The sequence below is a fragment of the Durio zibethinus genome, chromosome 21, assembly GCF_047325235.1.
Source record: "Durio zibethinus cultivar Kanyao isolate XHJ-2024 chromosome 21, ASM4732523v1, whole genome shotgun sequence".
Lineage (NCBI taxonomy): Eukaryota > Viridiplantae > Streptophyta > Magnoliopsida > Malvales > Malvaceae > Durio > Durio zibethinus.
In genome coordinates, this window is record NC_143182.1 from 3,290,048 (window position 1) to 3,428,130 (window position 138,083).

At 34.5% G+C, this 138,083-nt stretch overlaps 20 protein-coding genes, 1 long non-coding RNA gene, 1 other non-coding gene and 3 pseudogenes across 52 annotated transcripts in view; 10 read left to right on the forward strand and 15 right to left on the reverse strand.

Moving 5' to 3' along the window:
• Nucleotides 1-796: 796 nt before the first annotated feature.
• Nucleotides 797-2,102, reverse strand: LOC111304853 (uncharacterized). Its single transcript, XM_022901835.2, has 2 exons — nt 1,812-2,102; nt 797-1,658 (listed from the first exon to the last, which is right to left on the reverse strand). Exons 1-2 carry the CDS (start codon nt 1,942-1,944, stop codon nt 922-924), a joined length of 870 nt encoding a protein of 289 aa, XP_022757570.1. The 5' UTR covers nt 1,945-2,102; the 3' UTR covers nt 797-921.
• Nucleotides 2,103-6,721: 4,619 nt separating this feature from the next.
• On the reverse strand, nt 6,722-12,842 carry LOC111304854 (uncharacterized). Its single transcript, XM_022901836.2, has 9 exons — nt 12,595-12,842; nt 12,380-12,517; nt 10,713-11,978; nt 10,536-10,626; nt 10,221-10,378; nt 10,087-10,138; nt 9,312-9,391; nt 9,128-9,221; nt 6,722-8,479 (listed from the first exon to the last, which is right to left on the reverse strand). Exons 3-9 carry the CDS (start codon nt 11,892-11,894, stop codon nt 7,884-7,886), a joined length of 2,253 nt encoding a protein of 750 aa, XP_022757571.2. The 5' UTR covers nt 11,895-11,978; nt 12,380-12,517; nt 12,595-12,842; the 3' UTR covers nt 6,722-7,883.
• An 8,904-nt stretch (nt 12,843-21,746) lies between these two features.
• LOC111305974 (dof zinc finger protein DOF2.5-like) lies at nt 21,747-24,389 on the forward strand. Of its 4 annotated transcripts, none has more exons than XM_089750847.1 (2): nt 21,747-21,771; nt 23,447-24,389. In XM_089750847.1, the coding sequence occupies exon 2, from the start codon at nt 23,477-23,479 to the stop codon at nt 24,260-24,262; it is 786 nt and encodes a 261-aa protein (XP_089606973.1). In that variant the 5' UTR covers nt 21,747-21,771; nt 23,447-23,476; the 3' UTR covers nt 24,263-24,389. The 4 variants fall into 4 exon arrangements, with proteins under 4 accessions (XP_089606973.1, XP_089606971.1, XP_022759595.2 ...); XM_089750845.1 differs by lacking the exon at nt 21,747-21,771 and adding an exon at nt 22,692-22,828; XM_022903860.2 differs by lacking the exon at nt 21,747-21,771 and adding an exon at nt 22,788-22,946.
• A 2,837-nt stretch (nt 24,390-27,226) lies between these two features.
• LOC111304855 (uncharacterized) lies at nt 27,227-30,820 on the reverse strand. The gene is made up of 3 exons (XM_022901839.2): nt 30,316-30,820; nt 29,007-29,155; nt 27,227-27,599 (listed from the first exon to the last, which is right to left on the reverse strand). The coding sequence occupies exons 1-3, from the start codon at nt 30,499-30,501 to the stop codon at nt 27,461-27,463; spliced, it is 474 nt and encodes a 157-aa protein (XP_022757574.1). The 5' UTR covers nt 30,502-30,820; the 3' UTR covers nt 27,227-27,460.
• A 2,329-nt stretch (nt 30,821-33,149) lies between these two features.
• Nucleotides 33,150-35,395, forward strand: LOC111306385 (aluminum-activated malate transporter 10-like). The gene is made up of 6 exons (XM_022904271.2): nt 33,150-33,607; nt 33,714-33,854; nt 33,974-34,246; nt 34,364-34,470; nt 34,569-34,712; nt 34,815-35,395. The coding sequence occupies exons 1-6, from the start codon at nt 33,274-33,276 to the stop codon at nt 35,220-35,222; spliced, it is 1,407 nt and encodes a 468-aa protein (XP_022760006.2). The 5' UTR covers nt 33,150-33,273; the 3' UTR covers nt 35,223-35,395.
• On the reverse strand, nt 34,642-35,463 carry LOC149512773 (uncharacterized). The gene is made up of 2 exons (XR_016331132.1): nt 35,327-35,463; nt 34,642-35,178 (listed from the first exon to the last, which is right to left on the reverse strand). It is a non-coding gene; the product is annotated as an uncharacterized LOC149512773 (long non-coding RNA).
• A 928-nt stretch (nt 35,464-36,391) lies between these two features.
• Nucleotides 36,392-39,368, reverse strand: LOC111304859 (protein LEAD-SENSITIVE 1-like). Its single transcript, XM_022901841.2, has 2 exons — nt 38,847-39,368; nt 36,392-37,319 (listed from the first exon to the last, which is right to left on the reverse strand). The coding sequence occupies exons 1-2, from the start codon at nt 38,938-38,940 to the stop codon at nt 36,631-36,633; spliced, it is 783 nt and encodes a 260-aa protein (XP_022757576.1). The 5' UTR covers nt 38,941-39,368; the 3' UTR covers nt 36,392-36,630.
• Nucleotides 39,369-39,497: 129 nt separating this feature from the next.
• Nucleotides 39,498-44,109, reverse strand: LOC111304857 (bifunctional fucokinase/GDP-fucose pyrophosphorylase-like). The gene is made up of 6 exons (XM_022901840.2): nt 43,340-44,109; nt 42,703-43,067; nt 42,386-42,512; nt 41,258-42,271; nt 40,306-41,039; nt 39,498-40,149 (listed from the first exon to the last, which is right to left on the reverse strand). The coding sequence occupies exons 1-6, from the start codon at nt 43,902-43,904 to the stop codon at nt 39,760-39,762; spliced, it is 3,195 nt and encodes a 1,064-aa protein (XP_022757575.2). The 5' UTR covers nt 43,905-44,109; the 3' UTR covers nt 39,498-39,759.
• Nucleotides 44,110-44,142: 33 nt separating this feature from the next.
• TRNAV-AAC (transfer RNA valine (anticodon AAC)) lies at nt 44,143-44,216 on the reverse strand. Its single transcript has one exon. It is a non-coding gene; the product is annotated as a tRNA-Val (tRNA).
• A 1,623-nt stretch (nt 44,217-45,839) lies between these two features.
• Nucleotides 45,840-48,999, forward strand: LOC111304858 (putative serine/threonine-protein kinase WNK4; annotated as a pseudogene). Its single transcript, XR_016331623.1, has 6 exons — nt 45,840-46,541; nt 46,687-46,724; nt 46,809-47,036; nt 47,119-47,395; nt 47,506-47,908; nt 47,990-48,999. The product of XR_016331623.1 is annotated as a putative serine/threonine-protein kinase WNK4 (transcript).
• Nucleotides 49,000-49,553: 554 nt separating this feature from the next.
• On the reverse strand, nt 49,554-51,458 carry LOC111304862 (DNA-directed RNA polymerase III subunit RPC10-like). Its single transcript, XM_022901846.2, has 3 exons — nt 51,212-51,458; nt 51,030-51,123; nt 49,554-49,955 (listed from the first exon to the last, which is right to left on the reverse strand). The coding sequence occupies exons 1-3, from the start codon at nt 51,323-51,325 to the stop codon at nt 49,831-49,833; spliced, it is 333 nt and encodes a 110-aa protein (XP_022757581.1). The 5' UTR covers nt 51,326-51,458; the 3' UTR covers nt 49,554-49,830.
• A 657-nt stretch (nt 51,459-52,115) lies between these two features.
• Nucleotides 52,116-58,053, reverse strand: LOC111306386 (uncharacterized). 21 transcript variants are annotated; one of them, XR_016331632.1, is made up of 8 exons: nt 57,865-58,053; nt 57,632-57,778; nt 55,485-56,822; nt 54,771-54,909; nt 54,265-54,648; nt 53,955-54,174; nt 53,746-53,834; nt 52,116-52,393 (listed from the first exon to the last, which is right to left on the reverse strand). XR_016331632.1 is itself a non-coding variant. In XM_089750934.1 (5 exons), the coding sequence occupies exons 3-4, from the start codon at nt 55,763-55,765 to the stop codon at nt 54,795-54,797; spliced, it is 396 nt and encodes a 131-aa protein (XP_089607060.1). In that variant the 5' UTR covers nt 55,766-56,822; nt 57,632-57,778; nt 57,865-58,053; the 3' UTR covers nt 53,674-54,648; nt 54,771-54,794. The 21 variants fall into 21 exon arrangements, 4 of the variants coding, with proteins under 4 accessions (XP_089607060.1, XP_089607063.1, XP_089607064.1 ...); XR_016331633.1 differs by having other exon boundaries at nt 53,746-53,851; XR_016331634.1 differs by lacking the exon at nt 53,746-53,834.
• Nucleotides 54,201-54,698, forward strand: LOC111304860 (calcium-binding protein KIC-like). Its single transcript, XM_022901843.2, has one exon. The coding sequence runs from the start codon at nt 54,201-54,203 to the stop codon at nt 54,579-54,581; it is 381 nt and encodes a 126-aa protein (XP_022757578.1). The 3' UTR covers nt 54,582-54,698.
• A 3,724-nt stretch (nt 58,054-61,777) lies between the features above and the next one.
• Nucleotides 61,778-67,730, forward strand: LOC111304863 (calcium-transporting ATPase, endoplasmic reticulum-type-like). Of its 2 annotated transcripts, XM_089750570.1 has the most exons (9): nt 62,041-62,108; nt 62,232-62,373; nt 62,633-64,171; nt 64,260-64,381; nt 64,933-65,211; nt 65,308-65,691; nt 65,979-66,088; nt 66,165-66,393; nt 66,897-67,730. In XM_089750570.1, exons 3-9 carry the CDS (start codon nt 62,704-62,706, stop codon nt 67,455-67,457), a joined length of 3,153 nt encoding a protein of 1,050 aa, XP_089606696.1. In that variant the 5' UTR covers nt 62,041-62,108; nt 62,232-62,373; nt 62,633-62,703; the 3' UTR covers nt 67,458-67,730. The 2 variants fall into 2 exon arrangements, with proteins under 2 accessions (XP_022757582.1, XP_089606696.1); XM_022901847.2 differs by lacking the exon at nt 62,232-62,373 and having other exon boundaries at nt 61,778-62,108.
• A 74-nt stretch (nt 67,731-67,804) lies between these two features.
• Nucleotides 67,805-69,103, reverse strand: LOC111306387 (pentatricopeptide repeat-containing protein At5g08510 pseudogene; annotated as a pseudogene).
• A 218-nt stretch (nt 69,104-69,321) lies between these two features.
• On the reverse strand, nt 69,322-76,238 carry LOC111304864 (U-box domain-containing protein 24-like). Of its 3 annotated transcripts, none has more exons than XM_022901853.2 (5): nt 76,094-76,238; nt 73,871-75,188; nt 73,032-73,335; nt 71,915-72,402; nt 69,322-70,837 (listed from the first exon to the last, which is right to left on the reverse strand). In XM_022901853.2, the coding sequence occupies exons 2-5, from the start codon at nt 75,101-75,103 to the stop codon at nt 69,842-69,844; spliced, it is 3,021 nt and encodes a 1,006-aa protein (XP_022757588.1). In that variant the 5' UTR covers nt 75,104-75,188; nt 76,094-76,238; the 3' UTR covers nt 69,322-69,841. The 3 variants fall into 3 exon arrangements, with proteins under 3 accessions (XP_022757588.1, XP_022757587.1, XP_022757586.1); XM_022901852.2 differs by having other exon boundaries at nt 73,871-75,235; XM_022901851.2 differs by having other exon boundaries at nt 73,871-75,255.
• A 1,934-nt stretch (nt 76,239-78,172) lies between these two features.
• Nucleotides 78,173-80,741, reverse strand: LOC111304865 (Pentatricopeptide repeat (PPR-like) superfamily protein). Its single transcript, XM_022901854.2, has one exon. The coding sequence runs from the start codon at nt 80,617-80,619 to the stop codon at nt 79,000-79,002; it is 1,620 nt and encodes a 539-aa protein (XP_022757589.1). The 5' UTR covers nt 80,620-80,741; the 3' UTR covers nt 78,173-78,999.
• A 521-nt stretch (nt 80,742-81,262) lies between these two features.
• Nucleotides 81,263-82,219, reverse strand: LOC111305976 (ATP synthase delta chain, chloroplastic-like; annotated as a pseudogene).
• A 1,731-nt stretch (nt 82,220-83,950) lies between these two features.
• LOC111305977 (ras-related protein RABA3-like) lies at nt 83,951-87,354 on the forward strand. Of its 2 annotated transcripts, XM_022903862.2 has the most exons (3): nt 83,951-84,136; nt 84,315-84,649; nt 86,775-87,354. In XM_022903862.2, exons 2-3 carry the CDS (start codon nt 84,396-84,398, stop codon nt 87,229-87,231), a joined length of 711 nt encoding a protein of 236 aa, XP_022759597.2. In that variant the 5' UTR covers nt 83,951-84,136; nt 84,315-84,395; the 3' UTR covers nt 87,232-87,354. The 2 variants fall into 2 exon arrangements, with proteins under 2 accessions (XP_022759597.2, XP_089607003.1); XM_089750877.1 differs by lacking the exon at nt 83,951-84,136 and having other exon boundaries at nt 84,144-84,649.
• A 3,329-nt stretch (nt 87,355-90,683) lies between these two features.
• LOC111304866 (AAA-ATPase At2g46620-like) lies at nt 90,684-92,986 on the reverse strand. Its single transcript, XM_022901855.2, has one exon. It carries the CDS (start codon nt 92,381-92,383, stop codon nt 90,947-90,949), a length of 1,437 nt encoding a protein of 478 aa, XP_022757590.2. The 5' UTR covers nt 92,384-92,986; the 3' UTR covers nt 90,684-90,946.
• Nucleotides 92,987-99,544: 6,558 nt separating this feature from the next.
• LOC111305978 (uncharacterized) lies at nt 99,545-101,342 on the forward strand. Its single transcript, XM_022903863.2, has 4 exons — nt 99,545-99,815; nt 99,936-100,196; nt 100,661-100,820; nt 100,959-101,342. Exons 1-4 carry the CDS (start codon nt 99,612-99,614, stop codon nt 101,135-101,137), a joined length of 804 nt encoding a protein of 267 aa, XP_022759598.2. The 5' UTR covers nt 99,545-99,611; the 3' UTR covers nt 101,138-101,342.
• A 1,432-nt stretch (nt 101,343-102,774) lies between these two features.
• Nucleotides 102,775-104,924, forward strand: LOC111306388 (uncharacterized). Its single transcript, XM_022904273.2, has one exon. It carries the CDS (start codon nt 103,266-103,268, stop codon nt 104,634-104,636), a length of 1,371 nt encoding a protein of 456 aa, XP_022760008.2. The 5' UTR covers nt 102,775-103,265; the 3' UTR covers nt 104,637-104,924.
• An 8,393-nt stretch (nt 104,925-113,317) lies between these two features.
• Nucleotides 113,318-116,228, forward strand: LOC111305979 (NAD-dependent protein deacetylase HST1-like protein). Its single transcript, XM_022903865.2, has 5 exons — nt 113,318-113,414; nt 113,537-113,582; nt 113,890-114,569; nt 114,833-114,983; nt 116,151-116,228. Exons 1-5 carry the CDS (start codon nt 113,409-113,411, stop codon nt 116,165-116,167), a joined length of 900 nt encoding a protein of 299 aa, XP_022759600.1. The 5' UTR covers nt 113,318-113,408; the 3' UTR covers nt 116,168-116,228.
• An 11,699-nt stretch (nt 116,229-127,927) lies between these two features.
• Nucleotides 127,928-130,197, forward strand: LOC111305980 (cytochrome P450 78A9-like). The gene is made up of 2 exons (XM_022903867.2): nt 127,928-129,024; nt 129,233-130,197. Exons 1-2 carry the CDS (start codon nt 128,050-128,052, stop codon nt 129,863-129,865), a joined length of 1,608 nt encoding a protein of 535 aa, XP_022759602.2. The 5' UTR covers nt 127,928-128,049; the 3' UTR covers nt 129,866-130,197.
• A 6,759-nt stretch (nt 130,198-136,956) lies between these two features.
• The window catches only part of LOC111305981 (cytochrome b5-like), a 1,561-nt gene continuing 434 nt past the window's right edge, over nt 136,957-138,083 (reverse strand). For all 3 annotated transcript variants that reach the window (XM_022903868.2, XM_022903869.2, XM_022903870.2), the window contains exons 3-4: nt 137,471-137,537; nt 136,957-137,360 (exon numbers count right to left, since the gene is read on the reverse strand). In XM_022903868.2, coding sequence (XP_022759603.1) covers nt 137,098-137,360; nt 137,471-137,537 — 330 coding nt within the window. In that variant the 3' untranslated portion in view covers nt 136,957-137,097. The remainder of the gene's footprint in view (nt 137,361-137,470; nt 137,538-138,083) is intronic.

The window sequence follows — 138,083 nt, forward strand, 5'->3', positions numbered from 1 at the left end:
TTTGGAATTATAGAGTGATTGCTTTCACTATTAAAATTTCATCTTAAAGTTTTTTTTTTTTTGCAAAATTAAACTTTAACTTTGCGTGTTATCCACAAAGCAAAAGAGAAATATTATCCATTTTCCTTCTACTTGCAGAAAGTTAAAACTTTATTTTAGTACATAAAAACATTGTATGATAAAGAGCACCTGTGTAATAGGTGTCTCTTATTTTTCTACTAATAAGTTAATTTATTACGTTGATTTTTTTCTTTAAGAGGATGCCAAGTTTAAATCATTCTTTGCAACAAATGCATGTAGGGATATATGCAAGGATTGAAGGCAGAGAGATTTCATTAATAAACAAAGATAAATGACATCAACTAAACAATTCACTTCTATATAGAGTGCATCAGTAGTGTATCGTCCACATTACTTTTGACCAGTTGATCGGTTTTATTATTCCTTAATTTCCGGCCAATTCCCTAATTTATTGAGACTTGTAACCATTACGGACGACCAAGGCAGAGCCTCTCCAATCAATGAACTATAGAACCGGACACAGATTTTGGGAAGTGCCTTGACGATATTTGAATTCCAGTTTTAATAAGTTTAAACTTTGGCTTCGTCAGTTCATTTATTGCCATGCAAATTCTCTGTTCTGATTTAAAAATCTCTATATATTCATATACTTCTACCCCACATATATATTACAGATTAATATATATAGTTATTATATATATAAATACATGATATGTTCCCTTTTTAGTTTTTGCTTCTAAGTACTTATGTGGCTAGAAGGTAAGCACCTGAAAGCTAAGATTCAACTTCAACCAGCTTTATTGGGAGAAAATTAACCTCAAAACCATTTGACATGCACACACATATATAATTGATCGTAAGAACATATAATATGCCACTTTTGTTTTTCTTCTTTCTCTATCAGATCAGTAATGATTCAGCAAAAGAATCCAACTGCACTTGATCTTCGTTTGTCTTCAGAAGCTGCAGATACTCTTCGTAGAGCTTCTCTAGAGAATTATCATCATCTTCAGTTGCTGGTACATGAGATTGGCAATCGAAATCTGAGCGGTTAACAAAATCATGATCATCATTATAAGCCGCAAGAAAGCCAGTCCCGTTTTCATCATCGTTGATGTATTCTGACCAAGGGACTTGTACAACTTCTGTACCTAAGCCTCCCTCACCTCCTTGGCTAGAAGACACTGTGCTAAATGTATTAGTACATTGGTCAAAGCTGTCATTTCTTGGTAAAGAGAAAGAAGTTGTAACCCTAATTGGTTTTGGGAGATGGATTTTGGGCATTTCTGGCTCATGAACTACTTTTGCTTTGCTGATCTTGTTGTTCTGCTTCTTGTTAATGCTGTTTTTTCTCTTCTTCACTTGTTGAACTATTGGGTCTGATAGTTTCTTGTGGGTGTTAGGGTCAGTTCCTTCGCTTAGAAGTCTTTTGCTAAGATGGGTGTTCCAGTAATTTTTGATCTCGTTATCGGTTCGACCAGGAAGCCTTCCGGCAATGAGAGACCAGCGATTGCCGAGAAGGGAATGTAATCTGATGATAAGATCATCCTCATCCGGAGTTATATTCCCTCTCTTAATATCTGGTCTTAGATAGTTCATCCATCTCAGCCTGCAACTCTTTCCACACCTAAGTAGCCCTGCAAATCAAACAATTAAAAAAAAAAAAAAAAACACCTGACAATTGACAACCCCACCCCCCCTCCCCCGACAAAAAAGTTGGCAAGAAAAAGAAAATTCATTTTGTTCTTTTTTCAAAGGAAGTAGTGCCTAAAATGAGTAAATATAAATACCAGCTTTCTTAGGGAGAGATCTCCAGTGACCTTCTCCATGAGCTTGAATGTACTTGATAAGCAATGTGTCTTCTCTAGAAGTCCATGGACCTCTATGCAACCCAACTTTAGAACAACAAGGAGCCCTTCCCATCTCTATTTTTATTTCTTCTTTTGCTTTTACCTACTGATGATCAACCAACTCTCTCTCTCTCTCTCAACAATCAAACAAATGAAACAGAGAAAATACGAAAGGCAGAGAAAAAGGATCTCTGTAGTTAGAGAGAGACTGATAGATGCTCTAAGGAGCACGAGTCCCAAAGGCTTTGGCTTACGCCTTTTTAAACCGTTAAAACACTTGAATATTCATATGACTTAATAGTATTTTTTTAAAAAGAAAAATCAATAGTATAATTTGCATTTTTGGCTTTGGTTTGGCCGTTGGTTTGCTACCCTAACATTTATAAATTACGTGACCAAAATTAAATTTTGGATGAATTTTTCACACGTAACTCACCGACCCTTCTCCCCTATCCGCCCTTCTCACTTTTCAATCCTCAATTATGAATTCTCCTCATGCCCAGTTTTTTCCAAACAAGACTATCCCTCCCACTTGATCGCCATCGTCAAATGGCCGCTGATTAATTACAGCCGTCCATCACGTGGAAAGTTTAAGGTCAAAATCTTTCCTTTTCAATTTTCCTTTTTTTTTTAAAATATTATTTATTCCTTTTCTCAGTGTTATGACTAACACTAAGCTATAAAATAGAAACTAAACTTAAAACGTATATCTCTCCATCACCTTCTGATCAATAGAAACATATAATCAAGCTTAAGGTCTATAGTAATTTAATGAATGAAGTTCAACGATACTTATAATTTAAATTATTGCTTGTACTTCTTTCCTTTTTCTTTGTTTAATTTCCTTTTTCTTTGTTCAATTTTCTTTTGGTATACACTGTAGTAGCTACTTATCTCTTAGCTGTACCTTTTTCCTTCCTTTTTTATTTTTTTGCTTTTCTTCCATATATAAAATTCCGAAAACTTTGATTCATTATTGAAAAAAGAAAGTTTCCCCATCAAAACAAATAATTAGATCAATATTAATACCAGCTATGCACTTCAGTAGACCATTGGATAGGATACAGCTATCAATCAGAAACACATTGTTGAAATGGAAATCAATTAATGGAATTAGCCATTGAGGAAAATTTTGGGACCCTTTGTTAATTAAGGGTTTAAGCTTAGATTTAAGGAAGCTATTTTTAATTAATAAATCCACTCAATTTACTAAATATATATAGGATAGCCAGTGGTGCATTAACCCATTATTAACCATTGCAATTGAATGACCTTATGATCACTTATAGATATACGAGTCAACCATCATTGTCAAGCCTATTTTGGTTTCTTTTTTTGAAAAAAATATATAAATATCCTACCATAATTAATTTAATTATTTGAAATTATTAATTAAGAGGTAGGAAGGTGAGGAGGGTAAAGAATAGGGTGGGCAAAATCACCCGAACCCGTCGGGTTTCGACCCGATCCGACCCCTTAGGGTCGGTTTTTTTTTTTGAAAATCGGGTATCGGGTCGGGTCGGGTCGGGTAGAGTCAAAAAAATTTCGGGGTCGGGTTTTAAGCAAACCCGACCCTACCCGACCCGATATATATAAAAAATTTATTTTTTTAATTATTTTTTAAATTTTACATTTAATTATATATATTTTTATATATATTTAATTTTATATTTATATTTAAAATAATATTTTATTAATTTCGGGTCGGGTCGGGTCGGATTTGATTTTATACACTGTCGGGTCGGGTCGGGTTCGGGTATTAAAAATAAAAAAATTTTCGGGTCGGGTACGGGTACGGGTATTGTATATTTAAAATCGGGTCGGATTCGGGACGAGCAAAAACCCGCCCCGACCCGACCCGTTGCCATCTAAAGAATAAGGGATATTCACCATACTATGACCACAGACCAATTCACCCGGGAATAGTTGGCGTACTGGCGCTTTTTTTTTAATTTTATAATAGGAATTCAAATTTAAAATTTTTAATTTTAAAAATAATAGTTTCTGGACTGCTGTCAATGTATAAATAATAATATATAATTATATAGCATAAATTGATAAGACCTTTTTAATTTCAAATATCAAAACTTTATTAAAGTGAGGGATTAGTTATAAACCTTCAAAATCATGTTTTGTCTTTGACAAAAAAAAAAAAATCCATTGATGGGAATTTTTTTTTAAATATGCATGGGAATTAGGATGGAAGAATCACAATTCCCAACAATTCCCTATTGAGCAGACCTTGATTCCGTGACTTTGCCGCAGAGGTAACCGCAGAGTGCTGCAAACCACTAGATTAAAAAAAGGCACCAAGCCTATGCTTGTGCGGTGTTTTTTTTTTTTAATTGATGGCAGAAATGGTGTTACTATTTCGAGAAGTGAAATATCAATTATCTAAGAATAATTATCATTTTGATCACCTTGATAATTTAGATTATTTCCTTTCTTGACGAGGATTTTTTTCCAGATTTTAAACCTTTATCTTTAATAAATAAAATCTGCTTAAAGTCAGATTATTTATCACTAAATCAACACTTCCATATTCATGCATGTGGGGTTTTGCTGATTAGAAGTGGCTCCTTTTGCCTGGGTGACCACAGCAAAATCAAATTCTAGCACATTCCTGGTCGTCTTGAGATTGGGGTTTCCTTTTTTTTTTTTTAATTTTATCTGCATGTAAAAAATTGGGCATTAATGTCAACTGGTCCTTGTTTGTTGCAGTTGTAACTGCTAGTCAAGCAAACAAAGGGAGGCACACAAACCAATAACCAATGGCCAAAATGCTTGCTTGCTTCCCGTCGACCAAGTTTGTATATAATAATCGAAATTCACGTGATAGAGATCGATCTAAGATCGAATTTGTGAATACTTTGTGAAATTAAAGCAGAGAAAAATAAAATAAAAGTAGTAGGGTACATTATATCACTCACCCTGACCCTTGCAAAAAGGTTGATCACCACTGGCACTCATTTTATTCATTGTTGGAATTTGTTTTTCATCAAAGCTAGCAGGGAAACCATATTCCGAGTTACCGAACTTTTTTACTCCGAGTGAAGTGATTAACCAAAAAGGTATCAGAATTGAGTGAGTAGGCCAAAGCATTTCAGTCATTAATTATCAGGTACGTAGCCAATGTTTTTATATTTCGCCTGAAAAATATTATCTATGATTTTCAATCTTACTCTCAATTAGAGGTGTAAATGATATATTAGTACTTGCAAGTTACTTGGGTTCGATTCGAAAAAAACTCGAATTCGGTTCGATTATTGTCGAGTCGAGCTCGAACTCGAGTAGCTCGACTTATCGATCGAACCGAATTCGAGTGTTCTTATATCTGACTCAAGTAGCTCGCGAGCCTAATCGAGCTTTTATATTTAAATATATTTTTATTATTTTAATTAATAAAATATTTCGAGTCCGAGTTCGAATTCGAGTATGAATAATCGAACTTTTATCGAGTATACGAATCGAGCTTATTTTTACATATTAATCGAGCTTAATCGAGCGAGCTCGAATAACTCAAATTCGATCACAAATCGAACTCGAGCTTGAAAAATAAAACTTTATCGAACTCAAACTGAGTATCGAACCTCAAATTATGAGTCGAACTCGAACTTCTCACTATTCAACTCGATTCATTTACAGCCCTACTCCCAACTCCCCCATTATGGTAATCTACATTTAAATCACACACCTAAGCACTAAAGCTCCAACTTGCGGATCCAAGAAAAGACTAGGGGCTGGGCAGATGTGAAGTAGGAAGTTCCAAAAATCTTGGACACTGTAAAATTCTTCTGACCAACAAAAAGACAACAAGACATAAAAGTAAATAAAAACGCTCTAGACTTGATTATTATTGAATTATTATGTCTACGAAAAAAGATTCTTCCAATCAAAACTCACTTGTGTCCACATTCAAGAAGGGAAATAATAGATGAGTTATGATGTTTCCCGATTCTGCTTGTTTCCTTGATGACACATTAATTTCTATATATGAAAGGCAAAAGTTGAAAGAGTTTGTTTTGGCTTCATTTAAACGGTAATCATAGGTCTCTTTCTCGGCAAATGAAACAACGGTAGTGGCATTAGAAGTAGAGTAAACCCAGCCGAAGGCCATGGAATTAACGCCATTGTCCGCCCTGAAAATGCACCAGAAAAAAAAAAAAAGGTTGCTACTAGTTTCCTTCTGTTACCCGTTTTGCGGGTAAAAGAAACGGGTACTCCCACTTTTAATAATTTTACTTTCACTTCCAAGAAACACACCCAAGAAAAAAACAATGATTACCACTTGTCTGGCAAAAAAATGTATTTGGATTTTTGCATATTAAAGCATTTGTAAATAGTACTACTAAGTGGTACCATTTAATACATCTTCGTTTCCCTCCTTTTTCTTCGAACATTGACGGTATTATATTTGTTGTACATTTTAATGATTGAGATTTGTCATCCTTGTACAGAACCCACAACCGATTCTGATTTATGAGTAGTGGGGCACAACCCACCGCAGACTTTCGTTTAAGGCAGCAGCAGGACTACCTCCTAGCCCTCTTGCAGTTCAAGAAGATTGGTTCTTATATCCTAATCAATTCCTCTCCGACTCATATCATCAAGTAATGGGGCAATCATGCATAGATAAATCCAACTTTTTTCGAATGACAGCTGGTGCTCATGTCATCTATATAGCGCGTGTGTGTGTGTTTATAGGTATGCAAAATTAGTAGTTTTTTCAGTTAGGAAAACTCTGTCCAAAACAACCTCTAACAAAAACAAAAGGGGAAAATGTTGATACGGTTTTGGCCTTGCAAAATCTAAATCTTATTTTGTAGCAAAGGTTAAAGTGAAACCATTCATCAAAACTTCAAAAAGTACATTCGCCATTCAAATTTAATGCATTTACATATATGTACAAATTCTGGCAGCCGAGTAAAGTAACTCAACCTAAAACAGTGTAACTCTTTTTTTTCTTTTCACAAAAGTATATTACACTTGCAATGATACATTTTATCCTCCACCCCCCCCCCCCCCCCTCCCAAAAAAAAAAGACATCAAATCCTTTTTTGCAAATTTTTCTTTTCTATAATCAACCCTCGCAATTGGCTCCAAGGGTAATAAAAAATTAAATACAAAGCTTCTGAATTGATTAATTATGGCTGCTGAATACTTACCTGCATCACAAGGGGTTGAGGCTAACAAGCCAATGTTTTGCAGACCAAATACCTCTCCCTAGGCTGAAGACAGAAGACTTGGCTTGGCTTAGTGGCACTAGACCACAATCCAAGTGTAGCATATCACTCCAATGTGGAAATAGACGTACCAGTCATTTGACAATGACCCCATCCTATTAAGAGAATGCAAGCAGCCATCAGAATGGTCCAAAATCTGTTAATGCACCACAATGGCCAATTATTCAATCACCCAACAAATCATGAAAGGAAACAAGCCCCACTAATTTTTTCAGAAATAACTCCTGGCCACCAGCTATAATTCTCTTCCTTGTGTACTCTAAAACATGAGTCTTCCAAAAGACCCCACCAAAACATCTCCAGTTGTACAGCAATATACAAAACCTCATATGGGACTTCTTGGCATGAACCTGTAATTTGGGTTTTCACTTTAACAAATTAAAGAATAATATTGTTAAACTGGACATCTGATCCACTTAAATCCAACCCGCCATTTCTTCACATCCGGCTCAACAAAAGTACAAGAAAGAATATTGACTACAATTAAGATTTTATTCCATGGTAACAGACCCGAAAACCCTGGTTGGCCAGCAAAAAGAAAAGGATTGCATTGACGTCAGATCCAGTGCTCATGCAAATGCATGTCTGTTCAACACCACGTCCTGATATAGCTTTGGGTGTAGCTTAAGCCAAGTCATACACATATGGGAATCAACCTAGCGTCAATCATTTTAGCCCCAAATCTGGATGCCAAAAGCTTCAATGTGTGTAATGTAATTCTTGTTTTGCCAAAATCAAACAGCAAAATTTTGGAGTCATTTCAATAAAGCTAAAGGTTGATTGGTAATCCGTAATTTTGGAATGATCTGATCCGTCCATCCCAGCCGGCAGTTATAATAACGAGGCCCCATGCATGAGAAGATCCAAATGCACTATGAGAAGATGTCTTAAGCAACTTGTACTGAGACTTACACATTGCAGAAGATACAACCAAGGAGTTTGGAGGGGGGAGCTTTTCCTCTGGCCAGGTTGCAGTACCCTTGGGCAAAGATTCTGAGAAAAATTCATGGCCCAGCGAGAAACGTTCAGATGAGGAGAATGGCAATTGGTGTTGAGAGCTCTCACCTAACTCAGATTGCAATACCCCACACCTCCATGTGCTATAAGAAACTTTGGGTGATGATGAAGTTTCCGACATTTTTGAGAAAAGAGGGTTTCTAGAATTCATCCCACACCAAGATATAGCAACTGATGCGTTATTTGAGAAAAAACGTTCACAAGACCAATTGTTCTTTGCTTGGGGCACCGGCCCATCCTGCCTAACATAGTTCCACACATATACATTAGAATCCTCACTTGCTGATACAATCCGCATTCCATCTGAGGTGAATGATGCAGATATCTGGCTCCCTGCGTTCCGCAGGCCTGTAGATAGAGAAAGACAATGTAAGGGTAATAACAGAGTTACCTAGCAGAGAGATTAAAGCAAATAACAGGGTGTTGAGGCTTAAAGAGTAAGCTAAGTGAAGTTGGCTTCCACTCTACCCTGTTCATGAGGTTATTATGAAGAACAGAGTTTCAAAGTGAACCTAAACACCGAAATTTTACCTAACAAATTTCCTCAAATCTGGGAGACTTGAGACTAGAATATTCAAAATTTGTTATCTTTGATGATGTCCATTTTTGTTCTTCAAAATATAATTTAGAAATAGTTTTAAATCAGGATACAATGGTAATAAAAACTACAACCTTAGCTCCTCTCTTTTTTCCAAATAGAACCATTACTACTCTATCTCAATCCATTTACTCCAGTCTCCTTTCCCTTCAGATCCCCCCCACCCCTAAAAAAAAAGAAAAAAGAAACTCTTAAGATAATAAAAATATCAAGAAAAATTTCTTGGAAGAGATTATAAATTTTGCGCTTCAAACTTTGATCAACATTTGCCATATCTCCTTGTTGCATCACTTACTTTCCATCTCAACGCATCATTACCATGTATCCAATTAATTAAGAAGCTACCAAAGTGGCAGCTAACTTTGGATCTGATATAAATAAATCACGCAAACACCTACCTCGAAATTTGCATACCACGTCAACGCCATGTAGGATTCGAACTTGTGAATCAGCAGAAGTGACCATCAATTTATCTGGTTCCCCAGGTGAAAACTACAAGATAATCCCTCTATTAACTTTCAAATGCTTGAAAGCTTCCCTGAGGACATTGAAATTTGAAAAACAAATGGCAATGGTCAATACCTGGAATCCAGTTATCCTACAGCATGGTGATTTCTTCTTGCTCTGCAAACATATTTGGGCATTAAGTTGCAGATGGTTATCTGATTCATGTAAACAAACAGTTAGTTTTTTCCAAACAAGTTAACCTTCAAAGAGGCATCTATTATAGATTTACTAGAGAACATTTGGAGTTTGGACAATAATAATGTAAATGTAAATCACCTATCAACACTAATGGTGCCAATTATAAGTACAAAAAAATTCAGCTTCCATAAATTGGAAGCCACCAATATGAAACAACAAGGCCTCCTGAAAAGACAGAGAATGAATTTGAAAAGGGAAGTTCTCCAACATTCCCCTTCAAATTGCAAAAGTATATTCCAATTTATTAATTAACAAATTTTTTCTGCCACAATCTTAGAAGAGTGTTAATTCATCCATCAAAAATAAAACCAAGTTTAATTAGCAAACAGCAGACAATCTTTTCCTTTCCTCTTGACCATTGTGGGCCCTCTAAACTTGTAAGATTTCTAGATACAGATAGTTTTGTTTGACACAAAGAGATAGATAATCAAAGTTATTAACTTCTTACAGCCAAGCAATATTCTGATTGATATCCTCACAACATTCTATTTCAATGTATTGAAAATGGTCAAATTTAAGAAGAATATGACAATAGTCCAAGCAACTGCTAAACAAAGAGTAAGAGTTGCCATATCTTAGAATAGCATTACCTGAAATGCTGTTGAACAATAAACAAATTTTCATAAAAGGAACCAGGAAAATAAAGATATACCTGAAGCATCATAAAAGCGGCAACTGCCAGTCATTGACCCAATAATTGCACCCTGTAGAAAAAAAAGGTATTAATGAACTAAAAATCCTAAAACTCAATTGCCAAATAAAATGGTTAAGAAAAGCTCCTTGAACCTTTCCATCAGGACGATAACACACAGCTGTAACAATATCAGTCACGTCAGTCCAATCAACAACTTGACAATCATGAATTGTCCAGATGCGCACTTTCCCATCTATGGAACCACTTATGAAGTAATCATCATCCACAGGATTAAACTGAACACATGTTACTGTATCACAGAGCAATAAGAACATCGAACAATTATAATGGTACAAATCAAACTCCCCGAGGTGATTGCCCACCTTAGTTATTTTTATAATCAATAGTAATTTCTATAACCAATAATAAGATATAATAAAACTCAAGCCTGGATTGAACTATAGTACCATAATTATTGTGGGAAAAAACTTTTTGGCATTCATCATATCCAACTTGCCACAAGCGAACTGTCTTATCAACAGAAGATGATAGAATACGCTGCAATGCATAAATCTTAATTACAAACCCAAATAATTTCTAGCAAATCATAACAAGTTGTTTCAGAATTCAGAGCAATTACTAACCTTATTCTTTGACCATGAGAGGTCCAGGACCTCGCCACAATGCCCACGGAACTCATGGATAGGCTTATCCAAAATTCTAAAAACTTTCTGAGGGAAAATGACACAAGTCGAATCTGAACTCTTTTTCACACCATTCGATTTTCCTTTTTTATCTTTGTCTGCGTGAAGAGGAACTAATTCAGAAAAGTTGTTTACTGTGAAGTAGAAATATGAAGGATTGACATCATGAATGTCAGAATTCCCTGATCTTTCAGACTCCACAACTTGCCACACACGCACGATACCATCTTCACCTGCACTTGCAAGATATTGACCATCAGGGCTAAATTTCATTGTTAAGATTGACCCCTCATGGGCTTGGATGTCTTGTCCCATGTAAAGAGCTGAGAACTCCTTCAACCGCTTCTTGTAAGATCTAACGCGAACCATTTGAATCCTAGTCTCTGCATATGGATAACAATCATTGGATATCATATGAGTAGCATCAACCTGCCTATTAACAATGCAAGCAACAGCTCCTAATCGCCTAAGCCACCCTCTTTTTCCCCGCTTTCTTTCTGGCCCTAAACTGGAAACCTCTTTGACTTCCCGACACATTGCTTGTTGAACTAGAGGGTATAAGCCAAGCTTCCTTTCAAACTCATCAATGGTAAGCAAATGATTAGAACCTACTTCTCTCAGACTCCTGAACATGCCATCCTGACTAAGTTCATCCACAATGAACTCTGTCCCATCATCCAAATTTTTAATCCTACACACAAAATTATCATCCAATGCCCCATCTAACAACTCCCTGGCATCACTTGACCAACAAGACATGGAAGACTGACTTGATGAAAAACCATCATCAAAACTTGATGATCCTAAGACTGCTCCACTCTTCTCCATAATTCTATCAGTCTCCACTTCAATTTCATCACAACATATGTTAGAGGGACCTTCCCTGACAGTCTGATCTACACTTAAACCCATCCATTTAAGAAATTTATCCCGCCGTTCACGAATGCTACTGAGGTTTTTAATCCAAACTTCAAATCCAAAGTTAGCTGGCACTGAATTAATGGGCGGGGCATACTCAAAATCAGAATTCTCGGGGCAATCAGATCCTGAATCAGATACAGAGATGATATCTTCACGGGTGTCAAAAAATTGATCTTCCTCTTCACTTAAACTCCCCATCATTAACTCATCAGTTCAACCCATGAAAACTCACTCTCCCACCTAAATTGTCTTCTCACAAAAACCCTAGGCAATGTTCTAAATTCCCTACAAGGATAACAGAGGAAACAAAACATCAAAAACCCCCACAAAAAAAATATATATATATTCATTTCATTTTTAGAACTATAAAACTAATACCTAGAACCCCAGATCCCAATTAAAACCCACTAAAACTAATAAGATAATATAAAGAGGAACAGCTTTAAACCAAAACTCAAGTCTGAAAACAATTGTTAACAAACAGATCAGTGCAAAGTGAAATACAGCAATTGAGAGGAGACATTAGAATGATTGGAAAAAAAAAAGTAAATGATAAATAACTAACTACGAATGAATAGATAAATAAGATGGTTTTTTTTTTCTTTTATATAAAAAAAAAAAAGTAGAATAAAATAAAGAAAAGAGAATGAAACAAAAAAGTTATTTAGTGGGTAGGGTTTGGGCACCTGGGATTTTTGATGAAAAGTCCGTCAAGCCCAAGATAACGCTTATTCATATCTCATCATCACCTTGACACCCTCCACCATTTGGATTTCCGGTTCCTTCTCTCTCTTTTCTATGGAGAGAGCAAACGAAAGTGTCCTCTACAAAAATAAATGGAAAGTAGTCAAGTAAAAAAGGGGAGAAAGAAATAAAAAGAAAATCTGGAGAGGAGTGAAACCTGGTGGACCGTGGCCCGAGAAACGAGATTTGAAGAGGCGAGCAGTGTTGCCGTGCTGGGCTGCCCTGCTCTGCTCGTACTATTTCCACTGCTGACTGGCCTTTGCTTTTTTACTCTTTTAATTGCAATTAACCAATCAACTTTATCAGCCTTTGTTTTTGAGCTCTTCCCTTTTTTTTTTTTTCCCTTTTAAGTTGAATACGAAGAACATGCACGTGTGGCATTGCTGCAATAAATGGTTTTGCTTTTAAAGTAATGAACTGAACTAAAGTCATTAGGGATTTATTGGGGGAATATTAATTTAAGTTTGTTTCTTACTATTACTTAAATGGTTTTTTTCCTTTGGTTTTAATGTGAATTTAAGTTGTCTTTCATATTATCATATGTTTTGATTTGTTTTATTTTATATTTACCTGATTAATGATTTAAATTTCTTTTAAACTTTTTTTATTTGGAAGAAAATTTTAGTTAAATTTTGCACTATATGTCCCATCTTAAAATTAACTAAATTTTAATCAGATGAGTTTTTTTATAAAAAAATTATGATCTAAGGATAAAAAAATATTTTAAATATTAAAAATTAAAATCTAAATTTATTAAAAATATTACCTTAAAGGTAATTATATAAAATAATTGATTTTTTTTTTTTTTAGAATCAGAAGAAGTAGCAAAAATGGTTTTTTAGAGAATGTGGCGGGGCGGGGCGGGGCGGGGTAGGACAGATGGTAGGGCATTGATGTGGCAAGGCATGCAGTTTACAATTTGAAAGACGGAAGATTTGGAGGAGAGTGAAGAGTTGGTTCGATTCAATGTAAAAACAGCTGTGACAAAGGTCTAGGCTGGAAGTTTGGCCTCTGGATTTTCGACAGTGATGAGATCAGGCGGCTGTGTGTTTTGTCTGTTCTTGTTGGTACTTTCTTTGTACTTTATACACTATATCTCTATGGCCTTTGTGAATTTACCCAACCATGCAAATTTGTGCATTTATGGATTCAAATGAGAAATTACATTTAAGAACTTAATCAGTATGATTGTAATATAAACATACATTTCATTTAATTGTGAAAGGTTTTCAAAAAATTTGAATTTTCTTCTTTTCAAAGTATACCAATACCATTCCTGGCTGCAATTTGATGTAATATTAAATTTCTTGTTCCAAGAAAAGGGATGGCTTTGACAATTGGCATTCTCAAGTGAAGGAGCACACGGCTTTCAATTGTCAAAGCCTATTGATCAAGCACGTATTGCTATCATCGTTTGAAGGTATATGTTATATACCTTTCTAGCTTATATAGTACTCCAGCGTGCGTGGTTCCCCTAATTCGATCCAGATATTTGCTCTATAATTAATCCATTTTGCTAAAAATAAGGCAAAGTAATCTATGATTTTATTATTTTTTTTTTATGTCATCGGTATTTTTAATTTCAATGTTAAATCAAAATCGAATCTAAATCCAAAAATAAGCAATCCGGCTATTACCATATGACAAGCCTCTAACCTATACTCATAATTGATAATAAATATAGATTAATGCGAGCTTATCCAAACCAATTAAAGGAATAAAAGCACACCTTTTTGTCACAAATCAGTTATCAAATTTGATGTTGAGTTTGTCACCATCTAGATTCAGTTAATTAGTTAAAGAAACCCAAAAGCGAGATGCCTGGATGCCCAACAGATTAATTTTCTAATGTAGGAAATTAATTTCAGGCATGCATCTGTCTGCTGTTGAAGCAACAATTAACCCCAGTTTCAAGCCCTCACAAAAACTTTATAAAGTACCAGACTATAGACCAAGAAATTATTCTTGAACGAGCCTCATAATGTTGTGTCTTAATAAACAGACCACATTCTTTACTTTCCTTATAGTTTGCAAGTTTGCAAGTTTGCAAGCGGAGCTATGGGGGAAAGCAAACAGTAAAATATCTATGATCGATCAAATCTTAATGGTGGGTTTAAGAAAAAAAATTCAAGAGTGGGGACAATAATAATTATACGATCGCTGTTTGAGGGTTTGTTTTTCTTTCACAACATCTAGCCTCTAGGCATATATAGATGCCTACGCAATTAATTTAACTAGCTAGCTCAAATTAATGGTAGTAATTAAGAGAAAAAAGGCAGCAGAATGTTGCTTTTGGGTGCTACAGTGAATACAAGGACTTTGATGTGGCTCGATTTAACATGTAAATAGAGAAGAAAATGATGGAATAACGGCAAACAAGCCAGGCCAAGCTTTGCGCAATGAGCAGTTCTACTTCTTTAGTCATTACAACAGGGCAAGGCTTATTGGATTTTTTTGAAATTTTGATTGGAAGGTTGCTATGGCATTAGAAGATAAGTTTTATGAATAGATTCTGGACTCTGATCACGTTATTGTACATGATTATTTTCATTTTTATCTCTATAAAATGTCAATTAAGCTCAAACCCACACCTTTTTCCTTAAATGAGTTAATTGATTTCAAGCTTATTTATAAATTTAATTCAAAATATTGTTTATTCACCACAAATTATTGAAGATTTCAAAGTAAATTGAGGTCCAATGATCAAGACTATTTGCTAAATGGTACACTAGTTAAAAGAATAAATTATTTTAATTGTTGAAATTTGAGAAAGATTTTGACAATTAGTCATTTAAAAAGTAAACAATAAAATTTTCTCTAAAAAGAAAAGAAAAAATTATTCCTACTATAGGTAAAGAAAAACAAACATGATTTATTGCTTACCGGGACAATATCAACATCATTTTTATGATTAAAAAAAAATCCTTTAAGTCATAATGGTATGCACAATCCTTCAAGTCATTATTTTGAGTTCAAACTGACCTTCTTTTCCTACCTAAACAATTTGAATATTATTATAATTATAACTTGGTCATGTCCACATTTTATATACATTTTCAGCTTCTTGTTTCAAAAAAATAAAGTACTAATTTATGTATGTTTGCCATTTGACTTGACTCGCCCCTCCCACACTGTCACCTAATTATTTGATGATCCCTAATAAATTGGAATATAAATTATTTTCCATGCGGCCCATGCCAAACCCCACTTCGACACAATAATCTTCCTACTGCCCTCCTAATTTGAAAATGATTTTTTAAAATTGAACATACTTTATTTCCCATAATTCTGCTATAATATGTCAGTTCAGCATGTTCCTTTACACTCATTAAAAGACAACAAAAGCATCAAAGTGGCCAAAGATATTTGTTTACGCTTAAAACTATGCCCCAACACAAACTCTTTGAATTTGAAACTCGAGAATTCCAGATGCTTTGAGAAGAAGAAAAAGAAGAAGAGCGGAGTTGGTGTGACCCTTCATTATAGACGCATAGTTCTTTATGCGAATTGGGTGCCTTTAGATTTTCTTCTTAGCCATAAAATTATGCCGCCCAATTAAATTATCAGAGTTATCCAATCTTTGTGGCTGTGAGTTATGAATTACTAATTTAACTAATTCCCTTCCTCATTTTATTCTTTTTCCCTTCTCTTTTCATTTATACAGTGTCTCACGTCTAATCAACCCAAAGCATTCAACTGTTCGACCCCCTTTTTTCTCCATTAAATTAAGAAGAAAAAGTATGTATTATAGACTATTATTACCTGAGAACTGTTGCATTTGTAATGCGTGGAACTACGGACCACATATTAAAAGGTGATGTGGTCATGTGGAACCAAACATGGGAGAAACTTTTGCTTTTCTAGAATTATTTTAGCTTCCAACAAGTGGTTATACTACCCTACATATCCTTTTCGATGACGTATTATTGCGCAATTTTGGGTTGGGGAAGGGTCAAACTCATGTCATCCACTTAAATTGAAAAGCATGAATAATATCATGGTTAGTAGAAGTAGTTAGTACAAAAGATAATGATTTTTATTTTCTTTATTTGATGTGTTTGTACAAAGATAATGATTGTGTTTGAGGGTTGCAACATAGTGAACTGTAGTACTTTGATATTATCTCGAAATGATGTCAATGAAAGTCATGGAATCATCGCTAAGAATGCTCAGAAATTTGTAGTATCAGACACCATTTGGCAAAGCAATTCCGGACCATTTCTCCATGGGAAGATAATGGGACAAAATTTGGGATGCAATGAAATGACTAGGAATCTATCATCGAGAAACTAATGTATTTGATTTTGTTTTTGTTTTTGTTTTTTTTTAAATCTATTTTGCCAAGTTTATATGAGATTGATATGCGTGATCTTGAAGAAGAGTTTATCTCTATATCCTAGAGTCTAGTGTTCACCGACATGATCTTGAGAGATCAGCTAGCATAGCGCGCCTCCAAAGGTACGTGCGGACAAAATTCTTTGAACCTCAATGTTCTTTTTATCCTAAAACATGATCAGCCGAATATTACTAGCATGTAGCAATAGAAACTTGAATTGTTATCAGCATGCATTGCATGCGGCAATGAAGCCAACAGAGATACTCCCGGCCAGAATAAGTGGACCAAGTCATGTTAGCTCCACCGTCGAAGAAGTTACAATGAACTGACCTCTCGACATGGCTGGCCAAAGATAATAATGAAGATGTGACTATACATCAATACAATTTGTTATAGCATTATCTTATTATTTGGGAAACGAAAAGAGAATTTAAGGAACGGTATACAGTTGGTGAACTGACGACGGGTTTCTATAAAATGCCAAATTATGGAAATTAACAAGATTTCGCTTTGTATAAGATGCGCCACGGCATGCCGGGCCAGAGAGCAAGGCCTAGTGCCTTTCAAAATTCATCGTCTTAGCTGCATTTGCTGATCTGCCCAGTTACGCAGAAATGTGTACCGGACAAAAGCTTGAGTAGTTGATCATCTCCGAATTATGGGAGAGAGAAGAGGAGGAATAAATTAGGCCAGAACAATCACATTTTCAGAATGTTTTTTGGCAGAGCAGCCAACCACCAAAATAACTTCAACGCTTGTTGGCTGTTGCTTTGCTCAATTAAATCTCAAACTTCATATTTTTAAACCATTGCATTCTAACATGAAACTTAGATGATTCTGTTCACATTTTGCTAAAATTTGGGACTATAAACTCATCATGGCCATGACAGATTTAGGTTGTTAACGAGGCAAATATATAGCTGAACTTCATTTTCGGTTGGAGTCCATTAATCATTTTTTTTTCCTTTGTTTCAGCTGAAAGACAAATATTGGGTCAAGAGAAATGGAATAATACAGAGACAAGGCTACAAGCCATGGCTAGCCTCAACACCATATTCTAATAACTGCTTAACGCAGAAAACTACAGAAAAATAAATCCAATTGGCAAAACCATACAAAAACATAAGGGTGCTTTCACAAATGCGATTTTCTTGCAAAAAGTAGCGCTGAAGCCTTAAGATGAATGTGATGTGGACAATTGAAATGAACTCTTGAAAAAACTCTCTTGCTTCTGTCCAAAATTTATAGATCCGATCCGATCCACTCTTCACTGATCATGATCAATTAAAAGGCTTTTTGGGTTACTGATTGAAACAAAACATCATCACGTGGCTCATCTGCTTTTCCGATTACATTAACATTGCATTTGTTCCCCTTTAACAACATCTATATATCGATATTGATAGTCTGTGGTCCATATTCTTATTATTATCAGAATCATTACATACATATTTTATGAATGTTGATATGTAAAATTTACTTTCACACATGATTTGCTATCAATTAGTTCACATAAATCTTTTGTTTATCATGGAAGGGACTGGCAACGCTCAAACCTGACACGGCCCAAATAGAAAGTTATATGACCAAGGCCTGATTGGTTTCAGGGCTTCAGGCTTAAGTCTTTGAAAAGGATATGGATTATGGAGTGACATGTTTCGAGTCCAACCAAAATGAAAAAGATCGTTGAAATTGGACCAAAAATTTAATGGCTCTATTTTCTTGTCCAAACTTCATATATTATTATAAGCCTATTTAGGTTGTTCTATCACCTTATTATATTATTATGAAGTGCAGATTTACATTTTAAATTCATGTCGTCCAAATAAAAAAAATCTGACCTAGGACATGCAAATTTATACACCTTTTTTCAAATTAGAATTGGTACTATAATGAGTGGTTTTTTTCTTTCTCTTACTCATTCTTTTTTGAGTTTTTTGTCTGGGGTCTGCCATCATATTGGTGCGGCCTTTCATCGGAATTGGGCCCCCAATACCTCCCTGGCAAAATCATTACCCAAGAAAAGACAGTGTCCCAGTGAATTTTTGGTCGAGAGCCCAGGCAGTAGAATCTAAAAAGCTCGAGCTAGTTGGGAAGTTCTGCAAGTTTTGTGCTTCAACCACTATCGACCAACCCTGGAAACAGTGAAGCTGAAACAGGGCCTTCAGAGTTTTCTCCAGGGAAGAAAATCATGTGAAAGACAAGGAACAAATGCAGAGCAGATTAAAATGAAAGAAGGAAAAGGGGGCCAATGACGTATGGAGCACCTGCAGATCCATTTGTTACACGTTAAAATCATACAAATGAAGCCGTCAATCAACCTTAAACCTGTCGCTGAGAATAAATTTTATTAATAGCTTAGCCCACCAAACGTCCGTGCTTTGGAACACCTACTTTCCAGTTTCCATTTCCTGTTCTTCTATTGTCATGGAAACTAGAAAGTGCGCTTTACCTATTGATTGTTTGTTGGATCGTACACACAAATTTATCTTTCTAGGAGACATAAAAAGGTTTCTTTATAATAATTGTGTAGAAAGAACACTTTTTCCGCTGCAATTGAATGATGTTCATCATTTTGTTCTTAGAAAAAATTAAAATGAGATAAAGTTTTGGCTAAAAATTGAAATTCAAAGACAAAGATTTGGCTTTGGGAGGTGAAATCAGAATTTGATCATTAAAGATAATCCAAACATTTCCATAAGTTGACACCTGTAAAAATTTTGAGTTTAACTGATAAATTCAAGTGTTTATTAAGTTATATTCCTGACTTACTCTTTCATTTATAAGCATTTTCATGTATACAACTTCGTGATTAACTGAGTCAAATGTTCTGTTGTTTTGAACTTAATTCGATCCAATTGACCTACATTTACAGATGAAAAATAAGATCTATTAGTTATAAAAAATTATAAAGATACAAATCAAATCATCAACCTTTCAACAATTAATACTCATAAGATACTCTCAATTTTCTCTAATCCTATGAAGTATTCTCAATTTAAACAAATATATATCCATGTATACCCTTTCAACATAACTAAACATATACTCATATATACCTATACATCATACTTATATGAATTATCTCAATTCCTCTAATCCACTCTCAAATATTCAAACATATGCATTCATAAGACATAAATTCTCAGTACTCCTATGAGGTGTCTATCTTACAAAATCCTACAACTCTCTTACTTTTTTTTCTCATAATTAACCTTATAAAGACTTTACATATTTACAACTATACAAACTTTCCTATTAAGAATCCATTTTTTTTTAGAATTTTTTTTTTGCAAGTCAAACTTGTCTTTTAAGAATTTATTTTCTTTTAAAATTATTCTTCTGCAAGTATTCTTATTTATCAAGTAATATCTAACCAATCTCAAACAAATCTATTATAGGATTTGAGTCATAATTCATAACAATCTTCATATTGACTCAAATTCCATCAAACATCTATTTTCATGCTAAACATGCTTAGCTCAACTTGTAATGAAAGTCTCACAATCATCTTCTTTGAACTCAAACTTCTTTATTGAATCAAGCTTTTTTGGGCTTGCCTATTTTTCCCATGGTTCGAATAATTAGCTTTTTTTACGTCTTGAACATTCAGCTTTGACACCATTTGTTAGGGATCACTATAACTTTGATACTACTTGTTAGGTAAAAAATCTCAATCTAATTTACATCAGCGGAAGCATAATCAAATAATCAATGAAACAATTAAATAATCACATAAAAGACAATAATTTTAACGTGATTCGATCAAATTGACCTGCGTCAACGGATAAGAAATAAAATTCACTAGTTATAAGACATTCTCAATCTACTCTAATCCTATGAAATATTATCAACTCAAAAAAATACATACACATGTGTACTATTTTAATACAATCAAATACATACTCATATGCACCTATATATCATATCTATATGAACCTTCTCAGTCTCTTCTAATTCACTCTCAAACATTCAAACATACACACCCATAAGACATAAATCTCCAATACTAATGTTTATCCCACAAAATCTTACAACTCTCTTATATATTTTTTTCATGCCTAACCCTATAGAGATTTCATCTATTTATAATTATACAAATTTATCTATTAAGAAACTCTTTTCTCTTAAATTTTTTTTTTAAAGTCAAATTTAACTTTTAAATTTTATTTTTCTCTTAGAATTCTTATTTTGTAAGTCTTATTGTCTATCAAGTAATATCTAACTAATTTCAAATAAATTTATTATAAAATTTGAATTATTATTTTTAACACTAATTTCATTCATGAACCAATAAATTCATCATTTTTACTGAATTATCTTACTCTTTTTCATTAAGTATTATATAAATTGACAAGCTTGACGTGTTTTGTGAATAATTTAATTTGTTTTATGCACGTCTCATACAAGAAAATGATTATTATTTCTTGTTAATTACACACAATAATCTTTTGATAGTGGTGTCAAGTCATAACGATGTTATGCTACAACGAATGAACGAAGAAAATGCAAGGGGGTTTCCAAGTTCCTTTGTGAGCGTGTGATTGTCAGTTGTAACCAAACTAGAACAGGCACTGAGATTCTGAGTCCTTGGGTGTTTCGAAGAATTTGAACTCAAATGTCTCACCATCACGAAAAAGAGCACCCATGATCAAACAAAGAAATTAAATATTACTACAGCAACAAAATATTTTAATTTTCCATCCTATATCGCATTTTATGGGTCCCAAATTTCCCTTTGTCGGTTCCTGTCGGCTCCCTCCATCAACATTCACTTCTATTCTTTACACACTTTTTTTTCTTTTGATCAAGTAAAAGTATTCTCGACTTGGTACCTTTTGTTATGCCATCAATTTTCATTTCTCAAAGTTGTTGAAGGTGGAAGATGGTTACCTTTTGCGTCATTTCAGTTTGGATTTCTTCATGTAAAAATTCTATGTAGTATTGAATTGGAAGGCATAATTCGTCAGCTGAAGATGAAAAAGCAACTTGTAACAGGTATTGTGTACGTAGTTTCGTTTCTTACTTAGCCTGCAGACTGAAATAATTCTGTCCTTGCCAAAACTCTATCAGTACAAAACACAATTGTCAGCAAACATGACATACTTTTATTCTCAAGGAAACTATGACTCATTTCTTTGAAGAAAGAAAGGGTATTTGATCCTTGTAATAACGTACATCTTTCTCTAGTTTGTTGACCAAAAAATGAAATCCTTATTATTTTCCCTTCTTGCTAATTTGATTATGGGAAAAAAAAAATACTTGAGTTCATATCTCCATTTATAAACAGATTAGGAACTACTAAATTCTTGATGGTACTTGAAGTAGAATTCTGACTTCCTTGTAATACATGAAAAACTTTTCATCTTAGTCTAGCAAACTATATATGCTTGATTTCGTCATTCAGAACCCGAAAATGTTCTTGGAAATTTGATTTCTACAGAAAATTTGAAATTTTGTTGATTGATGAACGAATACCATTTTAAGAGTATATTACAAAGAAGAAGAAAAATGGATTTCATAATGAAAAATGAGTGAATCATAGATTACTTTAACTGCAAGCTAACGAAAGGATCTGCTTTATAGGAAATGAAAAAGTAGAAGCAGCGAAGATGATCTTTTTGACAAGTTAACAGTGTGATCAAAATCTTATCTTATTGATAGACCAAACACAGGACAAAACCCAACCTCATGAATGGTCTTTGGAAAAACACTGAAAAGGAGTGACAGGAAGAGGAACAAGAATAAAGACTTTTCCCATTGTCAGGTCAAAAAGGTTAAACCCACCACAGTATACACACTCATGATTCCACCCACATTCAATAAAAAAATATATACAATTAGACATTAGTCTTAAAATAAATTCAAGCAGAATTTCTTCATAATAAAATAAGACCCAAACGGAATTAGTGTTGTAATATTTTATGAGTAGTCAAAACAAACGCACCTCTCTTTTCTTCTTTTTCATCATTCATAAAGTTAAAGCCAACACATAAAGCCAGTCTAAAACATGCTTTCTTGCACTAAAGAGAGCAGCTGCAGACAAACAAAGGAGGTTAATTCTCTTTCTCTCTTTATAGTTATCTCTCTCTCTGAAGTCATCAGTTTGCTTTTCGTTTTCTCCTGATCACTTTTCATCCTCCGAATTAATGGATGCTGCTAAATGGTCGCAGGTAGGTGGATTTGATCCTGATTTCTTTTTTCTCACGATTAAATTGAGCTTTTATTTCTTGGTTTTTCTTTTTGCTTTTTAGAGACTAATAAAAATCAAGTTCCACTGTCTTTTTTTTGAGACAATAAAAGCTATTTTCTTTCTCTTCTGGAGGGTGCAAGTATATCATAGTATGTTGATGATCAGTCCTTTTTGGAGGGTGGAGTTTAATTTTGTTCATGGAACACAAAAGGCTGAACTTTTTTCTTTTTATCTATCTTTTTTTTTTTTTTTTTGGTTGTGTGATGGCTGATAAAGAGATGAAAAAAGGTTGTATTTGTTATTATTATTATTATTTTTATTGTTTTTCAATAAAATTTAGCAGGAAAAAAGCCTACCTTGTATTGTGTGTTTGCTTGTTTTCTATCTTTAGTTTCAGGTTAATTTTGGTATTTATGTTATCTCTGATCTTTTGTCTTGCAAGTGAAATGATTGCTCTAGCTCTCTTTTATATATGTCCAGGGTTTTCAGGATATTAATTTGGTGAAGCCCATGGAAGAGATGGTTACCAATACAAGCACAAGGGGGCCGATGTTAGAGAGAAAGACAAGGCCGCCAGAGCAATTGAATTGCCCAAGATGTAACTCTACTAACACCAAGTTCTGTTACTACAACAACTATAGCCTCACTCAGCCAAGATACTTCTGCAAGACATGCAGAAGGTACTGGACTGAAGGTGGGTCTCTCAGGAATGTTCCTGTTGGAGGTGGTTCAAGAAAGAACAAAAGATCTACAATATCAAGCTCGTCATCTTCTTCAGCTTCAGCCAAAGTTCCAGATCTAAACCCAACAAGTTTCTCACAGTTTTCTTCTCAAAACCCTAAGGCCCTTAAAGGCCAAGATCTTAACCTGGCTTTCCCAGCTATGCAAGAGAGTCATGGTATATCTCATTATCTACAAGTGCCTAAAATTGAGAGCAACAATGACCGGCGAAACTACTCCTCATCCCCTCTTTCAGCTATGGAACTGCTAAGTACTGGAATTGGATCAAGGGGATTGACTTCTTTCATTCCAGCACCGACACCAGACTCTACTACACTGTACTCATCAACAGGGTTCTCTATGCAAGACTATAAACCAACCCTTAGTTTTTCAGTTGATGGACTCGGAAATAGGGCTGGTATCCACGGTGTTCAAGAGAATGGAGGAAGGCTATTCTTCCCTTTTGGAGAAATGAAACCAATTTCAAGCAGTAGCGAAGTTGATGATCAAAATAAGGGACAAGGCAATTCAGCTGGATATTGGAATAATGGAGTGATAGGAGGAGGATCATGGTAAAGAAAGAAGAAGGAACTGCTTTTTTCTTCCCTATTTTTTTCACTCTTTTCACATGGTTGATTACTTTGTTTAAAGTTGTTTAGAACTAACAGAAAATAGGATACATGATGGTTGTTTTTGCTTTTTATCTCATTCTCTCCTTTGAACAATGTAAAACAGATTGGAACCATTTTGGGTTTGGTTTCAAAAGGCTGTCTTATACATTGCGTGTGGATAGAAGAAAAAGGTGAATTTGTCAGAGCAAATGTGACACTGTATTCACGAATTCTTCTATCAGAAATAGGACTGCTTCTGTCAGTGTTGTATGTGAATCCAAAGAGATGGTTGAAATAATTGATTTCTAGTTGGTAGATTAGGCGAAAGAGAGATACGAGAGGACGGAGGTTTGTACTCAAATTTCATACCATTTAAGACGCTCCATCGTAACATGAATTATAAAGCTAATTATTATTGTTTGTCCTTTACTTAGGTTCAAACGTGTGTGATGGCCTTAAAATTTTTTTTCCTTTTTTCCAAATGGCTGGCGCCTATGGAATTTAATCTAATTTATGACCTTAATTAAAGATTGATGGTGAACCTTATGAACAGGAAACTTTAGTACAATGCCCAATTCGAGTATTATTTGGGAACAATAAAGCTAAGCTAGCTAGTCTAGTCTAGTTTATGTTTACTAGTAGCAAATTGTACTTTGAAAAAACTGGTTTACCTGCTCCAACGACAATGTTCACCTAATTTTTATTTTTCGATGCCCACTCAGTTCAATTTAAAGCCGATTTAAGGGCAACTAGTAGCTCTAACGTTATATCCCATTTCCATGAATGACAAGTAGGGAAAGTTTTTTCCGAAGGGATTGGATAAATATGACAAAAGCTACCCCACACTTTGGTACAGAAACATTCCATCCCCATAAGTCAATCCCCATCCACAAAAAAAAACTGACTTTTTTGCGTCTGTGTGTTGTGTTGTATTCTATTGTTGTCTTTATCACATTATCGAAATCTTTGTTCATAAATTGGGTACCTTCCATGGTGTTGTCTGTTTGGCTCCTCTCTATTTATTTTATTTTTCTCGATTGTAAAGAATTGGGTTTGCACCTTGGAATCACGTCTCTTCTACAACCAGATATGATGGAATTCTTATAACTAGAACAGATTGAAAGCAATTGCCACATTTTTTTTTTATAGTTGTGGTCATGTCTTTTTACCTCTTCATAAATTATTTAAGCAATAATTTTTTTTTATAATTAAAACTGACAGAAATTCAATTTGATGATTGAAATAAAAAAAATTTAATCACACTGTTATTTGGAAATTAGTGGCTATGATTAAATCTCATTTTGGGCCAAAAGTAAGATCATCGATATCTCCTCTTTACCACTATTAAGCAAAATTAAAGGACCTAGTTTTGTTAGTGGTCCAATCTTTATAAATTTACGAGGATGATAGTGACAGGTAAAGCCGCCTGAATTACATTTAAGATTTTTCAGCTTATATAGCTGACTTATCGGAGAACTCTCGTTTAGAAGGGAAAAAAAAAAAACTTACGAAGATATTAGTGAAGTAAGCAGATTTTTTTTTTTCTTAAAATAGTCTCTTCCGAAGTTAACTTAAAAACCTGCACCATCATTTACCATATTTTTCTTTTCAATCCTTTAAAAGGAAGTTAGATAAAAAAAATTAAAATCTTATAATTCAAATTATAAAGCCAAAATTTTAGTAAATTAAATTTAAAATTTAATTCAATTAATGTATATAATTATTTTTAATAAATAAAATTTTAAATTTTAAATATCAATATTTATAGTTTTTTTATTATTTTTTTATTATTGATTTTTTTATATATAAAAAAAAACCCTCAACTACCTTGCTAGTTTTACACGTTGGATATATAATGGAGAGTTAAAGTAGGATAATTAGCGGAAAGAAAAGAAATCTCAATTATTAGCATTTACACATAGATATGACATTTACTTCAGTAGCTTTTAAAGCAGTCTAGTCGCCCGTAGAGTCTAGGGTGTATTTTGATAATTTTTTGTTTTTTTAAACAACTTCCAAATGAAGATGTATGTTAGTAGGTTTTACTTTTCAATACAACTTGTGATTAGCACAGATTCCAAGCAGTAAATTGCATATTCGTTATATTAAAAAAACGTGATTTACAAGACATGAGATCACAAATTAACCTTTGAAAGTAGGTTGACAGTGAAATTCAAAATCAACATATTTTGATTTGATTAAATTTTATAAGATTAATTTTTTTTTAAAAATAAATCAAATTTTAGATTAAATTGAATTAAATATTAATAAATAAAAATCAGATTTAAATTAAATTTAATTTTTAAATAAAATTCGATCTGATATTATATAAAAATTTATTTTTTAATTATTTATTTATATATATTTATATATTAAAAAATAATATTTTATATTTAAAAAATAATATTTTATTAATTTCGAATTGAATTAAATATTATTTATACAACATCAACTTCGAATAAAAAAATTAAAAATTTTTTGAATCGAATATAAATTTTATAATTATAAAATCAGCTCAAATTCGAAAGTCACCACGACCCATTATCACCCCTACTTTTAAGTAAATCTGCCGGAAAAAAAAAAAAAAAAAAGCATAAAGCTCGCTAAGTCAATCTGTGTCAGAACACAACGGGCGATATTTTTGCTTTCGTCTCTTTTGTTTTGGCTGATATGCGTGTATCTCTAATCCAGGGTGCCTGCAGCCGTAAGGTTTTGTTTCTGGGAACATCTTTAAAGGTGACTGCATTTTCAATCCAATAACAATAATAATAACGTCCTTTTTCATATTAATATATAAAAAGAAATGAAGTCCAGGCCCAGCGGTGGCAAATGAACTCCGGCTTTCCTGTATGTCTGATCAGCTGCCATAAGAGATTCAAAGATATGCAATATCAACAAAATAGAAGTACATAGATATGTGACAAGCAGATAAGAGGATAATGATATTCCACATACATTAAATTTCTCTACTGTACAAAGATAAATACACTCATTATTCATTCATGATCTAAGAGAGCTTGTAAATGTAGTCAGCAAACTTAGCAGAAAAAAACATTACACCTTCAAAATATCCTCCTATACAAAGGTATACCCATTTTAACAGACGGGAAGGAGTGGAGGCTTTCTAGCCTGCAAAACCAATTATTCTTAAGGGGAGGCCCACTCACGTGTCTGCGTTGATTCCAAATATCCGGACTTTGTGCATGTTGGGGAACTTGGCAACGACAAGCACAATCACTGCAAGTGTGTTAAAAAAGAGCATAGGATGTTGGTAGTCTGTTGTATGCGAGGCTATCAGGTACCTGTCAGAAAAACGAAAAAACATGGTCATTAAATGCATGACTTCAGCAAATGAAATCCAAAAAGACTGAAAACAGCTAACTCTCACTGGAAAAAGAAGAAAGACCACAACTTATACATGAACTCATGTCATAAAGGTTTATAAAAGCAGCAAGAGAATCAAGGATGAAAAGCGGTTGCTATTATCGATCAAAATATTGTTGATGTCCGGTTTGTAATACAACTTATCAGACTTCTCTTAGGAAACAAGACTTTGAAAGTCTGCACCAAGTTGAACACAACCTGCAGCTTGGCAGAGAGAGCCTCCCAAATCCCACAGCAAAACTAAAATCTGATCACAAATAACAGGTTCTTCTATTTCTTTCTTTCAGTATTTAACAATATATATACAGACACACACAGAGGTTCTTCTCTTTCTGTCTTTCAATACACACCTATTCCCTCCCAGGTCTTGGATATTCCATTTACCCATGGACCAAGTTTCCAATTTATCTTGAGTATTGAAAGAAATTCCCAGAAAAATTCTAATAAATCATTTAAATGAGGAAGGATTTCCCTGATGAATGTCCTATACAAAATAAAGCATCACAAGCAGTTTTTTCTTCTTTTTAAAAATTTTTTTTTTTTTATGATGGGAACCTTGGGAAGGTATGACCCTTTGGACCCAAACCTCGCCAACCTGGGGAGAAGTAGCCTAGAAACCACCACCAAGGCCCCCCACTTTAGTCTGCAATTCCCAGGATAGGAATCAAACTCAGCAGCCATACCTCAGACCATTTATTAACCCCTACCAACTGGATCACGCCTTAGTGGTCATTGCTCCAAATGAATATACAAAAATTAGCACTGATCTAAGCACCAAGAGCTAATATATTAGAAACAACCAATTGACATCAATGCACACAATTTATCTTTCATTAACATAACCATGTTGGTCGAATGTTAAAAACACAATCGCTTTTTACAAATCCAGTTGATAACTGTTAGCAGAATCAAAAGAGAACATAGCTAATTGTACACATATAAACATACTTGATCTTTATTAAAAGCAAGGCAACGAGAATACACATTTGATGAATGAGAGGAGACTTTATACAAATTTAATAATAAGAAAGCCACGTTATAGAACCCAGTTGTGATAGTAAGGGACAAACAATGTTATACATGATTGGTGGATATCCGTGTTTAATTACTCATTGTTAAATGCTGCCATGCCTAGTAGTCCATATAGTTTGTTACTCCAATTATGGGAACAAAAGAACAAAAGAAAAGGCTGAATAGTAAACATTCAATGCTTGAGAATGAATACATGCATACATACATAAATTACAGATATAGAGCAAAAAGTAATAGGATAAGATCATCAGCAAGTTACAGAGAAGTTGTAAAATATCATATAACAGACTTACAGAACAACAGGTACAACAGTTAAAAACTTTCTGTTACGAGTAAGCTGCTTTCCATTGTCTATCTGCTCCCACCAAGTCAAGCCATTGTAAATCCCTTGATCTTCAGCAAATGGGGTTCCTTTCTTCCAGTGAAAGAAGTGGTATGTGACCTGAAAATAGACCAATCATGTAATGTTGATTCAGATAACTATCAAGCAGATTGGTCAAGTTCTGATAATAAATATAAAAAGTGGAAGAATCAGCACATAAACGCATCACCAGAACAACAAAATTTCCTTAGAAAAAGCTTAAGGTTTTTACAGTCTGTGAACTACAATAGCAAATCAACTTATCTTTATTCTTTACATTAGAAAGAAGCAAAAGAACTGCTAGATTGAACAACCACGAAGATTTTAAACACAGCAATCAACTGGTTGAAAAACCTCATATGATTACATAGATGCTGACCTTCTAATAAGTTAATGACTTAATATAGAATAGAAAACGAAGCAGAAGATAAAGCACTTAACAAACAGATATAAACAGATAAATGAGTGAATGCCAAAACACCAGTATAGGCAAAATCATTTAGACAAGCTGCCAAACTGATCGATATGGACAAACTTGCATGCAAAAGCTTAATTTCTGCTGTAGAGACATGTGGCAATGCCTAGGAACCAAGAATTATAGTATATGCCAGCCTATATCTCAATTCAAAACAGATTCTCAGAACTTAATGACATTGATCAATATCCAAAACCCCTGATTTCCCTGTTCGCCACTTCCCCTTCTATAATTAAGATGTCACAACAACTAACTTAAAGATGTATGCATGCAAAACTATGGCATGGTCCATCTGATGCTCATCAATACATCACTTGATATGATTTTAGTTCCCGATAAGAGTTCAGGCCAGCAAAACAAGGCAAAGTTCAAACTTTAAACAACTGCTCTAACACAACTAAGGCATAAAATTTGCATAAAAAAAAGTAAGGCATAAAATGATAGATTCAGACTTACAATCTAATCAAAACTTAAAACAAAAATAAATCAACAAACAACAACAGAAGCAAAAGGGAAATTGCAACAACATATCCTGTTTCATATTATCAGGAAACATAGTGTAGAACAAAAGGGAGAAAACCAAAACAACCTTCAAAGCCAGCCCATACAAAGCCAATTTTAACAAGAATAAAAACCAAACAAAAGAAAGAAAAAAGGGCAATTTGCAGGCATAATAAGAAAATGAATTGAACATTCACAGGCATAACAAGAAACCCAATTGAACATTCAATGCAATAAGCCAATTAAAAAAGAAAAGAAAACGTACAAGGAAGTGGGAGAGATTAACGATGGTCCAAGCCATGCCAGGAGAGCAACCGAAGATGGAGAGAACAAGGAGCCACGAGAAGAAGAGGAATAGAATATAAGAAGTCCATACTCCTGGGTACATAAACCACTCCGTGTTCCGATTCAGATCCGCTGGTGGCACCGCTTTCACATACAGATTCGCCATTTCTTTACAATACCCACCAAACCTCAGACTTTCGTTTTCTCAAGCCACCCTGATTGTTGGATTTGGTCGATTTATATCAATCCAAAGACTTTGGCTTCTTTGGTTATACGATTTATTTAGGAATCTAAAAGGCGAACACCTAGAGATCCCCCCGACGAGTTTTCTTTATCTGTTAAAAAAATGGAAAGCTCTCAAGTTTTTTGATTAATTATATGAGCCGATAATTATCACAACAACAACCAACACAAACTGACTTATCTCGTGAACCTTTTTTGCTTTCGCAACTCCACACGGCATCGTTCTGTTTTGATTAATTTTCGTCTAAGACTTTCTTGTTTTCTTTATTTTGTTTCCTTGCTTGGAAACTTGGATTGGGTTATCAATGAATGTGTGATAGGCTTCTAACTTTCATCGGGCTCAATTTCAGCCCATGGAGATGGAGTCAAAAGTATCAAATGAGCCAGTTTGGATATTCATCTTCCCGTACCAAAAGGCTGACCCAGTGACCCATAATCTTATATTTGTTGACAGGTTGGCCCTATACTCAAATGTTGGTTCGTACCTTAACCAGGTTGACGGCCCAAAACATTTGATGCAGCAAAGGTTTTTTTTTTTTTCTTGAAACTTTATTTGGTAGGTGGGTCAGTGTGCTCAATCCTTCGAATAAGGAAGAGAAAAAAAAGATGAAAAATAGAGGCGGAAGCTACCTTGAACTAGCATGGGAGTGGTGAGATGTGCGGTCCTATTCAATTCTTATGAAACTTCTCTTTCTTCTTTCGTTCAATTTTCTTATAGCAAAATAGTGAAGAAAATGGACCACACTTTTGAATTCTGGTCTGATCAACTGCTATTGCTATATCTCCAATGCCATCAACTTAAACCCCATTAAACGAAACATATTAAAATCAACGTATATGTCTTTTTCTGAAATGAAGTTTTGTTAAACTCACCATATAATTCAAGAATTCAAAGCTTTTTAATCACCCACTATTTACATGCTGAAAAAGCTAAAGCATGTTTGCTGAATCTACTAGCTGAGCAAATGCAAAGAGAAAATAAATCTAAAAAAAGATAAAGGAAAGAAATTGTAACCCAATAGCAAAGCTCGGTTTTAAACCGCATAATATACGCTATAAGTAATGCTGGCGTGCAATTTTGTTTCATCGATTTGGACAAAAACCTATCAAAATTAGTTTTTAAAAAAAACCAATCGAGGAGAAGATCCACAGATTTTTTAGAATTTTTTTAAAAAAACCATGACCTAATTTTGACAGGAATTTTTAACTAATTAAGTACACTTTTAAATTAACTTATCATTGTATAGTGTCTAACGTGATGATAGGCTCCACATTTTTACCACTCCTATCACTGCTCATTGCTAAAGGACCACAAGTTGGGTGTCTTTGTAGTACCGCATATTTAATCTATATTAGTACTTTTTATATCAAATTTATAATTTGGGCATTTCCACTTATGGCTAAGTACACTGGTCATCTGTGTTTATTAGTTTCTCCTCCTCTGGCTCCACAACAAAGAGGAATCCAATATGTTAGCTCTCTCTCTCTCTCCTAATGTTTGCCAGATAATGGTTTTAGAAGTGAATTCAGTTTGCACAAAGCTCAAATGGTTTAGAATATGGACTAATTATTATATGGTCATATGGTAGAGGAACAACATTTCACACGTGAATATGATGTGAAAATGTAAGTTATGTAAATGGAAAGTCAGTTGAATTTGTTCTTAATGTTGTGTTTTTCTTTGTTTACCAATTAAGACTGATAAAATTTGTAAGATAAATTGCAAAGGAATTCAAAAAAGAGGATGATGTGTTGTTTCTACTAAATTCTGTCTTGATTGCACTGGCTATAATTTATATAGATTGCATATGTAGTTATTAACAATTAATGCTTTCAGAGGTGCTGATTAATTAAAATTGTTGATTCCACATGGTTAAAATGAAAGTAAATGTCACTTGAATACAAGCCTCTTCGAGCTGAAAATGAACTGTCTTTGAACTTTATCAGCTGGTAACTAATATCTACATGTGTAGTTATGGCTTTTGCTGTTTTAAAGAATGATCATCAAAGACCAAGCTGGCCAATTGTACCTAAGATCCATCGCATGTGCTGGTCACATCACCTAGCACTGAGCTGGGTCCATCAAACCTAAAATTAGCCTGAGTAAGGCAGCGTCAGTGTTAATCCCTTAATTTTTATCTTTTTACTCTCCAATTAGATGGTACCATCAGACTTTTAAGCGCATTTTCTTGAGTTTGTGCTGCTTCCATAATCTTCTCTTACCATGACAGTGGTACTGTCGTGTTGCTGCTCTCTCGGCTTTATAAAAGATCCACTAGTCATAAAAAGACAACAGCAAAAACATATTGGTTTGCAATTACTAGTTAAAACCATAAAGCAAATGATACTCAAATAAAGGGTGATCGAACTTTTTAGGCCATTTGATTTCAATATCTCCTCTAAGGATAGTGGATCAAGAATAGTTGCCTAGTGTTGGTCAGTATGTGAACTTACCTACCGAAACGGGCTAATATAACATAAATTCTTCTAAATTAATTTGAAGCAGTCAAATAATCAGGGGCTCCCCTTGTATAAATATGTGCTAGGCAATGGTGTTTAGACCAATCAAGGTGTAGCCAACTAAGAAACAAAGACAGTGAGAGGTTAAAGCAGCTCTTCTTTCTTTGTAGAATCAAAAACCCACCAGCCTGACTAGCTCTATTTTCTCTCATTCTTGTGAATTTTTTCATTCAACATGGCAAAGGAAGCCTCTAGCAAATTGGAATGGAGGATAAATGTACTTGATGGGACATCGAAGATGTTAGACCCTGAATCTGGGGTAGTACGCAAAATATGGCTAGGACTGAAAGGTTTTATGGGAGGACTCATTTTGAAAGTTTGGGGTGTTTTGGAGAAGGTATGGAAGTTAGGAGTTGCCGACCCTAGAAAGGTCATCCATTGTATCAAAGTAGGGATGGCACTTTCCATCGTGTCACTTTTTTACTACATGAGGCCTTTGTATGATGATTTTAAAGAGAATGCTTTGTGGGCAGTGATGACCGTTGTGGTTGTTTTCGAATACACTGTGGGTTAGTCTTCAGGGCCTTTTCACTAATTTCCTATGACTTGAGATTTTCTTCATGTTTTATGTTATTAAATTTCATCATTCAATTTCTATTTCCACTTCCATGGCAGGAGCCACATTGTCTAGATGCATTAACAGAGTAACAGGAACTTTTCTTGCGGGAGCACTCGGTGTTGGTATTCACTGGGTGGCTGATCAGTCAGGAGACAAATTGAAACCCATAATTCTTGGGATCTCAGTTTTTCTCTTTGGTAAGTAAATTAAAGAGCAATGCCAAGAAATTAAATTCCCTGAGCTAGCCAGGACATTCTTGACTTTCTCAGTTCAAACTAAATATATGTATATATATTGTTGTTATTTTTTCATGCAGCTTCAGGAGCAACCTTCTCAAGGTTTATCCCATCGGTTAAAGCCCGTTTCGATTACGGCGCTATGATCTTCATCCTCACCTTCAGCTTGATATCAGTTTCTGGGTACCGAGTGGTAGACTTATTTAAGTTTGCTCAACAGAGGTTATCCATAGTTGGCATTGGAATTTCCTTGTGCATCCTTATAACCATGCTGTTCTGTCCCATCTGGGCGGGTAGCGAGCTTCACCGTCTGATTCATCAAAACATGGAAAAGCTTGCTGATTCCTTGGATGGTACGTAAAACGCGTGCCACACTCATTGGAAAAAAGAAACAAGAAAAAACTCTTTGCTAATGAGATTATATTTAACATAGATAGTCAATACTATTTTCTTTGTCCAACTAATTGCAGGGTGTGTAACTGAGTACTTCGAAGGGGAAATTAGTGGGGAGGGTCTCAACAAGAAGATGCAAGGGTATAAATGTGTGCTTAATTCCAAAGCAACAGAAGAATCTATGGTAGAATGTTATTAATTTAATTTAATCAAATGCGTTTAAGGGGATTAATATTTCATTTTCATGAACATTCAATATTTTTGTTTCTATCAATTTCGCAGGCTAATTTTGCAAGATGGGAACCAACACATGGCCGGTTCAACTTTGGACATCCATGGAAACAATACCTCAAAATTGGGGATTCATTGCGCACCTGCGCTTATTGCATTAAGACTCTGAATAGTCGCATCGACACAGAAATTCAGGTAAAAATCTTAGCAAAAGATATGGATCAACTCAGATATATAAAGCTTTTAAAGAAAATGGTATATTTAAGTCTAAACTATTGTTTCTGTATATGAACGCAGGCACCTCCATGCATAAGTAGACATCTTAGTGATAAGTGCTTGAAAGTAAGCTTCAATTCTTCTAATGTACTGAAGGAATTGGCATTAATAATCATGAAAATGAAAAGGTCTTCCAAGATAGATTTCAGAGTTGCAGAGATGCACTTTGCAGGACAAGAACTTCAGGATGCCATGAAATCTTTGCCTAGCCACCTTATTACATCCTCATCATCAATAGGAGAAGAATCAACCGAAGCCAAAGTACCTCCTATCATGGAGGTTCTTCCCCTGGTCACGGTAGTTTCTTTGTTGGCAGAAATTGGATCAAGAGTAGGAGTAGTTGTTGATGCAGTGGAAGAGCTGGCGAGACTTGCAGAATTCAAGCCTGCAAAGGATCGGAAATCCAAGCAACACCAACCTACTAATTAACTTATTTCAGATAATCTAAATCATCAAACCATATGAAGGGCCAACCCCAGAAGTTTGAGTAGACATTGACAGAGAAAATTGATAATGACTGCTTCTGTGTTTACCTTGTAAAGACGCTTATAGATTTGTCAATTGCTTATTGCTCGATCGCTACATAAAGAAAATCTTGTTCATTGCTCGTTTTGTCTATTGCATTACATCTTGCAATGCACCGACTCTGTTCATGCGTTTCACTTTATGCAATTTTTATTGCATAGATTGCGTCGAAATAATAGATGTTGCAAAATTCTCAGACTTACATTGGATTCTAGGACTGCATGTTGCTTTACGCCTAAGTTATAGTATTCTTACTTTCTAGTTATACAATCCAATCGAATTGACCTGTGAATCAATTAAAAGTGAATTATATAGAAAATTCTGGAAAATCTGTCATGTATGTGGTTGGGAACACGTCATTCCATGCATGTAAATTGTGGCACCCAAACGTTAGGGGAAGAAATATGTTTTAACACGTATCAACATGGAGAGATTTTCTTCCATTTTTTGTAATCAAGTTTTGAGCTTCTTGCTATTAGCCACGTCTTGTCTGAAGATCCCTCTGCTTTCATATCTTACTTCCAACTAGGGATGAAGTTCTGCTAAAAACACATGGAAACATGTTGCAACCTCATAGCGCACCATCATTCCTAAGATACGACACGTTATACAACATAAACGTAATATAAAAAAATTATGTAAATTTAATATAACTGTATTTTGTGTCTTGATCGTATCGACACTATTAAAATATAACATTATTTTTGTTGTATTTCGTGTCAAGCATGGATAATACTCTTAAGATAAAGTAACGTTTATGTCTTAAATATCTTAAGATAAAGTAGGTTTATGGGGATGAACAGAAATCACCGGAGAAATGCTTCAAAAAGTTATACTATCAAAAATTGGTTTGAGAAGTAACTCCTAGGCTGTAAATGTTCAAGCATTGCTCTCGTAATCCTAGCTAATCTGGTTTTCATTCATGTCATCCACAGCATGGTTAATCTTTATTTAATAATTATTCCACTTCTCAAATTAGTTAAGTCAAAGCCATGAATTTTGGAACTAGAACAAATCAATGGCTTCAACAGAATACTGTACAGACCATCATTGGTGCCAAAGGAAGAAACAAATAAACTCAAAAGGATTGTGAATTTGTTATGCATGATAACAAGCAACCATGTTAATGACTTCATTTAATCCTTACCTAAAGTTCTTTCGAGTACACAGCTTAAACTGCTTTATGGTAAGAAAAGATAATAAAGTTATGAGCAGAGACAGACTAGAGGGAGACAACCACATTAGGAGTTCAATCAAGATTTCAGCTAATGCTTTTATTGTGCGAGCAATTGAAGAAGAAATTCACATCACGTCACAATGCCACAAGTTGTCTGTTAGAAGCCTCATTTTCTTCAGTTGCTTCATTACGCCCTGCCCAGCCTAGGTTCAAAGACAAGTCCTCAACGGCCACCTTGATCACATCACTTCGAACACCTATATCAGTTGCATACCTGCTCATACAGTACATCCCAGCTGTAACTGTTGCCACACCTACAGGACTTGGCATCAACAACTTTAGCGGAGAAGAAAGCAGAGCAGCCAAGGGGGCACCAATCACAGAAGAAGCCTGACCGCTTCTTCCAACCCCCAGTTTGTCCATAATCAGAAGACCAGTTTTGCAATACAGTGCAAAGTCCTCACAGTTATTCTGGAATATGTCATAATTTCCAAATCCATTTTGAAGAAGATACATTGCCCGGTTGATAACTGTTTCAGCAGTGTCAGACACTGCTGTGGAGCATGTGCCTCCACGCACTTTGGCAAGGAAAACAGATGGGGTCACCCCATATTCAAAGCAGTAGAGAGATCCATTTTGCAGGAAGCAATCCAGGCATGAGAGTTGTACACCACTGTTTGGCTGCCGGAAGCCACAATCAGGAAATATTGGACAAGTTGATTGAGGGGATATAGGATCATATAGATCAGAAGATGTCTCAGTGCTTGAATCTAAGTTACGTTCGGGTCTAAAATGAACCACCTTGCTTCCACCAACAAAGATACCTACATGATTTAACATTCAAGAAAGCTCATGAATAATATTCAGTTTAATTCAACCATAAAAGGAACTGCTAAGTAAATATCTCACAACCTCTAACTACTGTTTCATCACGTAATATATGTTGAAACGTTTCACGTTTAAAGATATCTCTAGACTAAATGAAACGAAGTCATAAACTATTAAGGTAGAATAACAAACTGATGATAAACTTGATATAGAAAGGATTTATGCAAGCATGGGGTCACTGAGGAATTTGACACTGGAATCATAGTTATTGTATTAATGGAATAAGAAGTCAGAACCAGAGATATGCTTGGGAATCCCGACAATCAGAATAAGGCAGTAATAGTACAAAGTGAAGGAATCATAAGAAATATGAAACGAATCCTAAAGGCACAATTCAGTTGATGATGCCATGAAATTAATTCTAAACCAACAACAAATGAATGTAAGGGAAAGCCAAATCTCAAGTTTTAAGCAGTTAACCTATTGAACAAACAGAATTACCCTAAAACTTTGTGGCTAAAAAGATCATGATTGGCATTGAACCTCCGTCAACGATGCCACTTCTAAACAACAAGAGGGGAGAGAGTTGTACACATCTAATGTTTTTCAAATAGCTGTGCCATGTAGGATTGTGGCTGTGGGCTAGAAGCTTATTGTCCTCATTATTAGCTTCTGCAAGCTAAGATTTGTAGCATTTTCCTAACTGCTGGGCATCTGTAGCAAATAAACCTCTTCGTACTGATATGACAATTATTTGATCATCCTGAATGCCACTATCAAGTAACAAATTGACCTCTGTAACAATTACATTCTACAAAAACTTTACAGAGCCAACTGTTGATTCAAAAGAAAAAGTAAAAAAAAAGAAGATGAACTGCCAGTGATAACATTCCAGCAGCTTAAGAAAGAGATCCCTATAAATGGTGAAATTTTAAACCACCTCTCTTCCACTGCTAAGAAACTCCAGTCACCAGATTTAAAAAGGGATTAAAGTTTTCTTTTGATTTTCTTACACCATATCTCATAATCAAATAGGGAATTGACCATAAAATACTAACGATCAGCACCATTACTTGTAAGAAAAGAAAAATCAACTTAAAAGTTAAAACAACTCAAACAGACAGAATACAGAATATATCAATTCCTAGTTATCCAAAAGAACAGCACAATCACGAGTAAAGGTATCTTAAACTTCTAACCCAAAAAAAAAGGCATCCTAAACCTACAAGACTTTTTTTAAGTTTCAGAGCTTTTGAAGCAAAATTCACCTATCAAAAAAACAAAAAGAAGAAAAGCAGTAACTTTAACCTTTACGTTACGAAGACCCAGGAATAGTTTTGAAACAAAAATAGTAAAAAGGACACAAAAACAAGACAAAATTATAAGGAAAAATGAAAACCAGAAACGGAGATAGATTCACAAATTACAATGCAAAAATGTTTCCTACGTCTTCTTTTTTTAAAGGAAGAAAACCATAACCTCCAAAGTCCAAATTGAAGTCAAAGAGGTAGAAAAAAAGATACCATGGTGAGAGTAGGTGAAAACAGCTCTGTAAGTGTAAATATGATCTCCTGGTTTGATCTCATTCCTCTCAACTCTATTTGTAAGCAGACCCATTCTTCACCCTTCTACTCTTTCGCCTGCCTCCCCTCCTTTTTCTTCTACTCTTCTCCTCTGCTTCTTTGCGTCTGATAATGTAAGTAGCTCTGCTTTGGTAAAGCAAAACACAGCTTATTTATCGTAGACCCCACATAATTATGCCTTCGAATATTAGCAGCGTGGCTTAATCTTATTGGCTCATCGAATCATCCGCTCAACAACAATTGCTAAATTAACCGTTAACACCGGTTCCTTTGAACTTATTTGGGGTTTTGTTTTTGACGGTCACAATCATTGCTCCTGTTATTTAATGGGTATACATATATAATGATCATCGATGATGAACAAAAACTTTTGCATTTCCTCTTTGCTTCTCTTTTCCTTTCCTCTGTATACTAGGAAAGGGTAAGTTTGGAATTTAAATCCACCATCATTAGGCAATGAAGTTCATCAAGCTAAGGATTTTGAGCATGTTTAAGGGGCCAAACCAAAGACAACCAAAGATAAAGTGTTGCCGTTTCCATGGGGAAAAAGGCAAGGAAGCAACAAATTAAAGGACTTTGGATTCCTTGGTACATTGGGAAGTTTCCTTCATTCCCTACCTTTCTGTGCTTTTACATGTAATCTGAAACAGCATTTAATATACATTCCACGATGTTTTTGTTGACCTTGCATTTTGAATACCCAAAATGTAATTCATCTTCTAGCAATACCTTTACAAGAAAAATAGTATTTATAATTCAATGAACAAGATATCTCGAGCGTAATTCATAAAAAAATAATAATAATAATAACTATGGATTGTGGTAAAGAATGATAATTTTCTATAGTCTATAATTAGTAGACGCTCCAATTGTAGATTACTGAATCAAATTCTGGGTTTTTCTCTAACATGCTTCTCAATTCTTTGGCGCATGTGGCATCTTTGGAGAGTAACAATGCAAAGCCCCCACCACCTGCTCCCACAAGCTTGTAGCCAGAGCAGTAGGGGTCAGCAAAAGCAAAGAGTTTATCAACATATTCATTGCTGCAGTAAGGATCAAGTTCTTGATGCAACCTCCAAGCCTCCAACATAATCTCCCCTAGCTTATCTATATCGCAGTTCATCAAAGCTTCCCTCCCTATCTTAGCTAATTCAGTAAGTCGCTTGATACTGGATACGAGAAGGTTGTCTCGTCTAAGATACCGAAGGACTACCTTTTGTAGGACTTGATGTGCAAGTCGAACCTTCACGATTATAATAGAATAACGTTTAAGTTAGAATCCATCAGAAATGAAGTCAATAAGTACTAATTATAATATAAATTTTAAAATGATCATAAGGTTGAAGATGCAAGCATCCATGAAGGCAAATAGAACTGCAAAGAAGACTTAAGTACTTACTTGACCTGTAAACACCACAAGCAACCGTTGCTGCAATTCAGAAATCAATTGAGGAGATGCCACAAGAGGGAAGACTTGTAGGCGCAATGGTATTCCAGGGTAACTGGTAGTAAATTTTATCCCGGGATACAGACCTCCTATCTGATCCTGCCAGCCACCACCCGTTCCCATGAGCTGCTCTAGTACCAAAACAAGTCTGGCAACATTTTCATTGCTATCATCACCATCAATAATCTGGAGAAGTCCTTTCACAACAGCAGCTGCTAAGATGCTAGAAGTTCCCAAGCCACTGCCCCGAGGCACATTAGCCCATGTCTTTATTTGCAAGCCGTTAGATACTAGTATGTTTTCGTGAATAATTCCAGTCACCAGCAGGGCAGATTTCACAAGCCTAAAAGGATCATTGCCATCAAAAGGAGGAGTAATTGAAGTAAGCTCTTCAATATGTAGCTCGTTTCCAGAATCATCGATAATCAACACTCCACTTGAATTTGTTGTCTCTACAATTGTGCCAATTGGAAGAGAACATTCCAAGCTCACTGCCATATTAAGAACACAGCCAGCACGCTCTAAGCTCCATGGAGGTGTATCACTCCAGCCACCAACAAAATCTACTCGAACTGGTAACTCAACTTTTGCTGTTCTTGAATGAAAAGATTGATCCACGGAGCCACCATGGTTATTGTTCCCACAGGCAGAAGTAGACTTGCTGCCAGAGGATTCCAAGAGATGTTCTAAACCAAGGTGAAAAATGAGTGGAATTAGATGTGAAATTCAGAAATAAAGCAAGCATCTCATTAGAAAAAGAAATTTGAGAAATACATACAGGACAATACATACATAGAAGCAAATTTACAAAGATTTGAGTGATTGTTTAGAGTTGTATTTTAACAGCTTTAGTTATTTAATTGCATTCCCCAAATAATTTTTAAAGTAGATGCACTTAACTAACCTCCAAAACCATATCTAACTGCTGATGCAGTTTCATCAGCAACCGCAGCCCATACTTTGTGCTCTAACTCACAAGCTTTTGTTTCCTCTCCACATGCTCGAAGAAGATCAACTTGCACCTGATATGCCCTGCTTTTGGGAAGAATCTTAGAATTCTGCTCAATAAGTTTGGGACAAAGGGCTAGGAAGTCTTTACATATTTTGACTCCGGAAATCTCCTTTTGTAGAATTTCTTCACACAATTGAGATAAATTGCGCCCAACCATGCCATAGTTAATGCAAGCCTTGGCAATACCAGCTGCAATATCTGCTTGATGATTACTGGATCCAATGCACATTTTTGAGAAGTCAATTGATCCATGCAATTCCTCCAAACTGACACGCCAGGAGTTTCTCCACAAGGGAAGAAAGTTTTGGTTTTTTTCATCGCTCAAGCCCATCAACCACATTCCCAGACTAAGCATCTCAAAGTAAGAAAGAATGGGAAACAATTTTGCATTCCACAAGCACTTATCCTGACTGCAAGTTGAGCTCCACATATCATTTTCCTGAATACCTAAATCAAGCATGACCTTCTCCCAGGGTTTCCCACAAAATGTGCCATCTTTGGTAAGAGGATTTTTTGGGTTATCATGGATGCCACAAAATACAATCACTCTTTCAGTACATCCTAACAAAGGAACCTCCCACAGACAATGGCGGTCAGGAAGCACGAACTTTACTGAATTATCTGTCATTCTATCACTGTCCTCTGGAACATTAATACCAACAACTATAGACTGGGAACCAATCTGTATTCCACCTGAAATGTTTGAATCATATATTAGAGAATCTTCACCAATTGAGACACCATCTGCAATTTTGCAAGACAGAACAACAGCAGATGCTGCAATGTCTGACACAGTGGTTGCTGGTATGGAACATAAGTGTCTCCGACCCACAAGTGCTGAATCAGCTGCACTAAGGTGATCCAAAACTTCGCTTGAAGTTCCAAAATGTAAAAACAACAAATCATCTGTAGTGGAAAAATAACAAGGAATAACATGAACAAATCAAATCACATAAATATTAGTAACAAAATGAGAACAGCAAGGTTTGATGCTTTAAACAAAGTAATTGTTTAACATACAGGCACAATAGCTGAACATCCTTTGCTTTCCCAATTTGCTGACCAATGCTTCACCCAAGGGGTGATGTCGTAACCAGTCATGCTTTGTAGGTACCCAAGCTGCCACAAGATCTTCATACAAACTCATCTGCATAAGTACAAAGATGCATCAAAAGCTTGAAACTATTAGAACTACATGAAGTTTAAGACTTTTTGAACCTACATATAGAATTGAACAAATGTTGTTTTCTTTACCAAAGGATATAGGAGTTCTAATAATTCAACACAGCTAGTAATTACCACAAAATTAGAAACCAATATAAGAATTAGTAGCTTGCCTCCTTTTTGCCTTTCAGAAGCTCTGAAATCAACGGGTGGCAAGAACAAGCAAGCTTTACAAGCTCCACCCATGCATCACCTCTAACAGCTATTATTCCAGTGTCAAGCAAAGCTCTACCATCATCTAGTATTGCTTGATTCTTAACAAGATCCTCTACACTAGGTTTCTGAAGAAGGTTGTTAACTAAACTGACTGTGTAACTTTCCTCAAGAATTTCCGTTTTAGATGCCACAATGACACCATGGTTGGCAGCAATATCAAGTGTTATAGGCACAGTAACAATGCTAGATGCATCCGGTGGAAGAATCAAAGTGGAGGCATCAAAACATGGGAGAACATCTCCAGTCATGGTAAATATTCCACCTGAGCAAGATAAAAAAAATTACGTTTTCAATTGTTTTTCTTCAAACTATTGTTTACTTTTTTACTAAAGGTATACATTTTTTTTTAATTTCCAGAGACCAGAAATTAAATGCTTTACGAAAGCAACGAACTTGTTTGCTCAACTTAATTTTATCTTTTAGCAAGTATAAAGTAAATATAACTGAAAACAAGCAGTAAAAACAATAATTAAAAACAGAGCCTAACAGCAAGGATTTTCCAGAATTTCAATTTAAGTAATCTCAAATTTTCACCTTCGTTTTTAAAAGCTTGTCGGGCACAAGAAGCAATTGCAAGAATATGGTCGAAAAGCAAGGGGACGGGACCATCAGGGTCATCAGCAGCCAAGTAAGGAAGCGGCAAAAAAACTTTACCCATTGGATTCGCCCATGGAACCCTTTTAGAATCCCCACCAGCATGAAGCAATAAAATATGTTTTTTACCCATCAAACTAACCAAACTATCTCCACAACACCCTCCATTTTCAAATGGAATAACTCGCTCGTAATGTTGAGCGACGGCGTGAATGGCATTGAGCGTGGCAGCCCCGGATCCGATCCGTTGACCCTCGGGGTCAGGCACGGCGAGAGTGACAGTGGAAGAAGCGATCCTGCCTACTCGCTTGGCCCGTTTGAGTTGCCAGTCATAGAGTTGGGCTTGTTCGGGGCTAGCAGCTGTTAGAACGATGGCGTCCCATGTTGGAACCCTAGTGGGGTGGCGTATCGACAACCTTAAATGGTACCATGATTTTCGGAGGACGGCGGTTAAGTCGGCTTTCCGTTTGGCTCTGGAGAATATTCTTTTTCGGTTTGATTCCATTAGATATTTGGGGAAATTAGATTAGAGAGTTTTCAGGAGATAAGGGGGAGTAGAAGGGAAGAAGGTGTAGTTAGAATTGGAATGAATACAGATTGACTATCTTGTTCTTTTCAAAGACAAGATGCAGAAGAGTTGATCTGGTCCACCACGCTCCTTCAGTTCCCTCTGCTGTCGGATTTTAATTTTTGATTGCTTGGAACAAGCCAGATTAAGGGGAAAAATAAAAATAAATTATTATTGGCGTCGCCCGGACTCGAACCGGAGACCTTCAGTGTGTTAGACTGACGTGATAACCAACTACACCACGACACCATGTTTGTTATGAACCTCTTCATATAATTAATTTCAAAAACATATATTTGAGAGAAACATTTGTGAAAGAAAAAGATTAGTTCTAATGGCCTTTTGTATCACAAAAATTTGTAACTTTTCTATGTACGAAAATATGAATTTCGAGTAAGTTTATCGTCGGCAACGGAATGGATTTTAGAAAATCTTCACGCATGGTTTCAAAAGTGGTTTAGTTTTACTAAAGTTTTGTTTTCTCTCTCATTGCACCTAATCGAATGATTACTGCTAATATTTGGGTTCATAATATATTTTGGATGTATTTAGAATATAAGATACGGTGATTTTATTAATAAAATTATATTAAATAATAATATTATTATATTTTATATTTGATAAAAGAATTAAAATATTATAATTTTATTTATTAATTAGAATTATTTTTTTATTTTAAAATAATTAATCATCCTAAATCAAAAGAATAATTATTTTTTTTATAATTTTTTTATTAATTTTAAATAAAAATTAAATATAATATAAAATAATTATTATTTTATTTTATTTATCATCTTTTACATCAAACATAATCTTATTTATTTATATAATTTTACCTAAAATCCATCTCCTTAATTCTTAAAAAAAAAAAAACAGAAGCTAACATCAACTTGAAAAAACTTAAAAAGAACGCGGGTCAAAGAGAGTTGACTTGATTCACAGGATCTCAGTGACAGCAATGCATGGCAACGGGCCACGGCCCAAGGGCGCTTAAGGGTCCTTTGGCTTCATAAGCATATCCCGAGGTGCGGTTACCGAGGGCTTTTCTGTCAATCAGCATTAATTAGTAATTTGGATACAAACAGTCGGTGTGATGATTTTTGTCAATGGTTCGCTGACCATGTTGGTCAACTGATTTGTTTTTTTTTACCCTTTATTTTATATTATAAATATATCTTTATAATTTTATTTTGTTTTTTATTTTGATTTTTATTTAAAAATATAAAATAATTTTATTAATTTAATATAAAAAATTATTCAATGTACTATTATTTTATTAATTTTTAATTATCCAGTGAAAATTAATATTTAACATTAAAATAATTTAATAATTTTAAATTATACATTAATTTTATAAATATTAAATAATTATTATATACAAATTTTAATTTAATATTCTTAATATATCTTTTCTCACTATAATTCACTTTATAATTACTATTTTTACATATATATATTATCATTAATTTTATTCTTATTATTACATTAATCAATCTTACTTTTACTAATATTTTTAATCTCCTCAAAATCATTCAATATTACCTATTAAATATATCATAAGATGGATTGTAACTTAAAATGGCGCAATTTTATAACAAAGACAAATCCAGGCCGCCGCAGCCACGAGAACTGAAAAGAATTAAAAAAACAAAAAAAAAGGCCGCAGGCGGCGCGGCAAAACGTCAGCTTTCACTCGCTGAATATAATAATAATAAAAGTCCACTCCCGAAAGGACAGTTGAAAAATCAAACAAATGTTAACGCTGTACCGACATAAAGTAGAAAAGTAAAGTCTTGCGTGAGTTTCAAGTTTCAACTCACAAGCTTTCCTTGAATTTCAACCCGTACAAGTGTTTGTTCAAAGCTTTGTTTCGCATAATCTTTCATCCATAGTCCATTCCAACAGCTGTCTCTCATGTCTCAACTGCTTTTCTTTTTCCCCTTCTAGCCACAACCCCCATTTCTTTCCTCTTTTTTCTTTCACAAAAAGACCCCAAATCACACTCTCCTTATTGATCCTTTTATCTTTTTGGGTTTTGGAATTTTTTGAAAGAGGCTTTTTTTTTTTTTGTTTTTGAGAAATAAAATGGTATTGGAGAAGCTGGGTTTGGTGTAAAGAAATGAGGGGGTTGAGAGACAGGGCATTGGGGGTTATGAATTGTAGACGCGGTTCATTTCATCGAGACGACGTCGTTGTTGTCGCACTCGAATGCCGGTTCCGTTCATGGTCGGCATTCGATTCTTTCTCCATTGCCTCCAAAGCTTTCTCTGAGCAGCATAAGCAACAACAAAAGCGTCGTCGTTTCCTTCGTATCCTGGTTCTTTAACAGCCACCGCTTTGATTGCTTAATCCCCGATCTCTTCCTCCCCCCTCTGCGCACCCCTTTAAAAAAAAAGTTAAAACATTTCAAAATTTTGAAGAAAAAATACAAAATTTTCCTTTTCTATTTGGTAGCTGTCTGATTCAATGAATTCTGGGTTAGGATTGGTAATGCCAAAGAATGATGGAATGTTTTATACTTCTGAAGCAGAACCCTTTTTCGTAGAAAGAGAGCCTACGGGTCGTTACATTCGGGTATGAATCTATTGTTGACTTTGTTTCGATATTATGGTTACATTTTGATGTTAAATGTTTGAGATTTAAGACAAAGTTAGAAATGGAATGTAAAAAATATATATGATACTGCTTTTGTATCTTTTTTTTTTTTTTTTAATAACAGTTTGATGAAGTCTTGGGCAAGGGTGCATTCAAGACAGTGTATGGTTCTTAATCTTCCCTGGTCTTAGTTTGGGTATCGTTTTAATGATTGTTTACCCTTAGGCTTTGTTTACAATTTTCTAGTTACAGAGCATTTGATGAAGTTGATGGAATAGAAGTTGCTTGGAACCAAGTAAGGATTGATGATGTCTTGCGGTCGCCAGAAGATTTGGAAATTTTGTATTCTGAAATTCATCTCTTGAGATCATTGAAAAATGAAAATATCATCAAGTTTTACAATTCATGGGTGGATGACAAGAAGAAAACTGTTAACATGATTACAGAGCTATTCACATCTGGGAGTCTCAGGATGTTTGTATTTTACGATTATTTTCTTCTGTTCTTTCGGTCAATCCGGTTCTGTATGACATAGTTTATGTCCTTTTGTTATCAGATATCGTAAGAAGCATAAAAACGTTGATATGAAAGCCATAAAGAACTGAGCAAGGCAGATTCTTCAAGGCCTAGTGTATCTTCACAGTCATGAACCCCCTATTATTCATAGGGATTTAAAGTGTGACAATATTTTTATTAATGGGAATAATGAAGAGGAATATAATGAACTTGTAGATGTATACTCTTTCGGAATGTGTCTGTTAGAGATGGTTACTTTTGAGTATCCATATAATGAATGTAAAAATCCAGCACAGATCTATAAGAAAGTTATCTCTGTAAGTACATCACGCAACTCTTTATTATCACGTTATAAACAGGGATTTTGTTCATTTTGGACTTGGTTTTTTGTGACTTTCAGTTTTATATTTTGGTGAATTTCATTCAGGGCATCAAACCTGCTTCCCTTAGTAAGGTGGTTGATCCACGAATAAGGGAATTCATCAAGAAATGTCTGGTTCCAGCATCTGAGAGATTGTCTGCAAAGGAGCTTTTGGATGATCCATTTCTGAAAGTAGAGTACCCAAAGGAACCAATCCGACTTGCCCTCCAACTACCCAACTCAAGTTCGAAAGCAATAAATGTACCTGCATCAGGGCCTTCGTCCATGGACATAGATACTGACTATAAGCAGCTTTCTGTAAGTACATGCACTGGAAGCAACAGTAAGAGTCCTCAGTGTCCGGTTTTGGAGTTCCAGAGGATGCATAAGAACAATGAATTCAGGTTGAGAGGAGAAAAGGATGATGACAACTCGGTTTCATTGACCTTGCGTATTGCTGATTCTTGTGGTAAGTGCTTGTAGTACCTGGAAAACTTGAGTTATACCTTATTAAAGTATAATAACACAGGAGTTAACTGCTATTTCGCAGGTCGAGTAAGAAACATACATTTTCTCTTTTACCTTGACAGCGATACCGCTCTCTCAGTCACAGCTGAGATGGTTGAACAACTAGAGTTAACAGATCATGATTTTGCCTTCATAGCTCAGTTTATTGGTTGCTCGATAATGAAACTTCTACCTGGTTGGAAGCCCTCTGATTATTCCTCTAGTGGAACTGCAAATCCATGTGGTGAGTTTTCAGTTTCCAGGAACTGCAAAACCTCAATGGACCGCCCATGGGATTCATTTCTAACTAGTGATCCTGCAATGATGGTTGTGAAAGACGTTGATTCTGGTCCAAATACAAGCCTCCGAGGAGGTGCCATACAAGCCCAAGATGCTTCCAACGAGTATTATTATTCTTTGGAAGATCAAGAGTCGCAAGCATTGGTTGTTTCGAAGATACTGATTGAGGAGATTTCAATTAAGAATGCTGAATCGTCTGAGGCTGCTGACTCAAATATAGATGGAATCTGTAAACATTTAGGTGGATATAACTCTGAACAAGACCTTCAGGATACTTGTTATGATGAATGCAACTCAAGTTAATTGGTGAAGACTTCAGGGCTCTCTTTCCTCAATTTAAGCTGAGAACTGAATGTTTTGAGCCTGCCAGGTTGCTGCTCATCCCTGTCTACAGTGGACAATGATCTGGATGTTGAACTAAAGCTGGAGCTTGATGCAATTGAGGCACAGTATCAACATTGGTTACAAGAGCTTTCTAGGAAGAGGGAGGAGGCATTGGAGGCTACTAAAAAGGGATGGATGGCAAAGAAAAAGTTTTCTGTTCAGCGATTAAGAACCTGAACTGTTTTCTTCTTGCTGTACTATTTTGTTGTTGCTTTTCCACTTAATTTTTTCCCTATGAGAATTGTGATGATATCTATTTAAACCTCTTGCATTGGATGTGGCCCTTTTTTGGCAGTCGTGATCGTTCTTATCAGAAGCTGTTTTTCTGGTATCTTTCGTTGGAATGAGATTGTATATAATTTTGCACAACGGCTAACAGTACCGCCTATCTCTTACCTGTCATGCTTATTATTGCTTGGCTATCAGAAGACGACTTTAGTTGCTGTAATCAGGCTGAGCTAGACTTGGGTTTCATGACAATAAAGATGCAGGTGGCCCAGGTAATTGCTGCTAATGGGCAAGTGCTTGAGCCAGAAAGAGAATGAAAAAACACAGCAAGCTATCGATAATCGCATGCACTTGCAGAACTTCAAACTTCATGTTTTTTATTTCTTATTGAGAAGACAGGTTGTTTAAGTTGCAATGATCCATGGCAAGTGCCTAATGGTTTTGACTTGCTCTGATCTCTCGGACTCGATGCTAATTCATTTTCCACAGAGGAGGGGAGGGAAGGAGCCGAAGTTTCAGCTTTGCAATCATCAATACTAAATCTTTCTCAGCATTTGCATGTGCAAAAGAGCAATCAACTAATTAAACCAAGAATCAAGTACAATGAACTTATATTAAAAAAGGGATTAAAGTGATTATTAATAATTTCACCAACGGACCTCAGATTCTCAAAAGCAAACTATAACTGCCCATAATTTGAAGACTAATCATGGTATCTCGCCTTGCATAGCCCTTTATATTGCATCTTATGAATAAATTATACACTAAAGCAGTGACCATCTACTGTTTCCATAATCCTTCTGTCTGATGCACAATAATTTGTTTTCCTTCCGTCTATTTTCATTTCCATTTGCTTCAATAAAGGAAAAGGTACAAGTACAATTAAGAAACTCAAAATTTGCACTCAAGAGACTTGTAAGGATCATGCCCCACAAAGTCAGGGCATGTAAGAAATAAGGGAATAACATGTACTCAATCCTCACGCCACATCTTTTCGCATTTCAAGCACTGATAGAATGTTGTTGCTGGCTCATCAGCTGACCGAATCTGCACCTGTGAGAAGAGGGCCCTTCCAAAGTTGCAAAAAGGGCATGTTGCTGCCAGAAAATAGAGATAATGTTTAAAAGAGGACAAGAAGATAAGGCAAGGATAATATCGAGAAGAAGAGAGATCAGCATGCCAAGTGTCAGATCGTATCGGGCACCAAAGTTGGCTTTGTCATTTAGCAATCAAGAGATGACTGTAAGAACACCTAAAGAATGAATTATTAACCAATGTTTTAATTAGAAATTTGAAAATTTTAGGCACTGAGTTGATTAAAGAAGCCAAAAAATTCACATTTATGTTTCCAAATGCCTATAAGACAAATATGGCTTAACTTTGCAAATCTCAGCCTGAATCAACTGACCAATTTTACATAGCCTTCTGTCCAACAACAAGAAATAACATATGATACTTTATACAATAGAGAAAAGTTTGAGAATTACACAGGTCATTATGGGACTGTAAGAAGCACACTTTCTATTAAAAATTGAACCTGCAATCTACTTACATTTGTAGTAAACTATCCCAACCAACTTTCACTCAGTTCGCTTTTACTTGAAACAGATAACTTTTCAAATTTTAGGTCATCTTCTCTTGCCACCCAACTAAACATTTTCAATAGGATTTTGGCTTTCTATTTTTTCCACCCATCATATAGCATCTTGGCAAGCAGTAATTCATTCTTTAGCATCTAGAAGCATAATTTGAAAAAAAAATAGTTCAATGACCACCACCTGCTACCTTCATCATCTATACACCTAGCTCCAGAACACTTTTGAGATAAAAGTTAAGGACCTCTCAATGTACAGAATCAAAACTACAACAAAGTGTTCAAAATATAATTATAATGCATCAAGAACATAAGACCTTTATTGAACTTCTACTTTACAAATGCAACAAACACCAAAATATCCAAACTTGTAACCACAAAAGAGTCATATGACAATGCACAAAGACAATAAGAAAAAATAATACCAGAAAACAAAAGGCTAACGGCTATAATCTAATAAAATTATGGTTTTTGACTAACATCAAGAATCAAGTTACAAGCATCTTCAGCAACATTCAGTGGGGCATAAGAACCCAAAAAAAAAAGAACCCCAATTTCAGGTTGAGAATGAACTTACCATCAGTCTCGGAGCCACCAATTTTCATATCATCTTTGCTGAAAACAGGTTCTATTTCTTTCTTAACAAGATGCTGTCTTCTCTTTATTTTAACCTTTTAAAAAAACCCCACAACACAAAAATCACTCAACAACAAAGAAAATAAAAAGAAAAGAATTGACAGTAGTTCAAAATAAAAATACCTTGCTTTCGAGGTGACAAACGTAGGGACAAGTCGGGCAAAAGAACCTCGAAGGCCTACCCATATGTGTTAACTCGTACTGTAACATGTTCCCACAAGTTGGGCAAAACTCCATTCTTTTTTACTTTAACAAAGACGGGTTTTCGCGTTCGAATCCTTCCACTTGATCAGTTTCTTCGAAAACCCTAATTGGAGCCTCTTTTTTTAATTTCAGTTGAGTGAGTTGCTCTGTTTATGGAGTGTTCCATGTAAAGGGAAAAGAATTTAATTAATTAATGATATCCCCTAGTGTTTTGTAATATTTATTCTTTGACCCCTCCTCTTTGGGCTATTTCCAATTATGGGCTAAAATTTGTTCAAGTTGTTTCTATTTGTTAAAATCTCGGATTAATTGTGCTTCTTAGTAGCGGTATCCATACTCCAACCGCTCTTTACTGCTCTGATTGAGGAGTGTGGTTGGGTTGGAGGTATATAAAAGCTTGTGAGGAATCAGAGAAGTTCAGGGAAGGCAAAATTGCAGTGCAAATTTCAAGATTGCCAAGGTGAACTGGTAGTCCTTGATTTCTCATACTGTTGTTGTTGATTCAAGTCATTTGGTTCTGTAATGGCAACTTTGCCTGCCTTCTTAACCAAAGTAAAAAATGTTGACAAAGATTAAACCAATTAACTATTGTCCTCGTTGATTAAAACAGGTGTAAAATTTCGTTTCCTTTTCCTTTTAAATAGGTTAAACCAATTAACCATTGTCCTATCTCTTGATGGCTTTCTTCCTCGAAGCAGAATTGAAGCTATTACTTACTTTTAATTGGAATTGTTAAGTTAATTGCTGTTGTTAGAGCAAAAAGATCAACTAAAATCGTGATTTTTTTGTTTATAGTATCTTTTCAAAGCAGTTAGCAGGAATTGAAAATGTAAAAAAGTTTTCTTCAATGTGCTTGGGCAACATGTATACAGTAACAACAAAATGTTGAGACCTTGTCTGCCTTTGGCGATTCACATCATTGACAAAAAAAAAATAAAATTAAGTAGGTATGGTACTGTTTTTGAGAGATTGGCTCATCTTTTTCTAATGGTCTAGTGTGGGAATCACCATTTCATGCCTCCTAGACAGAATCAGCGACCTTTTTGCCAGCATCTGCACCATTGATTCGCCTTTTTACTCTGATGATTGTGGAGAGTTGTGCTGCGTTGGAAACAGCTAGGAAGTTTAGGTGGAAAAGATGTTAAAGAAGGAAATTTTCGAATCTAAAAAAATCTAGGAGCTGACAGAAAGTTGTAGCAGCAATAAGTTGATTATGCATGAACCAAGCCGGATGATCCACTTCGTATGACAGAAAGAAAATCAGAGCCCCACTTTTAAGATGTAAATGCTTTATTTTATTCGGGCAATCTTGACCGAATCTAATGCAGTAACAGCAAATATTGAGCTTATGAATTATTCCATTTTTAGTTACTTCATTACAGGGAAATGTAATTACTCAACTACAAAGCCAACTACTTTTTCCCTACATGTCTTCCCAATAATGCAAGGAACTAATGTCCTAGAATTGGTTTGATGGCACAGATTTTCAGACATGAAGCTTTTCTCTTAGCATCCATTGTCAGCATGGGGAGGAGGGCAGAGCTTTGCCTTTAAAAATGGCTAAAACTGTTTATTGATCTAATAGCCATTAAAGATGCTTAACTGCCCCAAAATCATGGGAACAACTTTCACTTTAAAAAAAAAAAAAAGAGGAAAACAACATACACTAAACTCTAAAGCTTTGATGTCTGCAGGACAAGGGCAGGCATGTGCCTGGAGACAGAGTGGTCACGCACCTATAAACGTATATTGAAAGAGATATGACCCCCAATTTTATAATTGCCTTGAAAGATCAACTAGACTGGGCTTTGTCAAGAGACTCCAGAAAAGAAATAAGAAACTTCCTTTGGCTTTATGTACCTTCCGCTTCCGACTTTAATGTTTGTCTTCCCTGATGGAGAATGATCCTTCGGGAAGGACCCCAAATTTCATTTTCTTTTAAATCGGCAATCATATAATATATATAATCGATGTGATGAATGACGACATTGATGACAATTTCTATCAAATTTACTACGAATCTTATTGTCATATATCGATAAAAGGTCTATTTAATGACTTAGAAAATCGTTTCTTAGACGGCATAAAGATTAAAAACAAACAAAAATACCCCCAAACAAAAACCAATAGAGTGGAACCAAATCAAATTGTAATTTTATTAGTAGGAAAACACTAAGAATCATTAGGGAATTCAGTAAGAGAAACCAAACATCAAGGGATGGGCATAACAGGCAGAGGGACCAGAACAAATGGTAGTTCGAGGCACCGTGTGCAAAGGAAAGGAAAACAATGATTGGGCTTTGAGCAGGGTTTAGAAATCTTTTGTTTCGTTTCGAATATGTGAAAAATTGGACGATAGATATGATGGACAATTATAGAGCTGGCAACAAATTGCAAGAATCCAAGTATATTATCTAATTGGAGAGAAAGAGAGAGAGATAGGGAATAGGAACCTTCATAGAAAGCCAACACCGGACAATTTAAGCAATTCCTTCTGTCAAAAGATTACGTCAATCCACCCAATCCCCTATCTCCCCTACATCTGCACCTTCCTAGAAACTGTTAAATTGAGAATAAAAATATAGACCCAAAAAAAAATCTAACACCAATTAGGACCAAATATAACGCAGTTACACCACCATAAAATAGAAAAGAAATCTACCCATTATAAGGAATCCAACCGTCCATTTTGGAACAAACGGATTTCGTGTGTCGCATCACCCATCAAACGGTTCGCGGAAACCTGAGAAAGCGACGAAACTTTGCAATGCTCATAAAGGCTTTGGTGGTCCTTATATAACCCGCTCCCTTGGTGCAAAGTCCACAGTGCGCAACTCGAGCTATCCTTGTCCCTCAAATATTGTTTTTTTGTTTAGACCACCCTAGTAGAAAACAGCAACCAACCATAATGGAACGCAAGGGAATTAAAGAAAGAACTACGACAACAACAAGCGAGTACGAGGATTTGTTACCTGTGATGGCTGAAAAGCTCGACGTAGAAGCTTTTGTGTCTGAATTATGTGGAGGGTTTCGGCTTCTAGCTGACCAGGAAAGAGGGTTGATAACGCCAGAGAGTCTGAGGAGAAATTCTGCACTTTTAGGCATGGAAGGGATGAGCAAAGAGGAAGCCGAAGGGATGGTTAGAGAAGGTGATCTCGACGGAGATGGGGCACTTAACCAGACTGAGTTTTGCATCCTGATGGTGAGGCTCAGCCCTGGAATGATGGAGGACGCCGAGACGTGGCTCGAGAAGGCGATTGATCAGGAGCTAAGGAAACCCTCAACTTGATCCTTTTTTTGTGTTTGTATTCGGTGCAGTAAGATATTATATTTATCTTATTGTTCTGCAAGGTTTACTGTTAATGAAAATGATTATCTCCAATTAATGGTCTGAATAGAGACCGTACACGCTGAGTTTTTTTTTTTTTTTGGGGGGGGGGGGGTGTGTGTTGGGTACAGAAAACGGCAGACTTCTTACCAAACCCTAACCTGCATCCTGAACTCAGACTTCTTGTACCATGTTCTTGAATCTTGAGGTACGTGATAACTCTTTCTCGTTTACAACATGCGCTTCATGAACCCAAATAAACAGTGAAACCTTCCTTGGTTCCGTTCCTCTAGGATGATTTCCCAATCGTGATATTTGAAAATAATTTAAAAGTATAAAATCAAGAAAGGGAATTATAAATCAACTAAGTTGCAACAGAAGATATTAAATGGGCAGAAAATCGTGCCAGCATTTATTTTTATCAAAACAACTATCCATATTAAGACGATTAAAAGGTTTTTGATTGCATACCAAAATGATCTGCCCATACATCCCAACTAAGTCGGAAAATGACATCAGATCAGTTCAACCTAATAATATCCCAACTTTAAGACTTATGCAATGGGAAAGAGAAGAAAAATGCTTATTCATTCTTCTACGGTAAGCATACACTGCTAGGGAGAGAGCAACAAAATAGATGAGGTCCCATTTGTTGAACAAGTGTTTTCCCCCATTAATCTGACAGCAGTTTATGTGCGAGGCCTTCAAGCAGGTGATCGGCTGCTAATTCAATGAACAATGACGACGCATTTCTTGCGGAAAATAAATAAATAATATGACACAGATATAATTTGCTCGCAAAACAAACCTCAGAAAAAGAAATAAAAGAACCAGCAAGCAACGATAATTGGCTTTAATCACTACCTGCGATATCTGCCATACTCAGGACTCCTGTGCCTCCCATACTCAAGACTCTTGCGCCTGTCATAAGCAGGACCATTGTAGCAATCATAAACAGGACTGCCAGCCAAATTGGGACTTGGTCGCCTGAGATAGGCAGGACTTTGGTACCTCCCATATAGACTATCCCAACGTCTACCAACTTCCTCTTGACTATCACATCTGTCATCCCTCTCATCATCATCTCTTAAAGCATATTCAAGAGACACAACTCTGTCCAGTAACTTGCAGTAAAGGCACAACATGGTACTTTAGGAACAATACCATCTGAACATGAAATCAATAGAAAAACAGCGTATATTTCATTATTTCTACCTCCTTCGTGTGGCCTCGAGGGCTTTGATAGCATGCTCTTGTGTTGCAAACAGCACAATCGCAAAGTTCCTCCTAATGCGAACATGAAGAACCTTCCCATATGGCTCAAAGTGCCTTACTATATCATGTTCCCTAGTACGAATTGATCGAAGTTGACAACAAACAAGGTTTTGGTGCGCCTCAGATTTGTTACTAACCTAGAACCTTCACGATGCCAACCACATTCACCGTGACAGTAAAATTATCCATCTTAAAATCAGAAATTATTGCTTTCATACCCATTAAAACTAAAAACCAGTAACTAAAGGAGTAACTCAGAGAGAACAATAATGCACCTTAGCCCACTCCACAGACAGTCGCCTCAGGTCATAACCAAAAGGAATATTATCAAGTCCACGAATAGCATCATTTTTTTCATCCTCAAAATAAACAAAAGCAAATCCTGAAATGTAAACTGAGATCCTAGGCAGAAATGATAGTTTGTATCATTGGGGCTATACCCACAGAACTAGTGGTACATCAGCCAAATCACAGGATTTCTTTTCCCTGCAAGAACAAAGAAATATATACGACACCTGCAAATATGTGAAGGAAGGGCTGATGAACATAAGGATGTAGAAGCATTGCATGATGCACTAAATCAAGATGGTTGCATATTAAAGGTTTAAATCCAAGTTTTCAGGTCTGAGACATCATTGCAAAGCATGCTTCATCATTTAGACAGCAGGAGTTCAGAAATGGAAGGCATGAAATGACAGAATTTAGTGATCCTCTAAAGTCAGTGGTACTAGACATGACATGATAATTTGATAGGCCCCCACCAGCCAGTAAGGAGGGTGAGTAACATGATCGAGTGAAGAAAAACCAGGATATGCCATCTGTGGGTGGCAGGAGAGCAGGCAGGCAGGAATATTTCCATTGCAATAGAAGTTTTTATAGAAAGTTGGCAAGTCCAGATAGAAGCTCATTTTCCCTTCGTAGAAGTTCCTGCATCAAAACAAACACTTAATATGGAGGTTTTTTCCAGTAAAATTGAAAACCAACGGGTGCCATTTTAATGTCTTCCTGGATAGTGTAATCAGACATACAGACCTCTGTAGATGCTGCAAATCTGACATCCAGTCCGAAAACAAGATAAATACCCATTTAACGATTTTTGTTCATTCAAACACCAAAGTTAAATGCATCCTCGAGCCAGGATATGTGCAGGACTGCTACCCAACAAATCACTCCTAGCATTCCCCTCATTGTACTCGCTTCAAGTGTCAGTTAAGACACTATTAAAGAGAAGATATGACAAAGGGTGACAAGATTGCAGCCAGCAGGCAAAAAGGCAAAGCACAAAACTAGTACATGAGTTGTTCTTATTTCGATGAACAAAAACAAAACGTTGATGAAAAGTTAGCCACGCGAAGGGAGAAGAAAACCAAAACAGTAACTCCACCAGGATATTCGTTATAAGAGAAAATTCATTGGAGTTAAGTGGGAAAAACAAGTGACGAGACACCAACATTTCCAAATGATCCAGAACGATTAGAAAAACCAAGAAATTCTCTCTTTATTAATTAAAATAAAGAAAATCTAATAAATGTACTAGGCTCAGCCAACCATCAGCAAAATATAAAAGGCACGATACACCAAACCACAAAAAAAATGCATTTTAGATTCAGAAAAGCTTCAATTCAGTCAGCCCACAGTCTAAAATTACCAAATTCATTTAGCTAATAGCACCAAACTACTATCCCAAAACAGGGTACATTCATTGTTTTTGATAGTCGTTGGAATAGATCTTTTACCAGATTTCATGTCAAAACGGTCGATCCTCCCGTACTTTGAAAACAAACGCTCCAGCTCTGACTGCCGAGTCTCGTACTCGAAGTTCCCCGCAAAGACAAGCTTCATTATTTCCCCAAAAGAATTGCACCTTTATACTTAACAGAAACCTAAAGCAAAGCAAAAACCAGAAAATAAAATTATAAACCCTAGAATAGACAAAAAAAATGCTACTACTATTTGTGTTTAGACATACAATGAACAGTGTTAAGTCGCGTTTTCCTACGTCTTCTTGGGAACCAAACAGACGAAAAACGGGATAGAGATATTTCAAGAAAAAGTAAGGAGAGAAACTCGCGAAGTTGCGATTAAAACCTCAATCGGAAACCCTAGAAGAAAAAGAAAGTGAATTTGGAATTTTGGGGGGTAAGGAAAGTTAACAGGCAAATTACTATAACTATTAAGGGCGTAAATATCGGTTAAGGTGTTCTCCTCGATAATTAAATTAGAGTCTTTATCGATAATAATTTGTTAAAATCATCTTAAATTTATAATTTATAATTATTTATTTTAAATTATTAAATATCGATATATTTTATTTTAAAAAATTAAATAACTTATTAAATTTTTTTATCAAAATAAAAATTGAGGGCGTAAATTGTACTTATAATGCCAAACAAAGCCCTAAAAGGATCGAGAGTTGACGCTGGCATGGTCTTTTTGGCCGTTCGATTATTACTCCATGCAGCGTGACACAATATTATCCGTTGGATTGTTAAGGGAGTAGGCCCGCAGATTAATTGTTGAGTTTTAAGGGTGGGCCAAAAGTGGGCTGGTTTACGACTATGACTTGGCCCATATGAATGCGTCATTGGGCTCAAAAGCAGAGAAGCCACCCAAAACAAATCGGAACAGAACTTTTCATTTTCATTTTTTTTTCTGTATAATTCCATGATGGAGATTTAAATTGATTTTTAAACAACTCTAAAAAAAATTGATTATCAGGGAAAAAAAAAACTCTTTCTTTTTTAAGATTTCGAACTCAAAAATTAACATTAAAATTAACGTAAATGGTATTTTTAATACTTTCGTCTTCCTACTTTTTCTTTTAATTTCTTTTCTGTTTAGAAAAGGATGGAAGCATTGATGCAAATTTGCAACAATAATTTTATTTTACAAGAGAAATTCATTATAAAGCCATGTTTAAGGAAAAGAAAATGAAATATTTCACTCAAATTTGCAATATTAATTTCATGGAAGAAATACATTTGAGGATTTTATATTTATCCTTATATTAAATATATCCTAAACCTTAGCCTCCATCAGTCCCTCCTCCAGTAATGCTTCATCTGATTTAAACTAGTAAATTCCATTAATGGGTTGTGAGTAATGTACTAATAATATAAAGGACAACATCAATTCGGATTTAGATCGAGTGAAATATATATTTTTTAATTGTTTAAATTTGAATTTATTAAAAGATTATAAAAAAATAATTTGATATAAATAAACATGTTTTGATCAATCAAAAAAAAAATTCTAAGCAAATCGAATATCTCTTACTATTCAATAAAAAAGCAAAAATAAAATTTTGCTAAATTAATGTAGTGGTAGTATATTGAACCTAGAGAAGCCAATCATTAGCTTTCTATGCATTATTTTGCAGTTCAAACTAAAGCATTAACATAAGGTGTCTGGTCTTTGAGGTACAATATAATGAAATGAGAGTTCATGAAGAAGTATAACAGTGATTTTGTCAAACATGGTCAATTAGAAAAAGAAAAAAAAAAGCCTCCACATGTCACCTATTGTAGAATTATTGGCATTGATGAAAGTGCCGTTTATAACCTCAAATATTTGTTACCCTAAATTCCATGTTTATTTATATTCAAAAGTAAAAAAATTATTTATTTAAATACAATTAATTAAACATATACAATTGACAGATAGGATGAAAGCTACATGTATATGTTGTGTAGGAAAAATGACAACCTTCTTTTCATTTTTTTTTTAATTTTTGGGTGGACTCTTGGTGGAAAACTTAAATGTTGTGTATTAATCTTTGGCATGAGAGCACTAATGAAATAAGAAAAGTTCTTGTTCAATGTGACAGCAGCTCTTGCCAGTCCAAGGACCACTAGCTATATATATATATATATATAGAAGCAGGTATATATCACCAACTGGCTGCAAATTGTTCCTCTTAGGCATTAGCCATGGAATTAGTTTAACAACTTTTTTGACAATTTTGGAAGGCTTCGTGATAGGAAGTTGAGAACTACTCTTATTAAGACAAAATCAAGAGCAAGAAAAATTGTACAAAACGTGGGAAAGGGGAAGAAGGCAAGAGGGAGACTGGGGTGTCGACTCTTTGAATCAGACAGGGTTATATACTGGCTCTTGGTAGTGACTCCAGTTAGCTTCGATACATTGATTTTGACATTTGATTGCTGGGACGTGCCTATGCGATAATATAGTTGAAAATAAAAGATATATTTTAATTTAATTAATTCATATAATTATTTTTAAAAAATAATATTCAACAAGTATCAGCACTTATAATCTCATTTTATATTCTTAAATTCACCAAAATACAAAAGAAAACTATAGACCGAGAAAAACAAGAAATATATAGATTTTTGCATGTAGGGTTGTTCCCTCCGGAAAGCATAACACACGCATTTGTTATGGGCGCTAGTACCAGGAAACCGCTTGTGATATTTGGACGGTAGAAAACAGGGAATCGTTTTCATCAGACTGGAAGTCACCATTATTAATATTCTCTTGTCTTTCATTTTCATTTTTATGGAGTGATCAGCTTAAATTTTCAGTTTCTTAATCAGAGAAAAGGCTCCACCAAGAAGAGAAAGGTACACAGAGTACAAAGATCTTTTTTGTGCGATTAAATCATTGCTAATTATTAATCAATTAAATAGCTGATAAAAGTAATTAATAAATTAAATAAATAAAAAAGTGTATTGATAAGCTCCATCACATTGATTCCCATTGATCAAAATCATGTCTTTATCAGTGGGTTTTGGAGGCTCATGTCACTACCATTGGAATTGGGTGGCAGGTAAAACAAGGAAGCTTCCTGGAACTTTGGTTCCCAACTAAAACAAAACAAAGAGCTACTCTCAATGACAATAACAGGCTTTCCATTTGCAGTACGAAACTTGATTTATAATAACTTATAAAACTAACAGAGTGGACTTTGTTTGTCCTTACGAAAATTTTGGGTGAAAATTATTTCTGTAAATCTTAACCCTTTGTAGTCATATTTGCTTCATTTAAAAAAAAAATAATTTCCCATTAAAATTTTGGGGAACAGTGTAAAAGTGAAGAAGAAAATTTTCAAGCTTGCAAGACAAATTTAATTGTTGAAAAGTTGTAATTTGAGGCTAAAAAATTTATCTTTTACTGTTTTTCCCAATTGTTTTTTCTTTGGATTTGCCGGCAAACCAAATGCTAATTGATTCAAGTGCCCCTAAGTTGTTTTCATGTGGAAAACAACTTAATTAAATCAAAACAATCTTATAAAAAAAATGAAAAATAGGTTAGTAAAATGCAATTCCTTCAAAGATGCCCCAAAAACCTTTTAATTAATGCACCAAAACAAAAACCTTTTAATTCTTGTTGTCTCCTGAGAAAACGCGTTTCAGGCATTGAAATTAAATAAAAAAACGTTGAAAACAAATTCATTCTTGAAAATTGGAATTACGATACCATCTCAAACACGATTAGCTGACTCATTGATATTTAAATAATTAGTTAATTAATTACAATAAAAAATGTATTAATCTATAGAAATTACCCAAAGTCTTACTACAACTTCCATATTAAAAAAAATTAATAATATAGAAAAAAAATTTTATAAGACCACCTCAAACGAAGTTGTCTTTGAACTGTCTCATTCAGACCAACCAAGCAACCGGTCTCGTTAATTTTTTTGTTCTCATTTAAATCTTTTAGTATTTAATGAAAAACACGGATTTTTTGTTTTCTGTACGGCCATCAAATGCGACCGCATCTATATTTTATATATATTTTATTCCAGGGCGTTACATTCCGAAAGGAAAACGACCGTTAAATTCAAGGGCGTTTTAGTAAAAATAGAAGAAACTTTTATATATAAAATATAAATATTATGACCTGACGACATTAAAGGAATTCCAAAAGCAAATTCAAAAAAATATTATGGCCCTGTTTTTTTGGGAACGTCACTCACTGCATTTTTTTTCCTTCTCTTTAAGTCTTTTTCTTGTGTTAGAAGAGTTCTTTCTTTAAATAAAAAACAGAAAAAAGAGAACCAAAGAATTTTCTTTCAACTTTGCTTTGTTTCCAAGCCATCTTTTTTCTTGGCCTGGCTCTTATTCAAAGGTTTTATTCGTTTCTTTCTGTACCTATTTTTAAATTGTTTTACGCACTGAGTTTTTCATATAAGAGGACGTTTTCTGTGTCATCAAGTTCAGTCATTTCCTCTCGGTTCTTGTTTTATAGGTAAAGTTTTTTTTTTTTTTGGGTTTGTTTGTCATATGGTTAACTACAGTTACAGTTTTTAAGCTAATGCTGGCAGTTAGTTGCCACTCTGAGCAGTTTTTTTTTTTTTTTTTTGTGTTGTAGGATCTTTGTTAAAACCGCTGTTTCGTAATTCCTCTGTTCGGTTGCTTCGGTTATTGTTATGGTGGCTAGTTAGTTCATATTGTTGGTTTGTTTTTTGATAATTAAAGAAGTAGAAAAAGAATATTGCCTTTTTTGTTGTTGGGTAATTAATAACTCTCTTTACTATTGTAATTCGACAAAATTTCATTACTATTTAGAGGAAGTTAATGCAAGGTTTCTGTTTCTGCTTTTGCTTCTGTTTTGCTTCTTGCACTAAAGTTTTAACCTCTTCATGCATTTCTTAGTTTATTTTTTCTTTTTTTGATTATGGTGCTGTTGGTGGAAACTTTGGATTTTTATAATCTCTTTCTTATAACTTAATTGTAGTTCAAGCTTCATGTTTTTTTTTATCTGTTTTGCAGGAAAATGATATGGGTTTAAGGGAAATTTGAAGGAATTATACTTAGGGTTGGTAACCAAATTTGAGGATTCAATGGAGGAAAAACCTTTCCCTGCGTGGTCATGGTCTGTTGAGCGGTGCTTGAAGGAGTATAATGTGAAACTAGATAAGGGTTTGAGTAGTTATGAGGTGGAAAAGCAGCGTGAGAAGTATGGTTGGAATGAGCTTGCCAAAGAGAAAGGGAAGCCCTTATGGCGGCTTGTGTTAGAGCAATTTGATGACATGCTTGTAAAGATACTTCTAGTTGCAGCTTTTATATCTTTTATTCTAGCTTATATGCATGGAAGTGAATCAGAGGAGTCTGGGTTTGAGGCCTACGTGGAGCCATTTGTGATAGTATTGATTTTAGTTCTTAATGCCATTGTTGGAGTATGGCAAGAGACTAATGCTGAGAAGGCACTTGAGGCCCTTAAGGAGATGCAATGCGAATCTGGGAAGGTTTTAAGGGACGGGTTCCTTGTACCAGATCTGCCAGCCCGGGAGCTAGTCCCTGGGGACATAGTAGAATTGCAGGTTGGTGATAAGGTTCCTGCTGATATGAGGATAGCGGCTCTGAAAACCTCAACTTTGAGATTAGAGCAAAGTGCACTAACTGGAGAGGCAATGCCTGTTCTTAAAGGTACCAGTCCTATATTCCCGGAGGAATGTGAATTGCAGGCAAAAGAAAATATGGTTTTTGCAGGAACGACTGTGGTGAATGGTAACTGTATCTGTATAGTTGTTTCCACTGGAATGAAAACTGAGATTGGGAAAATACAGAAGCAAATACACGAGGCCTCTTTGGAAGAGAGTGACACACCTTTAAAAAAGAAGTTGGATGAATTTGGGAACAGGCTTACAACTGCAATTGGGCTTGTTTGTCTCATTGTATGGTTTATCAATTACAAAAACTTTCTCTCTTGGGACATAGTGGATGGATGGCCTGCAAATGTCCGCTTCTCTTTTGAGAAATGCACCTATTACTTCAAGATAGCTGTTGCCCTTGCTGTCGCTGCAATTCCAGAAGGCCTCCCTGCTGTAATCACAACATCTTTAGCTCTTGGTACGAGAAAAATGGCTCAGAAGAATGCGATCGTACGGAAGCTTCCTAGTGTTGAAACCTTAGGATGCACTACCGTGATTTGTTCAGATAAAACTGGGACTTTGACCACGAATCAAATGTCTGTTGCTGAGTTCTTTACCCTGGGTGGGAAAACCACTACTTCTCGTATTTTCCATGTTGAAGGCACAACCTATGATCCTAAGGATGGTGGAATTGTTGATTGGACCTGCTACAATATGGATGCCAACTTACAAGTCATGGCAGAAATATGTGCAGTTTGCAATGATGCTGGGATTTTCTATGATGGTCGTCTTTTCCGAGCTACAGGTTTGCCCACAGAAGCAGCTTTGAAGGTTTTGGTTGAAAAGATGGGAGTTCCGGATGCCAAGATGCGGAACAAAATCCGCGACTCACAGCTCGTTGGAAGCTATTTGATTGACCGAAGCACAGTTAAACTAGGTGACCTTAAATCGTTCTATTTCTACATACATCAGATGTCGGGCATTATGATTCATTTCTTTGATTTGTCGTAAATTGCGAAATGTAGGTTGCTGCGAGTGGTGGACCAAGAGATCGAAAAGGCTTGCAACGTTGGAATTTGATCGCGTACGGAAGTCTATGAGCATTATTGTCAGAGAGCCTACTGGGCTCAATCGACTCCTTGTCAAGGTGACTGCGATTTTTTTCTTTTGGTTGGTTCAAATCTTTTCCATAAGTTTCTTCAATGGACAAATGACCGTACTCTTCGTATTGTTGTCTACAATTCATTCAACTGTTGGTTAAATGGATCAAATAATTACAAATACCATCTTTTTTGTTTATTAGAATTTAACTTCCTCTAACTTGAAATTAGCAGTTACATTAAACTTGAACTTAAATGGATTTTTGAAATATTAAACATTATGAACATAAATTAATTAATTAAATGGATAAAACTCCCCAAAGGAGAATAACAACAAAAGACGTATCAATTTATGTGTAAGAAAGATTTGCAAAAACTGAAAATTCAGCTTGAGGAAACTGTAAGACAGGTGTCTTTTTTTCCAATCTTCTGTACGTATTTGAAAGTTTGGTTTTGTTATGTATATTGCTCTGTTTGCAGTTGCTACTCTGCCCTATCAGCTATTATTAATCTTTCACTTTCTTTTCCTTTTAATATTATAAATGATCTATTATGTCCTTGTTTCTTTTATTGCTAAATTAATATGCATTATCTATAGGGTGCTGTTGAGAGTTTACTGGAACGTAGTACACATGTGCAACTTGCAGATGGATCTCTTGTTCCAGTGGATGAACCTTGTAGGCGACTATTGCTTTCAAGACATTCAGTGATGAGTTCAAAGGGATTGCGATGCTTAGGATTGGCGTACAAGGATGAATTAGGAGAATTTTCAGACTACTATTCTGAGAATCATCCTGCTCATAAGAAGTTGCTTGATCCAGCTTGTTATTCTTCCATTGAAAGTGGCTTGGTTTTTGTAGGGGTTGTTGGTCTCAGGGTAAGCATATGTCAAAAGCTTTTTTCAATCATATTAGTTAATAAACTGTCAAGTTAATGATTCCCAGAGATGTAATTAGGCAGATCCATCTTATAGGACCCTCCACGAGATGAAGTTCATAAAGCAATTGAAGATTGTAAAGGAGCAGGGATTAGAGTTATGGTGATTACTGGAGATAATAAATCCACAGCTGAGGCTATCTGCCGCGAAATTAAATTGTTTTCTGATGGAGAGGATCTTAGAGGGAAAAGTTTTACTGGTAAAGAATTCATGGCTCTTTCCTCTTCACAACAACTTGAAACTTTGTCAAAGCCTGTTGGAAAGGTCTTCTCTCGTTCTGAGCCCAGGCATAAGCAAGAAATTGTTAGGATGCTAAAAGAGATGGGGGAAATTGTTGCAATGACTGGAGATGGAGTGAATGATGCACCTGCCCTCAAACTGGCTGACATTGGAATTGCTATGGGCATAACTGGAACTGAGGTAAATATATAACCTTGATTCTCTTGCTTGGAGATGGAATCTTGATTCTTGTGGCCTTCATGTGACTTTGCCTACAGCAAACTATATGATTATTTAGGCATTTGCCATCACTTGACATAAACTTGTACTATTTGTTGGAACTAATACTTTCATGTTCTTCCCTACTAATGAGTAATGACCATCGAATAAGTCCTTTCTACTTCATAAAGAAAAAGAGAAAGATAAAACGATGTCATTCCTACCTTATAACCCTTTAGACTCAACATGCTTATTGTTCAATTTTCCAGGTCGCAAAAGAAGCTTCTGATATGATTTTGGCAGATGACAACTTTAGCACCATTGTTTCAGCTGTTGCTGAGGGTCGCTCAATTTATAATAACATGAAATCTTTCATAAGGTATGTTAAAGTAGCTCTATTACTTTCCTCTAAGCAATTAAGATATGCCTTATTTATTCATTTTCTAAATTCACAGATACATGATATCATCCAATATTGGAGAAGTAATATCCATATTCTTGACTGCTGCTCTGGGTGTACCAGAATGTATGATACCTGTGCAACTTTTATGGGTGAATTTGGTTACTGATGGTCCTCCTGCGACAGCTCTTGGGTTTAATCCTCCAGATGTTGGCATAATGCGGAAACCACCCCGCAGAAGTGATGATGCCCTTATTAACTCCTGGGTTCTCTTCCGTTACTTGGTTAGTATTGACTGAGCACTGACCATCTCCCCCTTGAAATACTGTATGGCATACTTTATGATAATTTGTTCCTACTAATAACTAGGTATGGCAAGGTTCTGAAATTTTAAAATGGTTAAGATGAATCATCCTTCCTGACTTATAATTATATCTTCCATCTTGAATAATCAAATGTTTTCCTCGAATTTTTTTTCCCAATCATCTACCGCCTCTCTCTTTCTGATAGTATGACAATAGTTTATAAGTGGCAATTTCTTTTCCTCCTTGGATCAGTGTTCTTATGTCATTTACCAGTTATAGCACATATGCATTGCTGTAGTGGTGATGGTCTTAGTGTTTTTTTTTTTCTTTGTAATAACATTATCAAGAGTAGCAGAAACTATTCACAACTTATGTTGCCTAATGCACAAGATGAGTGTGTTTATCCATGAACCTGTGCTTCTGTTATGAAGCAAGCAAAAACTAAATGAACTAGTGTTTTACATTTTTTTTTTCAATTGCAGATAATAGGTTCTTATGTGGGCATAGCAACTGTTGGCATCTTCATCTTGTGGTACACTCAGGCTTCTTTTATGGGTATCAACCTTGTGACTGATGGGCACACACTAGTTGAACTGTCTCAGCTTCGCAACTGGGGAGAGTGCTCTACATGGTCAAATTTCTCTGTGGCTCCATATAGTGTTGGTGGAGGTCACCTGATCACTTTCTCAAACCCATGTGACTACTTCACCATTGGTAAAGTGAAGGCAATGACTCTGTCACTATCTGTATTAGTAGCAATCGAAATGTTCAATTCCTTGAACGCGCTTTCTGAAGACAGCAGCCTGCTTAGCATGCCACCTTGGAGGAACCCTTGGCTTTTGGTTGCCATGTCAGTCTCATTTGGACTCCATTGCCTTGTACTCTACATTCCATTCCTGGCAGATATGTTTGGTGTTGTTCCATTGAGTCTGAATGAGTGGTTTCTGGTAATTTTGGTCTCAATACCAGTGATCCTTATCGATGAGATTCTTAAATTTGTTGGAAGGAGTCGAAGATATAGAGTGAAGGAGAAGACAGCTTAAAACCGTATTACGTTTGGGTCAACTGATTTTTCACGGGCACCACTTTGATAGATGCGAGGAAAATACTACGTTGATTTGCTTTCTTAGCCTTTTATTTTTATTTTGGCTCACAATACCTTTTATCATCCAAAAGAAAATCATCAATCGCGTTTATTCATTACAAATTAACAAATAGTTACATTAGTCAAGTTCGACATTGTTGTGGAAGCTGCAAGCTCCTAAAACAGCTCTACAAACCATCGAATCGGATTTCAAAGACATGCTTTTTTTAAAGATCATAAGCTGCCTGCAATGCACCAGACCGACCTAGAAAGTCAAACATGCACCCTTACTGTTCCAGTTTGGGATTAATATGATTCTTTTTGGTCATTGATACGAAAAGTCTTTTTACCAATAACCCTCTATGCGTGCATGCTAAAGATGTTCCATCATCTAGTGCAGTTCCTTCATACTGTTGTCATCAATGAAGATACTGTTGCCATCAATGAAGAAAAAACATATAAGGAACTAAATAGGAATGCGAAACATATTTCAAAACAATTTGAACAATATAAGTATTCAAGGAACTGCTGACCAGCATTTGATCGTAATCCTCGAGAGCCTCAATACATTTCCATGAAGAGCAAAACCCATGATCATTGAATTCCAAAGAACAAATTTCTTCTGTTGCCGATCTCATCAAACACGCTTCGCCACCTCAATTTTACCACACGTTGCATACATTTCTAGGACACTATTGCTAACATACAAATCCTCAAATTGCATGTGCTTCAATCTTTTCTCCAACCTCCAATGCTTCAAGATTGGCACAAGCTGGTGCACACTAGCAATGGTCACTCGATTCGGTTTAACTCCTCTCTCATTCTCCATCCTTAAAAACATATCTAAGGCTCTCAAAAATTGCCTATTCTGCGAATACCCAGATATCGTGGAGGTTCACAAAACCACATTCTTCTCAGGCATCGATTTAAATAATTCAAAGTCATCCTTCATGTCCCCACAACTCGAATACCTGGCAATTAATGCGTTCCAAGTGGGCACGTTTCTAACATGCATTTCACCGAACGCTTGCCGAGCCAACGTTAATGTACGAAGTTTTGTACACACGTCAAGCAAAGCGGTTAAGGCATAGCAGTCAAGAGCAAACCCAAATTTGAGGAAATGGATACGAAGGATTTGGCCATGAAGAAGGGAAGGAAGTGTAGCAAACTCAGGGAAAAGGAAGATGAAAGAATGTTCGTTGGGGGAACAGTTGTTGAGGCGCATTTGGGAGTAAAGAGTGAGACATTGATGGGATTGGTTAATTGAGTAGGCTCGGATGAGTTTGTTGAAGAGAAAGACAGTCTAGCTTTGAATGAGGTTGAAGAGCTTGTGGGTATAAGAGGAATGTTTGAGGCATGGAGTAGTTGGATAATGAGAAGCTGAGTTTGGTTTTGGTAGGCCATTTTTAAGAGTGTAAGCAAGGGTGTAAGCAAGGGATTGTTTCATTTGGTTCATGACATCTTTCAGAACTAGGCTAATTTGTTATACGAGGTTAAAGAAAGTGTGTACTAATGAAACATTATGCTACTTCCTCTCGGGTTTTTTTTTTTTTAACGCCTAACATGGCGATTCCGAAGTGATTTACGAAAAGGAAGAATTAACCAACCCACTGTTGCTAGTAAGTGAAGCCCCGGTGTTTTTCATGTTTCAGAAATGGAAGTGATTGGTTTCACCTTCTGATTTCAATCTGTCACATATAATCGCGTACTCCCCATTTACCAAGCTGATGAATTCTAGAGTATATTGTTCTAAATTTTCTCGACTCTTTTGTTTATAGAAGCTATAGGTACAGAGAAAAAATGGGAAGGAGAACCCAAGAAGCTATAAGAAAAGAATTCAATTCCAAGAGAATATCAATATGCCTAGCTATCTCGCTAGTGGTGTGCTTACAAGACCCTTTTTTTTTTTTTTTTTTCAAAACCATGGAAAAAAACCAATTGTCAAATGGACTTTAAGTCTTCGGCTGTACAGACCAAACAAATCAGTGGTATTTAATATGAGCCACTTGTAAAATCTTTTCCCTGCAACGGTTCTCTTTACAGCAAAAGCACTAACTCGATTTCTGTCATCTTGCGTTCAAGGTGCTCCTACTCCAGCAGTGAGTCAGTGACAAGCAACAGCTACAGTGATATACCCGCCCACAACAATAGAGTCAGTTGATGGTTCTTCTTTAGCTTTCGAGGCGAATTCATCGGCAGGCCTTTATTATTGAGAAGAAAGTAATGCTCCATTCTGTTTAGAAATAGAGGTTCATGCCTGAACATGCCCACCAGTGAGTTCTGTCTGTGGTTGGTCATTATCTACTCAGGTATGATTCAAGAAAGTCAAAGCCATAGAATTCTCTAGAAATAAGAAGACTGGTCATGAAGCACATTCAAGTGAGCAAGGATTCTGGCTGAAAGAGACTTCATACTACTATTGCCTCGCTGTGTTAAATCCACTAAAGGCATCTGCGCGGCTGGACCATACTTCTGCTTGAACTCAGGCAGGCGGAAGATCCTCTCTAATGCATGTAGAGCTTTTTCCTGCAGTCTGAGGGACGGTGAACTAAGAAATTTTATCATTGGAGTAATTGCATTTGCTTGTGCTAGCACCTTACTACCACTTTGCAATCTTTCACCTTCAATTAAAGTCAACAGTGCATCTAAGGAAGCTTCACACACTGCAGGATCTGATTCTTCAAGAACCCTTACAAGTGGTCTCACTGCATCAGCCTCGACAAGGCAAAACGATGATTCGACAGAACAAATTCCTCCGTGAACCTGGCAACCGGTCTCTGGTGGAGCTGACAAGCACCAGAACCCCTTCCGCTTTGGTATTGGCTGGCTCAGCTTAACCGAACTCAGCGAAAAACGAGACAGAGAAGTTGCTGCATGGTTTTTGGTCAAGGTGGTCCCAGAATCCAGCAAGTGAACTAACGTGGGAATAACACCAGCTTCAGCTGCTCTCTTTTGCCATTCCAGATTTGTTGGAGCAGTAAAACGGCAGATGGCTCCAACAGCATTTTCTACTAACTGACTTCTATAGGAATCATTATGCCTGACATTGCGAAGAAAATGAAAAATTATTGGAATTGCACCAGCATCCACAAGCCATTGAGTGATCTGGACATTTTCTGGAAGGTTAGAGATTATGCCCACTGCAGAAGCAACTTCCTCTTCATCATTAGAAGACTGGATGATCCTAAGCAAAGTCTCAAGGCATTTCTGATGTACATGCTCCAGGATAGAGGCTTCATCACCATCATTGACCAAGCAGCAGAATAGCTTCACAGCATTTGGCCGTACATTTTCAATATCACGCTCACACAACTGGATTAGTACTTGGATGGCTGAGCACTGTTAATGTCAGTGAATCAGATGGTGTTGAAATGATATCCAGCAAAACAATTACATAGATAAGTCAAATCTATAGAAATATGCATTTGACTGGAGATAAGTGAGTAGGCACAAACATAAAAAAGAATAGGTTTGGGGGGAGGAATGTTCACCACTGTGTCCTTCACTTTCCCTGTCCTTTACACGAATTAGTACTAAATTTGAGAAGCATCCTAAAAGACATGCTCACATGATAAAAGAAAGAGTTAATGTTACGAATGATCCCTGAACTATAGTGAAATGCTCAATATGATACTTGAACTTTAAAAATCTCTAATGTGGTACTTAGAGGGCTGTTTGTCCATCATGTGTCATCATTTGAAACTAACCACATTAGAAGTGAGTTCAATATTAGTTAACAAATTCATAGCTCAGGTATCATATGAAAGATTTTTAAAATTCAAGTACAAATTGAATATTTCACCATAGTTCAGGGGTCATCCGTCACATTAACCCTAAAAGAAAATATGAAAAGAATGAGAAATAAGTCCATGTAAATTTAAAATGAAAGATAACCAAAAAAAAAAAGAAAAAATGTAGGATGTGCTTATTTCACATATGAATTCAGACTTTAAGAACTTTGAAAAGGTTAATCTCTAATCTAGAAACAGCACAGAACATTAACATGCTATAAGTAATTCAACCTTTTCAGAAGCCAAAATTCAAGGAATCACTAAAAGCAATCCTGACACCCTAGATAAAACAAGTAGCTGTCTTTGCAGTAAAAGTAAACAGAGGGAGCCAGAACTTAGCATCGTATTGTTAATTCACCAGGGCAAGCAGCCTACTGCATCAGGCACTGAGAAATCGGTGGAAAGAAGGCAAAGCCTGGGCATCATAGACATGTTATGGAGGTTTCCTAGATGTAGCTTGTTTAAAGTAATCATTGTTTTCACAATTATATTAACCTCTACTTTAGAACAGGCACCTTTGCTATTTTTCTCCCAAGAGCAATTAACTCGGTTAAATTTTTTCTTGGAAGAAATAAATGCCAGCATAAAGGTGCTGAGTTACATCATTTTCCAATAAGATGTATACCTGTGTCATCTTGTTCTTGATATTTGCTGCAGAGGGGGAATGGCATAATGCTTCGAAGGTCTGGAGAATGTTTTGTTGGACTTCTGGTCCCGTCAGGTTAATCAAAGAAAAGAGCATGAAAATATCCTCATCAGATTCCAATAATGAAATTTGTGTCTCATTGGATTCTTGTGATATAGTGGACACTGCAAGGTTCATTACTGTTGCAGCAACCTGTTCTCGTAAGGTTGGGGATGATGAGCTAAGACGAAGGAGGTCAAGTAACGGGCGTGATGCACCTTCTTTGATCATCTGCAAGCCATTTTTTGGTACACTTGAGAGGTTTCGAAGAGCTTTAACAGCTACACTTTTCATCTGAATACTACCATGAGAGACCCAATGAAGAAGCGGACCCAGTGCACCTCCTTCCAACAATACTACTTTATTATGGTCAGTCAACTCCATTTCACCCACAGTTGTTGCCATGTTTACTTTTACATCTTCTGGTCCTGCAGAGATTTAGAAACACTGTAGTAAGTGTTTTTCAAAAAATGGAAAAAACCACCGAGACATTGTAATTTGATGCAAAATTCCAATGGTGTAGCAAATGCCAAATGTGGAAGGAAAGAGGAACGTTATATACACACCTAACCCAAGCCATGTAAACCACTTCAGCAGATCTACTAGAAATGTTGAGATTTTTATATTTTAAGTAGTGGGTGCAAATACAGTAATAAAATTGGCATCTCTTTAGAGTTGAATGACTGCCAAGAAAACTGTACTGACAAGGAAATCCAGATCTCCTCTTCTCTACGTGACATTATTTTCACCAGAATCATGCACCAATATTGAGATTTAAGAAAACGTTGGATGTGAACATTAAGTATAATATGGCCTATAATTTCATTTTATTGAAGTACAAGTTGACTTCGTCATAGTGCACTAACCATCCAACTTTCCACAGATAACCTAAATTTGTGGATATTTTAGCCAGTCAAAACGTTCTATAAAAATGTAGTCTCTTAATTCTTCAAAAATATGCTTCATATATACAATTACAGGGATGAACTTGTTCAGTGCTCAAGTTAGGATGGATGAGGATGAGAACTTAAAAGGTCATCAAGTTTGGGGCATGAACCTGTTGATAGACGCTGAAGCAAATGTTTAAAATAATTTGCCCTTGCCATCTGTATGATGTTCTGATCAGAAAATGAGAGATTCTCCAATATTTCCTCTGCATCTCTGGCAGCTTGATTGTCATCACCACTTGTCATTGTCACCAAAAGGAAAATGCAACCCTGAACCTTCCCAATGCTGCCTCGTAACACATTATATTTTGATAGCTCCAAAAGTAATGCCACTGCTAACCTCCTTTCATCCATACGGCGCCCCAAGGACCGAACTACAGATTCAATTGCACCATCAACTTTTGCCATTCTATCCTGCAAAATATTTCAATTTTTTGGGTAGAAAACATATGAGAAACATATATGCCTTTCTGGTTAGCATGAATATTGATGCAACATACTTGCAAGTAATCCTCTTTTGATTCAAGAAGACAGTAAATCAGTAAGAGTACTTCATACCAATGGCATGCGAAACAGATTTGTCAAATATGGGATACCTAGATGAGTGTGATCCTAGATATATACTTATTAGTACTCTGTTCTTTCAAAAACTCATTAACACCACTTTATCCTATAATTCAATACTTGATGACTGAAAACTCATGTTTATGAAGTGAAGTAAACAAAACAAAATCCAATGCTAGGTGACAATAAAATGGTATATGAAATATATTTGTCTACACATCTTATTCAAACAGCTTAATCTAATTCCTAAACGTCAGATCATATGTTTCACTACTACCTATATTTTGAAGAGGATCCTTATCAATATGATTAAAGACATCTAGTTGCAATTTACTGCAGAAAACTAAAAAAAGGAATGAAAAGGATCCAGTTTCAGATAGAGTACCTTTGCATCATCACTATCTTTTGTCAAAATGTGAAGTATGACAAGTACACCATTCCTTATGTCACGATTTTTTCCACCAAGAAGTTGAATAAGAACTGGTATATAGTTCTCCAAGATCACCCACTCTCGGTGCAGGTCTCTTTGTTCACAAAGATCCTTTAGCTGTCCCAGACAATGAAGCACTTCTTCCTCATCTCCAGATGTGAGATTGGGTTTCATGGAAGCAATTGTTATCATAGTGTTTCTATCCTTCCACTCTTCTATTGACTGCCTCAGAGTTTTGTTAGGGCGTAGAATTGATGTGTCTAGGGGCGTCATTGTCAGAGGGCATAAGTTGTTCCCTTCTGTAAACCACTTTTCTATCGCACTTCTCTCAAATGTCTGTCCTGAAGAAGTCTCCACAGGATCTACCATTACGTCACGTGTGATTGGACAATAAAATGATTGAAGAGGCTCCAGCGGTTGACTACCCAGAGATTTCCGCTTAGTGAAATACTTCATCTCTTTCTCTTTAGGAGAACAAGCAGCATCCGCCCTTCCCAACAAAGCAATTATCTGATCCATTTGTATAGCTTCAGCCTTGTCCTTCCTAAGCCTGACATTTTCAATCTCATTTTTGAAATCTTCAAGTTCCTTTTTTAAAGCTGACCTCTCAGTAGGTATCCCAACAGCTTCTGCAATGAGAACCAGCAAACTGTTTGCATAAGAACGATCAGCATTCCTCTCCTGTATGCCTGTCTCAATTTTCTCTAAGATCTCTTCTTCAGCTATAGCAGCCTTGAACTCAGCCTTCTGCATACTGTCACAGAGATTTCCAATTTCTACAACTATAGCTGAAGAAAGCTCTAAAGATGTCAATGGAAGGAGACTCAGCGCCCTGCTTATCTCTCTCATGGTACCTTCTAGGCGCCTGACTATTCCACGGCTATTCATTAAGAGATAAACTTTGCTTTTGGTGCTGCATTCTAGAGTTAGTTGCTTTGCAGCTTTGATTTTTTCATTGAGAATCTCAATAGCATTGTTCAAACTCTCAGAACTAGAAATATATCTTCTATTCAACTCTTTTAGAACTGGGACAATTCTCTCTAAGTAAGTTGCAAGTTCCTTGAAACTATCCTTCTTAAAGAGGACATCATTTGTAGCAACCACAGTCTCAAGAATGGCCTCTACAGTCTGAGAAAGGATCTCCGAAGCCGGAACGAATGAGGCACTGGTGACTATGTCTATTGCCATCAAATCACAACCAAACGAAATCTAGGAAGCATAACCTTTTCTTCCAATATGATCAATACACCAACTAAAAGTGGCAATAGCCAGACTGCAAGACAGCGGTTGAAGCATTTTCATCCAAAAACAATGCTTCCACTTTTAATAAAATAAAACACCTATGTTAAAATCAAAATTGAATAAACCTCTCAGAACTATTTGCTTAAAACATATAAACCATTATACCAGATTAAAAACAAGAATATAACTGAATAAGTTGGAATATTGCCTTTTTTGGTTGCTTTACAAATAAGAGTAGAAGAAAACAGAATAGTAAAGATAGAATGCTAAAGGACTTTTAATTTTGTTGGCCCAAGTAGGAAGATAACAAAGCAGGCCGGCCTCCCCCATAGGATAATCACCCCAATCCCATGGAAAACTAGAAGACATGTTAAACTTTCTGTTTGGCCCCCAAGAAAATACAAGTGAAGAAATCAAATTAATTTATTTTCTATAGGGAAAAGGCTGAGCTTTTTCTCTCCTTGACCAAAATAAGGGTGGTCTTACTCAATGTCCATAAATTAAAAAAAAAAAAGTCCTACACAATCCTGTTTTCTAAGGCACTAGACCTTGAAAGGCTGCTACAATAGAATTGCTGTTCTCTTTCATTTCTTAGATTTTCCAGGAAACCAAACAACAGTTAGCAGAATAATCATAGTGGAAAACTAACTATAAAGCAACAAATGTATCATTGGCCATGGACTTGAAACAGAAACAAAAGTATGAAAGTCCAAATTCAATGAAACAAGATCATGAAAAACAAATTTCAACTTTGAAATCTTATTTCTTCAAAATTTGAACCTTCAAAGAGCGATTCAAAGAACCCAAATTATTATACTTAATATACCTAAAGCACAAGCGAAAACCCACATAGTCAACTGGCTAGAAAAGCTTAATTCCAATAAAAGACAAGCTTTCAACAACAAGAGAGAGAGAGAGAGAGAGAGAGAGAGAAACCTGAAAATGAACTAATGTTGAAGAAAAAAAATCCAAGAGCCCACGGCTACAGACGGCTTCAAAAGACAGCTTTTCGAAGGAAATTTTCCCGGAAATATGGCGATCGGGTCACTGGGACTCTAGGAGAAGACTCCAGCCGCCGTACAAGAGGCCTCCCCACTAAAAATGCATCTATATATAAATAATAAAAAGATAAGAAAAGTAAACAATTCTTCTTTTTCTTTCTTTCTTTTTTTTTTTTTGGGTCGTTTTTGTTTTTATTAATCCCAATTTATGTTACCCCTGACAACTTATTCTGTCCACTGTTCACACAAAGTGAGGACGACTTCCTCTTCTTCTTGGCTTATGAAAGTCTTGTTAACGCTGTCGTTTTCTGTTCTGTTCTGTTCAAAGGCTTTGGCCTTCGCCTTTTTTTTTTTTTGACTGTTGGGAACAGCCCCCCCAATCAATTAATTAATCATCACACCCCTATCAAATAAATCATCAATGCTCAAACTGCAAATTGATCTCATAAACCAAATAATCAATTCCAAATCACAGGCCAAACATTCAAACATATTACCTTTTTTTTTTTATGTAATCCTATTTATCTTACAACTCTTTTTAAATCTTTTCTGCTATTGAAATTTTCATTGCTTCTAAACACGTCAACTTACTTATAAAAAAAAATCTTTCATTTTGAAAATTTTATCTCCCGTACCATCTAATTAGTTTCAAAAAATCTTAATCAATTTTCAAAATTCATCTTCGTCTAAAAGGAAAAATATACATATAGACGGAGAGAGAACAGAGAAAAAAACTGCAGCGGCCTTTTCGAAACATGTTCCCATTGCGGGAAGTTGACTTAGCCCAATAGCCAAGAAAAGGAAAAACAAAACATTGAAGCAAAAAGAAATCTAATCAATATATAATTACAATTGTTGATGCAAATATGTAGCCCACATCTTAGAAATTGACATTTTAGATGTTCCAAGTTAAACACTTTGAAGATGTTTTTTTTACACAATTTGGCTTCCCTGTAAACAGAAAAAGAATAGGAAAAGAAAAGCGTAGCATTTCGGACACGATTCTTATTCCAAGAAATTAAGGAACTTGGACTAAAAAATTCATGCAAAAGCATGTAGTTATCTTTGAGGAAGGAGCCAAACTTGCCAATAATAGCCAAATAAAAATTCCTTCGCAAAAAAAAAAAGAAAGTATCATGATTTATGTCTGGGTTTAGTCTAATTTTTTTTGTTGTTGGATTTTTTGTCCAAAAAAATGATGTTGCCTTGTCTTTGCTGTGTGACACTAAATTCATGTTTTTGTGATTTTTTTTTATCATTTAAAGGGACAGATCCCTACATTAAAAGAGAGGAAAAAAATTAGAGCTCGAACCTCAATCTTAATATTTTTTTTTAAATTATCTTGATCATTAAATCAAGTAATTGAAGACATGACTATGTGATTTCAGTTTATAGTCAACAGCGACAGCAGGAGAGTCCACTAAACCAAACCCAAAGGATGAAAAACTTGAAACGTCTGAGCTCAAGTTCAACATACAGAAGAGAAAAAAAAAAAAAAAAAAAAAAAAAGAGCGATTCATAGGGCACTATCAGCTAAGCACACCTACACTGGAAGTTGAATCCAAGCTCAAGTCTTTTTCAGGGTAAACGTTAGAATTATACACGACTTATAGTTTGCAAAAGGTAGAATATGATCAAAATAACTTGCCTCTCTTTTAGGAAAAGTAAACAAAAAAGACTGGTTTACTTACATGCGTGAACAAGAAAGCTTTAGGAATTCAAGTTCCACTACTGCATACGATTTAGAAACGTGTTTTTTTGTCGAGCAGCATCGAGACTTTGAAAATAATGGTTTGAGTTAAACCGCATGAATTTCATGCGATACGTTATAGCTGGCCAAACTGGCCAAGGACTATTGAATCGATGGCCAGACTTTTCACAGTCCCCTTTTGAGTAACAGCGTCTATCGTCGCCATGATATCAACATCAAGTCAAAAAACAAACGCTTCAAAGACCAATTCTTAAATCTACAACTACTACAAGAGCCAGGTGGGGCAAATGACAATTAGAAATGTTCAGCTGTTTGGTCCTTAAGCTGACTTTCATAAATAAATTGGGACCGCTCAAATTTTCAATAGATTATATATATTGCCACATTTCTTTGACTATGCAATATTGCCAGCTTCGCAAAATAATACATAAGGGTCTATTTTTCGCCAAGATAAAGGTCCTGTTAAAGATGTTGACAATTCGTCGTCAGATGCAAAAACATAAAGACAGAATGTGGGTATTTGAACAAACTAGAAATCTCAAAACTACATCTTGTTATCCACCAGCTGTCGGTAATTACAGCAATGAACCATAACCACTGATCCCCCAAGACCACCTCATGAATTGGCAGATAAATTTTGAATTTAAATCATCTAGTCTTCATCCAGGTCCCATAAGGAATCCACCATCATGCCAGAAGTCAATATGCGAATCTGATCTTTCACATCAAATCAAGATCAAAATCATTGTTCTAGAATCAGTGTTAAAGAGAAGTTCTAAGCTGGAATTTGTTTATGAACTTCAGAATGGTTACTATCATAGCAGCTACTGCTACCTTTTAGAAATTTTGGTTACTTACAGCTCATTTGCAATCATGGAAAAGACAAAAGTCCTTACTTCGCAAAAGGTCTGACGAATCCGCTAAGGGAATCTGCATTGTTCCCCAAATTCTCCATGATGACATGTTTCATAGCCAGAGCTACAACCAAGTCATGAGAGATATTGCAATTGTTTATAAAAATCTGCCTTGACACTCCCCATCGTTTTTCCATCTCCCATTAAATAAATGAGTAGCACAAGAAAACTTCAGGATATGGTTAACTTCTAAACAACATTAAACACCCGAGATTCTTACGTAGCACTCTCCAATAACAACCGACCAAGAACATCAACCCCACTATCCAGCTTGCCAACAATCTTGGTTAAAAAAAGATCCCAAGAACTCCTATCAACTCTCCTACTTGACATAGCCATTGAAACAACCTTCTCAACATCCCCTTCCTTTCCCACACCCTGAAGCCCCTCAATCAATATACTGTAAGTTACCTTATTTGGCAAGCAGCCTTTATCCAACATTTCCTCCAGAATTCTAATCCCCTCCATCGCCTTCCCAATCTTACAAAACCCCTTAATCAACATATTGTACGTGAACACATTTGGATTACAACCTTTTTCCACCATATAATCCCACAGCTTTCCCGCCTCACTCAATTCTCCTCTCTCACACATACCATTAATCAAAGTATTATAGGTCAATAAACTTGGAACCGAACCTTTCTCAAACTCATCAAACATTTTCCTAGCCTCCCAAACCTTCCCTTCCTTACAGAGCCAATGAATCAACGTACTCAATATCGCATTATCTGGCAAACAATCATTTTTCAGCATCTTCTTCCACAAGTAACAACCGACCTCCACTTTTCCCTCTTCACACAACACATCAATTACTTTACAACAAAGCGAAGAACTAGGGATATACTTTCTCTGAAGCATATCATCAAACAAGTTAAGCGCTTCCCCAGACTTCTTCTCCTTACAAAAAGCCTCAATCATAACTCCATAAGTAACCTCATTCGGATCAACACCATTTTCCTCCATTTCATCCATCACCTTAACAGCCTCATTGAACTTCCCCAATCTACAATACCCATTCATTAAAACCGTATACGTGGTAGCATCAGGAATCCACCCTCTATCCAATAACTCCCCAAAAACCCTCTTCGCATTTCCCATATCCCCCCTCGCCACGTAACCGCCGAGAATTGTCGTATAAGTAACCACATTTGGTACCATTCCCATCGCAGGCATTTCATCGAGCACTTTATATGCGGCTTCGACGTCGTTTTTCTGACAAAGTGCTTTGATCAAAATATTGCCAGTAAAAACATTCGGTATAACGTTAAATTTTGCTTTGCTGTTTTTGAACATTAAGTGAACCAAATCGTACCGTTTGTTTTGAACCAAAGCGTTTAACAAAGTGTTTAAGGATCTAACGGATCGTTGGACGTTGAACTTTTCGATCCGCAAAAAAGTTTTTACTGCTAATTTTGGAAGGGAAGCGAGGCCATAATTTCGGATTACCGAGATGAAAAGATTTTCACCGCATTTGATTTGGGAATTTTGGAGCTGAGAGATGAGGGATTCCATGGGTTCGAAGGCGCGTGCACGAGAGAGTTTGTGGATGATGGAGTGGTAGGTGTCGTAATTATGGAAAAAGTTCGGGTGGAATTTGCCGGCGTAAAGGAAGATTTGGAGGGCAAGATCGAGGTTTTGTTGGCGGTTGATCATGGAGACAAGGCGTTTTGGGTAGAGGCGTTGGGGCCAGGGTTTGATTGGGGGTGTGACGGTGTAGTATTGGAGTGGGGAAGAGGGATCTATGGCGGAAAGGTCGACGGTGGTGAAGGACCGGACGGTTGTTATTGAATGGAGGAGACCGATCTTCCATCGGTGCAATTGACTACAACGCATCATGGTTCAGAGTAACAGAGCCCTAGGAGTAGCCTTGAACGAGGCACCGATTGATTTTAAAACTTGGAATGAACCTGCAAAACGACGTCGAGTCTTCTACAGTTGCTACTTGAGACAAACCTTTTTTTTAAGTCGTATTTTAACATTTTATAATTATTATTGATTTTGTTTTTTGAAAATGTTTTTTTATTAAAAAAAATGTTGATATAAAAGTAAAAGTCCTTAAAAATTTATGAATACATATGAAATAAAATTTTTAATAATATATATTTGATTAAAACTACTTATATTTCTTAACTAGTTTTTTTATTTTTTTCACGTTAAATATGTTACTTTAAATCATACATATTTGTTTGGCCAAAACAAAATCATACATATTTATATAAAATTATTTTTAATATATTCATAATGAAATTTTTTAATTTTATAAATGAAATTAAAAAATTATTAATACATGTTTTTTTTTATATGTTATTTTATTAATCTTGACAATACAATTTAAAAAATTTCATTGTCAACATAATAATGTTTTAAAATATGATAATATATTTTGAAAATTTTATTTTAAAGCTATAATAATAAAATAGAAAACCACCCAAAGTAAATGAGAAACAAAAATACCAGCCTTAAAAAAACCCAATACAAATTAAAAAAAAAATCCATTGCTTCATGCATTCTCTACCTGTAATGTAAACATTACATTTTACATTGTTAATGCATCTTAATTAATCATACAGCAAAACTGCATAAGGCTGGTATTGGTAATTTATCTGTAACCAAATTCCTGACCTTGACTTTCACAGCCCCAGTAAGCTTTTGCACCCCCTTAGCAATTCTAGACAATCTGTCTTCCCCTATCGTCTTCTCTGACCAAATCCAAACCTGTTTGGTCTCATTCAATTCATCGTAAATCCTCTCCAACTCCTCCAAAACTTCACTTACTGTCTCCAACTTGTTCCTCTCAATCAGCATCTTCAACAAGCTAACCAGGTGCTTATTGAACTTCCCTTTTGTAGCCAGTTCCTTCACTACTTGTCCCTTCTCTTTATCACCCAGAAACGGGTCACTTAACAAAGCTTGAATTTGAGCATTTTGGAGTAGTTTTGAGAACTTTTGCACATCTTTTTGCACTGCGTCAAGTGACCTGTTGCATTGAGCTATGTCTAGAAGAGCTGCAGCGTATCCGCTGGCTGGCTTTTGATGGACATAAGGAGAAGAAGTGAGAGGTTGGCTGGCTTAAGAAGTTGAGAAGAATGGAGAAGTACTGAGGTTTTTGTGAGTAAAAGAGGTGGACTTGTTGGCGGAGATGGTGGTTGTTTTGGCGCTTGAGAATAAATGGGAACAGTGTGGAGAAGGTGGAGGAAATCGACGTTGTCTGTTGGGAGTTTTCAAGTGACAGAATTCACGAGGTGTTGTTGAGTAGAAGTTAGGAACTTTGAGGGTTGAGACAGAGCTTGATAGGGTGTCCATGGAATGGAAGAGACAAGTCGTTGGCGAGTGCGTGTGGGCGTAGGCTGTAGCTCGAAGCAAACTCGTGATTTCGTTTTCTTTTGTTGGAGGAAGAGATGGGATAAGACATTAGATTTTTTTTTTTTTTTGTGGTTGGAAATTGAAAACAACTTTTTAAATGAAAAAATATATATATTATATGGCATTTATACTTTAGTAAAATAAAAATCAAATTCCATGAAGCATGATTTACATATACCTTTTAACTTTGGCAGAATTTACAAATATCAAAGATTCCATGGTCAAACGTAATTTTCGCTTTTCTCATTACCCATTTCAGGCCAAACAATCCAATTCCTGAGAGAACTTAACACGAAGAGAAAGTTAAGACTGGTGAGTGGGCCTGAACTTTACAAATATGGCCCATGCTAGTACATCTTTGAAAAATATAATAGAAACAGCCCATTAGTACTGCCCGAAAGAAGAGATCAAAAATCAAATAGAATACACCAATCGTGCTCTGCCCCTTGCCCTCTGTTTGAGGTCTCTCCGGACCCAGCTCGAAAGCTTTAAATCTACACTCAGATTTCTTTGTCCAGTAAAGTTCAAATGTACACTGTACGGTGGCTTTGTGTCTGGGATTGCATGGGAATTTCGCCGAAGCAACATTGTTTGGAGTACATAACTGGTGGCCCCCCGCGCCCTGCCGCCCTCTAATCCGTTGCTGATTGTTTCAGGATCTTTTCCCTTCCTGCTCTCTTTATTTTCCTGTTCGTTTGCCCTTTTCACTCAGCTTTGCTTCATTACTTACATACAATCATGATCACGTTAGACCTTGAAATATGTCATTTTAATAGTGCTAAACAAATGCAATCATGGCTGATAAGCTTGCATTTTTAAAGTGTTTACATTTATGGTGAAGGAGAAGTTCTTTTCAAGAAGATCGAGAGAAAAAAAAATTGCTCAGTTATTAGGGACACCACATTGGATGTTGGAAAATCAATTTCAATATATAATGAGTAGTTTCGCCTTTTGGGGTTGGAATTTCTGGAAGAATTGAAGGGACGCACACTCATTTTAAAATTTGATAAGAAAAAAAACAAAAGGAATTTCTGTCTGTGGCAGAATTCATTATTCGAGAGTCGAGATATACAGCATGCTGTGTTCAATTTTAGAATTCCTTCATAGACGTGGGTCTTTCATCGTTATTCTTGGGAATGCTACTATGCTGAATTTTGTCGGTGCGAAACAATTGAAGGTCCACTTTACTTCCTGTAAAGGCAAAAGATCATTTAGAAGCTTCACATCCTTTATGTTAATTATTGCCAGGCTTTAATTCAGCCTGAAAAAAATAAATGTATACAATAGGCAATAGCTATGCCATGTGATGGATCATGTTCGACCATGACATGATTTATGAAAAAAGGAAAATCAATTGCCTTTCCTGAATGCAAAGTTCATTAATGACCAGAAATTTAAAGCCTACTAAATAATTAAACTGAGGAGAAAACCTAACAGGCTTTATTTTCTTTGTACCCCGAATGTATTAAATTGGGGTCAACTGTCAAGAACATGGTTGTTGGGTCTGCCCTCTCCTTTAATGCCAACTTGATTAGTTGGCCAGTTTTCAGGCAGACGGCATATTTGCTTTGATCATATCAAAGTACTGGCAATCATGTACGTGAGCCATACATCATCCCAATTAAAAATAATAATGAAAGAAAATTAAGTTACAACGAAACCATGGTTTGAGAATTTTCGATGATTAGGATTTTAAAGAACAAAACAACTTTTTGCTTTTTTAATAACTTTGCGAAAAGCACTTTTAATTACCATTAGAAGAGTTTCTTCCGGAGATTATGCCGGGAATTATGAGATTATTGTTCTGTGTATGTGGCGCTAAGTTTCAGTTTCAACAGATCTCAATCGGCCACCCCATTAAGCAAAAGAAAAGTTTATAATTTAGCCTTTGCCCTCCATCATTATTTGAAGTAAATTAATGAAAACAGCATGGGTACGCTCACGATAAAGAATTAATAGAGAGACGAGGACAGGACCGTATCAGTGACCGGTGACTACAACCCTTGAACCCCTGTCTTGTCTGATCATCATTTTTACATCTTTTTTATAGTTTTTTTTTTTCCCTTTCTTTCTTTACTTACTCTCACTTACCCGCAACACTAGAGGCCAAGAACAGCATCAAGATTTAAGCATCATATTTGATTTTATACTAGTTCTTGTTTTTGCAGCACTGTATAAGAAGAAAAACAAGAGGTGTGTGTCATTCTTTTTTCCCGGCTCTATTGGTTGATTGCTAGTAAGGGATAAAAATGAACGAAGAGATGAATGGTGTTGATGTCGAGAATCATCAAGAAATTGTTCCCGAGAAAATAGATTATGTGTTTAAAGTGGTGGTGATCGGTGACTCAGCTGTTGGCAAGACTCAGATTCTATCCAGGTTTACCAAGAATGAGTTTTGCTTTGATTCCAAGTCCACCATTGGGGTTGAGTTCCAGACCAGGACTGTTACCACTAAGAGCAAAGTCGTCAAAGCCCAGATCTGGGACACTGCTGGCCAAGAAAGGTTAGCTTCTCTTCCCTCTAAAGCTCTCTGTTTTGAGATTAATGCTGTCTGAATTCATTGTCTTTGTCCTTACTGTAACCGATGCTCCTTTAACTCAAATCAATCTAGTTTGATTGGTCAAATGGTATTTCCAAGTAATACAAGAAAAAATAATTTATGATTTGCTTATGGTCAAATCTTAAAAATTTGTGGTCCTGAAACTTAATTTAGATTGCTGAAATTCCACTAGTTGAATCTAATGGGAGCAGCATTATCTGAATTTGACTTTAAATGGTGCTTCAGTGAAGATGATAGCTAAGCATAATGCTAGCAGCAATTCAACATTTCATCTATATTGACTTTAAAATTATACTACTTCAAACATGAAATTTATCTTGACTGACTTATGTAGATATTTTTAATATATTTAAATAGCAACGTTTATAATTTGTTTATCTTTAAATTACAATTAGGTTAAAAAAAAGTTTGACCGTCTTAACCTTGTTGCGCCGACATAATTCGTATTTTTGTCATGGTGAAGACAAAGGTAGAAAGATATGTAATTGCATCATGGAAATGTTAGGTGAAAAATGTCAATTGATGCAATACTATTTCAATCATATGTTTTAAGAGAGTGAAACTGAAAAGTCTATTTATTTAAGTGAATTTTCGGTTTCAAAAAAATTATTACACGTACTGTTGAATTATTGACTTAGAATTTTCACATTAATTAAGGATTTTGAGTCCATTACGTCTCAGCGTGACAAAATAGAAAGCTTAGAATTTTGAAGTCTTATTGTATAAGTTTGGTTTAATTTTATAATATATTTAATTAATTAATTAATTTTGAACAAATTAAAATTTACATCATATGTATCAAATTATATTAATGAAAAATCCTGCCAATGTATAAATAACTTGTTTTCAAAAAAATTATAGATGACAAAATTTCTTAAAATTTTTCAACAAGATATTTCTAAAATTTCACCAATATACAAAGAGAATTTAAATAAAAAATACAACATAAAAGTTTTTATTTGTTATTAAAAAGAATCGAATAATGTTCAACATATAAAAATAAGGTAGTATTTGATATAATGTGATCATTCAAAAAATCATAATAATTTACGCATGATAATTAGATCGATAACCATTTAGTGATCTTATATGATGATGATCTTATATCATCGATAATGATTAAATCATAACCTTTGAGGATGATTTAATTTTTATCAAAAAGAGTAGAAAATTTTTATCATCGGGATAAGCACTATGTAAAATTAATTATAATCAATATTAATCATTTAATATGCGAATTAAAATTTTATTTTTTCAAAGTAACAAGTTTAAAAATGTTTTGTGTGATTTTTTTTTAAATTTTAAAATTTGTTTATAATCTTTTTATTTTAATATATTAGTTTATTTCTCATTAAATATTTGTTACATAATTTATATTATTAAAACTAGTTTACTAGCAATACATTTTTAATTTAATAATTTAATTATTTTTATTATGAAATAAATAAAACATTACTAATATTTTATATATAAATTATTATCTTTAAAAAATATAAAAATTATTAACATGTGTAATTATTATAATATGTATAGTTATTTTAATATTTTTAAATAAAATAATTTTTAATTTTTAATAATATCAAATATAATAATATTTAATTATTAAAAATTAATGATTATTACTCAAATAAAATGATTTCAAATCACGAGTGATAAAATTATTTTAGCATTTAGTAATAAATCACTTCGGTGATTAAAATAATTATGGTGATATTAAAAATAATATCGAATGTTATTTAAAAAAATAATAAAAAAAATAATAAAATGATGATAAAAATATAAAAATAATACATTTACCTATCAATATTAATTTAACATCTATAAATAGTTCATTCATATATTTAAAGATTAGTTTGTAGAAATTGACCCCACGGGGGCCAAACACAAGAAAGAATAATGGGATTCTCTTTCTCAATTAATGAGAAATTTGTCTTTTTCTAAAATACTTTAAAAATTAACAACTTTGAAAATAACATTAACAATTAAAATAAACAACTTTTAAAATAACATTAATCAAATTAAAAAGAAAAAGGTCAATATTTTACATTTTGCAATTTCTTGTGGGTAGGTACCGAGCAGTGACAAGCGCGTATTATAGAGGTGCGCTAGGGGCAATGGTAGTGTACGACATCACCAAGCGACAGAGCTTTGATCACGTGGCGAGATGGGTCGAGGAGCTACGGGCCCACGCTGACAATTCCATCGTCATCATGCTGATTGGAAACAAGGCTGATCTAGTGGACCTCAGGGCGGTTCCAACTGAAGACGCTGTTGAGTTCGCAGAGGATCAGGGTTTATTTTTCGCCGAGACATCTGCTCTTAGCGGTGACAACGTAGATAAAGCATTTTTCAAGCTGCAAGAAGAAATTTACGGTGGCATTTGTAAAAAGACTTTGGAATGTGGGAATGGGAAATCCAACGGTGGTGGTCATGCCACGGCGTTAAAAGGATCGAAGATTGAGGTGATCGCCGGTTCTGATTTAGAAATAAGTGAGATGAAGAAATTATCTACATGCTCTTGTTAATTTAATTTTGCTTTCAAAGGAAGAGAACATTTGGTTTCCTTTCCTTTTCTTTTCTTTTTTTTTTTGTTTTGTGGGTACTTTCTTCTTGGATTGTTCATTATAAATTTGACACTAAATTATATATTTATGATATATCTGTGCTCAGAAAACCATGCATGCACCTTTAATCGTACGGTGACATTGTTAATTTATCAAGAACAAACTCTTTAAATTTTTGTTTATCATGTATGATCTAAATATTAGAAATAGAAGTCAACATTAAATTATATTTGGAGCTTTGGTTCAAGATGTTAAAGATGTAGAAGTTTATGAAGGAGTGTTTCAGCTTGAAGCCTATAAAGCCCCTGGACCAGGTGGTTTCAGTGGCTTCTTTTTTCAAAATTATTGGGAAACTGTGAAGGATGATGTAATAAAGGCAGTTAACATTGAAGGAATTCAATTACACAGAGATAGTACTAATTCCGAAGACAAAGACCCTTGAATCAGTATCTCATTTCAGACCAATTACTCTTTGTAACTTTGCTTCCAAAGTCATTTCAATGGTGATGGTCAATAGACTGAAACCTTTTCTTAGTGGTGGCCTGATTAAACAGAACCAGGGTGCATTTATAGCAGATAGACAAATACATGACAATATCTTGGTTGCTCAGGAGGTCTTTCACCGTCTAAGGATAAAAAAGAATTAGCGGCTCAATTGAAGTGCTCAACAGTGGAGGTGTTCATAATTTGGCTTGAATTGGATTAATTAATTGATTATTAAATTAATTTCAATCAATTAATGAAAATAATTTTTTAAAAATTTTAAATTTTGGTTAATTTAATTTTTAAATTAAATTATTCAAATTTTTAATTAAAATATAACATAATCTAAATATAAAATAAAAAATACATGAAATGGATAATTTAATTTTATAAATTGTTAGAGTTTTTAATATAATATTTTATCGGATAATTTTATTTAATTTATATAAAATATGAGAAATTAAAAGTTTAAAATATAATTTAAGTTAAATATATTTATTATTTAATTAATTAAAAATTTAATTAAATCAATCAAATTAAATTCAATCAATTAATTTTTAAAATTTATAAATTTAATTCGATTAATAAAAATAATATAATTTAATTAATTTAATTTTAAATAATTCGATATGAAATTAATCGAATTTGTCGAATTAACATGTATAATAAATGCCAAGGTAATTGTTGATGATATTGGATTGCCAAAACAGGACCAACGAAAGTTTCTTGAATTTGCAAGGATTTTAATAGCGAAATCAGATTTTGATCTAACGAATTATCAGGCTTGCTGCATAGGTGATTTGGGCTTTGGGGGTATATTAGTTCTTGCTTTGGTGTATTGTTTGATTCATCCTTTAATACAATTCTTTGGATTGGATGTAATTAATGGATGGGTAGGGCCTAGTTTGGTTATGGGCTTAACTTGCTTTTGTATTGAGAGTTCAAACTTGGCCCAAGCCAAAAGTACAAACTATAGTCTTCCCCCAATTACACCTCTAGTTTCAATCAAATCACGTGAATTCCTAGTAACGAAATTAAAGAATGATGTTGGATTTTGTACTCATACAATTTAATTTACCTTTTAATTGGGTATTATGATACATCTAGGGAAAACTAGGAAGCCCAATAACATGAGCAAACTTTGCTTTTTCTCTTTAATATGCTCCATTATTGGTAAAAATAAAAATTTTCTTTTTAAAAGGTATATCTAGCTGCCTATGTGTAAGGTGGATATAATTTTTAATGACTTCAATATAGAGTAATTAATACTCTTTTTAAGAAACCTAACTGGGAAAGGTTTGAAATGCTACTTAAAGAATATCTCTTTAGGGTACAAGCCAATCATAATGAGTTAGGTCTGGTTACTATAAACTAAACTAAAGTTATCGTTTTTAGGGACGCCTTTAAGATGAAAGAGAAAATGAAGCTAAAACTTCTGGCAAAAATATGAGCTATAGCATTTAATTCGTGATTGTGTGATTACCACTCAACGTGGTCATGCTCATTATTGAGGAAATTAATCATGGAACCCAGCAGCACTGTACAGTAGTGGGGATATGAATAGGGTGGCAAATGCAATTAGCTTTTTCACGACTAGCAAGGCAGGTGCATGCCTCTATCGCTCCAACGGCATACCAAATTGCAATCCTCATTCAAAGGCAATGAACATAGTTTCCTCAAAACAACAAGCTGGCTTGAATTAAATATAGCCCTTATAATTGTTCCTATTCCATACAAAAGAGGGAGAAAAATGCAGTGTGTTTGAGGAAATATTATGAACTTAGGCATGGGATTTGCAAATCAACAAAAGAGTGGTGGAAAAATGACATTAAACATTGGGTCAAAAGAAATCGAATCCGAATCGAAAACATTGAATAACTTTTTAATTACGGACGAGGACATGGTGAAGAAAAAAGAGCTAGGATTTTAGGCCACAATTGACAGCTCAAATAATGGTTGCTTTGGGCATTCATTCTACTGATATTATTCTAAGAAAATTATGTATAGATATTGCGAGTTTGATCAATATTTTGGTGCCTTGAAGTGAAATTGCAAGCTGGAATTGATGCGTTAATCCGAATAAATATTTATCGGAGTGCTCGAAATTGTGTTTCACCCTTGAAAAAAATCTACAAAATTATTTTCACATTGCATCGCATTGCAGAACCCAAATCACCATCAAACTGCCCCATAATAGCATTGCTTTATTCGGGCACGTGGGAATCTACGGAGCTTCTTATCTTAACAAAGTGCCTTTAGCACGGAATGATAGATTTTAAATAAGGAAAGTTTGACATTTGGACTGGATCCGATTCTTTTACAAGTTGCATATAAGTAGGGGTTCTAATTGGATTTGTTCATAAACGTAAAGTATAGCCGTATAGGAGAGTTTTATGTAATTTCGATGTGGATTTTCTAATTATGGTTCATCAAGATTTGAACATTGGATAATTGGAATGAAAAATGTTGCTGACAATATTGCTATTTTGAATATCATTTGTGGTGATTCTGGTGAGTAGTTACTCCAAGGACTAGAGACAAAACCCTGCCATATGGCATCAGATGGTCAGTCACATCATTGCCAATGATGAGTTAAGACTTAAGGGAGTAAAGAAAATTGCTAGCCATTCCTACACAAATGGTGAGAAAATGCAAACCCTGTTTAAGTGGTCCGTGGCTCTGGTCAACTTCGAAAGGGCTGTCCTGGATTTCTCTTTTTCAGATCCACCATGCCCCATCTCACAGTAAATCTTTTGCATCAATTTCCGCAATGTTCTCTCACTTTCGACTCGTTGTACATTAAAAAGGAAAAACAAAAAAAAAGGTAAAAATAGCCAAATAAAATGCTTGAAGAAGATACCCTCTTTCCCAACCCATATTCCAGAGAAATGCTTGAACAGGCAACAACAACGTTACCGAAAGCTTGGAAGTGAATTGAATCATATTTTGTATAAACAAATTTGAAAAACACCCATCAATCTAATGCTATTATGTACATGTATAGAGGCAATTGCAAGCTACTACAAATGTTAACACATAACGATGTAAAAATAACAAAAATGGGCTAAGAAAATGTGCTCTTAATATTTTTAACAGAATCAAATTCTAATTCTGCTATTAAGGGAACAAATTCTAGCTGAAATCACTAAAACTACAAGATAAGCTTCCTATAAACTGTGATGGGAGTTAATCATCAGCCTTCCCTTTGGTCACTGTTAAGATCAAACGCCTGAGATTTTCTACTACTTTTCACCCTCAACAAACCGTACAATTTCTTAAACTCCTTCACTGCATTTGCACCTTCTTTACAAAAAACCCCGCTGGGTTCACCAATTTCCTCAACCGATTTCTTCGACCCCTTCTCCCACAACCGCCTTCCGGTTTTCCAGGCACCCCTCCCATCACCGTCCGTTTGCAAAGCATTGATAACCGATTTCAAAGCCCGGCTTGGCGAATTCCGGTTGGCGATCATTAGCTCCCCAATCTCAGCGGGGCTTAAACTCGACCCATTTTGGAAAATCTCCTCTACTTGCGGGAACAGCTTATGATCCTTGAGCCCTAGGTAACTATTGGCCAGCGTTTTAAAAGCTGTAAAATCACATAGAGGAAAATGTATATGAACATCAATCCTTCCCGGTCTAAGAATCGCTGGGTCAACGTGATCTTTGCCGTTCATTGTGAAGACCATGACTCTTTCTTCGCCGCAGCCGGAGCTTAAAATCCCATCCATAAAATTTAAAATGCCTGATAAACTCACGGCCGTTGATTTCTCTGACAAATACCGGTCAAGATCCTCGATGACAATCACGGATTTGGCTGTGCTTTGTAGCATGAGAAACTTAAGGTCGGAATCATCCGAGACTTTGGACAAATCAATGTCGTAAACATCGTAACTCAAGAAATTAGCCATAGCTGCGACAAAGCTTGATTTCCCAGTACCTGAAGGACCGTAAAGCAGATAGCTTCGTTTCCAAACACGACCCAGCCTATGATAATACTGTTTGGCTTTGAGGAAAGAGTCGAGATCAGATTTGACTTTGCTTTTAAGGTCGGATTCCATGGCTATCGTTTCAAACGTTGAAGGATGCGTGAAAGGAACAGATCTCCACCGTCCCTTTTGATCACCGTGATGATCAACGACATTCATGTAAAGCTTCAAGTCTCCTTTTTTCTCATCTAATTCATCGAAAACTGTGTGGATATGTTGGAGATAAGGCCGGAGAACTCTTCGTTTATCGGCTTTTCGAATCTTTAAGACCAGAGTTTTGTCTTCGTTAATCCAAAAAATCTTGGCACCCAAAAAGTCATCTTCTATTATTTGGTTAGGGTCGAGACGGAGAACGATTTCATTTGGTTTTTTGCCGGTGAAGAGGTTGGTGAAATCCGAATCTTCAATTGAAGTGAGAGAATTCAGATAAGCCAAAACTTTTTGATAAAGTAGGTTTCTTTGCATGCTTTCATTGAATTCTGGGACTTTGAAGAATTGGTAGACATGGAAACAATCTTCGATAAAACGCCACTTTTTCTTGACAATATAAATCAGCCCGGTTTTGATCAAAACAACCCGGAAAAGGAATAGGAAAAAGAAAGTTATGAACAAGAGAAAAAATGGGTTATAAAGAATCGTCATGGTTTTTCAGACAAAGAGAGAATAAATCTAAGAAGGAGGATTTAAAAGGGAAACTTTCTTCTTCCAGGAAAGAGAAACATGGTTTTTTCTGGGAAAAGGAAAGATGAGAAAACACGAATTTACGAAGATTGAAAGATAGGGGGAGCTTTTAAAGCACCGTGACAGGAAAGATTAGAGATAAGAGAGTGGACGTTATTAGGGTGACTGGGGAATTATAAAATGAGTAGACTTTTGGGCGAGAGACGACCACATGCCGGCAAGTTTGATGGGTCAAAACTAAAAAGCGCAGCAATTGGAGACAGGTGGTGTTTAGGGGAAAAAGAAGAAAGGTTTTCAATCAAATGTTTGATTAATCCTACTGTATTTGTGGGAATTTGGGGACGAGAGAAGAGGTTGGATTCAGGAATTGGAATTCACTGTTCGGATCTCCGTTAGACGTTAGATGTAGTTGCAGCCTAGTTGTCCGGAAAAACCAAAATTATAGTATATGAATTTATTGGGGGCCTAGCTTTATTTGATTAAGGTCCTAATAAGGAGTTGAGGTTGACTACATGCTTGGCTTCTCCCTACACGATTTGGCCACGGAAAAGAAAAAAAGAAAATATATATTGTATTGGAGAATATATCCTCTGCCCCATTGTTTTCGTGGCTTTGGTTTGTCAAAAAAGAAAAAAATCCGTGTGCGATGTAAGGATTTAATGATAATGATACACAATATTGGCATGATTCCTTTTAATTGTGATGAGGTATTTACATTAGATGCTTTTTGTGAATTGGTTTGAATATATCTTGCGAATCTATGCAAAAAAAATTTCTTTTTTTATTATTATTTTTTAGCAATTTACATAATTGTTTAAATTTATTTTTTATAAAAAATCACACTCTAAAAATAAAAAAAAAATACATGTGTTCAAATTAAAATTTATGTTGGACTCAATTTTGGGGTCTGGTGGGCAACATGAAATGTGAATAAATCTAAAACATTTTTATGTCATCTTGTTTTTCAGATATATAAAATATTATATACAATGAGAAATAACCTTTTCTTATTTTAAAAATTCACTTCATATCGCGAACAAAATTTTTAAAATGAAATCTCAATTATAGTCAAAAAGAATTTTTTTATTTTAATATATATATATATATATATATGTATAAACGATTTCATTTATATTAATGTAAGTGGCTTTTTTATTTTTGGATCAAAATTAAATTTATAATATCTCTTTTTTTTTTGGTTTTTAAGGGGAGAGGTTGGGGTTGAATCCCAACTTTTGTATCTTCTTAAGACTTTCTTGATTACTATATTTAAAAATACCTATATTTAAAAATTTTAATCAAAAGGTCTAAAATTGAAATATACTTAGATTTGTACGAGTAGATCTTTACTTATATATACAATAGCAATAAAATATCAACAAAAAAGATATTTTAAAACTTTAATATTTTAAATTCAACTCTCATTGGCTTAGATTGTTTAATTATATTATAGTTTATTAATTAATTATTCAATAATTATAATTTAATTTTAATAAATAATTAATTATATAACTATAATACTTAATTATTAATATATTACTTAAGGGAAACCCCTTTAATTAAAAATATTTTGAAGACAAATATATTTAGTTAATCTATTTAAAAAAAAATCTCATGCAAGATAATGAAAAATAATTTCTGAACATATTTTTCTGATCACATAACAAATAAAAGACGATGCTTAAAAAGTTGAAATGTTTTTTTTTTTTTTCCTTTTTACCTTTTGAAATATTTTCTATCAATAACCTAAATAGTAAATACTTTGTTGCATTAATTTTTTATTATTTTTCTTGCCAAATGGGACTCATGTCTTATCTTAAGTATTGGATTAGTCCAAGAACAAAAGTAATTAAGCAGACCAGCTTAAGAAATCTAATTTTATGTATTTCTTTTTAGCCACGGAACTTTATGTTGAGTAATACAAATAAATTGGAGTACCGGGGATTCGAATATTCTTTATAATAATATTTATTTCCATTACTCAAAATACAAGAAATTGATCATCATTTCTTGAAATTTCTCCATGTGGCTTGGTACATATAGGGATCAGTTAGTCTACTCAACTGCTTATCTATTTTTTTTTTTTTTAATATTGACAAAATTTTATTATTAAAATAATTGAAATTAAGGATCTGATATTAAAATTATTACTCATTTAATTTGACATATCATATATATATTTATTTTACTTACTGAAACTTAAAAAAAATAAAGGTTGAACTGTAAACGAACTGGCAATCTGGGGTCAAAGTATCAAGCCAAGAAGCAAAGTGCCATTAATTTCCACCGTTTAATGCAAAAATTTTCAAAGTAGAACGTGAAAGTGGCCAACCTAATTACCCTCTTTTTTATATTTTCTAAAGTTCATTACGTTGGACGTAATCAAACTTTATTAATGTTCTTTTCAATCAATACTTTTTTCTTACGCGGGATAGGAATGATTGTATTTTTTTGCACTTTTCTTTTAATGGTTTTCTTAATTCTTAATAAAAATATTTTTGTGGTTAAGATGATTAGGGATGGCATCGGGTCGGATTCGGGACAGGTTTTGCTCGTCCCGAATCCGATCTGATTTTATGTTTTATTAAATTCGAATTCGACTCGATCCGAATTTTTTTTTAATATCCAAATTCGATCCAACATTATATAAATTGTACTCGATTAAACCTGAAATTAATAAAATATTATTTTTTAAATATAAAATATTATTTTTTAAATATAAATATTTAAAAATATCATTATATAAATATATATATAATTAATTAATTAAAAAACAAAATTTTAATAATGTCGGGTCGGGTAGGTCGAGTTTTAAGCATACCCGAACTCGATCCAACCCCGATTATTACTTAATTTTACCCGATCCGATCCCGACTCGAAACTTGAAATTCAAAAAAAAAAAAAAACCAACCTTATAGGGTCGGATCGGGTCGAAACTCGTCGGAGACGGACTTGATTACCGTCTCTAAAGATGACCCACGTTATAAATTTTGATTATTTTTGTCTTTTGATCTTATTTTATGTATGAATTAGATTTGATAATTGTGTATTTATATTATGAAAATATTGATAATTTATGAATTATATTATGTTTTATTTTAAAATTACATATTAAAAATTTTGTTGACATAAAAAATATAAAATATTTTTTTATTAAATTTATATATAATTTTTGTTAAATTTAAATCTATATCACATATATATATGTTTTCGTATTATTTTATTTTATATCACTGTTTTATGTTTTCAATTATTAAATTTATATGAAATCATAAAATTTTGAGAAAAATGAGACTATGTTTGGTTTAAAAATTACTTTTATTTTTTATTTGCATTTCCTAAAAATAGTACTCTTCCTATCTTTTGTTTTCTTCGGTCATTTTTCTATTTGTTGATTTCTAAAAAATGTATTTGGTAAATGAAAACAAAAATTATTTTTAAAATTTACAAAATAAGAAAAAATAAATAATTATTAATTACATCTAATTAAAATATATAATATATATTTATAAGGAGATATCAAGTTACATAAAAAAGTTTTATAGCTTTTCACATCTTTTTTTAATAATTGATTTTAATAAATTTAAGGAATGAGTGATACAAGTAAAAAAAAAATTTTAATTTTATCTTTTTAATTTATTGAAATTAATAATTAAAAAAGTATAAAACTAAAAAAATTTATATTGATATAAATAGATATTTCCTCTGTATTTATTAATTAATAACTTTCAAAAGTATTCAAATATAGAGGCCAACTTCTTAAATTGCAAAATATAAATTAAAAAATTAATGAAAATGCATCTTATTTTATTTTTCATTACCAAAAACATTTTAAGTTTTTGTTTTTATTATATTTTTTATTATCAAACACATTTTTACTCTTATTTTTTTGTTTTTTTTTTAAATAAAAATAAAAAATTACATTGGTTTTCCAAAATCAAACACCATTTGAATTTTGTTGCAGAAAAGACACTTTTACAAAAGAGTAACTTGATTAATAAATCTAAAAGGTTAAGCACTAAGCAATTTCCTTTTTTTTTTGGTCCAATCTTGAATTTCAAACTTGTTTATGCGAACGAAATTCACACGGCATTGCATGATTGAAGAATCGAAATGAATTCTTTAACTCGATTGTTAAAATGTCAACCTCAATTTTAACTTTGCAAGCTCGAATTTCCTACTTTAATTGGCTGGTTTTGGACTTACTTGTGCTTTTTGTTGGGGCAAATACGGACAGCATTTTTATGCGTGCCGCCTAGTGCCCAATTATGCATGTAGCCTGCGGTTAATTAATCTTGACTAAGAGGAAAATGATAAATGGTTTGCTTTGTGGTTCGAGCTGCCTATATTTTAAGAGGTAAGGCTGACATTAGACTTTAATGATGATGCTTTGACTAATTATTTGCATTAAGCCAAACCATGAAATAAGATCAATTTGAATTCGAGTTTTAAAAATTAATTAATTTATTTTTTACGAAATCACGAATGAAGTTTGAATTTCTCTATTTGTATTTTTTTTATATTTTTTAAGTTAAAATTTCATTTATAAAAATAATAAAATCAATCAACTAAGAAGCAGAAGAATAAAAGGGAAATAAACAGTACCAATCCATTTATACTAGCAATTACAATTGGAAATTGGAACTCTAAATTTTCTTTGATTAAATCCTTCATGATTACACAAAAAAAAAAAAAAAACTAGTTTAATTTGATTAAGCTATAGTTAAAATCAACATTCCAACGGGGACCATGAGTAGCAACTTCATCAATCCAAACCAAACTTGCTTTAATTAAACTTTAATGAATTAATTTTTTCTTTTCTTTTTCATTCTACATATTCATATTCTCTTTTTTTTTTTTTTTTATAAAATAAAATTTGAGATCTCGGAGTGAAAATTACGAGTTTAATCCATAGAGATCAGTATGTATAAGATACACATGTTATTAATTAATATGAATGGAAAAATAATTACAACTATATTTAATGCAAAATGATTTCATATGCATCTGATATTAAACTTTTTCTTGATTGAAAGGAAACTAATTAATCTCTCGTTCCTCTCAACCCAAATAGAAATACTGTCAAAATCGTTAGCCTGAAAATATCCAAGTTGTGCTTGTATTTTATAGGCAAGTAGCTAACTTCATCAGTTTTAGTTGATGGGTATGTCTTTTGCTAAAAACATCTGACTCATAAATGTACTATTAGGCTTCACAAAAATTTTGTTGTCAGCAGAGATGATGGTGATGATCAACCATGAAAAATATGAACGTTGCATGCGACAGTGCAATGGATCCAAATCCCAAAACCTCTGGACTGAAATCATTGAAGCCTGTGAGGTGATATCGACCAGTTATCATCGGTCGATCCCAATCCATGGGTTGCTTGGCTCTTTCACGGCCCACCTGCTCTCATCTCCATTTCACGCAGTCCAGTCCGCCCATGGGTTTTATGGGTTTATCGTATCTCAGTCATCAGCAAGACTCTTAATTTCTTCCATTATTGTTCTATTTTCCTCCAATTTATTGTTATTGTTGTATCGTTCCTGGTATAGTTTTTTTTTTTTGGGTTTAATTGCTTCTTTGTCTTGTCTTGTGTAGCAATAGATGTAATTATGAACCAAACCAGCAGACTAGATGATATAATTCGAGATATTCTAAAACTGAAAGTGAAATATGAGGAGAATGGAAAGTTCTCAGATTAGAGATGGTTATGGCTACAAGTCACCTAATATCATCAAACAATTAGGTAGAGACAAAAGAAAATAACAAGGCGCCCTCATCAACACATGATATGATCGGTAACCATTCTGCAATGTGGCAATATTTTGAATGCCTTATTGCCAAAATAGAAATCTATTTAAATCTCAAGAACTCCATCAAATCAAGACAGCCAATTGTTTTTTTTATTTTTTATTTTTTGTGGGTAAACAAACATATTAGTTTAGAAAATTAGGTAGACAAGTGACAACCAAAAGATCAAGCTAAACTATTTTGATTTGGTGAGGCCAAGTCTCAAATTCCATTGGAAGTCTAAGACATTGGGTTACCTTCAGTGACTTGAAAGAAATCTGTGTTTTTCCTTAGAAATATTTTTTTTATTGTAATTGAATTCATATCATTTTCAATAATTTTTAATGTAGAGTTAATATTATGAAAAATTATATGATTATTAATGATTAGTATTTATCACCTACAATAATCATTTTATATTTAAATAATGTTAAGTTAAATGCAATACATACTAAAATAATAACTAAATGCTCTTGCTAGTTTTTAACTAAAAGGTGGAAAGCTTGTTGCCTGCATTCATAGTGTAGCCATCATCGGTCAATATGAAAATAAAATTTTACACACAAATTATGGGCCCAATCATATTATAGAACCCAGATATAAGCATCACCATGGTTTGATGTTTCAACCTCTCACATGCCCAAATTCTTTTAATTGTTTTGAGAATCTGTTAAAACATTTTCTCTGGAATTTCAAATTGCCCCGAGTGTTTAGCTGTATTGGAAAAAAAATTTTGAAGATATGTAAAACATTTTCGCTATAGATAGTTGAGAACAAATTTGAATCTTTGACTTTACCTTTGTAAATAATTAAGTAAGTTTCAAAAAGAAAAATGTTGGATGGAGGAAACAGTTCATAAAAGAACTAGTAACATGAAGAGATAAATATTAATTTAATTCTATGAAATTAATATTTAGAGAATAAAAATTAAAAATTGAATACTTAAAATTCAAGTCCTTTAGATAATTTGGTTTTTTTTGAATTAGCACCGGGCTCTGGTTTCTTTTCTTTTTGGGCCTAAATTTCGATTTTTTATTTTTAAGGTGAAGTAAATTGTCTTTAAGTTGCCAAGAAAAATTAAATATAGAAAATTTGAACCAAGCTTTCCATTAATATGATTTCCTGAGCTTCTAGTTGTCAGCCTAATAGTGTCTGAATCTGACACACGTTTGTCAAGTGAAGTGCAGCCCAACGGTAGAGGGCTCCGGTGTTGTTACTGATCCTGGTTGGATCTCGGCCTAAAATGTAAACTGCTGGGGCCCATCTTACAAGCAAGTCATAGCAAACCACGTCACTGCAAAAGACACCTTGAAATCTCTTGTTCCTTATCTTTTCTTAGATTGATCTGTATGCCCTCTGCCCTTTTTCTCTCTGCTCCCCTGAAGACAGAGAGCGCATGGCAGCCACACTCAACCTACTGAAATTCCCGATTGTACCGCAAAAGACACACCATCCACAATTTCTTTCAAAACCATCAAAGCATATTATCTCCAATGAGTCAATTAACCCTCCAAAACTCATCACTGAAACCATTAATCACTTAAAATCAGCTTCTCTTCCCCTTACAACGCTTGCATTGCCCTTCTTCTTAGGTACAAAGGTAAATACGATACTTCTTCAACTTCATTCTTTGTTTTGGATTTTGGAGCACAATCTATTCATTCTTTGTTTTTTTCTTTTTTTTGGAGGTAATTTAATGTGATTTTCCAACGAATAACAGGAGGCTCTTGCTGTTAATGGAGAGTTTGGGATTTTGGAGGGTAGAAGTTTTGCACTTATACACCCCATTGTCATGGGTAGTTTGTTCTTTTACACTTTGTGGGCTGGGTACTTGGGTTGGCAATGGAGGCGAGTCAGGACCGTCCAGACTGAGATTAATGAGCTCAAGAAACAAGTGAAGCCCAATCCAGTAACCCCGGAAGGGAAACCAGTTGAAGCAGCTCCATCTCCCGTGGAACTCAAGATTCGGCAGCTCACTGAGGTTTGCTATAGGTTTGCTATATACAACAAAATTTTTATATAGTTTTAACTTGAAAATCCCAATATTTGAGCACCAAGTCAAGATTTTATCTCCCACTTCTGTCACTGAATCCTAACGGTAGTGCTGTGTGATATATAATGATTTCTACGTAGACTTTAAATGCAAATTTCAAATGATATTATCAAGCATCCAACTCAAAAGGCTAAAACCAATTGGACACGCTTAACTTGAATGCAAGGTCAACATAAACTCTGAACTTTACTGGTATGGGATAACTCTACTTAACGGAAATAACAAAATTCTTTTGGTGAAAATGTATCATAGCTATGTGGTTTAACTCCTTAGACCTTATATGTGATTACTAGCTAATTACTTTAACTTGTTTCATGTTGAGATGCTTGCTATTCTATGTGGTTTCTGTGCAAAGTCCTCAAACTATGTGATCATTTGCAATTTAACTTCAGGAGAGGAAGGAGTTGCTGAAAGGGTCTTACAAGGATAGACACTTCAATGCAGGATCCATACTGCTAGCATTTGGGGTTCTTGAGTCTGTTGGTGGAGGTGTGAATACATGGTTTAGGACAGGAAAGCTCTTCCCAGGCCCCCATTTGTTTGCTGGAGCAGGTACTTTTTGAATTCTAGGTTCCTTTTACAAAATGGTGTAATCACAAACTGGAATGCAAGATTTAGGTTGCTGACATCAACTAGTTTGAAGTGAGTAGGAAATGACTCTACCTTGCTGGCTTGGTGTTTGTTTTACAGCCATTACAGTGCTATGGGCTGCGGCTGCAGCGCTTGTACCATCAATGCAGAAAGGGAGTGAGACTGCAAGGAGCCTTCACATTGCATTGAATGCAATAAATGTTACACTTTTTATTTGGCAAATCCCCACTGGTATAGATATAGTTTTCAAAGTTTTTGAATTTACTAAATGGCCTTGAAGTGCAGACCTTGCAAGACTGACCTCTCTTGCCTGTTATTATGTTTATTTTCTTTGCTTAGGACGTCGTTATCATCAACAATTTCAGTTTTCTTCTCTGCTTCTGCCTTTCTCCCTTGTGTGATACCAGCAAGTAACTTTGTAATTAAGCATATAATGCATTATGTCAGAGCAATTATGATTCTTGTGCTTTGATCGGTAACCAATCAATTGTGCTTCATTCCTCAGCCAATTGCTTTTTATATTGAGCTTGGCATGCATTTCAAGGAATCAATACCAGTATGCTTATTTGGTACTTCGGTTCCTTCTAGGCACCTCATCACGTGGCTCAAATGCTCAAATGCACAGAGAAATAGCACGAGTCTATATCGAGAATTCATAAATGAACAAAATCTTTTGCCCAAGCTGTTTTTGTTTGCAGGCCCTATAGAAATAGGAGAGAGGGTTGACAGTTAACCTGCACAGTATATGGCTATATGCATTTTTCAAAGGGGATACAGGTTTTTAGCATTAGTAGTATTACTAGAGCACCACTACTCCTTAATCTACTTTATGGTAAAGATATCATAATAATTCATTATTTATAGATGACAAAAGACTCAACTTTGTAAAGCTTGTAGTGTTTCATCTGAAAGTACTGATTCCTGCATATCAAAGTCTATGAATTGAATATTTGTAACAAAAGAGATGATATGATTTCATTAGTAAATGCTACGTTTCATCTTTGACAGCTGATTAATTTTTTAAAAAAAAAAAAAGGAAAAGTAAAAGAGGTTCATATTCCAAGGTCCCACCTCAGGAATTCGTTTGTTTTCTCTTGCAACAATGGGTAGTGGAAACGATGGTTTTGTTGCAATCAACAGCTAAATAACAGCAATTCTCTGATGTGCTTGGTTACCAAGTCAAGTAATTAGATAAGAGTAAATATTCTTTATTCGTATAAAGCAACCCTATCCGTACGTTAAAGACACAGGAAGATCCAAAAATTAAAAAGTTAAAAAAGAGAGCTAAACTAGTAGTAGCGCATAGCATCAAAATCTGTTCTGTCCAGTCTCAGCAAGCAAAGTCTGAAGGAAGAAACAGACAGCAACGGCATCAACTTTCTCTAGCAAGAATCTATGTCACGGTTGAGTGAATTCTAAGCGGCTCATGAGGAATCGTTGAAGAAGCTTTTGTGCTGTGAATGGTTAAGAATTTATATATATATGTCAGTGTAGCCATCATAAGCACAGGCTGAAAATGCCACCCAGCTCATTCATGCAAAAGGAACGGTTGTGGTGGTTATGGGAGAAGGATAGCAGCCATTAGACGCAATACTACTTTGATTAATGCATAAGAAATTAAGAATATTATACAAATTAGTGGAGCTATTTCAATTTGCAAAGGAGAAACTTTTAATATAAAAAGTAAGGAGCACTTTTCCTTAAAAATGTTTTCGTTACAGATTAATAATCTTTCATGAATTCCACAACCCTTATTCAAAGAATATTTTCCATTTCAGCAAAGAATGGAATTAAGATTGCCGTGTTGGATGAGCAATTGAAAATGGTCCAATCCAATCAGATTGGTTGGCCAAGGATTCCAAAATTATACGGACAAGTTATTTTATTCTGGGCTCTGGTTAAATGTTCATAAAATGACTTGTAGAAACACTGCAAAGAAATTCTTATTGTACGCTGTTAACGTGGAAATGCGATCAGTTCTGTTTTAATTGAATCTGATTTACAAAACAAGGCGTCGGTAGTGAAACAGAACTTTTAATTTCTATGAAACCCCAGCCAGACAGTAAATTTTGTCTAAACCAGGCTAGAGAAAAGAAGAAAAATCTTGTAAATTACTCCATTTGATGCCTGTCGTAAGATGTAACTTTTGTCAGCTGTTCAAGTATAGTATTAGTTGCCACCGGTTGGATGCCTTTCTTTCTGTGGTTTATGGCTTGGGCGTTTTCGTTATGGGATCTTTTCCTTTTTTTATTCTTTTTTCCCCCCTAATTCCTGTTTGTAGTTGAACCTGGATTACTATATAAACACATCCTGGTAGCCATTTATGCCTGTGTCCATTCTTTCGTCATTTCTAGTACATTTAGTTTTTAGCCTTTGATCTTTAAATCTTTTCAAACTTCTCCCATTATGTCAAACCAACCGGCACCAACTCGTCCCTGGTTTCGTTTAGCATCCATAGCAAGGCCAGCACCCCAAGCACCTACTCCAACCCCTGAACCCGTTCCAGCCCCGCCACGAGCAACCACTGTTCGACCTGCGTTCAGGCCTGCAGTACAGGCTCAGCCTCCACCAACTCAACCTCAAGCACCCACCGCTGCTCCACCACTTGCGGGTGGTGTTTCTTCGGTTCCAACATCCCCTGTTGCTGTTGGTAGAGTTTCTCAGCCGACTTCCCCTTCTGATAAAAGAACTACAAGGTCCCCAGGGAAGAACGGGCCAACTACTTCTCCACTGATAGCAGCAATCACTGCGTCAGTGCCAACTTCTCCAGCCAAGCCAGTGGCAACTACTGCCTCTGTGCCAACTTCTCCAGCCAAGCCACTGGCAACTACCGCCTCTGTACCCACTTCTCCAGCCAAGCCACTGGCGACAACCGCCTCTGTACCAACTTCTCCAGCCAAGCCACTGGCAACAACCGCCTCTGTACCAACTTCTCCAGCCAAGACAGTTCCAACTACAACATCAGTGACACGTTCCCCAACCCAAAAACCTGCCTCCTCCGTAACGACCACGACTCGTGAGCCTACCCCTATAGAAGCAACAACCACATTTCTCAAACCAGCCATACAATCTCCAATTCAATCACCAAAGATCAAACCACCAACTGCTCCGCCACCTTCTCCTTTAACTCTCCCACCTCCCCAGTTGAAAGCTCAAGCTGAGCTTGAACCCAAGATCCCTGTTGAGGCAGAACAAAAGACCGTGCTCATTCAAAAGACGATTGACAAGCCCAAGGGATGGCTATTTGGTGCCTCTCAAAAGGATCTTGGTGACACTCGCAGGCCTGGCATTCCGCTGAATGGACAGAAAGAACCGTCGAAGGATGGTGAGAAGAAGGAGAAAGATCATGGCAAGAAGTTTTCTTCAGATTCTGAGGATGGCGGCATGAGGGTCATAACAATTGCTGGTGAAAACAAAGGTGCTTTCATGGAATTAATTAAATCACCCCAGAAAAATGGCTTTCAGGGAAGTCCTCATCGTCTCCAAAAGAAGGTCAATTCTTCTAAAACAGGCAGCGATGGCAGTGACTACCAAAGCTACAGCAGCGGTGAGGAAGGTGATCGCAAGATGAAGGACAAGAGCAATAGCAAGAGCAACACATCAAAGACAACGCCCATGAACGCATACATGAACAGCAATGTGCAAGGCGTTAATAACTCAATTGTCTACAATTCTTCATGCACTCACCATGACCCTGGTGTGCACCTTTCTCTCCACAGAAAACCAACCGGTGGCGGATTCCATGTCAAGGAACGCACCAATGGCTACAACAGCTAGAAGAAAAATAAGCAAAACATCAAAGGCGTTTTAATTACTTTCGTTTGTTTGGATTAATTTAGGCTACAGTACTTATGTTTTTGAGAATAAACTAATAATACTATATGAGTTATATGAGTGATGGCTAAAGGGCACATGGATTCGGATTCTTCAATACCACTTTTTTGTGGTGCCTAATTGAAGACAGTCCATGTCCAGGCCCTTTTCCATTGAGAATTATGAGTATATATGCTAAACTCTGAGTGTAATAAAAGTGGAGGATAAAACCTTTATGTTTGCAATTCACAATTGGCCTTACATGTATCCTTTTAAAACTTTTCGCCAACTACCAATATTCCAATTTTACACGCTGTTAACCCCAGTTTCTGTTTTTTGTACCACAATTTCCTTTGAAATTACTGTACATTCAAGACGATGACAAAGACATTTCAGCTTTTTATACTCGGTATTATTACCTTATGTTATGCGAAGGGATCTAGATTCTAGAGGACCATCCATGAAACTTGCTCCGGAAAAAAAAAAAAAAAAAACAAAAGGGAAAGATGGATAATACTTCTCATATTCACCAATCTGATTAAGTTCCAGGAATGCTTTTCTAGGGCTTCTTATTTTGCCATGCCTTTGCTGATCTCCCCTTCTTCCAATTGGATGAGAGGGATTTTGTGCGCGTCCGAATATTTCAAGTCTCAATACAATCAGCTCAATGCCGATCGATTGTCTAAGTAAATCATTTAAATATATGATTTGATTACTATAGTCCAAATGAACGGCTTAGTTTATCCAAAAAAAAAAAAGCTGAACGGCTTTTGAAATAGGTGCAGAATTGCATATATGCCAATGTTTGACAAAATTTCTTTGTATATATACAATTTATAAGTATTCGATTTATCAATGGGATGGAATGGAGAGCATTCGAAAGAGGGAATTATTCCATACATTGGCATTCAAGTGACAATTGTTTTACGCATAGATTTCCTTTTGTGAATGTGTCAAATACTTTCAATTAATAGAAAAGGTTGACACATTAAATTAAGGAAGTCAAAGCATCCTTTGCCAACACTGGAGTTTGATGTCAATTTTTTCCGTACTCTGTTTGAGAGCTGGGACAAATTGAGACTTTTTTCTTTTAAGAATCTTGATTCCTAACCCAGAGTAAGGATCTTAATTTTACTGCCCAAGGTGACTTCTATTGACTCTAACTAATTTCAGAAGTTGTTCAGGTTTGGGTGCTTCTTTGGGCCTCGAAATCCAGCTTCAAAGAGTAACGTTTTGCCTTATGGACTTTACTCTTTAGCATGAGCTAACCAGGTTTAGCCCAAAAGATTTTGTATCAAATTTGGGTTTTCGCTGGCTCTTTTTTTTTTTTTTTTTTTAATCTCAATCCATCATTTCCATTTCCTGCCCTTTTAATCTTCTTCTTTTTAATGGAAAAAGCCTCTTTCATCTTTTCCAAGCAAGGAAAAAAATGAAAATATCCTCATCAGAGCTTATAAGGTTGCTACATAGAAATGATATTTGCCTCAATATTTTTGTCCAGCTACTTGCTTATGCGAATTGATAATTATTTGTCGGTTCGAAATTCAAAATATTCCTAAATTTGTAAGTTCACTTAAAAAGAATTTATTCAACAAACATTTATTACCTCACACGATACAAATAACTAAGATAGAAACATTGAGGTGCTAAAAGTAGATTTTTTCAAGAAAAAAATAAAATTTTGGTGATAGAACTGATTAGAAGTGCAGATACAAACATGATTTGGGTAGGACATATGCAAATGTTTCTTAAAAAGATCACAAACATGCTACTTCTATAATATGCATTGATTATTCAACTCCATCTTCAGGTTTGCATATCAATATAGTGCTATTAAAATATTGCAAAAGATGAATTATTAGAGAATCAACAATAATTGCTCTTTCTTCGTCAATTTCCCATTGATTCATCAATGGAATGAAATTCCGTAGACTGCGTGATTCAACGAACCATTTGGAGATGGAGTGGGTTCAAACAGGTAGAAGCTAGGAAAGGAATTAATAGTAGTTCGTGAACCAACCAACCCACGTGTCTAAGGAAAAAAAAAAAAACATGAAATCGACCCAATTCCCAATAGTATACATTGGCTCGTCAGGAAGAACTTAATTAGAAAGAGTTCCTGAATCCAACCAATTAACTCACGTGTCAATGGAAAATCAAGAAAAATTGAACCAATAAGCAATATGATCTTCTCATCATTTGTATTTTGTCAAATAATCCTAGCTACTAACGACGGTTATTCTGGCCTGATTGCTAAGTTGAATCATCAGTTGCCCATGTTGGAATGGTTTCTCATTCATGGCTTGGGGAGAGGACAATGCCCCAAGCAAAACGGTGAAAACACCACCACGCTGTCCCCCCACTCTTTAAAATTTTTTTGTGTTGGAATGTGTGGATCCTACAACAGTCTCTAAGCAAAAATGAGCCAATGGGATGATTATTTGATCCAGCAGATGTGGCCTAGGACTAGCTAATTCTATCAATCTTTAAAGTGGGTCTTCGAGTGCATGTGCATTAGATAACAGATATGCTATCTGTTGACAGTGCAAGCTCTCAGGAATTTCTGGTCCTCATTAATTCTTAAAGCTGTATGGCGACCTATAATAATAAAGCAAACGATTCCGGTGGAAAAGGAAAATAAAGAAGAGCAGACATGATTGTGCCATTTGATCTCCAATAATGAAAATATGTTTTCACGGCTCAATTTTTTTCTCCTGGAAGTGAACTTCTCAGGAGTACTTCACTATATATAAAGGGAAAGCTGCTGAGCAACTGGGCACGCTTTTTTTTTCGACTCCTATTATTTTTTCATTGTCTCTTTTCTTTTAAAGCGAGGAAATACTTTTCCACGCTAAGGATGGATGCCTATCATACTGAATAAGAGAAAAAAAAAAAAAAAACAATTGTGAGAGAAAGAGACCAGCTACAGATCAATAGTTAAAAGACAAAGAATTTTTATCACTTACTCCTATCTGTTTTTCCTTGTTTTTTAGTTGCCAATCTTTAGACATTGAAACCAAGAAAAACAAAATCAGCTGTTCATCAATGGTGATACGCATGAAAAAATGAAGTTTGTTAAAGTGATATTGACAATTAAAGTAAAACTAGCAGGTGGAAACCATCAGTACAAAAGCAATGTGGATGTAGTAAATTACTTCTTGTCCGTCGCTTTTACTCTGCCCAAGTTTTGCTTTTGTTGCGAACCGAAAGAAGGTCTGGTTGAAATCAGGATCGAGGGACCGAAGGTGACCCACCAGGCTAGATAGATGCTTATGTCCCTGCATTTTTGAATCAGGTTTCTTTAACAAGAATCCAAAGCATCGGCTGTGGGAGGTGGGAGGTGGGAGGTGAAAGGCAGCAACAAGACCCAGAAGGCCTACATTCCACGGTCGCCACCTTTTATTAGTGTTAGGCTTTTAGGTTTTTGACATAAGCAGACAAGTTGCAAACGGTCAAATGACAGTACCAAGGATGAATTCCACGGTTCTGTTTTTTTTCCCACCCTTTTTGAACACCTTTTCTTTTTCCAGCTAATTAATTAAACTTTCATTTTCAAAGAACTTTCTGCATGTGAATGTCTGATTTGCCATTAGGGAACCCAGCTAGTTTTATAGCTAGCTTCGAACTCATCCAGGTGTTCACGATAAGAATGCAAAGGTATTTAAAGTGAAAAAGGACTATGCTCTAATCCAAATGAAAATGTTCAATTTTGGTGCGATTGTTTGGTGGAGTCACCGTAACTATTTCATCGCATACCCAAAGCCTAGATCAGCTCTTGTTTCCAAGGGGTTCCAATATTGCAAGATCCCAAGACTTAGACATTATTGATAATTAGGGCTGTGAATAATTCTCTCAGGGCATAAAGCTTAACTGTCTCTCAAGAATTCCAAGGAATAAACAAAATGAGCAACTTAATTTGCTGGCAATTGGAGGCTATCTGATAATATTTTAGTTCATTAGTTTCTTCCAATTCTAAGTTCTAACTAAAATATATTATAGAATTCATTTGTGTAATTAATGTTCTCACTAAGTGTTGTATTTAGAGCTTCAAATCTTTAAAATGATTTCAATTGTTAGATTGTGAACTTACCGCTAAATATAAATTAAATGAATTACAATCAATTTTTTTTATTTAAGTGTGATTGACTAACTAACTAAATTTATCTCATTTAAGGAATAATTTTAAAATTAACTTAGATATCTTTAAATAGTAGATTTTAGTTTACAAAACTAAATTTTAGGTTTAGTAGTGCGGTTATGCGAAAAAAAAATTATAGCATTCTCACAACACTTATCAAAAGATGGTACTGATTTGATTTCAAGTTATTCAAGCCTTTAAAAATATTTATAATTTTACCAAATGATTTAATTATTAAAAATTGATTCTAAAATTACTCAAATAGTTTGGTAATAATTTAAGATAATTTTCTCACCTTAGAAGTATTCACGAAGAATAGTGTCCCACTCTGAAGAGGTTCCATCGTCGTATTCATTTAATTTTTTTTGTTGTAAAAAAAAACTTTGATTTGTGATGATAATTTATTTTCAAAAATTCCTTCTAATATGTTAGTAAGATTTTTTGTCAAAAATTATAGTCCAATATGTTGGTCGAATTGAAAATTTATTTGTTTGTGAAAATAATTTATTTCAAAAAATATCTTCTAATATGTTGATAAAATTTTTTGTCAAAAATTATTCTCTAATATGTTAGTAGGATTGAAAATTTATTTGTTCAAGAAAATTCATTAAGTTCTCATATAGTTTAATAAGACTTAATTCAATATTTAAATCCTTTAATAGTTTGATAGGATTGAAAATTTATTTTTTGAAAAATTTTTTTTTAATTAAAAATAAAATAAACAAAAATTATCATGTAAATTAATATTATATCATGCAATAATAACAAACTATCATGCATTAAAATTAATTATCATGCAATAATAGTAATTATCATTCAATTAAATATAATAATGTAATTATATAAAATATATTTAATAGATCATACAATAAATATGAAAACATGCAATGAAATATAAAAAAATGCAAGAATAAACTATTTTTTTCTTTTTCTTTTCTCAACACATTAATTCAAATAATCATAATAAATATTAAAATATAAATATAAAAATAATATATAAAAAAACAAAAGATAAAATAAGATAAAACAAAAAAATAAAAAACAAACAAAAAAATCATAGCAAAAAAAAAAACAAAAAAAAAGGAAAAGAAAAATCCGTGAAACGGGCGGGTTGGAGTCAGGTCGCTGCACGGGTTGCCACGGGTTCACGAGGGTCAGCTTCTTTACCTAAAACGACGCCATGTTGATCTTTATATAAAAGTTAAAAAATCATCTTTTTCCTTAGAATATCCTAATCCATTCTCTCTCTAGCTAAATTCCCTTTGACCTCTCTCTAACTTTTCAATGGAAATCCTAAAAACCCCAAAAACATGGCTAAAAATTTTAGATTCTTGTGTTGAAAACTTCAAACGACTATAGAAATATACAAATTTCCCAGAAACAGTTCACAAACCCAAAAAATGTTCATCTTGGTACCCCTTCGACCACTATGAAAATCATTGAAAAATTTAAAGCTTCAACCGGAATATTCAATAAAATCCAGAAAAACTAGAGCTTTGAATCCAAACCCAGAAAATCATATTAAATTCCAAAAATTCAAGCTTGAAATTCCAATCAAAACTAAAAATCATTGGCCTAGAATCAAATCAATTTTCCCAAATCCCAACAACTCTGAATAATTCTAAAATCAAATCACAAATCCTAGAATCTAAACCCAAAACTAAACTTTTAGAAACTAATTATCAGGACACTAAGAACACAAACCCAGAATTCAGATAAAAAATTAATCCCAAAATTAAAAATAACTAAACCTAGAAACTAAAACCACAAAATCCCAAAAAAATCCAAAAAGCTATCATTCTTGGAATTTATTTATTGTTCCTCCTTTCTTATTGCTCCTGATTGTTTTCTTATTAGGATTATTTGTGTCTATGTCCAATTCTTTTATAAGGATTCAGTTCCTTTTAATTTAGGAAAATAAATCAATTGTGTGATTTTGTTTTATTAATCTGAATTAATTTTATTTTCCTCTGACTTTTCATTTTCATTAAAGATTGGGATCCTCAATAATCAAATTCCAAAATGCTGACCTTTTTTTTCCAGTTTCCATACTTTTGACTCTTTTTAAGCCAAAATAAATCCAAAAATTAATATTAATATTAAAATCAAATTATAATTAAAAATTTTGGATTTTTATTTTATTAGGCATAAAGTTTCCCAATCTAGCCCATTTTATGATCGAAACTTGTTTTAGATTTCAAAAAAATTTTCGGACCAAATGAGATATCTATATTAATATTAACAAATTCTCTTTTTAGCTAAGTCTTTGTAAATAAATAGAAGGTGACCATTGACCAAATGTCAAAATGATGGTCATCTATCCTACATAAGTTTTTCTTGTCAATTTACTGGAAATTTTAATAATATAATAACAAAACTTTTAATATTCAAGATCTAAATGAAACAATTCAAAGGCTACAACAAAGAAGCCGAATGAAAACTTTAAGTATTAAACATTTTAATCCGAACCTCCATAATACTTTACAATTTTTTTGTTGGGTAAATGGAATTTTAATCCACTATTAAGTGGAAAATACATTATGTTTTTTGTCTATACTAATATTAAAGTGTCTGAATTGATGTTGCAAATCAAGTAAGTAGGAGAAATTACTTAAAATTTAAATAAAAGATAACAATAAATGAAATTCAAGGTAACTACATCTTTTTAAATTCTAAAACAAAATTTTTTTAGTCATATGCATTGGAAAAAAATACCCACTCATCCTTAACTTCTTTCTTTTTTTAAAAACACAGTTTTTTTTTTTTTTCCACTCGCGCAGTGGATTAATTGTCAAATCTGGTACCTATTTAAAATGAAAATTTCTGCTTCTGATAAATATTTACATGCAATTTAGGGTTGGAAGGCGTTCGGGTAGTTTGTTAGTCCGTGTGAATGGTGGAGTGATCTTTTTTCTCGTGTTGGTTGTCAGTATGAAAACATCACATACATATATATATATATATGTATGTATATATGTATGAATTGAAATTGAAATTGAAATTGAAACTGGATAAACAAATCCAAATTAAATGGAAAACAGGTAAGCTTTCGATTTATAACAAGAAAAAAGAAGAAGAAAAAAAGGCAGTACCACAATTCCACTATCTATGGAAAGTTATTCTGAAATCTTACAACTCATTTAATTTCCATGTGAGAAAAGAAAAAGAAAGCCCTAATCTCACTATCCTTGGAATCTTTTTCTTTTTAATGATTTTAATTATATAAAAAAAAAAAACTCTATGGATGGCCATATATATTCTGCATGCATGAAAAATTAAAATGGGGTCAATTTTTTTACATTTTATGTATATAAATTGATAGTATGTTAATGTTATTTTTTGCCAATAACGGTATATTAATGTTATAGCCACATTTTTTTTTTTTTTTATAAAAGAGGGCCTCACAGCTTAAGAATAGAAAAAAAAAGGTTGGTGGTATTAAAATTTAAAATTTACACCTATCCATTGAATGCCATTTTAATAAGGTGATTATAAAAATCAATTGAATTAAAATTTGAAATCAATATAGGCACACTTTACTTTTAAATTCTAATAAAAAGAGGTGGTCTTAATAAAGTTGGTATTTCAATTTTAGAATTGTTAAAGGTATTACTAATTCTTTTAACAGGGTATGAAACTTTAGGCAACAAAAATAAAAAATAAACTCTTCTTAAAGTATGGAATGAAAATTAAATAAGTTCAAGTAAGAGATGGAATTTTTACATTTTATAAGAATCAGAAACGTATAAATTAATGTTTGAAGGTTGGTGGGCAAATACCAATCCAGATGACGCACCAAATTAAGCATGGGTGAGTTAGACCAACTTTGAATTAAACAGTATCATTTTCAGCCAAGAGTAAAGAATTCAGGATCTTAGAATTTACATACGTAACGAATATTAGACCTAAACACCAAATAGCGAAAACGAACACATAAATTTTGAGTGCATTAGTGTTTGTAATTTCAAGAACTGTTAAGACACCGTAGCTAGCACTTATAATTAGCCTTTCTATGCCTAAAAAAAAACAAAAACTCCTACTGCATATATATATATATATTATATGCACATAAAAATTCTCAATGATGAATAATAATATCTAATTCTCATCATATCATATCATATAGACACAACTAAGTGAAAAGAAAGGGCAAAAATTAGGTATGACTTAGGTGAGGGAACTAGTCCTTCACTGCCGATCTATTGCTTCCTACTGCATTTTTCTGTATTTTCAAAAAAATAGATATGAAACTAGCCAAATGCAAGAGAGAGGTAGCTAGAGTACTGGAGAAAAAGAGAGTGAAGGAGGTGCACATCATTTCGAGAATTTCGCCACATCGATAGATCAAGCCAGAAAGACCCAACATAGTAACATGCCTTGCACCCTCAAAACATGCCTAGTTTCCAGTCCCCACTTCTTTCGCCACGTGGAGCCACCTAACTCCCTAACCCACCGGCCCCTTTGCTTTTTTTTTTCTTTTTCCTTCGGTTCCTCTACATCATAAACACAGACATTCCCCCACCCCCCCTCACTACATTCGCTTGACACTTTGGCCATTGTACTGGTTTTTCTCACCAATCTAAAGCTTGGCTGAGAAAATGAAGGTAATTACAACATACCTATAAATTTGTTACTACTGCTTTTCAAGTAAGTAGAACTAAAACTTTGATTTCCTTTCTAATGGTTTCCTCTGGATTTTCGTGTTTGATGTTAACTTCTTTAATAGATCTTCAACTGGGTGCAGAGGAGGTTCCATCATAACGTCCTCAAAGGTTTCATTTCTTCGTAACATTTTTTTTTTCGTTAATTTTTCTAATTAACTTGATAAAATTTTCTTTTGGGAAATTTAAGAGTGTGACAAATTTCCATTCTACGGTGTGCATTCTATAAAATTGCTATATTGTAACGGCCTAACTTTGTATATATATATATATTATATACATATATATATATATATATCTTCTTTTGAGTATCTTGTTTATTTTTATATTATAATACTAGCAATATATTCTCTCTAGAACAGTGTTTTTCAATGGAGATTCGATGGTCAGGATAAAACTTCCTGTTTTGTGCGCGCAGATGGGCTGGCTCGAAATGTTAAGAAGACTGATTCCATTGCAATTGACACAAACACAAAAGCTTTACTCGAACAAGTAGCACTGGTTGACGTGCTTGATGGTTGGCGTGACGGTATTCTAACAATTGGTACCTTTGGGTTTGATCCTTTGAAATCCTTCGGTGAACAAAAAGACTACTTAGCCTTGGAAAGCGACGATGACGAAGAAGAGGGAGAAGCGGGGGAAGAACGGTACTCTGTTAACAATGATGATGAAGAAGAAGATGACGACGACGATTATGATAATAATAATAATAATAATATTGATGAAGAAGTGAACCCACTGATGTTCAGCACTTTCGACCACAGCTTCGAGAACGACGTTGAATCAAATGTTAATCACGCGAAATATGGAAAACCTGACATGATAATGATGTTTGATGGTGTTGCGGGGTCTACTGATCATGAAATTAAGTTTGACTTGGATGCCACTGAGGGCCATTCTGGAAAGCTAAGAAGAAGAACAACACTGGCAGACCTCTTCTCTGAGGACTCTGAAATGAAAAAGAAGCCGAGCCCTCTTGACCTGAAGTCAAATTATTGCAAAAAGGCATCTGTTCGTACAAAGAACGGGCTTTCTTTTGCAAAGAAACTCATTCCTCAAGTTGGAGAGGATTCTCGTCCCATCAAAATGCTACACCAAGTGAGTACTAAAAAGTTCGGCTTCTTTTCATGATAATCACACACCTATGTATTAATTTCATTTTAACGAAGGTTAAAGTTGGATTAAGATGTAAAATTAAGTACTCTGCGTAGTAAAAAAGGACAAATAAAGTTTGAATTCAATAATTATTTGCTACAAAAAAGGTGGTTATGAAACTGACCAATTTTCATACCTTTTTATAACGAAGCGCAAATATTGAGCAGAATTTAGTTGATTGAACTAATTTATGTGATTATTATTAGATGATGAGGAGGATGTTGAAAAGGAAGATCCATCCAGAGCTTGAAGGCAAGGGCAATAAATTGGACGGCCAGTGCAAGCCAAATGTAATCAATGTTCTTGGAAGCAAGAAACATGAAGCCGGTGAATCAGTTTCTCTGCTTCAATCTCCAGGTATAATTTCAAACATTTTAGAACTGTTTGTGCTTTAATCTTAACTTGTTAGATCCTCCCGTACATACAGTAAAACCCTTTTGTCGTACAAAATCTCAATAGTGTAAAGGGTCCAATATTCCCTTTTTTGGGCGGTACAAGATCAATGCTCAATTTTTTCTAAACCAACGACCATTTGGTTTAGTGGCAACAAAACCTTTGAAGATATATTACGACCCCAAAACTAAAACCCCCTATATTGAAGGATGAGCGATTGATCGAGTGCGGGGTATGGTTAAAACTTAAAAGAATAACTACCATTTTCTCGAGTTGTAGTAACATATAGATCATAGGAGAAAAAAATGGTAAAGTATTATAATTTGCAAAATACCCAAATCCTTATCAGGCTCGAACTTCCCCAATCATTGGGTATTTATCAACAAAACTTATAAAATAGTTTCCCTTCAATGACTAGATTTGATGTGACCTAGCTAATTAATCACATCGTACGTATTTCCTAGTGGCCCATTGTTTCACATTAGTAATAATTAAACAAGGTTAAATCCACAGGCCACAAATTATTTTTTACTTTTTGGGATGACCAAAATGCATGGCTCCAACTTGGGGGACTCATTTTTTTTGTCTGTGGGAACATGAGTAACCTCCGTCACACATTAAAAAACAACAGTGTCAATGTCCTAACAGTTGCCTTTCTATTCAGTCTTCCCATTCTTTCTTCTTGTATTACATGTGAGGATTGCAGCCAGTTCTTGTTGTACGTACTCCAGGGCATGGTTAGCTCAAGTTTGCATGGACAAGAGAGAAGCTGAATCTATTCCATGGATAGGGTAGTAATGATCGGGATATCGGGGCCCTTTAGAAAAATAACACAAAAGTATAAATCCAACAAGCAAACCGTCAAATTAATCCCAACGACTGTGCTGTTCTCCAATCGAGTCTAACTCTGGCCCCATGATAATCCCCTCACGGGGCTTCTATGTCTGCTGCTATAAGATTGGTAGGGACGAATTTCCATTATCCTTTAACCATCCTTCATTATTAGTATCACGTTGTTGACCAAGTAATTAATGAGTAGAGTATCAATATATATCCTTTTTTTAAGTAGTTCTTGCGATTGTTTTTGTAGACGAACTTGCTGATAAATATAATTTATCATTGTTGTTGCAGATGCTGCTACAGCTTGATCAGCTTTGAGTGTTGATGACCTAATCTGCTAGTTAATGTGTTCCCGTGTTGTTCTTAAATAATTTGTCTTTATTTCCTTTTTTTTTTTTTAATTTATGGACAATGTTACTTAATCAAGCTATTCATGTAAGTGGAATATGGAACCATGTGATTCTCTTTTAATTTTTCCTTTTATTGTACTTTGGATTTAGTATATGTTGGTTGTTTGATTGTCCCGGCATTGGCACAGGCGTTTGATTGTTCATGTTTTGACATCTTTATTTTAATATATAACAATCAGTTCAGCTACTAATAATTAATTATATATTGAAACTTTCAAGCAACAGTAAACGTGGTTTCATGTCATTATTCCCTTTTGTAATTTTTCTTTATTGTTTTGGCTTTAGTATATGTTCGTTGTTTGATTGTCGCAGTATTCTCATGCTTGGATTGTTCATGTTTTGGACATCTTGATTAATTAATTAATTAATTTACTAAAATTTCTATACAGTAATCACGTTCACTGCAATTTTTGTAGGTAAAATTATTAGACTCTGCTAACTCTAACTCTATTTTCGTAACAAAAAACCAAGGTTGTGTCTGTGATCATTATTGGTGATTCAATAACCAATAGAATTCATACTATGTTTAATTCCTTAAACATTTGTTCTCCTGTCTCATCAATCATCCATTCATTTTCCCAAATGATTGTTTGGTTTTTACTTTTTTTAAACAAACGATTCGGAAAGGAATTAATTTACGCAATTATATGAGGTTAGCCATCTCTTCAACCCTTATCTTGTTTTCTTTCTTCTTCCTTGCGCAATCTCAATATCTAAAGCGGCTATCATTGACACCTTATGTCTTCCGAATATGTCTTTTCTTTGAGTGTCTCCTTTATATATTGTAGCAATTAGATCTCATCCTCTAAAACAATCTTGTTAATGTTTGACCAAAAAATAAACTTACGAAATGTGTATGATTAGAAAATAAAAGAACCAGCGTTCATTGGATCCAATCATTTTGTTCCTATTAACTTGTTTTTATTCGAAGGTTCCTCGGGTCATAATTACTCAAGATCATCAAAGGGATATTTTCAATGGATTTTGCCAAGAATATGGTCGACTTAGATACAGTATATAATGCATATCCGAATTAATTAAGCATATTTATTACTTTGACTTGAGATTCATCAAACCTATCTCTTTCATCTATTTTCATTAGTATTTGCGGCCATTTGATTTGTATGTATCTTTTGCAGGATTGCATAAATTTATCGTTGAGGATTCCGCGGGTTTATGGATGCATGGTTTATATCCCCTTTTTACTTTTTCTAATTCAATCGGATATGTTGATATTCAATTAGGTTTCTGTTCACATCGAACAGTCAATTGCTCGGAGCCCACTTAATTACGAACGATGACTGAATTTTTTTACCAAAAACATATATATATATATATGTGTGTGTGTATATATATATATATATATATATTTATTTATATTTATACTTTGTTCCATCTTTATCTTGATGTCGGAAAAAATTAATTAGTTTGAGAGTAAATTATATTAGCATTATCTAATTAAATTGGAAATTAAAAAAAACAGAAATAAAAATTCCCCTGAACTTCTGTCATCTAGTTAGCATTCAAAGTGGAAGTGTAACTAGATATTTTATTTTTGAAGGTGAGTATTTGATTAATAACTTTTGAGGCATGGATTCTTCATTATTTTTCATCTTTCATCGTTGAATTTGAAAGAGATATTAGTAGGAATTTATCCAAAGAAAGAAACCAGGGTGGGTCTTATCCCATAGATGGAGGAATTTGTTGGAAAACTAGTAGATTGGACTTTGATGATTTGCCGATTGGTCTAGCAGGAAAAGGAAAGAAAGTGAGATGAATTGGAAGTACCTAAAGGTATATATGACTGGATTCATTAACCGAGTAAAAATATGTCTTGGAATTAATCAAATCATGGAATTGGTTACAGATGACATTTTTGATTTTATGTGAAGGTTGGATTAATTGCTAGCTTTTTCATGAATGAATGAATGGGAAGAGTGATTTCCAATGCTTTCTACGGAAACGACCACTTAGCTAGCGATTGGGCCAGTCGTTTCAAAAATCAAAACCACATCTGGGTCACTAATTGGCACTGCCTTGCTCTGGATAGCCCATTCAGCTTAATTAGTAGGCCTCAAAGACAATCACAAATCTAAACCTTCCAGCATGTTGTCTTGATGAAGGAGATGCTCATCCACCAACTCCTCCTTGCGCAACATTGTTGGGTTCAACCGCCCCTTTTGAGCTTTCAATAAAAAGGATAGCATCTTCATCTTGGGTTACTCTGAATGAGAGTGAATCCCTAAATTTCCAAAAAACCGAAAACCTAAGAGCCCTTTTCTCCTTCTTGAGAGTGAATCGAGGACAGTGATTGACCCCCCCTTTGGTTGGTGCTGTGTACCAGGGACCCGACCCGACTCAGCTCGGTTTGTTTGAGCTAAGCTTTTAGCTGCCTCGGTTTAAAATGCATGGTCTAGCCCAATCGTGCTCTTTATATCTTGGACTTCATTAACCAGGCTCAATCCTACAATGGTAACTAGATTGTGCTCTAAAACAAAGTCAAAAAAGTATTTTCATTGAAATCCAGGTCTTTTGCTGCCAATCTCTTGGTATTTTTATAATGCATATTATCTTAACTTCTCAAACTAAAAACTTAAAAAGACGTAAAATGTATAACTTTTACCTAAAGAAATAAAATATACGATTTGTATCTTAAGCTTTCAATTAATGTATTAGTTTAATCTAAATTTTAATATTATTTACTTAATTCACTTATATAATATTTAACTAGTATAATTTTGTTATATACATGTCTTTTGTTAAATAAATATGCTAAATATTTTGTTAAAATTTCATGTGGATATTATCATATAAAAGCCAATTGATAAATAATAATTGATCAATTTTAGTTAATTTTTTATGGTTTAGATAAATTAAAAATTTTAATTTATCTTGAAAAAATATGTTGATTGTATATATGATGAACACGTAATTTAATAATATTTGTCAAACAACACATATGTAAGTTGATATGATTCACAAGATTAAAGTTTGAATTAATATAATACATAATCTGAAATTTTAAAATGCAAATTATAGATTTTATTTCTTTAATTACCAATTTATATAATTTTTTCAAAATTCAAGTATCAAAAATATAATTAACTCTTTTTAAATTCATTTTTATCACCTTTCTTATTGTGACATTAGGGTTATTTTAAAAGGAGGCTTTGGTAAAAGATATATTAAACAACAAACTGATTAATAATATTGAATACCTTTAAAAAATTAATGTAACTTTTGAATTGATAACAACAAAGGCATATAAAATTCTGATGCAGCCAAAAATGAAGTCCTCCAATCATCATTCATCGTTATAATTTTGATCCTCAATATGAAATTAAATGATAAACAAACAATTAATTAGTCATATTAGATTCTTAATAATATAGTCATATCATCCTTTTTTTCAACTCATAACTTAATTTAATTAATATATACAATCACGTTTTAAGATGCAATATTTGATAGGATTGAAGGTCAAATTTCATTTTTATTGTTGATTTATTTATATGGAACGACATAAAATAAGTGCGATGTGCTTATTCAAAGAAACATGAATTTTTGGCATATGCCCTGTCTAGGTAGATATGAAACAGCAATTGAGTTGTTCAGCACCAACCAAGTTTACTAATTGTTAATAAGAGAAAAAATAAGTCAAAATTATATATTGAAGACTTATTATTCTTCTAGTTATTATTAATATTTTTTTCGAAAAGAGGTCTCGATCATGCGCAAGGGCTGCCAATACAAAGCATGCAAGTTGCTTTAGGTGTATTAAATTAAACTAAGAAGAAAAAAAAGTTATGTCTCGAATCAATCTTCAGAGTAAGAAGGAATATGAGCTCAAAACTTCTGCTCTAATTAAACTATGAAGAAAAAAAGACACGTACCTATCTTGCTAGGGGTGATCAAGTAAAGAAAGCATCCCTCCTTTATGCTATTTTAATATTTTCCCCTTTTCCTGCATTTATATTGACAAATGACAAGTTCAAGGGTGATCATATAGATGGCTCATAGATTTTTCAACCAAAATCTTGCTCTAGAATCCAAGTGAACCAATTTACAAGCATTCTGTCATCAGCTTATTTAAATATGTGACAATTAATTTTAGACTGATGATGAACAGATTATGTATTTAGTACTGGTCAAATCCTGAAAAATATAAATGCAATTTCAGTTGACTATGGAGCTACAAATATGAAAATTGATAGATACAGAAAAGAGGGCAGAGTGACTTGAGAGCTTTTTAATGGATTTTTCAGAGCAAATCTAGGTGTAGGACCCAAACTACTTCGCTCAATGCCTTCTGTTGTTCAACTTTTATCAGTCAAAGGCAGAACAATGGAAATGCTATCCATCAACAATTTGCGCATCATGGCCTAAACAATCCAAATATGTGGCTCTTGAAAGGACCCCGGATTCAAAGATGAACATATTCCTTCATCATTCAAAGATTCAAAATTGGAAAATAAACAATAGAAAGATGAATGAAATTCAAGAATCTTTCGACCTTCCTCCCCATTACATAAAGGCATCAAATCCAATCATCTTTTAGGTTTTTAAGCCAAGTGGGTTAGGCCTTAACATCCCACTAGTATATAGATTTTTTACTCAATTTGTTAATATTAAAATCTAAACAATGGGTTCTTCTTCATTCATTTGTTGCTAGGGTTAGTGTTCATGCATTATATTATTCAACTAAAAAGGTTGGTGCGAAATTCAATATATACCTAGTTTAGGCACACTTGCTTTTGATTTCCAGGTATTGATCAACAGGAAGTTGGTAGACCTTTCCCCCAATGTCTTCTTATGATTCATGGGAGAGAGTCTAAGCTTGTTTTTTGTCAAAAGATGATGTAAAATGAAGGCATAGTTTCAAGTCGGACTTGGGACTGAGTAGGCACAAAATCTACGCTACAGATGATGTAACAGACATAACCTCATGTCAGTTTGACTGCAACATAAAGAAAAAAAAATGCAGATAATCATGATTAAACAAATCTCTTGTCTATTTATAAACCTTAATCGAGGAAAAGCTGTTCAACTGGAGCAGGTTTTTCCACGCCAAAGACGAAAACAGTAAAGAGAAAAAAGGAGGAAAACAATGGAAAGTTGAAACGCTTTTTCTTGCAATAAGCACCTCCCCCGAAATGTGGTGAGTACTCCAAACATTTTAAGCAACAACCATGGAAAATGGCGACAAAGGTGATGGATATGGCTCTGTATCCATTGCCAATTTGCTAGTAGTTTAGTTTTAGTCTTAAGTGCGTCTAATCAGACAAAATTACAGATAATTGACCAACAACCACGTGATTTGACGGAATTTTTAATTTTTAATTTTCGTGACTAAAGTTTAATCTTTGATAACCTCAAATAATAATAATAAAAAAACCTGTAAATGTGGCAAAGTATCCTTTGGTTCCAATAAATCAAAGTAACCATAGGATCTGCCTCTAATGAAAATGCAGACCAAGGAGAAGAAGAAGCACCATATCCTTCCACCATTAAAAAAAGAAGCATATTCTTTAAAGCCTTGGGGCTGAACCTATAAGCAGTGAGTTGCACTAACTAGATTTTTGAGCGATATGGAAATTATATAATGTAATATTTAATTATTCAAGAAAAGGTTTATTGTTCTTAGGAATAGAAAATTTATATAGAAGTACATTTAAGTTTCTTTTTCACAAGATTATACTTTTTGTTTTAAAAAAATGCCGTGAATTAGTCTTGGATTTGAATTCATAAGGTCTTTGTATTCAAGAAAAGAAAAAAAAAAACATTTTTTCTGCCAAAGAAAAGAAAAATTACCTTGGAGCTAGAAATATTGATTATTTCTGGTCTCCAATCATATAAATTAATACCTTCAATAAATAGTATTAGTAAATAAGAAGTTGCATGTTCTGTTTTAAGGTTGGAAAATTAAAATTTTTTTGGTCAAAACACAATCTGACATTTTGCGTTTCCAAATTTCAATTTGAATTTCAAAGAACCATTCAAAGCGCTAACTAATATTTAATTACAGTATGTCTTGTTATCGATATGTATAACATTAAATAAAAAGAAAAAAGAAAAAAGGAAAGGAAAGGAATATTTGAAATGCCCTGATCTAAAAACAAATCTTTACATTACATGACATCAATGCAAAGTATACCCATGCTTTGATTCTCTAACAGCGTCTACTGATTGATAGAGATCAATGATCAGTAATTGATTCCCATATATATTTACCAATATAATATATATAGTGTTCAGATATTTCCTTTACCTTTCTTTCTTTCCTTCTTTTTTTTCTTATTAATTCTTGTCATGAAAAAGGCTTGAAGAAGATTAGTGTAGATGTAGATAGAATAAAATATTCGCCAAAACTGCAGATTCCTCCCACCCTCACCCACTTCTTCCCCTCGTGCTCCCATGAGAGAATTTTATAGGACTCACCCATCAGAAATGATATGTATATAGTAAAAAATTCATATCACAGCCACTCAATGTTGTTGTCTTACCACACACGAAAGGAAATTTCTTTCCATAGCAACAGTTTGTCGGTATGGATTTGTAATTGGAGAAAAAAAAAAGATTCAAAGTTCAAACACTCGTGCTAACTGGCTTGCAACATCATTAAATTTCCAAGCAGTCCAGTAATTTGTCTGTCTCTCCATGACAGCAGTCGCTTTGAAAGCCCGCCAGACAGTGGCATCTTGGTAAAGATTCGGGGTCTCCCTGATTTGTTGATCAGACATAAAATAAAAAGACATATGTTCTTGGTTTTGTCTTTGTGAGACTTGGGCAGAGACTAAAATAAAAACCAAATCATGTGGAAGCTTCTTTGTAGCTTTGTTTGGTTTAATTTTTCTCACCTATAAGGGCAACAAGCAGAATAGGTATATATGATTTGGTTTATGGTCTTCACTTTAATATATTCAAAGGAGCTTTGGTGGGAGATATGAAGCTTACTTTTTCTGATTTAGAACTGTATGTGCTTCCCCTTAATCATGCCTAAAAAGTAGTCTATATTTTTCTTTTGGATATATAATTAACATATTGTTTGGATCGAAACCATATTTTTTAAAATTTGTAATAAAACAAATGTAAATAAAAATTAAACACACAAGAGTTAAAATGATTCACTTTTAAATTAGAGTTACATTCATTTTGCAACTATTTTACTATGAAAAAAAAATTACACTTACAATGATAATTTCTTATACGAGCAATTGTTTAAATGAAAGTATGATTAAAACAATCAATTAGTTATATGTGTAAAAAACTCAAAATACACTTAAAATTGTAAAATATAAAATTAAGTCAATCCATGTATTTGTTCTAAGTAAAAACAACCAACATTAAAATAATAATAATTAAATTTCACACAACTTAACACACATAATACATATATATATATATATATTCCCATTTTTTAAAGTTACAAAGTATACATAATACATATATATATATATTTTTTTTTAAGTTTCAATGGATTTCCTTTTTTTTTTTTTTTTTTGATAACAATTATGTTCAATGAGTCCCTCGTGATTTTTCTTATGAGGTAATGGCACACTCAGCGGGAAATTGCTAAAATTTCGATCAATCCAAACTTCATTCTCTTGAATACATTAAAGAAACCTTTTAGATTGTAGGTTCATCTGCCTTTTGTATTTTATATAAATATATATAATTTTATAGCATGATTTCAATATTCAAATTTTTTTATCTACAAGATTTGAAAAGAGGAGATGATTACTTGGTTCAAACCCAAATTTTCATGCCTTCTTTAATGTTTCTTGACCAAAAAATTTAAAATCTAAATGAATGATGAGTTCATGCATTAAAGATAAGTTACAATAGTTCTTAAACCCTTTACATTTCATATGTATGAGTCCTATTTTGTCTTCTCTTCAATTTTGTATTTGATTTTCTCTTATTATCAGTGATATGATCACTTTTATCAAAATTGATCATGCATGACCTGGCATTTATATGCTGGTTTACTTATTAAATTGTATTTACAATGCTATTCTAGTTACTTCCATGAAAAGAAAATTAGTTGTTGCAACATACATAATCCTACTTGTAGTTAACCAACTTTTCCTTAAAAACATAATTTTTATATTCAAAATGACTACTAACTCCTAATTGCATGCCACTAATCAAAATTTCAATGTGTTCAATTGACAACAAGTAATAAATAATATTATTTGTATTGAACTCCGAATTAAGGTAAGGATATTGAAATTACAAGAGAAGGAGAGTGATTAAAAGTAAAAGTAAAAAATACTCTTTGTATTTGCATTTTAATACTCATATTAAAAGGTTAAAAAAAAATTAGATTGAATTATATAATAATTGGATGACTTTATTTATAAGTGAAAAGTGAAAAATTTGTGAGAGTAAAATAGTAATATAATAGAGCTGATGTGATATTATAAATCTCAGATCGATTTAAAAATTAAAAATATTATTAACTATTTATTGATAGTTTTTAATATAAAAAAAATTAATTTATCTTTTAAATTTAAAAATATCTCTAACAAATATTTAAGACATTAAATTAATTTAAGTTTCTCTCAACTAATCTCTATTTTTGTTTCCTTTTTTAACCTTAAATTCTTAATAAACCCAATCTACTTGGTTCAAAGAACCTCGTCCATTGTCTTGAAAAAACACACATGATGAATGAAGATTACATTTATATTGACCAAGGTTTGGTCTTTGGTCTTGGTCTTGGTCTTGGTCTTGCCCTTTCCAATTCTAAAATCTCCAAAATTTTGACTACCTTGTTGCTTTCAGGCCAGCATGATCAACGGTCAGGGATTGCTCATGACACAACTTCACAATCGAAGCCGTTCAACGACTACCAAGGAGCTCTAACACGTCGACAGATATGGGTCCCTGTTTACTCAGCTTTCCGTTTTCGCTGTCCGGAGGCCACAGCAAATCATACCAAGTGTGACGGTCTAAATTTTTCTTGACAATTATATCCATATATTTTAGCCACATGGGCCTCATAATTGCAAACAAAGCATGGGCATTAGAAGGAATTCGCCATTAGTTTTTATCCCACATGAAGGCCACGTGTGACGGGTGAGAATTGAAAAGAGCCTGAAACTTCGTTACGCGAGTTACAGGAGTTGTCACCATCGTGTACTTAGGCATTGCATGCAACGGACACGTGTCCAGAGGGAGGCAATGCTCCATATACGGTTTTGGCTTTTTTCGAAAGGGATTTAGATATGGCGTATTAAAGCATGCTGGGTGTCTTTTTTTTGCGCCTAATGGAATTGTATGGGGAAAGACGGCATGGGTCCATGGGCCTCATGTGCAGCCGTACCTAAGCCGCCCGACAATATCCGTCAACCCGACGCTCTCGTGTCATTCCTTGGAAACCCTGAAATTTTTTAACGCGGCCCCCCCCTCCCCATGTTAACTTGTCCGAGGAAGTTGTCTTCTCCACTCGCCATTCTTCACGCTCCTCCCTCACACCTACTCAGTAGCCTCGTAGGCTTGTGGATCAACCAAAAGTTCTCAAATTTAATTTCAAAGGCAAGTTTTAAAAATATACTTAATTCATTAATTTTTTTTTGACTAAATAATCAACTTAGGATCGTACGATTAGTTATTAGGCGTTTATTTCAATTAAAAATGTTATTTTTAATTTAATTCAAATAAATATTAAACATTTATAAATATATTCAAAATAAAACTTTTAATGGTAGTAAATTGTACATGCCTTTTAAAAGATTGAAATATATTAAAAAGGTCAAATGTGAAGCTGAGACAAATTAAAAAAAAAAAAAGGTAAAATAATATTTTTCAATGTTGAACTAAAGTTCAAAAAAAAAAAAAAACAATGTTTCTTTTTGGCTTCTTCTTTATTAACACAAACACAGTAATAACAACTAAAATCCAAAAAAATAAACTATTTAAAATTTTAAAATATTAAAATAAACTTAACCAATTAATTTTCTCTTATTTTCCTACAGTTTCTCATCAATAAAATACCCAGAAAATAACAAAGTCAAAAACCCAAAATATTATCTTTCCAAACTTAATCCATATTTTTTTTTCCCATGCTTTCTCAACATTCAACCTAAGAAATATATAAAAAAACTCCAAACCCAAAAATGAAATTATTTTATATAATCAATCCTAAAGAATCAATCTTAAAACCCAAAGTCAACTCCAAAAAAATAATCAACTCAAATAACCAAAAATAATATATTCGTTTTCTAAATTAACTAGCCACTTTTCTCTCTTTTTTTAAATACTTTCTTAACACCCAAATACCTATAAAATATATCAAAGAAATAAAAATAAAAGATTGACATTAAAAAAAAACCCCAATAACCAATAATGGGTAGGAGATGATGAAATTAAGATTTAGTTAAAGCTGGGATTATCAATAAGTCAATAGGAGGAAGCTTTGGAAAATAAAAAAATCTAACAATAACTTGATTACAGACTTACAGATTTTGGAGAAAACATGAATTTTGATCCATAGCCGAAACGTGAAATTCAAGCTTTAAGCAGACAAGAAGTGAAGAAGGCGGCGAGAAGAGAAGTAACAAAAGTGTGGATTCAAAAGCAAAGACAGCTGCAAAAGTAGAAAAAGTGCTTGAAAATTTATTTTTAAATGATTTGGTTTTGGATTTTTTTTTTTTGAAAATATTTGGCTAATATTTGTTGTTTTTTTTTTTTTTTTTTTAAGAAATTAACATTTTTTCGAATAAAACAAAACAATTAATGTTGGACTTTAACGACGTGTGCATCATACTTTTGTTATTAAGTCTTGTTTTAAACAAACTTGAAAATGTTTAATTTTAAATTAAACTAAATAAAAGATAATATTTTTACTAAAAAAAAAATACTCATACGTCAAATTTTAAATTGAGTATTTAGCTATTTTGTTTGTGTGTGTGTGGTTTTCATCTTATTAGATTTGGCAAGCATGCTGATTATTATTATTTTTTCTTTATTTTCTAATCATCTCAAATGTAAATCAAATGAAATTTATAGATAAAAGGATATTCCTTGGAACATTTTTTGATTGGGAATGAAAATAACATGTTTATAGAAATTGTTTTGAAAGTAACATTATAAAAACTAGTAGTAAAAAATTTGATAATGATAACAGAACTTGCATCATTTTTTTTCATTATTTCACTCAAATAATGTCAACTTTCTTTTTGCAAATTAATCTTTAATCGATACATTATTCATTATATATTTCACAAATATTTTTTGTGCTATTAAAAACGTCATCCTCACCTTGAGAAAATTTTATCGGCTCACACTCCAAATTGAGGTTTTAATATAAGCTTACAGTATCGTCATCAATGGCGAATTTGCATTGGCTAGAACTGACTTGTTCATTTTGTGAGGTCGTGTTCCCGACAAATAAACGTCAGCGAGTAAGCACACGATCGCAGACAATTAGGGCGCGTTTCCACGCGCTCCAATGTCGGAGATCTATTTTCCTCGTGGCGGCGCGAGTACTTGAATGAAAACGAAGAAAAAAAAAAAATTATGTGCCATAGACTTCTTGCATAAGTATATAAATAAAAATGTCCAGTTATAAGGTCCTATTTCTCACTATAACGGTAATTAAATTTTCTCGCTGTCTAAGCTCTCTTTCTTCCGGCCCTATATAAATAGCAGCCAGACTCAATTCATTTTACACCCCAAAATAAAAAAGCCAACGTCCTTTTTCAGTTTGCCCTTGCTTTGCTGTGTACCAACTTCTTTCAATTATCACAATACTAGCTAGAAAGCTATCCAACACCATGAGAAATGACATAGAGAGTGTCTGGGTATTTGCCCTTGCATCCAAATGCCGAGCTCTTTCTCAAGAAAACATTGCATGGTCAATTTTAATTATCGTTCTTGCCTGGCTAGCTATGACCTTAGTCTACTGGGCTCACCCCGGTGGTCCAGCTTGGGGCAAGTATAGGTTCAAAAAGTTTTCCTCTCTTTCTATTGCTAACAAGCCAATTCCAGGGCCTATAGGGTTGCCTGTAATTGGCAGCATGAACCTCATGGCCAGCTCCCTGGCTCACCATCGGATTGCAGCCGCTGCCGAGACATGCAAAGCCAAGAGGCTCATGGCCTTTAGCCTAGGTGATACTCGTATTATTGTCACGTGCAGTCCGGATGTAGCAAGAGAGATTCTTAACAGCTCTGTTTTTGCTGATCGTCCTGTGAAAGAGTCCGCTTATAGCTTGATGTTCAACAGAGCAATTGGGTTCGCTCCTTATGGGGTTTACTGGCGAACCCTGAGGAGAATCGCGGCTACGCACCTTTTCTGTCCTAAGCAAATCAAAGGTGCAGAGGATCAGAGAAGCTTGATTGCCTCTGAAATGGTCACCTTATTTGCTCAACATAACCAAAGCTTTCGCGTACGCGAAGTGCTTAAACGAGCTTCTCTAAACAACATGATGGTTTCGATATTCGGACAAAAATATAAGTTAGATTCCACCAATAATGACGTTGAAGAACTTCGAGCTCTAGTTGATGAAGGGTACGATTTACTGGGCACATTAAATTGGTCTGACCATCTTCCTTGGCTAGCAGATTTTGACCCTCAAAAAATCAGAGCTAGATGCTCAAACCTCGTACCTAAAGTTAACCGCTTTGTCAGCCGAATTATATCCGAACACAGAGCTCAAACAAACGGAAAAACTGGAGATTTCGTTTACGTTTTGCTTTCTCTCCAAGGTGCCGATAAATTATCAGACTCCGATATGATCGCCGTTCTGTGGGTAAGCTATATATCCGATAGTAATTGTTCTTAAAATGACTGTTTCTCATATGTTTAATATTTTTCTGGCCCAAAAACGTGTATTGTTTAAGAAAGTTGTTAGGGAAATGAAAGTCTACTAAATGACAAATCTACTAATACTATTTCTGGTACTGAGTTTTGGGGGGTACTAAATACTGTCATTTGTTTATTGTTTGATTTTTGTTTAGGAAATGGTATTCAGGGGAACTGATACCGTGGCGGTCCTGATCGAGTGGATACTAGCTAGAATTGTGCTTCATCCTGATGTTCAGTCAACGGTCCATGATGAGCTCGACAAGGTAGTTGGCAGATCAAGAGCCGTTAAGGAGTCTGATTTAATGAACTTGATTTATCTTCCGGCTGTGATCAAGGAGGTTCTGAGGCTCCATCCACCGGGCCCACTACTCTCCTGGGCCCGCCTAGCTATCACTGATACGACTATTGATGGTTATCACGTGCCCGAGGGGACCACCGCAATGGTGAACATGTGGGCCATCACAAGGGACCCTCAAGAGTGGGCGAACCCACTTGAATTTATGCCCGATAGATTTGTGACTAAAGAGGGTGAGGTGGAGTTTTCTGTGCTTGGCTCGGACCTTAGGCTGGCCCCATTCGGTTCGGGCAGGCGAACATGCCCGGGAAAGAACTTGGGATTGACCACCGTCAGCTTTTGGGTTGCGCAACTTTTGCACGAGTTCGAATGGCTACCGTCCGATCAGAATACTGTCGACCTATCCGAGGTTCTAAGGCTATCTTGTGAGATGGCCAATCCTTTGAGTGTCAAAGTTCGGCCCAGGCGAAGGTTAAGCCTGGCTCACTAAGGTTATTATTTCTGGCATTGTCACGTGGAAAATGAGGTGAAGAAAAGCAAAAAATTAAGACAAAAAAAATACTACTAGTAGTCAGTAGTGGTTTTATCGAAGGGGTTCACAGAATCTAAACGCATGATAATGTTGTCTTGGTCGTGTCTCTTAAGTGTCAGGCTTTTAATTTTCATTTGTTTTAACTGCTGTAAATATACGGGTGAGAGAGTACTATAAGTTGCCAAGTATTGTTACTCTCTTTCTTCTATCTTTCCCCTTTTTACTGCATGGTTAAGTATCTATTTTTACGTTGTTCGATGAATCAATCTGGCCTTTGCATGGTTTGGACATGTAATTTGTGCTTTAACATTCTCCAATATCTTCTCTTTACAAAAAAAAAAAAAAAAAAATCTCCAATATCTTTCATGGACATGGTCAGAGATGCATGGAGCAATGAAGAAGGAGAGTTGAAAAGAATGCATAAATATTTGGGAAATTTTATCATAGGGTAAAGATTAAAATTTGATGTATAGTTTCACAAGCAAATATTCAAAATGTTTAATTACTTAAAAGCATATGGTAATGATAATATATTACAATTGATAGGTATATATATAGTTAATTATTAAATATGAACGTTTCAACGCTTGACATTGATATTGATATCTAAAATCTTAATAAATATTATGAAATTGATATAAATTACAATATCTTTGCTGCCATGGTTCATATAATCTTGAATATATTGGAAGAATCTCAATAAATCTATCTATATATAAATAAAATGAAAATTGTTAATTGGAAGAACGAAAGGTCAAGACACCACAAAAGATATAAGAATTTGGAGTCAATGTCATGGAACAATAAATTTTAAGAAGTCAACATAATATTCTTTCTCAAACTTGTTTTATCCGCAAAACTTGAATTGGGTTTTCGAAATTTCCAGCCTGAAACTGAAATGAAGCAAGTTGAAATTATCTGAGACCATGTGGCTCCCTCTCGGTCATTTTCCTATAATATTATACAAATATTTATGAAAAAATAACAACAATAAAATTAAAAAAAAAAAAACACAACCGTTAATCACACTTACAATTGTTTTCAATATTGATTGGAAATCTGAATAAATCCAAGACCGAATGAATCGTGATAAAATCTTGGCGTATGGTATCGAAATATACCATTTTTGCTTGAACTTTTGTGCAGCTCTGCATATTCTCTTTTTCGTTTTCAGAAGTCTTTTATCACATGTCTTCATCTAACCTTTTTTGCCCTCTTGTTTCTTAGTGTTAGTGTAATAAATACTAGCATTACATTTGATTTAAACATGGTAATAATAGAGAGAGAAATCAAAGTTTACGGCTTTTTTTTCTTTGTTAGGCAAACATTTGAAGGCAAAGATAGACGTTTCTGCAGAAATTTCACCAGTCTTGCTTGTTAGGTTGCCTTATATGGAAGGTGGGTGAAGCATTAAGATAAGTAATAGATTCTAAAAGTATCAAACTTTAAGTTGAAAATGAGCGCCCAAACGACAGAGTTTTACCTCAGATAGCATGGAAATTAGGTTGATAGCTCTGTAATCAGTCATTATTGTTGGCTATTCCTGGGATTAAATTCCAACAGACAACATGTGGATGAGAATCAACAGTGTAATCAGCGTGTTAAAACCAGTACATCTGTGAACACTCCAAAGGGCCCAGCCATGGACGGCTGGTCTCTGCTAAGAATCCAAAACATTAAATATCATGTTCCAACTTTTCAGGAAAGAAGATGAACATCGAAATCGACATCTTTAATCCCCATCATCAGATTACAGTGAAGGAGATATCAATGTTTATAGTTGTCTCTTATCTTTTCTTCTTCTTAGTCTAATAATTGATCAACCGATTATTCGATCAATAATGATTAGTAATGACATAACTAGTTTGTTTTGCAATTATCAAAATAATAAATCCTTCAAAAATAAATGGTTTTGTAAATGATTTATAATCCGATTACATCATTCGGTGTTATTACAAGTTAGCTTACATCATTTGGTAAAAACCTTCACATTCTTAAGTTGAGAACCATGGTAGATTGGATAGCAATCTAAAAATAATAGGGCTTAATGTTGCGTCTTCAATATATTCTTTTAATTTCTTTTGAATATTTATTCTTTTATCTGGATCCATTCCAAGGATGTCCCTTACCCTAAAAGGGGCCTTCCCACTACATGCCCAAAATTGTTTGGACCACAACAAAATCATTCCCATTTAACAACTTGATACGACCCCACCCCCCCCCCCCCCAAAAAAAAAAAAAAAGGAAAATTTATTTATTTAGTTCAAAATATAAAGAAAATTACATCTTGTGGTGGATGCATGATTTTTCTAGCTGCTAGCACTCATAGTACATACATGTCGCTAGTTAGGCCCAAATAGACAATCACCTTTAATTACAAAAGCAGTCTCAAATACTATTATATAGGTCCTTTTTAACCTATATATCCCATAATTTGTAGACTAAAGCAGAAAAAATCATCACATCAAATATAATGATACAATTCTAAGGTTTGCTATATTTTTTACTTCATTTCTTTAATTTTGGCAGAAGTACAAGTGTTGAGATGACATTGTCATACCAAAAATATGATAAAAATTTATTAATAACATTGAAAGTAATATGATTTGTCGGTAGGATGCAATTTTTAACTTTAATAATAAAAAAACAATCTTGACAATCTTCAAAGCTAAAAAATTTTGCACATATCAATATGGCAATTACATCACCAGTTAAGAGGCTAAAGGTTTGGTATCCATTCAATGATGGTTTTAATGTTTTAATCAATTAGTGCCAAAAACTTAGGAATTGGTTCCTTTTCATCCTTGGTTTCTTAATTGTGATTACAAGTTTGCCTAGAACTTTACCAAAAAAACATTTAAATATAGCTGATGGCTCAGCCTGCATCACATCATCCTACTCATTTCTCTTGACTGCTTGCAAGCTAAAAAAATCATCTTCCTCAACAGAACAAATACATAATGAAATTTAAAAACACTAAATGCATATTGGGTTCATTTTTATTAGAGGAGAGAAATTAATATCAGTCTGATCACAACTGTTTGGCCTTTTTTATAAGGGCAGGCATGATTATTATGCCAGAAAAGTGGGGCATTATAGGAAGCATGTAACCTCAGTCGCCTGGGGCTTATGAATTTTCTTTTGCTTTTAGGGGTCAAGATGGGATACTCAAAAACTGAGGAACTCGCCGACATTAAAAGCAAGTTCAATTATGTGTACAAGCCTGATAAGTTGTTGTCACCCATTTGGCTCGTGGCAATTAAGACGGTTGAGAATAACATATGGAGCCATTGACAGCGATCTGATTAACTCAAACCTTTCTCTATGATGAACTTGATAATGACTACCTACCGGTTTCAATCAGCTAATTAAACAAAGTGAAAGATAGCGTCAACAATAGCAGTAAGACCCTCTCCCCAACCCACCCTACCCCTTGCCCTGCCCTGCCCTGTGTCTTTAGACATAGACTGTGACCAGGAAAAGAAATCCAAGAACTAGAAACAAACATGAGATGACTTCCCTTTGTTTGGATAAGGAACAATTCAGCTTCAAGAAGAAATGGGAATTCCGGTCTTGTTCATGTCCACTTCAATCTCATTAATTAATTTTGAATTGCCCACTTGTTAATCATGATAACAAGTTTTTTTTCTTTAATTATTTGAATTGTTACTTTCTTGGTTGATAATTTAAAAGAGTGTGGAAACTAACTTGAGATGTAACTATAATAATTTAATTTATTTTTTTCTTTAAATTTGCTTTGTCAACTGCTTTTGGTCTTTAGTGATCTGTTCCAGCAGGAGCATAATATCTTATGCTTATTAATTATAGATTATGTCACCTATTACACCAATCGATCCTATATATATAAAGTTGAATAAAGGGGACAGAGGGAGATTGAGGAATTATGTCGGGCTGACAACAAAGGAACTAATGAATTATTCATCATTTATTATCAAAATTATTCGTTTACAAATGATGTGATTGCTTGATAAAACCCCCAACAAAACAAGCTTTTGGACATGATGAAATTATGTATAAATTTATGTTTTCCCCTGAAATTTATTTGCAATAATAGCACTACTAGTATAAGAAGAGAAAGGTAAGGCCATCACGTCATTAACCTAACCAAGCAGACTAATCATGATTTAGTGGATAAGGATAGTAATTGTAGTAATCAACTGATTTTCCTAAGTGCATTTACTTAGGCATGGATTATCATGAACTTTCCCATCTGTCTAGTTGGTGAAACTGCTTCTTCACAACATCTAATCTATCTTTCAATCCTTGAGTGTAACATATCGCAGAAATCTCGCAGATTATATGCTCAAATAATGCAAACTAACGAACCTTATACTGTTCCAGCGTCGGCTTTGTAATTCACTGCAAATAAGCTTAGTTTTACTAAGGACATGGGATGGACTATATAATTAAAACTGTGAATAAGGTAAGTGAAGAAGGGATAGTCTTAGATTAACCAAAACCTGAGAGATTCTATCCACGTAACTTTCTTTTTTTCTAACAAAAAAATTGCAATTTAAAAATAGGAAAAGGAAATGTGTTGAGATTTGAATTTCATTATAATTTTCATACAATTAACATGGTTGATTACTTTCTTCTGCAGCTAACTAAAAGAGCCTGCGACACATCAGAGTTTGCTTATATGATTGTATCAGAATTTACTTAAAAACTTTTGTCCCAAACCACTGTTTTCAATAACATTTCCACTTCTCCAGTCCTTCGGAGTTTGACCCCATTAGTTGATATGTACAGACTATTGCTGTTATCATTGTTTATTGCCCATGTGACTTGCCCTAGTTATTTTGTTTGTTTTCTATCAGTCATAAATAATTGGTTTTCACTGTTTCCAGAATTTATCTATCTTTTGCTTGTGAAATCTTTATACTATTTGTAAAATTAGTTATCCACAAAAGCAAAGAGACGGATTTGGACCTTCTGCTTGTTTCAGAGATTACATTAATTACTATATGATGTACTATTATATGAATGATAAGAACCAAAATAATTAATTAAAAGAAATTATTACTCCAACAACCAAATTAATTTGTCACAACATTCTAACCCCCATTAAAATTCACTTTCTGATACAATTTTCTTTTCAAATTCTAAATTTTGGTAAATGAAAAAAGCTTCTTTTGTTCTGGTCCTTTCCCAAGTAGAGATCTGTGTATGTTGTTTTGGTATGTGAAATTATTTTCCATAGTTGAAGGAAAAGGGAGAGAAGAACAGTTTTACCATCCATTCCTCCTCAACCTATATTTTGTTCTTCAGAAATATCTATTTAGTTGCAAATATCTTTCCTTAAACCCATAATCGTCTTCTTGGTATGTCGTTTATTGTTTGCAAATATCTTTCCCTTCCAGGTTCCAGCCAGATATCTTCCTGGCGTTACAATGCTTGTTACTCCAGCAGCAGGTGTAGGATTTTCAACCATATGTACAGGAATCCGAGGAGATCCATTGGGCCAATATTGATGATTTTATGCATTAGAAGGCTTGGCCTTTCTCATAAACAAGCTGTATCCTAATCTGAAAAGTTGACAGATCAGGATCTACCAATAGAATAATCCATTATCCCAATGGAGAGTGCTTTGCACATCTCATACATTTATTTCACACCTATACTTTTTATTTTAGGAATTTAAGTAAAAATTATAATAATTTTTATGAACAATAATAAAATTTTGAAAACTTAATTACATATTATGTGAGTGTGTGAAATAAGTACATCCAAGTTTTTTCTTATTCGAGTTTAGTATTAAAAAAATATATATTTATATATATTTCCTTTTGGGGAGCCGGACACCATAGATTTTTGTTCTATTAATTATATGTACATATTAACATGTCGTCTTGTTATTATTGATGCATTACTCATACCAAGTTATGGCCATCTTACCAAACCTGAAACTTGTGTGCCATGGGTCAGTGAGAAGTACTGTATCATTTCAATGGAAGGTGATAAAAATGTGATAAAATTGTAGCATTATTCAAAGGTCATGTAGAAAACGTCTTCGGCTAACAATGCCAGATGAACCGAGATACGTACTGCCATAAAATGTCTCATACTTTGGGCAATTTATAACTGTTAGAAGCTGGAAGATATTCTATACGGAAGTTTTTTGTTCAAGCAAGTCGTTTCAGAATGTGGTATATTTTGCTGTGGATAAGATTTATATGTTAATGTCCACAAAGGCTGCCGCTTCGTGGTTAACATACTGGATCGGATGGGGAGGCCCTTACATCAAAACAAGAAATCCCATCATAAAACATTAAACGCATAAGCAGCTTTAATGCTGCTCTATTTATTGCTGTGCGGAAATGGGGCAGTTGTAGAACATGAGATTAAGGCAGTACTTCCTGACTGGCGAGGGTTGGCAATCTGGACCATCTGAGGCTAGCTATTGACGTAATGAACAATACAACGGAATCTATGCCAGCATGCATCAGATCAAAGGGGGGAAGAGCGTTAGTTAACATTAATTTGCCGAAGGTAGCAGGCCATTATTCCTTGTACCCAGCAGAGTGCTGAACGGAGAGATGTTTCCACATTGGGATACTAGCATGTAATCAATAAATGGGTTTATCTGGTGTTGGATAGATTACCAAGACTAAAATGTCTAGTATCACGCTTGTTTTCTCCCTGTTTCAGAAAAATTATTCGCGTTGTCCTTCAGTCTCAGCTAAAGCACTCTTCCTTTCAACATTTTTGTTTCTTTTGTGAGTGTGGATAGAGAGAGAGTGGAGGGGAGGTGATTAACAGATAACTAGAAATTTGATAACCATGATTGATGCGGTTAATTGAGTAGCAACTATTCTCCTTAAGACATGTCTAGATGTTTGATAATCATAAGGCTATGCTCGACATATGTTACTTAAGCTCCATTTGGACGGTATCTTCACTTTTTTCAATAGAAAATTAAAAAGCTAAAATAAAAAATAAACTAAAAATAAGAGACAACTGGCAAAAAGCAAAAACACCAACCAAAGGACTAAAATTTAAGGGTTAGGATCTGAAACAATAGCAAGGGATTGAGAATTACATGCCAAGCCATTATTATTAACAACCTAAAATAGGTCGCCAAGAGTATTACAACAAAGACAGCTTTCACTAAGCTTATACTGAGCTAGCAGGATCTTTTTGATTGTTCCATTATGGGAAAAGTAAGCAATCTAAGCTTCAGCTTTTTCCTTCTTTCCCAAGAATTGCAAACCAAATGCGAAGCCTAAGATTAAGAGGGGTACCAGGAACTGTAATATCTTAATCAGAAAGCCAGGCTCATCTTGCTTATGAGTTACTGCCGATGTCTGTGTTTTGAACTTCTTTCGTACGGGAACCGTGGTGCTGTCAACCTTACCAATGCAGAATTTTTGCATCATCTCTCTTGCATCATCAGTGTGACCTACATCTTCGAAATCATCGGTAGCATCTTTTCCTGCATAATTAGTTGTTCATATTGGTATAATATAATAACGTGAACGAGCCCGAGCTAAAGAAATATGATATACTGCTAATTGTTGGCAGGTAGCACTGATATCATCTTACCGCTAGCAGCAAGCAAGACTTCATCTCCTCCAGGATGCTCCTCCAAGAATGGTGTTACATCATACACCTGATATGATAGGATGAAAAGAAAATAGGTAAAGAAGTAAACAATTATTTAATGAAATGGTTGCCATCACTCTTGACAAAATTTAAATTGACTTCATTCTAATACTTCAGATAGAATTATACAAAGTGGACAGACAACAAAAGCCAGAATTATATTTCACAAATCACATGCCACGAAAATGCCAGCTAATCCATTCAGCAGGTTAAAAGGTTCAGCAAGAAATCAGGGGAACATGTAGTCTCAATTTCATCAAAAACAAACCTTGTACTCAAAATAATGTTTCAATAAGTTAATTATGGCATGAATTTTTTGTTTTATTTCTCTTGTCCAAGATGAATTAAATTTCTAAAATTTTAACATATCATAAATCATTAAATCTCCATATCTGCTCTATCTTCAGTTTTATCCAAAAGTAGATAAACGTACATACAGATCAGAAACAAGAAAAAAGGTCAAACTTGCCTGCTTCAAAAAGTTCTAATAAAAAAACTGATCTTTCCATTGTAATAAAGAGAACATTCAACATAGTTTCTATAACTTAAATCA

Bases quoted from the DNA above. Each gene is read 5' to 3' on its own strand.
- LOC111304853 (XM_022901835.2), bottom strand. From the start codon at position 1,944: ATGGGAAGGGCTCCTTGTTGTTCTAAAGTTGGGTTGCATAGAGGTCCA. The intron at 1,659-1,811 runs GTATTTATATTT...TTTGATTTGCAG, and splicing joins ATCTCTCCCTAAGAAAGCTG to GGCTACTTAGGTGTGGAAAG.
- LOC111304854 (XM_022901836.2), bottom strand. From the start codon at position 11,894: ATGATGGGGAGTTTAAGTGAAGAGGAAGATCAATTTTTTGACACCCGT. The intron at 10,139-10,220 runs GTTCAAGGAGCT...TTTTTTCTACAG, and splicing joins GTTATCGTCCTGATGGAAAG to GGTGCAATTATTGGGTCAAT. The intron at 9,392-10,086 runs GTATATCTTTAT...TACATGAATCAG, and splicing joins CCGCTTTTATGATGCTTCAG to ATAACCATCTGCAACTTAAT.
- LOC111305974 (XM_089750845.1), top strand. From the start codon at position 22,784: ATGCTTTCTTGCACTAAAGAGAGCAGCTGCAGACAAACAAAGGAG. The intron at 22,829-23,446 runs GTTAATTCTCTT...ATATATGTCCAG, and splicing joins GCTGCAGACAAACAAAGGAG to GGTTTTCAGGATATTAATTT.
- LOC111304855 (XM_022901839.2), bottom strand. From the start codon at position 30,501: ATGGCGAATCTGTATGTGAAAGCGGTGCCACCAGCGGATCTGAATCGG. The intron at 29,156-30,315 runs GTACGTTTTCTT...GTCTATTTTCAG, and splicing joins TTAATCTCTCCCACTTCCTT to GTCACATACCACTTCTTTCA. The intron at 27,600-29,006 runs GTAAGTCTGTTA...TTTTTCTGACAG, and splicing joins ACTGTTGTACCTGTTGTTCT to GTACCTGATAGCCTCGCATA.
- LOC111306385 (XM_022904271.2), top strand. From the start codon at position 33,274: ATGGCAAAGGAAGCCTCTAGCAAATTGGAATGGAGGATAAATGTACTT. The intron at 33,855-33,973 runs GTAAGTAAATTA...TTTTTCATGCAG, and splicing joins GATCTCAGTTTTTCTCTTTG to CTTCAGGAGCAACCTTCTCA. The intron at 34,247-34,363 runs GTACGTAAAACG...AACTAATTGCAG, and splicing joins GCTTGCTGATTCCTTGGATG to GGTGTGTAACTGAGTACTTC.
- LOC111304859 (XM_022901841.2), bottom strand. From the start codon at position 38,940: ATGGGTCTGCTTACAAATAGAGTTGAGAGGAATGAGATCAAACCAGGA. The intron at 37,320-38,846 runs GTATCTTTTTTT...TAAATCATGTAG, and splicing joins TTTCACCTACTCTCACCATG to GTATCTTTGTTGGTGGAAGC.
- LOC111304857 (XM_022901840.2), bottom strand. From the start codon at position 43,904: ATGGAATCAAACCGAAAAAGAATATTCTCCAGAGCCAAACGGAAAGCC. The intron at 43,068-43,339 runs GTGAAAATTTGA...TATCTTGCTCAG, and splicing joins ACAAGCTTTTAAAAACGAAG to GTGGAATATTTACCATGACT. The intron at 42,513-42,702 runs GCAAGCTACTAA...GTACTTATGCAG, and splicing joins TTCTGAAAGGCAAAAAGGAG to ATGAGTTTGTATGAAGATCT.
- LOC111304862 (XM_022901846.2), bottom strand. From the start codon at position 51,325: ATGGAGTTTTGCCCAACTTGTGGGAACATGTTACAGTACGAGTTAACA. The intron at 51,124-51,211 runs GTATTTTTATTT...TTTTTTTAAAAG, and splicing joins TTTGTCACCTCGAAAGCAAG to GTTAAAATAAAGAGAAGACA. The intron at 49,956-51,029 runs GTAAGTTCATTC...ATTTTCTGGCAG, and splicing joins TGGTGGCTCCGAGACTGATG to CAACATGCCCTTTTTGCAAC.
- LOC111304860 (XM_022901843.2), top strand. From the start codon at position 54,201: ATGGAACGCAAGGGAATTAAAGAAAGAACTACGACAACAACAAGCGAG.
- LOC111306386 (XM_089750934.1), bottom strand. From the start codon at position 55,765: ATGTTGTGCCTTTACTGCAAGTTACTGGACAGAGTTGTGTCTCTTGAA. The intron at 54,910-55,484 runs GTAGTGATTAAA...AAATCATCCTAG, and splicing joins GAGTATGGCAGATATCGCAG to AGGAACGGAACCAAGGAAGG.
- LOC111304863 (XM_022901847.2), top strand. From the start codon at position 62,704: ATGGAGGAAAAACCTTTCCCTGCGTGGTCATGGTCTGTTGAGCGGTGC. The intron at 65,692-65,978 runs GTAAATATATAA...TCAATTTTCCAG, and splicing joins TGGGCATAACTGGAACTGAG to GTCGCAAAAGAAGCTTCTGA. The intron at 66,089-66,164 runs GTATGTTAAAGT...CTAAATTCACAG, and splicing joins AACATGAAATCTTTCATAAG to ATACATGATATCATCCAATA.
- LOC111304864 (XM_022901853.2), bottom strand. From the start codon at position 75,103: ATGGCAATAGACATAGTCACCAGTGCCTCATTCGTTCCGGCTTCGGAG. The intron at 72,403-73,031 runs GTTCATGCCCCA...AAATCTCTGCAG, and splicing joins GCTTCAGCGTCTATCAACAG to GACCAGAAGATGTAAAAGTA. The intron at 70,838-71,914 runs GTATACATCTTA...TGACATTAACAG, and splicing joins TCAAGAACAAGATGACACAG to TGCTCAGCCATCCAAGTACT.
- LOC111304865 (XM_022901854.2), bottom strand. From the start codon at position 80,619: ATGATGCGTTGTAGTCAATTGCACCGATGGAAGATCGGTCTCCTCCAT.
- LOC111305977 (XM_022903862.2), top strand. From the start codon at position 84,396: ATGAACGAAGAGATGAATGGTGTTGATGTCGAGAATCATCAAGAAATT. The intron at 84,650-86,774 runs GTTAGCTTCTCT...TCTTGTGGGTAG, and splicing joins GACACTGCTGGCCAAGAAAG to GTACCGAGCAGTGACAAGCG.
- LOC111304866 (XM_022901855.2), bottom strand. From the start codon at position 92,383: ATGACGATTCTTTATAACCCATTTTTTCTCTTGTTCATAACTTTCTTT.
- LOC111305978 (XM_022903863.2), top strand. From the start codon at position 99,612: ATGGCAGCCACACTCAACCTACTGAAATTCCCGATTGTACCGCAAAAG. The intron at 100,197-100,660 runs GTTTGCTATAGG...ATTTAACTTCAG, and splicing joins AGATTCGGCAGCTCACTGAG to GAGAGGAAGGAGTTGCTGAA. The intron at 100,821-100,958 runs GTACTTTTTGAA...TTTGTTTTACAG, and splicing joins CCATTTGTTTGCTGGAGCAG to CCATTACAGTGCTATGGGCT.
- LOC111306388 (XM_022904273.2), top strand. From the start codon at position 103,266: ATGTCAAACCAACCGGCACCAACTCGTCCCTGGTTTCGTTTAGCATCC.
- LOC111305979 (XM_022903865.2), top strand. The intron at 113,583-113,889 runs GTTTCATTTCTT...TTGTGCGCGCAG, and splicing joins CCATCATAACGTCCTCAAAG to ATGGGCTGGCTCGAAATGTT. The intron at 114,570-114,832 runs GTGAGTACTAAA...GATTATTATTAG, and splicing joins CCATCAAAATGCTACACCAA to ATGATGAGGAGGATGTTGAA.
- LOC111305980 (XM_022903867.2), top strand. From the start codon at position 128,050: ATGAGAAATGACATAGAGAGTGTCTGGGTATTTGCCCTTGCATCCAAA. The intron at 129,025-129,232 runs GTAAGCTATATA...ATTTTTGTTTAG, and splicing joins ATATGATCGCCGTTCTGTGG to GAAATGGTATTCAGGGGAAC.